The sequence below is a fragment of the Pseudophryne corroboree genome, chromosome 5, assembly GCF_028390025.1.
Source record: "Pseudophryne corroboree isolate aPseCor3 chromosome 5, aPseCor3.hap2, whole genome shotgun sequence".
NCBI classification, from domain to species: Eukaryota; Metazoa; Chordata; class Amphibia; order Anura; family Myobatrachidae; genus Pseudophryne; species Pseudophryne corroboree.
In genome coordinates this window covers 797571880-797716058 of record NC_086448.1, presented here as the reverse complement: position 1 = coordinate 797716058, position 144179 = coordinate 797571880, and the positions used below count along the sequence as shown (strand labels likewise).

At 45.5% G+C, this 144179-nt stretch overlaps 1 pseudogene; it reads left to right on the top strand.

The window, feature by feature from the left end:
* The first annotated feature begins 132870 nt into the window (after window positions 1-132870).
* Window positions 132871-132989, top strand: LOC134931613 (5S ribosomal RNA; annotated as a pseudogene).
* The last annotated feature ends 11190 nt before the right edge of the window (window positions 132990-144179 follow it).

Below are 144179 nucleotides of genomic sequence, written 5' to 3'. Positions count from 1 at the left end.
CTACACCCCTGCACCCCCCAGGAGCACACACATATATCCCCCACAGAATCGCGTCATCCTGGCTCGGCCTCCTGTTCCACTATGCCGTAAACTCGTTCTGTCCCAAAGAGGATAATATTTACCCAGTAGCGGATCTTGCCACGGGCAAGCAGGACTTTTGCCCGGGGCGCCGCCTTCCGGAGGGCGCTGGCGCCATCCGGAAGGGCGCCGCACCATGGCAAGATCCGCCACTGCTGTGCCCTCCGCTGCCCGCTGTGTCCCCCCGGCTCCTGCGGCTGTGGTCCCGTGAAGGGAACTAGACGCGTAGCGTCTAGTTTCCCTTCGCGGAGAGGACCTTTGCTGAGCGGTGCACAATGACGTCATCACGCACCGCACAGCAAAGGTCCTCTCCGCGAAGGGAACTAGACGCTACGCGTCTAGTTTCCCTTCGCGGAGAGGACCTTTTGCTGTGCGGTGCGCGATGACGTCATCGCGCACCGCTCAGCATTTAAGCGGCGCTTCTGCTGTACAGGGGGTGTAACTGACCACGCCCCCTGTATTAAGCCACGCCCCCATTCCCTGCCCGGGGCGCCGAGGGCCCTCGAACCGGCCCTGTATTTACCCCTCCGCGCCCCCTGTGCCATGCCACTCTCCCTGTTTTGCCGACCTGGCTGGTATAGAATGTAAGCTCTCACGAGTAGGGTCCTCTTCCCTCATGTGCTTATACTTTTCTTACTTTAATAATCCTCAACTGCCCAGATCCCACAGTTTTGACCACCTGGAACTTATCTCTGTTTACTGGTGTAGTTATGCTTAGTTGCCCTGTACTTGTCCTATATTGTATTCAACTGTAAGTCACTTTTCCTGTTTTTTATGTGCATTTGTACTCTGTAATCGGGCGCTGCGGAACCCTTGTGGCGCCATATAAATAAAGGATAATAATAATAATAATAATAATAATGGTTCAGAAGGGTCTAACATTTTGAGACGTGGGCAGGGCTGCCATCAGAAAATGTAGGGTCCGGGACTGACAAAGTCGGCAGCCACCCCCATCCCCACCCCCCAATATATATAGAAAAATGAAATAATATTCTTGTGCACATACTCTGAGCAACACCATATTATGTCCCACAAAGTAATGCCCCTGACACCATATTATACGGTACCCCCACAGTAATGCCCCTGACACCATATTATACCCCCACAGTTATGCCCCTGACACCATATTATGTGTCCACAGTTATGCCCGTTACCATATAATGCCCCACAGATATGTCCCTGTTACCATAGTATGCCCGCACAGTAATTATGTTCTATGCCACAGTGGTTCTACTCGTTGTCAGGGGATATCCCCCCAGCCAACACCGCAACGGTCTGCATTCCCAACGGGGGAAGCGATTCGCACCTTCCACCTTCAAACTATTGAAAATCTCCCTTCCAAAATGGCCACCACCTTCTCTAGCATCTTTAATAACTTTAATAACTGTCTCCTCTTAGGCGACAGCCATTTTGGGAGGGACATTTTCAATAGTTTTCCATATGGAATACTGGGGGACATTTACTAAGCAGTGATAAGAGCGGAGAAGTGAGCCAGTGGAGAAGTTGCCCATGGCAACCAATCAGCACTGAAGAAACATCTGTAATTTGCATACTATAAAATGATACAGAGCTGCTGATTGGTTGATGGGGCAACTTCTCCACTGGCCCACTTCTCCGCTCTTATCACTGCTTAGTAAATGTCCTGTCTGCAGCACTGATGCGGCGTGACGTATTTGATGATATGTGGGATGATCGAAGGGTCTTGATGACGAGAGGGGGGATTGATGACATGAAAATAGTGCCAGACAAGCCCTCAGCACAGAGTGCCCCTCTCCAGACTTCCGTGGGTGCACACCTAAATTAATGGCATGATTCAGAGGCTGATGTTTACGCAGTTGAGTGATTATCGGCGTCGCAGTGAGGATTTATTCATAAAGTAATTGTCAGGCAGGGACTGTTTGGGGTTGGTGACGAGGAGTGGTAGCAAAGGTGCAGCCGTGTCATGACTGTTTTGGGGGCGTGTCTCTGCATCTGCGATCTTGCTCGCAGAAGACCGGGTGCCAACTTTTCAGATTTTCACACATCCACTGTGTATGGGAAATTCCACCTAGCTGCCCTGCCTGTACCGGCCACTCATCTCTGTACATGAACCTGTGGCCAGCCGGATTGAATGGGTGTGGTTCGTTGGGTCGACCCTATCTAGGACGACAGTCATTAGGTCAACCACTATTGGACGACAGTGACGAGGTCGGCACCTGAAATAGGTCGACACGGTCATCAGGTTGGCATGGAAAAGGTCGGCATGAAAAAATGTCGGCATTATGTTTTTTTTTTTTTTTAAATTGTCGTTTTCTTTGTAAAGTTACCGGGAACCCCAATTAGTGCACCATGTTCCCTGGTATGGCGAGCGAGCTTCGGGCAAGGTACCTCGCTCTGCTACCGCTGTACTCTGCACAGGTTACTATTCCCAGTCATAGTCCACGTGGATTGTAAAGTATGAAAAAGTTCAACAAAAATTTTTTGAAAAAATGTCGACCTTTTCATGTGTCGACCTTTGCCATATCGACCTACTGACCATGCCGGCCTAAAAGTATGTCGACCAATAGTGGTCAACCTAATGACTGTCGACCTAAAGACCGGATGCTGGCTTGAACGTCCACCTGCTTGGTCTTATCGTTCACACAAATGTAAAGGTCACAGGAAAAGGTCACAAAAACCGCTCAGCATGTTTGGGGCAAGCAATTAGTTAATGAGCTGCATGAGTTCGTTAAAGGAACCTGTAACTCTGGCAAGTCTGACAAATAGCGCAATCAAGGCAAGTACAACATTCACTTTTCAGTTAAAGTCATATAAATTTCACCCAATGCTATTTATAAAATAAAATAGATAGAGTTAATTATATTGAACATATGCATTTATGTGGCCTCCATATGGTGACAATAAAAATACATCTTAACATGTTTCCCAATTTTATGACTATTCTTTGCAATAATCCATATCAGGTTCTCCGCGGTGTCCTTCAAAACATAATCTCACATATCGTTACTGTAGGTCCACAATTTTCTGAAGGATTTGCAGATATATTATAGAATGCTATAAGTAGTACTTTCACATCCCAGATATAATTTCCGATGAATAATAACAACCGCCCAGGTTTTCCAGATGTCTGAATCTGTGGGAGAGCTGTATCTCTAGTAACACATTTCCATAATTCAGGATTATCCCAGAACAAAGAAGAAGAAGGCCTGTTTTATCTAGTGATAATGTCAACATATAGATAATGAAAGCAATGCGGCAAATGCCACATGGAAATAGCTACCTCCAATACCTTCTATTTTTTATTTTTTTTATTATTAGATTTTGTGGTATACTTAAAGCCTATCATAAATGATGTTGGGCCCCCAAAGGGTGAGGAAGCTGCAGCAGAGCCAATCACAGTAGACTCCGCTTCCTGTCCCCATCTTTGCGCTGCTGATCTTTGTATTTTGAGGGCCTGATTGAGGATTGCACACAAAGCAGATGTGACTGGTTTAAGTACTTAGAAATGAATGCTAATATCTGCTTGCAACTATGGTTGCTTTTATACAAACCTATTCCGCTGTCATCACAAACAAAGCGAATGTGCGGCAGCCCTATCCTTGAATTCACAATTTTGTATATTTGTCAACAACACGCCCAAAGCACACTTATACTATGTGTGGACACCATCTAGTTGCTGACTGGTTCCACGTACAAGTGGAAAGGGGACTGAGATGTGTACGCAGGTTCTGATGCACGTGTATTTGCTAAAAATGTAGGGTTTGTCCACAGAGTTGTTCTGTGGACTTCCATGGAGTACTGAATCAGGCCCTGAATGTCTAACTGTATTGACATGACGACATCAACATGGGGCAGGGCAAACAGGTTGGGTAAGAAATGTTGACGGCCTATTCATCATGTAGACAGTGTGTTAGAATGTCATCCTGTTGACCCAGCGGGGACTTACCTGCTCCTGGCGGCTTCAGGGGTTCCAGTGGCATCTTCTGGATCTGGGTGGTCATGTGACCATCATTTCCAGTTCAGACCACCAATCCTCCAACGTTTGGGTGAGCATTTCCCCCCCGCTAACCCTAATCCCTAACCCTCCCTCAAATGTTGAACCCTAACCTCCCCTCCCTGCAGCCTAATAGTAACCCTACCCTTGTAGCCTTACCTTAGACATGCCCGAAGACTAACCTCAATGTAGACATTCTGACAGTGTTGCCTTTTCATCAGTCAAGCCTTTCTGAAATCCTAGAGAGCAGTCCTTAGGTACCCCCACTACTAAGGACCAGACACCGAGGACAGGCTAGCTTGTCACATTTTCCACTTTTAAAGCATTATCCTTTATTTTAAAGCAAACCACAAAATAACCTCTCTAGAACAAAGATGGGTGGATAATATATATTACTTACCAGATTACTCAAACGTAGTGTTTCTACGTAAAAGGAATGACAGTGAAATATGGACACATCTGTTAGCCGGGGAGAGTGGCTTTCCTATAACCTAAACATTTTACCCTGAGGTCTCATCTCTCAAACATCAGTAAACCCCCCCTATAAATATGTTGCTAAGCAAAACAAACACCCATCGAATAACAGTTGTAAGTAACCAAATATCCAATGGGCCTTTATAGCGATATATACATGTTCCCGGTGAACTGAAGTTCATATCTGTTTCTGAATATTTACAGTCTTCCTGATTACAAGGATTTCTTTGTGTATTATTTGAACTTGTGTGTAAATATCTAAATGTCTCATAAATATTTATATTAGTGTCATGTAGATTATGTGATTATGATGCATGAAAGTGTCTGAACTTGTGTCTAACCAACTAAGGCTGAGATACGGCCTGACGTGTGTGTGTTTGTGTATATCTATTAGAGATGAGCGGGTTCGGATCTCAGAGAACCGAACTCCCATGAACTTCAAGCTCCGAGCCCGGATCCGAGTCTAGCTCGGGACTTCCCGCCAGACTTGGAAACCAGAATGAGGCAAAACGTTATCATCCCGGTGTTGGAATCTCACGAGTTTTGGATTCCATAAACAGCCGTGCATCGTCGTCATTTTCACTCCGGACTTGGAGAGTGAGGGTGATAGACCTCTGTCTCTCTCTGTGGGTGGTGATGTCAGGTGGGGTTAGTGTGTGCTCTGTAGGGGTGCTGCTGCAGTCACTGTGGTGTATCTGTGCTGTGTTAGAGGTGCTGTCCTGGCTGTCACTGGTGTTTCATGTGCTGTTACGGCCGGGTGCTGCAGCTGTACATGGGTGTAGCTGTCCTCCTGTATGCTGTCAAATATAGGGGTGCTGCTCAAATAACATTACACTGGCCCTGTATGTTGTAAAAATTCTGGAGTGCAGTTGTTAAAAATTAAATGTACACTGCTCCGGTATGCTGTAAAATAGAGGGGTGCTGCTGTTCAAATAACATTACACTTGCCCTGTATGTTGTAAAAATTCAGGGGTGCTGTTGTTAAAAATTAAAAGCACACTGCTCCTGTATGCTGTAAAATATAGGGGTGCTTCTGTTAAAATAACATTACACTGGCCCTGTATGCTTTAAAAATTCACTGGTGCAGTTGTTAAAAATTCTAAGCACACTGCTCCTGTATGCTGTAAAATATAGGAATGCTACTATTAAAATAACATTACACTGGCCCTATAGGCTGTAAAAATTCAGGGGTACAGTAAAATAAATGTACACTGGCCCTGTCTTGTGTGCTGTAATATTTCTAGAGTGCAGTAAAATAAATGTACACTGGTCCTGTATTGTATGCTGTAATAATTCTAGGGTGCAGTGAAAATCAATGTACACTGGCCCTGTCTTGTATGCTGTAATATTTCTAGGGTGCAGTAAAATAAATGTACACTGGTCCTGTCTTGTATGCTGTAATATTTCTAGGGTGCAGTAAAATAAATGTACACTGGTCCTGTCTTGTATGCTGTAAAAATTCAGGGATGCAGTGAAAATAAAGGTACACTGGCCCTGCATGCTCTAAAAATTCATGGGTGCTGTTGTTAAAATAAAAGTACACTGGTCCTGTATGTTGTAAAAATACAGGGGTGTAGTGTAAATAAATGTACACTGGCCTTGTCTTGTATGCTGTAAAATTACAGGGGTGTTGTGAAAATACAGGGGTGCTGGCACTGTTGCGATGTTAGCCTGACCTTCAGAACACTCCATGGGAAGAGGAGGCTCCTACCCCCATTTGCACGCCCCCGGCAAGTGCTGGGAGGAGCACCGCCAGTCCATTTGCTGATATTGAGATTGAGGATGTCACTGTCGAAGTACACCAGGATGAGGAAGATATGGGTGTAGCTGGCGCTACGGAGGAAGTTGACGATGAGGATTCTGATGGTGATGTGGTTTGTTTGAACAAGGCACCAGTGGAGACAGTTGTTACCCGTGGGAAGAAAAAGCCCATTGTCATGCCTGGGCAAAATACCAAAAGAGCCACCTCTTCGGTGTGGAATTATTTCTCCACAAATCCGGACAACAGATGTCAAGCCATCTGTTGCCTTTGTCAATCCATAATAAGTAGGGGTAAGGATGTTAACCACCTAGGAACATTCTCCCTTATACATCACCTGCAGCGCATTCATCATAAGTCATTGTCAAGTTCAGAAACTTTGGGTAATAGCATAAGCAGTCCATTGACACTTAAATTATGTGGTTTGTTTGTTTGTTTGTTTGTTTGAATAGTATTTCTCTGTGAGGATGAGGATATAAACACTGAAGGAGGGGAGGGAATCTGAGGATGAGCATGACATCTTGCCACTGTAGAGCCAGTTTGTGCAAGGAGAGATTAATTGCTTCTCTTTGGTGGGGGCCCAAACAAACCAATCATTTCAACCACAGTCATGTGGCAGACCCTGTCGCTGAAATGATCGGTTTGTTAAAGTGTGCATGTCCTGTTTATACAACATAAGGGTGGGTGGGAAGGCCCAAGGGCAATTCCATCTTGAACGTCTTTTCTTTGCCACATCATTCCATGGTTGCTGCCCCTCTGCCTTATCAGTCCAGGGTTGCTGCCCCACTGCCATTTAAGTCCAGGGGTGCTGTTGCCTGTCTGCTGTGCAATTTTCCAGGGGTGCTGCCTATACTGTATAAGTCCAGGGGTGCTTCTGTATAATTCCTGGGGTGCTGCTGTACTTGACCCTAGGTTTAAATTAAAGCCTAGAGCAGATATGAAAAAAGCTTCAACATCACAAACAGATTTGTGAAAACATAGCCGCAAAGGTGGAAATGGAAATTGACAAATTGTTTTTAAATAAAGTGGGGAGAGACTACATTTGTGGTCAAAGTCAGTGTGACTCAGAAGAGACTGAATCATAATCCTGCACAACTGCCGGAGAGGTAAAAGTGATATTTTCTGCCGGAGCATTAGAGAGAGGTTCTTTTCAATTATTTAATGTTAGGGACTCACTCAAATGAATGGCACCAATTAGTCAACCTTAATTATGATTTATTATTGATGTTCCACATTTTAGGATTATTTATTTACAAGATGCGCATTTGTTGTACAGGGATCTTATTTTCCTAAGGGCTGCGTAGGGTTATCGCAAGACCTCGCAGTATTAGAAGAACAAAGTTTCAGTGATCTTGCATTGCATCAGCTTTCCATTGCACTACAGCACTAGATGGGCTAGGAGCTCCTGTGAGGCACAAACAGTTACTGAATAATGCCCAGTATGGAGTCTCATGGTGGCTTACACCCAGAAAAATGTCTGGCTTGCCAGGCTGAGGCATGCGGTCGATGAGAACAGAGGTTAGCATTTCCTCCCACAATCCTATCCCCCTCTCCCTCTCCCCCAAGTCCCTATCTGCCCCAAGCCTCCTGCCCTCTTTCTTACTCACCAGTCCCTATATGCCCGACCCCACTCTCCACCCCCTGTCCCGATCTGCCCTACACCCACTCTCTCTCCCCTGCCCCCTCTCTCCGTATGCAGCAAGTGTGAAAAAGTCAGAACAGTATTATTAGTATTACCAGCAGCAGGTTAGGAGGCTTCAACTTCCAGCACACAAAGGAGTCATTTGGTCCCAGTAGTGGTCTCTAGTGGCCACCAGCGCACATAACAGAGGTGAGGAGCGGACTTGGCTTTTATAATACAGGATATATATATATATATATATATATGTATATATAAAAAAAAATTCTTCAAATAACTGGGTGTGCCATGGGTTCTTCCGTGGCCCCCAGTTATGCTAACTCATATGTTGAAAAGCATTGTTTTTCGATGATCCTGTTGTGGCTGGGAAAATTTTGCTATATATAAGGTTCATTGATGATCTGTTCTTAATTTGGGTAGGGTCTGAAATTGAATTGAGCACCTTGCTTCGTGATCACAATGCCTCTGACTCACCGGTCAAACTAACATTTGAGATGAGTCAGACTGAAATCAAATTCCTTGATGTAAAAATTAGCATTAACAATGGCAATATTGTGACTACACTATATTTTAAAGAGATGGACAGGAACTCACTCCTTCATTTTCAGAGTTGTCACCCAGTAAGTCTGAAAATGGGGCTGCCATTTTCACAAATGGTTCGAATTATGAGAATTAATAGTGATTTATCTAATGCATCTAGTCAGATTGATTGGTTGATTAATACATTTCTTCACAGGGGCTACCACTTGGATTCTCTAATGATAGCTAAAAAGAAAGCAATGTCTCTTGATAGACAAAAGCTACTATTAAAACAGACACCGAGGTATAGTTCTAGCAGGCTACATTGGGTTAATAAATTTAATAACCATTCGCCCAAGATCAACCAAGTGTCTAAAAAACTGTGGCCCATTATAACTTCTGATGGTGATTTAGGACTCTCTAATACATCATTAAGGACATGCTATTCACGTTCAAAACATTTGAGAGACTTGTTGGTAAAAACAGACATCTCAGTGGATAGAGCTAGCGACAGTCGGAATTTTTTGGGCCTGAGACAGAATGGATGCTTTAAGTGTCCTTGTACCACTTGTGGGTTCCTTATTACGGGTGACACTTTTTGTCACCCGCATTTAGGGATTAAATATAAGATTCATTTTCACTTGACCTGTGACAGTTCCTATGTCATTTACCAATTGCTTTGTCCCTGCGGGCTCTCATATATTGGGAAAACGCAGAGGAAATTTAAAGAAAAGATGGGGGCACATCGCTCTTCCATACGCCTCGCCATCAATAATGGCTCTAGTGATCAGCCGGTGGCGCTGCATTTTTTAGCAGCAAGACATCCTCTAAATAGCCTTAGATATAGGATGTTAGATCATATCCCCCCGTTACGTAGGGGAGGTGACCGTAATGCTTTGTTGTTAAAGAGAGAGGCTGAATGGATTTTTCGTCTTGATGTTATTAGCCCTAAAGGTCTTAATGATGCTATAACTTTCTCTACGTTTGCTTAATATATTGTGCTTGAGGGAAAAAGAGAGATACAAACTTAAAGCGCTCCTATAAAAACCAAGTTTAGAAACACACACCCAGTGGATAATTAAAATCAATTGGTCACATACACTGGTATTTCAGGAGATGAGTAAAAATCCAACGTTGATTATAGGCAGGTGGATCTAATTCTCATAAAAATATAAGACAAAAAGAAAGTGCAATAGTGCAATTATCCTTTTTTAAAGTGCCTGAATTTATTTTAATATTGCACTTACACCAAACAGATGAGATCCGTGGCATATAAAATAGATCCTCATTGGCAGTACAGCAACAAAGGACTGGATGATAACAGTCCTTATAATATCCAGCGCTGATATCAAACAAATGCAGCTGGACCTCATAAAAGATAAACAGCAGAAGAAAGTGCAATAGTGCAATTATCCTTTTTTTTTTAAAACAAAGGTTTATTTTTAAACAGTGCACTTACATCAAATAGATGGAATAAAAGCATATAGGTAAATCCCCAATGAGAGGTACAGCCACAGGAAGCAAGGTCTGGAAGGGGCCAGATGGATAAAGCACCCTAGGATAATGGATCCGGAAACCAGGATCCAACACAGTCCCTCAGCGTCCAGTGCAGATGGTAAGGCTCAAACGGGGTCACAAGTAAAGCGGGAGAGTACACGCTTAACGCGTTTCAAACTTTCATAGTTCTTCTTCAGAAGCGTATACTGCTCTCCCATCCGTCTCTCTAAATACCCTAACTAATACAGAAAACAGCTGATCTCAATTACCGCTAATCGGCGTGCAGACCCGGCCGTACATGCGCTTACAGGATCCACATGACCGGAAACAAGATGGCCGTGCGTTCTACCTATATGCTTTTATTCCATCTATTTGATGTAAGTGCACTGTTTAAAAATAAACCTTTGTTTTAAAAAAAAAAAAAAGGATAATTGCACTATTGCACTTTCTTCTGCTGTTTATCTTTTATGAGGTCCAGCTGCATTTGTTTGATATCAGCGCTGGATATTATAAGGACTGTTATCATCCAGTCCTTTGTTGCTGTACTGCCAATGAGGATCTATTTTATATGCCACTGATCTCATCTGTTTGGTGTAAGTGCAATATTAAAATAAATTCAGGCACTTTAAAAAAGGATAATTGCACTATTGCACTTTCTTTTTGTCTTATATTTTTATGAGAATTAGATCCACCTGCCTATAATCAACGTTGGATTTTTACTCATCTCCTGAAATACCAGTGTATGTGACCAATTGATTTTAATTATCCACTGGGTGTGTGTTTGTAAACTTGGTTTTTATAGGAGTGCTTTAAATTTGTATCTCTCTTTTTCCCTCAATCTGTGTGTTTTAAGTGTAAAGGGATATACACTTTGAGATATAATTTTTAGCTGCACCTGTGAATTAATCTGCGCATGTTTTTAAACTATTTTTTAATTATAATATATTGTGCTAGCATTGTTCTATCTACTGTAATATGTGGCTTGAAGCTTTCTTATGCTACTGTGTATTTATTGGTGCATATGCTTCTCAGATGTTTTTGTTGTATATGCTGACATGGCACCGCAACTGGCAAGGCAACCATTTACTTGTACTTTCACACGTTTATCCCGAGATCGGGACAGTAGTTATCTATTCCCACTTGTTGTTTACAGCCGTGGGGTTGCCATGGCAGCATCTGACGTGCGTCGCGCTGATGCGCGATAACGTCATCATTCCGCGCCAACGCTCGAGGGACGGATTCCCGCGCCGGTGCGAGCGGTCATCCACCTGTGGGTCACTTATGAATGTGGGGATATAAGGTGAGATTTCTCTGTTTGTATTTATGTTTGTTCCTGACGAAAATCCCTAGAGGATTGAAACGTTGACTACGCTCAAACCGGTGTCTGTGATTCTTTGACAAGTGTTCGTGAGTGGCGCATCTTTGACTGTATATATATATATATATATACAGTATATATTGTTATTTTCTGTTTATTTATGCTGACAGGAAAGCATTATTTCATTTATTTAGCAAATGATATGTACAAGCCAGTATATTAAAAAAAAAAAAACATAGGAAAAAAACCTTTCAGTTGTGCCCAATTCGTTGCTCTTTTAATTGTATTTTATTCTTTGAAGTGTATGTGGAAGAGCAAACCTTGTTTTTCTAAGCTTCGGCAAATTTGGGCATGAAATAAGTAGATATGTTTTGGCTCATTGCCAAGAAGCCCCAGTGACAGCTGCCACAGACTTGTATTTCAAACACACTGCCATAGAATATGCAGAAATACAAGTGTAGAAACAAGTAGCGTGGAAATCACGTTTCATCCTGCTTGAAAATGTGCTGATTATTTCTTGGCCAATTTAGAACCCTGACCCATGAATACAATCCATTACAGATTTGTTCATCGTTTGTAAAACCCAAGACTTATAAATGGCTGATATTGAACAATGTTTCACATTACAAACTATTCTAAACCTCTGGAGGGTCTCCAGTAAGTGAGCACGCCACAACAAAAGCCACATTACTGTAATTATCCTTAAATGCCCCAAAGACTTACTGTAATGCATTGATATTTACCATCAAAGAAAGTTATTCAGCAACAAAATAACATTGCAGACAGCTTGCTAACATTTACGCTAACAAGACTTCCTCATCTAATATACACTTCCAAAATAAACATCTTCTGATTTCTTGCAGAAATGCTCAATATCCTTTTAAAAGAAAAGAAAAGAAAATTACATTTATATCCGACGTGGAAGCAAATATTTGGCTGTAGCAACAACTGTATGAATCAAGCACAATGTAATACGTATGCAAACACTGAACAATCGGACGTGGGGGATCATTCCGACCTGATCGCATGCTGCCGTTTTTCGCAGCGCAGCGATCAGGTCACTACTGCGCATGCGTATGCAACACAATGCGCAGGCGCGTCGCACGGTACAAAGCGGATCGTTGCTGTGCGATGGATTTAATGAAGAATCCATTCGCACACCCGATCGCAAGGAGGTTGACAGGAAGAGGGCGTTTGTGGATGGCAACTGACCGTTTTCTAGGAGTGTTTGGAAAAACGCAGGTGTGTCCAAGTGTTTGCAGGGCGGGTGTCTGACGTCAATTCCGGGACTGGACAGGCTGAAGTGATCGCAAGGGCTGAGTAAGTTCTGAGCTACTCAGAAACTGCACAAACTATTTTTGTACCGCTCGGCTGCACATGCGATCGCACACTTGCACAGCTAAAATACACTCCCCAGTGGGCGGCGACTATGCGTTCGCACGGCTGCAAAAAGTAGCTAGTGAGCGATCAAATCGGAATGACCACCATGGGCAATGCCGTTTTTCCTACTTTTGTTAGTTTTGCACAGATGTTTCTTTCACATGGTGTGTGATCTGTGGGTGCAACATCTTCCCGATGGTACAAGTAGAAAGAACCTACAATCCTTGATAAATGTGGGTTAGTCCAGGGGTATAAGTTCATACAGTACAAAGGGGCCCTAAGGCGAAATAGACGGACGTACCCCCTGGCGCATGCACAGTAGCACAGCTAGGGGGGCAGGGGAGGAAGTAATGTGCCAGTAATTCTGCCAGTTGTGGATTATATTGTAAACTATATACATAAACAAGCAGGGCCGGATTAAGCCTTGGGGGTGCCCGGGGCACTTAAGACAGGGGGGGGCCACAGTGGAAGGTGAGGGGTGTATATTAAATTGTGCATACCTCCCAACATGTCCCATTCCAGGAGGGACAAAATGCTCTCTACCTGGATTTCCCACTTAATATATGATTGGCGTCACCTGTGTTGAACAATCTAAATGATAAGAAAGGTATATCAACACAGGTGATTGCAATCACAAATTAAGAAGGAATTCGAGGTAGAGAGCATTTTGTCCCTCCTGAAATGGGTCATGGTGGGAGGTATGGATTGTGTATATTACATTTAAACCAATGGTGTATATTAGTTTTAACCTAATAGTTTAATAATGCCTGGGTACTGTTTATAGCTCCACCTAATTGAAAGGCAACTATTTTATAAACTTTTCTTGTAGTGTAACAAAGACAACTTAACCTTAAAATACACATAGAAATTGTTTTTGTATCTTTTCACATGCAAGAATAGCGACAGCCTCTGTACTACTTACACACTGGGACAGGACTCAGAAGGACTCCCTGTGTGTGTCTGTATCTCTAGACCCAAATTGTTTAGTTGCATAACAGTTTACACAGGACTCATACACCCAAGCAGGGAGGAAGAGAAGCTGTGATCTCTGTGTCACTTACAGCTCTCTCCACCCTCCTCTCTCTCCTCTGGTCAAAAAGCTCTGCCGGTATCTCATGAAACATGGGGGGTCATTCCGAGTTGATCGCTAGCTGCATTTGTTCTCAGCACAGCGATCAGGCTAAAAAACGGCAGTTCTGCGCATGCGTATGCGGCGCAATGCGCGCGCGACGTATGGGTACAACAAACAATGTCTTTTCACACAGGGCCTAGCGAAGCTTTTCAGTCACACTGGCTGCCGCAGAGGCATTGACATGAAGTGGGCGTTTCTGGGTGTCAACTGACCGTTTTCAGGGAGTGTTAGAAAAAACGCAGGCGTGCCAGGGAAAATGCAGGCGTTCGGCAGGGCGGGTTTGTGACGTCAAATCCGGAACTGAATGGTCTGAAGTGATCGCAAGCGCTGAGTAGGTTTTGAGCTACTCTGAAACTGCACAAATTTTTTTTGCTGGCGCTCTGCATTCTATTAGTACGCACTTCTGCTAATCTAAAATACACTCCCAGTGGGCGGCGGCATAGCGTTTGCACAGCTGCTAAAAACTGCTAGCGAACGATCAACTCGGAATGACCCCCCATGATACTCCTGTGTCTCTGCCTGCACTGCATACTGTCCTGCTCGCATTCTGGCTGCAAGTTCTGCTGCTGCTGCTTAAGGGGGAAAGCTAGTGATGTCAGTGTGCTCTGTCCGGGGGGCCCCCTGGCAAAGGGGGGCCCGGGGTACAGTATGCTGTGCCCCCCCCCCCCCTCCTTAGTCTGGCTATGTAAACAAGATATAAATATCCAGCCACTTCCCCCAGTTCTCCCCAACCCACAGAAATTCCCTCGTGATTCTGCAGCCTCACACCCCCAGTGTCTCTCCAGCTCCAACCAAGTGCCATTCTGTCTCTGCAGCCCACAGTGTCTGTCCAGCACCAGGAAGCCTCCATCTGACCCTAAAGCCACCAGTGGCTATTGAACCAGCCCCCTTCTGTCTTTTCAGCCCCCTAGTGTCGTCTATCCAGCCAGCCCCCTTCTGTCTCTCCAACTCCCCAGTGTCTGTCCAGCTCCAGCCAGCCTACTCTGTCTCTCCAGCCCCCCAGTGTCTCTCCAGGCAGCCCTCTTCTGTGTCTAAAGAAAAAAAGCAAAAGAAGGCGCCCGTACATTTAAATCCTGGGGAACTCCCTAATGCTGCATAAATTGGAAAGAGGGGAGATTGCCAACCCTTTGATTGAAAAAAAACAAAGAAAACAAATACCAATATGTGCGCAGAAGGAAGAATATACAGTGTAAATTGAGAAAAGTTTAATACTTCAAATGATTAAAATTTAGAATTAAAACATAACCTCATAATGACCACATTTGCTGACATTACAAGAAACTGTCATAATTTATGTAAAACATCTATCAATGTCCATATATGAACCTTATTTCCAAGAGGCTCTAGTAATGGTTGGAAACTGACACAATCTCCTATGAAGTAACTTATGTCGCTTTCAGATCGCAAATGCCGGATCCCACCCGGTAAGAGAAACGTGTCCTTACCGGGTGGGATCCGGCATTTGCTCTCCTTTGCTGGCTTTCCGACCCGGTAATATACCGGGTCGGTTGCCATAGTTGCGGGGGGCGCAGCAGCAGCAGGGGCGTGGGTGGAGGCGGCGCTGGGAGATGAGCTCATCTCCTGCGCCGCCTCTCCCTATGCTGTGAATGGGAGCCATGTCGCATCGAAACTGCTCCCATTCACACTGCGCCTGACCCGGTATTCAACCCGACAATAACCCTTCTTTTTAACCGGGTTGAATTACCGGGTCAGGTGACCCGCTAATTTGGCAAAGGTGCTTTCACATCGCACACCGACCCGTTTCGACACGGCAATATGCCGTGTCGATACAGGGTTATTTGTGCGATGTGAAAGGGGTATTATTGTAGTAGCTTTGTATTTGGTGAAAATGTATCTTTTAGGCTAGCCAGCCTGTTTAATGATTTAATCTGCTGGACTCATTTTGTTTTATATTGAATAAATATCTAGCCGCCAGTATGAACAAATGGTCATATATTGACCAAGTGAGAGTACCTGTGTGATTCTGGAGGTATAACCTGCAGCTGTACTGGTTAGTAGATCCGGGTGGCCGTGAAGCTGTAATCTTACGTCTCAATGTGTCTGAGACCCGTATTAGGTCATCCGCCATCCAAAAAGGCTGCAGGGTCCCGTAGGATCTGGGTCCCACCGTAGAGCTGCAGGGTCCCGTATGGTCAGGGTCACGGCGTAACGCTGCACTCTTGGATCACGATGTAGCTGGGACCCGTGATTGTCCATCCGCCGTCTAGAGAGCTGCAGGGTCCCGTAGGGTCAGACGGCACCAAGGATTGTAGAGCCACTGCCCAGATGGATATGCTGCCGGGACACCAGTACACTGTGCCGCTGCGAGCCGCTGTGTGTTGCACTGTCTTGGTGCTTCCCAGGCAGTGCAGCTAGATTGTCCTTGGTGGGCTCGGATCGTGCACAGGTGTTAATTTCCAGCTGCTGGCGGTTGGGGCAGCTTATAATAAGGTTGTCCGGGGACAGTTCGATAGATGTGCTGTAATGGGGAGTCACTCAGGTATGATACTGCACATCTCACCCTTAGGGGCATCTTTATTTATTATTGGGTCCTAGTCCAGGTCCGCAACTGCGGGGGCCAGGGGGTTACATGAGGTAGCGCAAAGACAGTTACTCTGCATCCCCTCCCTTCTCTCAGCCCCTGCTCCACAGCACCACCAATGTGGACTCCTGCAAAGCCCTCCGGCAACTAGAAGGTTAATAAATGGGGCGGGGGTGGGGGCGGTGACCACAAACTCGCCAATTGATTGGTCCAGCCATGGCCATGCCCCATTTCATTCCACGAGTGCTGGTCCATGGCTGAGCACATACTTGGCCTCTGTACATGATGTCTGCTCCCGGCCTGGTTCCCCAGCACCTTTCCCTTCCTGCTGAGCAGCTCCACCAGAGGAAGGCAGTGGCGACAGGATGCAGCAGCAGTGTCCCAACCTTACATTAGTCCGGGCACTGAGTTGAAGGCTCCATACTCCAATGTACTGTAGCTGCTGCCCTCAAAGTGCAGTTCTAGGTCTTAGCTGGCATGCTGGGCTTTGCAGTCTTACAGCAGCTATCCAGAGCACCCCCCCACACCCCCCCGCCCCATAGGCTACATACCCCATAGGCTACAGCACAGGTTCTCAAACTCGGTCCTCAGGACCCCAATGTTACAAGTGGTGATACACAGTGCACCTGCTGGGTGACATGGAAAACGTGACCTGTGTGGGGTCCTGAGAACCGAGTTTGAGAACCACTGGGCTACAGCAACTAACGCTATATGAAGATTAATGTGACAGCCTAGCATCTCCCACAGTAACCTATGGGGGCTGCTTCTGCTGGTGGAAATGGGGGACCATGGCAGATATCCTGGGGAACCTTATCATTTGCAGATACTCCCAAAAATCAAGTGTTTTAGGTAGACATCCCGCAAATATTATTTGATAAATAGGCCTCTCAGAGAGCTGCAGTTAGGAAGCGTTTGCACTTGCATTTGGCAAATTTACAGCACAGCAGATTAAATGCAATTATAAATCCGTATAAAATAAATCTATTGCATGACATCCACTGAGCTGGACATATGATGTTACAGCAACTGTGAAAAAAATTAATGAATTTCAGTGAATACCTTATTATGCCCTAAACGTTACTTTCTGTTAGGAACTTGGACTTGCAGTTAAGAAACTTGGACTCTCTTGGCATTGAGAATCTTGGGCTTGCTTAGAATTGTGGTTCTTGGACTTGAAGAGCGTGGAAATACTTGAACTTGATAGATGTTAAGATACCTGGACTTGACAGACGTTTGTGGGGACTTACAGAACTATTGGAGTGAGACTACTAGAGTCCTCACTAGGGTTTTCACTAATAACAACCCGCCGCTGTTCCCTTAGTGCTTGTCGTGCACACTGGTACTTAGGGGGCCCCCCGGACTTGATACCTCCAGCAGTAGAAGCTCACCCAATATACAGGAGTCCCCAAGCAGCTCTGAGTAGCAACTGGGAGTGAGACACATGGCTGCCTGAGGTATGAGGCACAAGCTGGAAAAACCTCAGTCAGGGTCGGTTTCTTTAGTGCAGGTGGTATGCAAGCTTCCAGCCAGCACAACTAGAGTTGGCAGATGTAGAACACCATGCTACACCTGGGTTATAGCAGGCAGGACAAGGTACTGGAAACTGAAAGGCAGGGATTCTGGCAGAGTATCCACAGGATAGTGACCACTGACCAAGATAGGTAACAGGGACCAGTGGGTTACACAGCAAGAGTAAACTATAATCAGCACAGAGGGAGTGGCCAGCAAGGATTATAAAGGGTAGCTTGACCAACCAGCAGCTGAGAACCAGGAGGAACAATGATTTCCTAAAGGATGTGCAGCTGTGCTGCTGCATATTATGATTATTCCACTGTGCCTGCTCCCCCATTTCCCAGCAACCGGGAACGCCATCTGCATCCAGCATCCTGGTTGCTAGGTGCCCAGCGGCTCCCAGGATGCAATGCGGCCGCAGCGCCAGGCAATGGGGAGAGACTGTCAGCCCGAGTGGCCAGAAGGTACGCAACGTCATGGTCTTCTGGAAACCAACGGGACCTAAGCCCGACACGGCCCGCCCGACGGGTCGTAACACTTTCTTTGAATTCATTTATTTGACCTGCTCTGCTAACTTAAAGCTGCCACTAGGGGGCATACCTTCTCATTTTGGTAGAGGACAGCATGCATTAATGATGTAAAAAGATAGTTTCTATAGGAGATGCTGGGCTAGATGCATCATCGCTTGGAAAGTGATAAAATGGAGAGTGAAAAAGCACCAGCCAATCAGGGCCTAACTGCCATGTCACATGCTGTGTTTGAAAAATGTCACTTAGGAGCTGATTGGCTGGTACTTTTTCACTCTCCATTTTATCACTTTCCAAGCGATGATGCATCACGCCCAATGACTTAAGTCATACTTGCGTACCTTACCAGAAACTGTGGGTGACTCCCAATTTTTCAGGTAGTCCCCCGCAGACCCAGAAGGGTAGGTGGCGCTCCAAAATCCTGCCCGCATACCTGGTGAAGCGAGTAGGAAGAAGACAAATACACTGCAAATGCAGCAATGTTGTGAAGGGGCAAAGCTAAAAGATGTGAATCATCTAACATAGTGACCTCTATGCATGAAAGGGCTAGTTTCCAAATCACAATGACGCACACTAGGGTTCTTTTTTGTCCGAAGCCAAAAAACCTACTGGTATGTTTTTGGAGTGTAGGAGGCATTGGCATATCTATAATGGGTGCAGTATGTGCAGTGCAAACAGGCCCCAGGCTGCAGGGGGACCACACTGCACCCATGTTTAATTGCTTGCCTTACCAGAGTCCCGCATTGGTGCTGCAGCCGCTGCAAAAATTACAAGCAAAATGGCCGCCACCAGTGCCGTAACTAGACATTCTAGCGCTGTGTGCAAGAAACAGCATTGGCGCGCCCCCCCCCCCACATCCTATTTAAAACAAAGCCAGTGCAAGCCATAGGCGCGTGCCAAAAATATAGGGGTGTAGCTTCATGGGGAAAAAGTGTGGCCACAAAATAATACCAATGCATATTATGCTACAAAGTAGCACCACTTACACACAGTATGGCAGGCAGAGTCCCCCTTTTACACATTATGGCAGGCAGAGTGCCCCTTTTACACATTAAGGCAGGATAAGTCCCCCTTTTACACATTATGGCAGGCAGAGACCCCCTTCTACACATTATGGCAGGCAGAGTCCCCCTTTTACACATTACGGCAGGCAGAATCCCCCTTTTAAACATTAACGCAAGATAGGTCCCCCTTTTACACATTATGGTAGGCAGAGTCCCCCTTTTACACAGTATGGCAGGCAGATTCCCCCTTTTACACATTATGGCAGGCAGAGTCCCCCTTTTACACGTTACGGCAAGCAGAGTCCCCCTTTTACACATTACAGCAGGTAGAGTCCCCCTTTTACATGTAACGGCAGACAGAGACCCCCTTTTACACATTACAGCAGGATAGGTCCCCTTTTTACACAGTACGGCAGGCAGATTCCCCCTTACACCCCCCTACCCTTAGAGTGTAGGGCAGTGTACTGTAGTGTAGTGTACTGTAGTATAGTGTAGTATAGTGTAGTGTAGTGTACTGTAGTGAAGTAAAGTGTAGTGTAACATAGTGTAGTGTAGTGTCTGTGTAGGCACTTACGTGATGTGTAGGTTCTTCCAGCGCTGTTGCCGGCTCCTGGCTCCTCTGCACAGTCTGTCCACTTCACAGGCAGAGAGGGGGTGGGCTACGGGAGCGCAGCAGCGCAGGGGGGGATATCCTGTTCAGTGCTGCTGCTGACTTTACACAGCATGACAGCGAGCGATCAGCTGCTCCAGCTGGTCGGAGCTTGGGGCTGCTGCAGGTGCCAGGAACAGGGGAGCGGGAGGGATATGCGGCCACTCAGGGTGTATGTAGAAGGTGCGCCCACAGGGCAAGTGCGTTGTGGGCAATGTACCTTCTGCACACACCTAGTTATGGCCGTGGCCACCACGCATGAAAAGCAGTGTTTAATCAGCGGAACATGGTGGGTGCCATGTTTCTGGAGACCTGCTCATACACAGTATTAAATCACTCCTGGTGGGAGGAAACCCATGCAAACATAGGGAACATACAAACGACACACAGATATAGAGTTATTATTGCTTAGAAAGTGATAAAATGGAGAGTGAAAACAATACCAGCCAATCAGCTCCTAACTGCCATTTTTCAAACACAGCCTGTGACATGGCAGTTAGGAGCTGATTGGCTGGTGCTTTTTCACTCTCCATTTTATCACTTTCCAAGCGATGAGGCATCTAGCCAACTGTCTTAATCTAGAACTGAACTTATGACCTGAGTGCTGTGAGGCAGTAATGCTGACCACTTTGCTACCATGATACTGACAACTTGTGCTGAGTAACTTCTGGATTCAGAAACCGGACATGTATATGACACAATCAAACTGGCACAAACAGTTTTCCCATCACCATCTTGCTTATATTGAATTGGGGCGGGGAATGGGGGAGTTATCCATGGACGTGCAGTCAGGGGAGGCAGTGCCTCCCCTGTCATTAATGATTCAATTAAAACAAAATAGATACTTATGACACATTCTGTGTCATAAGTATCTTCTTTATATTAATTGAATAATTTTTTGGGTTTAAACTTTGTTTAAGTTCATTTAGGAGGCACCACGAATGGTGCCTCCCGCTGCCAAGTATAAATGCCCGGAAGCAGGGGGCGGACAGGGGGCGTGGCCAAGCAGAGGGCTGTAAAAGCGCATTACAAATAACAGTGTATGCGGCACCTATATAAGTGCCTCAGTGCAGGGACGTGCTTTCAGCTCACATGAAAGCACGCCCCTGTCACTGAGGCCGATGTGATTGGGCAGCAGATTTAGCAGTGACAGTGACTGTATCCAATCACTGTCAGTGCTGTACAGGAAGGGAGAAAGCCAGTGTCAGCTGCACCTGTATCATATACGCGGCCCCGTGGCCCCCGTCATCACACATGCGGCCCTGTGCGCCTCCTCCCCTGTCATAAGAAGTGCGGCCCAGTGCCCCCCTTCCCCCCTGTCATCAGAAGTGCGGCCCCGTGTGTCCGTGCTCCCCCCCCTTTGTCATCAGAAGTGCGGCTCCGTGCGCCCACGTCCCCCCCTGTCATCAGAAGTGCGGCCCTGTGCGCCTGCGCCCCCCCTGTCATCAGGAGTGTGCCCCCCCCCTGCGTCATCAGAACTGTCATCAGAAGTGCGCCCCCCCTGTCATCAGAAGTGCGGCCCCCCCCCCTGTCATCAGAACTGTCATCAGCAGTGCGGCCCCGTCGCCGCACGTACTGTGGCACGGGTAGACCAAAGAACATAGGGGGTAATTCTGAGTTGATCGCAGCAGGATTTTTGATAGCAATTGGGCAAAACCATGTGCACTGCAGGGGGGGGCAGATATAACATGTGCAGAGAGAGATAGATTTGGGTGTGGTGAGTTCAATCTGCAATCTAAATTGCAGTGTAAAAATAAATAGTGATGAGCGGGTTCGGTTTCTCGGAAACCGAACCCCCCCGAACTTCACGCTTTTTACACAGGTCCGAGGCAGACTCGGATCTTCCCGCCTTGCTCGGCTAACCCGAGCGCGCCCGAACGTCATCATCCCGCTGTCGGATTCTCGCGAGGCTCGTATTCTATCGCGAGACTCGGATTCTATATAAGGAGCCGCGCGTCGCCGCCATTTTCACACGTGCATTGAGATTGATATGGAGAGGACGTGGCTGGCGTCCTCTCCGTTTAGAGTAGACTAGAGAGTAGTAGAGAGTAGAGACACTTGATTTACTAATTTTGGGGAGCATATTAGGACGGAGTACTACTTGCTGATAGTGTGACCAGTGACCACCAGTTTAATTAATCCGTTCTCTGCCTGAAAAAAAACGATACACAGTGTGACACAGTCACATACCATATCTGTGCTCAGCCTCAGTGTGCCCTCAGTGTGCTGCATCATCTATGTAATACTGTATATCTGACTGTGCTGAGTGCTCACTGCTCACACAGCTTAATTGTGGGGGAGACTGGGGAGCAGTTATAGCAGGAGTACATATTTTAACAGTGCACACTTTTGCTGCCAGAGTGCCACTGCCAGTGCCAGTGTGACTGACCAGTGACCACTGACCACCAGTATATTGTGATTGTCTGCCTGAAAAAGTTAAACACTCGTCGTGTGGTGTTTTTATTCTATAAACGCATTCTGCTGACAGTGTCCAGCAGGTCCGTCATTATATAATATATACCTGTCCGGCTGCAGTAGTGATATATATATATTTTATATCTCATTATCATCCAGTCTATATTAGCAGCAGACGCAGTACGGTAGTCCACGGCTGTAGCTACCTCTGTGTCGGCAGTCGCTAGTCCATCCATAATTGTATACCACCTACCTGTGGTGTTTTTTTTTTTTATATCTTCTTGATACTACTAGTAGCTTACTTTAGGAGTCTGCAGTGCTGAGCTGACAGTGTCCAGCAGGTCCGTCATTATATAATATATACCTGTCCGGCTGCAGTAGTGATATATATATATATTTTTTATATCATTATCATCCAGTCTATATTAGCAGCAGACGCAGTATGGTAGTCCACGGCTGTAGCTACCTCTGTGTCGGCAGTCGCTAGTCCATCCATAATTGTATACCACCTACCTGTGGTGTTTTTTTTTCTTTCTATCTTCTTGATACTACTAGTAGCTTACTTTAGGAGTCTGCAGTGCTGAGCTGACAGTGTCCAGCAGGTCCGTCATTATATAATATATACCTGTCCGGCTGCAGTAGTGATATATATATATTTTATATCTCATTATCATCCAGTCTATATTAGCAGCAGACGCAGTACGGTAGTCCACGGCTGTAGCTACCTCTGTGTCGGCAGTCGCTAGTCCATCCATAATTGTATACCACCTACCTGTGGTGTTTTTTTTTTTTTTCTATCTTCTTGATACTACTAGTAGCTTACTTTAGGAGTCTGCAGTGCTGAGCTGACAGTGTCCAGCAGGTCCGTCATTATATAATATATACCTGTCCGGCTGCAGTAGTGATATATATATATTTTATATCTCATTATCATCCAGTCTATATTAGCAGCAGACGCAGTACGGTAGTCCACGGCTGTAGCTACCTCTGTGTCGGCAGTCGCTAGTCCATCCATAATTGTATACCACCTACCTGTGGTGTTTTTTTTTTTCTATCTTCTTGATACTACTAGTAGCTTACTTTAGGAGTCTGCAGTGCTGAGCTGACAGTGTCCAGCAGGTCCGTCATTATATAATATATACCTGTCCGGCTGCAGTAGTGATATATATATATATATTTTTTATATCATTATCATCCAGTCTATATTAGCAGCAGACGCAGTACGGTAGTCCACGGCTGTAGCTACCTCTGTGTCGGCAGTCGCTCGTCAATCCATAAGTATACTAGTATCCATCCATCTCCATTGTTTACCTGAGGTGCCTTTTATTTGTGCCTATTAAAATATGGAGAACAAAATGTTGAGGTTCCAAAAACAGGGAAAGATCAAGATCGACTTCCACCTCGTGCTGAAGCTGCTGCCACTAGTCATGGCCGAGACGATGAAATGCCAGCAACGTCGTCTGCCAAGGCCGATGCCCAATGTCATAGTACAGAGCATGTAAAATCCAAAACACCAAATATCAGTAAAAAAAGGACTCAAAAATAAAATTGTCGGAGGAGAAGAGTAAACTTGCCAATATGCCATTTACCACACGGAGTGGCAAGGAACGGCTGAGGCCCTGGCCTATGTTCATGGCTAGTGGTTCAGCTTCACATGAGGATGGAAGCACTCAGCCTCTCGCTAGAAAAATGAAAAGACTCAAGCTGGCAAAAGCACAGCAAAGAACTGTGCGTTCTTCGAATTCACAAATCCACAAGGAGAGTCCAATTGTGTCGTTTGCGATGCCTGACCTTCCCAACACTGGACGTGAAGAGCATGCGCCTTCCACCATTTGCACGCCCCCTGCAAGTGCTGGAAGGAGCACCCGCAGTCCAGTTCCTGATAGTCAGATTGAAGATGTCAGTGTTGAAGTACACCAGGATGAGGAGGATATGGGTGTTGCTGGCGCTGGGGAGGAAATTGACCAGGAGGATTCTGATGGTGAGGTGGTTTGTTTAAGTCAGGCACCCGGGGAGACACCTGTTGTCCGTGGGAGGAATAGGGCCGTTGACATGCCTGGTGAAAATACCAAAAAATCAGCTCTTCGGTGTGGAAGTATTTCAACAGAAATGCGGACAACATTTGTCAAGCCGTGTGTTGCCTTTGTCAAGCTGTAATAAGTAGAGGTAAGGACGTGAACCACCTCGGAACATCCTCCCTTATACGTCACCTGCAGCGCATTCATCATAAGTCAGTGACAAGTTCAAAAACTTTGGGCGACAGCGGAAGCAGTCCACTGACCGGTAAATCCCTTCCTCTTGTAACCAAGCTCACGCAAACCACCCCACCAACTCCCTCAGTGTCAATTTCCTCCTTCCCCAGGAATGCCAATAGTCCTGCAGGCCATGTCACTGGCAATTCTGACAAGTCCTCTCCTGCCTGGGATTCCTCCGATGCATCCTTGCGTGTAACGCCTACTGCTGCTGGCACTGCTGTTGTTGCTGCTGGGAGTTGATGGTCATCCCAGAGGGGAAGTCGTACTCGTAAGACCACTTTTACTACTTCCACCAAGCAATTGACTGTCCAACAGTCCTTTGCGAGGAAGATGAAATATCACAGTCATCCTGCTGCAAAGCGGATAACTGAGGCCTTGGCATCCTGGGCGGTGAGAAACGTGGTTCCGGTATCCATCATTACTGCAGAGGCAACTAGAGACTTGTTGGAGGTACTGTGTCCCCGGTACCAAATACCATCTAGGTTCCATTTCTCTAGGCAGGCGATACCGAAAATGTACACAGACCTCAGAAAAAGACTCACCAGTGTCCTAAAAAATGCAGTTGTACCCAATGTCCACTTAACCACGGACATGTGGACAAGTGGAGCAGGGCAGACTCAGGACTATATGACTGTGACAGCCCACTGGGTAGATGTATGGACTCCCGCCGCAAGAACAGCAGCGGCGGCACCAGTAGCAGCATCTCGCAAACGCCAACTCTTTCCTAGGCAGGCTACGCTTTGTATCACCGCTTTCCAGAATACGCACATAGCTAAAAACCTCTTACGGCAACTGAGGAAGATCATCGCAGAATGGCTTACCCCAATTGGACTCTCCTGTGGATTTGTGGCATCGGACAACGCCAGCAATATTGTGTGTGCATTAAATCTGGGCAAATTCCAGCACGTCCCATGTTTTGCACATACCTTGAATTTGATGGTGCAGAATTATTTAAAAAATTACAGGGGCGTGCAAGAGATGCTGTCGGTGGCCAGAAGAATTGCGGGACACTTTCGGCGTACAGGCACCACGTACAGAAGACTGGAGCACCACCAAAAACGCCTGAACCTGCCCTGCCATCATCTGAAGCAAGAAGTGGTAACGAGGTGGAATTCAACCCTCTATATGCTTCAGAGGTTGGAGGAGCAGCAAAAGGCCATTCAAGCCTATACAACTGAGCACGATATAGGAGGTGGAATGCACCTGTCTCAAGCGCAGTGGAGAATGATTTCAACGTTGTGCAAGGTTCTGCAACCTTTTGAACTTGCCACACGTGAAGTCAGTTCAGACACTGCCAGCCTGAGTCAGGTCATTCCCCTCATCAGGCTTTTGCAGAAGAAGCTGGAGACATTGAAGGAGGAGCTAACACAGAGCGATTCCGCTAGGCATGTGGGTCTTGTGGATGGAGCCCTTAATTCGCTTAACAAGGATTCACGGGTGGTCAATCTGTTGAAATCAGAGCACTACATTTTGGCCACCGTGCTCGATCCTAGATTTAAAACCTACCGTGGATCTCTCTTTCCGGCAGACACAAGTCTGCTGGGGTTCAAAGAACTGCTGGTGACAAAATTGTCAAGTCAAGCGGAACGCGACCTGTCAACATCTCCTCCTTCACATTCTCCCGCAACTGGGGGTGCGAGGAAAAGGCTCAGAATTCCGAGCCCACCCGCTGGCGGTGATGCAGGGCAGTCTGGAGCGACTGCTGATGCTGACATCTGGTCCGGACTGAAGGACCTGCCAACGATTACGGACATGTCGTCTACTGTCACTGCATATGATTCTCTCCCCATTGAAAGAATGGTGGAGGATTATATGAGTGACCGCATCCAAGTAGGCACGTCAGACAGTCCGTACTTATACTGGCAGGAAAAAGAGGCAATTTGGAGGCCCTTGCACAAACTGGCTTTATTCTACCTAAGTTGCCCTCCCACAAGTGTGTACTCCGAAAGAGTGTTTAGTGCCGCCGCTCACCTTGTCAGCAATCGGCGTACGAGGTTACATCCAGAAAATGTGGAGAAGATGATGTTCATTAAAATGAATTATAATCAATTCCTCCGTGGAGACATTGACCAGCAGCAATTGCCTCCACAAAGTACACAGGGAGCTGAGATGGTGGATTCCAGTGGGGACGAATTGATAATCTGTGAGGAGGGGGATGTACACGGTGATATATCGGAGGATGATGATGAGGTGGACATCTTGCCTCTGTAGAGCCAGTTTGTGCAAGGAGAGATTAATTGCTTCTTTTTTGGTGGGGGTCCAAACCAACCCGTCATTTCAGTCACAGTCGTGTGGCAGGCCCTGTCACTGAAATGATGGGTTGGTTAAAGTGTGCATGTCCTGTTTATACAACATAAGGGTGGGTGGGAGGGCCCAAGGACAATTCTATCTTGCACCTCTTTTTTCTTTCATTTTTCTTTGCGTCATGTGCTGTTTGGGGGGTGTTTTTTGGAAGGGCCATCCTGCGTGACACTGCAGTGCCACTCCTAGAGGGGCCAGGTGTTTGTGTCGGCCACTAGGGTCGCTTAGCTTACTCACACAGCTACCTCATTGCGCCTCTTTTTTTCTTTGCGTCATGTGCTGTTTGGGGAGTGTTTTTTGGAAGGGCCATCCTGTGTGACACTGCAATGCCACTCCTAGATGGGCCAGGTGTTTGTGTCAGCCACTAGGGTCGCTTAGCTTACTCACACAGCTACCTCATTGCGCCTCTTTTTTTCTTTGCGTCATGTGCTGTTTGGGGAGTGTTTTTTGGAAGGGCCATCCTGCGTGACACTGCAGTGCCACTCCTAGATGGGCCAGGTGTTTGTGTCGGCCACTAGGGTCGCTTAGCTTACTCACACAGCTACCTCATTGCGCCTCTTTTTTTCTTTGCGTCATGTGCTGTTTGGGGAGTGTTTTTTGGAAGGGCCATCCTGCGTGACACTGCAGTGCCACTCCTAGATGGGCCAGGTGTTTGTGTCGGCCACTTGGGTCGCTTAGCTTAGCCATCCAGCGACCTCGGTGCAAATTTTAGGACTAAAAATAATATTGTGAGGTGTGAGGTGTTCAGAATAGACTGAAAATGACTGGAAATTATGGTTATTGAGGTTAATAATACTTTGGGATCAAAATGACCACCAAATTCTATGATTTAAGCTGTTTTTTAGGGTTTTTTGAAAAAAACATCCGAATCCAAAACACACCCGAATCCGACAAAAAAAATTCGGTGAGGTTTTGCCAAAACGCGTTCGAACCCAAAACACGGCCGCGGAACCGAACCCAAAACCAAAACACAAAACCCGAAAAATTTCCGATGCTCATCACTAATAATAAAGCAGCCAGTATTTACCCTGCACAGAAATAAAATAACCCACCCAAATCTAACTCTCTCTGCACATGTTATATCTGCCCCCCCTGCAGTGCACATGGTTTTGCCCAACTGCTAAAAAATTTCCTGCTGCGATCAACTTGGAATTACCCCTATAGTCAACTACGCGGAGACTGCATCACTTTGGTAACCCCCCCTGGTCACATGTCCTGTCCTCCGCTCGTACCGTGTTGCCTATGAATGACAGCATCTCCTGACCGGCGCACCGCACCCGCACTACGCTGCACCCGCCCTCCCAGCAGTGACAGGAGCCGCAGAGTAACAGTATAGCGGCAGCAGGAAGCAAATGGACCTGGGCACTATCTGCAGCACTGCCCGGCCGGCTCCACACAGCAAGCTGCAGGGGCTGACACTGAGACAATGTAGTAAGTGTCAGCATACTTTTACTACTTTATTTCCACTCTCATCAAATCTCTCCACCCCTCACCCTCTCCCTCCCTCTCCTTCCTCTTTCTCCCTCTCCTTCCTTTCTTTCTCCCTCTCTTTCTTTCTCCCTCTCTTTCTCTCTTTCTCTTTCTTTCTCCCTTTCTCTCTTTCTTTCTTTCTTTCTTTCTTTCTTTCTTTCTTTCTTTCTTTCTTTCTTTCTTTCTTTCTTTCTTTCTCTCTTTCTCTCTCCCTTTCCCTGCCCCCTCTCTTTCTCTCTCCCTCCGCTCCCTCTGTCCATCTCCTTTTCTCTCTCCCTCCCCTATTCTTTCTCTCCTCCCTCTCTCTGTCTCTCTCCCTTCGTTCCCCCCTCTCCTTCTCCCTCTCTCTCAGCAGTGGTCGAGTTGGTGTGTGGGTGGAGGTTAAGGTGGGTCCACAGAAATATCAGAGTGTGTGTGTGTGTGTGTGTGTGTGTGTGTGTGTGTGTGTGTGTGTGTGTGTGTGTATATAACAAATATAGACAGAAAAAAGCGCTGATCATTACTTTGGAGTACAAATAAACATTAAAAACACAAATGTGCTTGTGAAATCAAGTGCATTAAAATAAATGCTTAAGAATGTCACTAGGTCCTCCTTCAGATTTTTAAGGACCGCTGCTCCCCTTTGGTCAATCCGAATTCCCACGGATGTAATATATCTGTTAAAAAAGCATATAAAGGGGGCGCTCCATAGTGCATAAAAGTATTTAATAAAATAACATGAACAGACGTACACAATAAGATTCAACTCGTACCGATAGGCAACCAGTGTTACCACATGATTTCACAATAATCTCCCGGCAAAGGCTGGAACCAGAAGCCACCCAGTCTGTATTGGAGTCCTCACCCCGCCGTTAATCACTGCCGCTGGAGAGCCGCGAGTAGGATCACACCAGCCGTGGATTTCGGGATTCAACAGCCCCGGGGAACACAAACGTCAGTTGACTCCGCCTTAACGCGTTTCGTCATCGACTTCGAAGTCGGCTCTCCAGCGGCACAGGGAACATTTCACGAGTAGAAGGAAAAATGCGTTCAATAAGATTCCAGCAAATTTTGGACGCTAACTTGATGCCATCTGTGAAAAAGCTGAAGTTAAAGAGAGGCTGGCTTCTACAAATGGATAATGATCCTAAACACACCTCAAAATCCACGGTGGATTATATCAAGAGGCGTAAACTGAAGGTTTTGCCATGGCTTTCACAATCTCCTGACCTCAACATAATTGAAAATCTATGGATAGACCTTAAAAGAGCAGTGCGTCACAGACAGCCCAGGAATCTCAAAGAACTGGAAGACTTTTGTAAGGAAGAATGGGCGAAGATACCTCAAACAAGAATTGAAAGACTCTTGGCTGGCTACAAAAAGCATTTACAAGCTGTGATACTTGCCAAAGGGGGCAGTATAAGGTATTAACTCTGCAGGGTGGCCAAACTTTTGAAGACACCATTTTTCGTTTTCTGTACTTTTGAAAGTGTAAATGATGGAAATAAAATCAATCTTTTTTTGACATGTTATAAGAATGTCTAATCTGTACTTTGATGCCTTTTGGAGATTTTTCCATCTTTCCTTGGCTTCTTTTTGCACATTAAAATTATTTTTTGCCTGGGGTGCCCAAACTTTCAATCCCCACTGTATATATATATATATATATATATATATATATACCCATCCACAGTATGCCGGCACTCAATGTAATGATCCCAACTGCTCAGGTGCCCTTCCAAACAAATAAATATCCTGCAATATCCAGGAAGGCACTCAGAGACTTGTAGCAGTGAAAAAAGACATCTGTATTGGATGTTGATACACCAAACGTTTTCGGAGCTACTGCCCCGTCCTCAGGACAACATCTACAGCAAAAGACAAACACAGAACACTTACATAAATACCCTTACCTGTCCCTCGATTCCCGCTCCGTCCAGCGCTCAAACCACATGCCCGCCGGAAGTACCATCTGCTGTACTTCCTGGTGCGCGGCCTCCGTTACTATGGATACCGCTGAGAGTGCGTTCCACAGCCAGCTTCCTGCGCTCCATCTAGCCAGCAGAGGATCCCGATGTGGCTGTGGCACGAGAACTGCAGGGAAGAGGAACAATGACAAGACAAATTTAAAAACATACATATAACACCGAAAAAAATACCCAGAGGCTAAAGAACAGGGTCAATGCAGACAATACTGTATACCTATACTGGAAGGAATTAAAGCTACATGACCACAGTGCCTGCAATATATCAAAGCATACTATTCCAGTTAATTTTCTCGTTTAGACCCATAGGATTCGTGGTGCCCAAGCGGATGATCCAACGGGATTCCTTTATCAGCAATTGTTTACCCCGATCACCTCCCCGAAGGGATACCGGCACATGGTCAATCATGTAATATTTTAAATCTTCTAACGAATGACCTGCCTTCTTATAGTGTCGGGATACCGGCTGGTCAATATCTTTCCCGTTCAGAGTCATGTTGATTGCCGACCTATGAGCGTTCATCCTCTCCCTGAACTTACGGGTGGTCTGGCCAATATAATATAAGCCACAAGGACACACAATTATGTACACTACATGGGTGGTAGTGCATGTCAGGACAAATCTAATGTCATAGATTTTATCCGTATGCGGATGCTTAAATTCTCTACAGGCTACCATATATTTGCAAGTAATGCAATTATGGCATCTGTAACAGCCTGGAGGTTCAGTGTACACATTGGTAGGTTTTTTACCTCCTATACCCGTAATATCAGCATGAACGAGTCTATCTCGTAAATTGCTCCCACGCTTAAAAGCTGCCAAAGGCCTCTTGTTCCTAGCAATTGGAAGCTCTTTATCTGAGCTCACAATGGGCCAGAGTGCATTAGTGGCTCTCCGGATGATAGGACTGGCCGTAGTGTAATTACTGACCAAAGGTATAATGTTATCTTGGTGGCGTTTTGCAGGATTGAGTAAGCTGGCTCTATCCATAGCTAGCACCTTCATTTTTTGTTCCTTTAAAGTTAATGGACAATACCCCCTATCAGTAAATTTTGCAATAAGGCCATCCAGAGCCTCTGGCAATAGCTCAGGTTCACTAGTGATGCGTGCAAAACGCATCATCTGCGATAACGGGAGACCTTTCTTCAAGGCCAAAGGGTGATGGCTTGAGGCCCTCAGGAAGGTGTTCCTATCTGTACTTTTCGAATAGACACCTGTCTCAATTTTGCCATTAGTAACTGTCACCCGTACGTCCAGGAAGTTGGCACTACTGGTACTATGTGTAAAAATAAACTTAATTGGTGAATCAAAGTTGTTAATAGAAACCATTAGTTGCAAAAAACTTTCCTCCCCCCTGGTCCACAGAAGAAACACGTCGTCTATGTACCAGGTGAAGAACAAAATGTGCTGGCTAACATTTGCATCACTGAAGAACATATCTGCCTCCTGAAAAAACATATATACATTTGCATACGAGGGGGCCACAGGAGACCCCATGGCACACCCTCGTAATTGGAGGAAGAACCCACCATCAAATAAAAAATAATTACGCCTTAACGTTAGCTCTAATAAAGTCAAGAAAAGCACATGGTCAAAGCTCGATGTAGGGAGATGTCGTTCAAGAAAACGCCTCATAGCTGTCAATCCTCCCTCATGGGGGATAGAGGTATAGAGGCTTGACACAACTAGACAGCATAGCAAAGTTCCACTAGGTACACTGCCAATGTCGCCCAGAAGATTCAGAAAAGAAGTCGTATCTTTCAAGAAAGTTTTTTCTTTCAACAGTAGTGGCTAGAGGATGCCATTTCCTTTATACTCAAACACAATTATTTTATGTTTTTGGACACTTATTATCTTCAGGTGATGGGTACGGCCATGGGGACCAGATTTGCGCCGAGTTATGCCAACCTATACATGGGTACCTTCGAGGATGCCCATGTGTGGGGCGGGGACTTCGGCGCGAATCTGGTCCTCTATGGCCGATATATAGATGATCTATTTATTATTTGGGATGGGGATCTATCATCGGCACTCCACTTTGTTACTAGTCTTAACTCTAATCACTTTAATCTCCGATTCACTCACTCCTATCACCCTGACACTATCAATTTTTTGGATTTAACACTAGAGGCCAGGGATGGCAAAATATACACTTCCAATTTTATTAAAGAAGTGGCAACTAATGCCTACCTGCACTACCAGAGCGCTCACTACCCCCCTTGGAAGAAAAACATCCCCCGGGGGCAGTTCTTACGCTTAAGGCGTAACTGCACGGAAGATAGCAAATACCTAGAACAAGCCAATTAATGACTGAAGCGTTCCAATCAAGGGGTTATCCACAACCATCACTAAAGAAAACCATGCAAGAAGTCCTACAAATAAATAGAGACACCCTTTTTAAACCCAAAATTAGTAAGACTCAAACCCCAATAGAGCGGGACAGTGATCACATGTACAACACTCAGCAAGAAAATCTGGCCTTCATCTCAACGTTCAATAGTGAGAGTATGGCAATTAAGAGAATCATAAGCAGGAATTTTGGGATGCTAAACCAGGATACAGTACTAAGAGGGACTTTGCCACATAGACCTAAGTTTATTTTTAAAAAAGGACGCTCCCTCAAAAACATCCTGGCACCCAGTTATCTCAAAACAGTTCCCCCAATAGATCTAGAGGGAGGAACACGAGAATCATGGATACCAGCACGACCCCCTGGCTTCCACCGCTGTGGTGCAAATAGGTGCACCACCTGTAAACATATCCCTAAGAAAACTACATCTATTCTTGTTGAGGGAAGTGAAGAATTCTTTCTCAGTAATTTTATGAATTGTGACACCAATTATGTCATATATCTGCTGACATGTGCTTGTAATAAAAGGTATGTGGGACGGACGACGAGAAGTATCAAAGTCCGGTTTATGGAACACCGTCGGAATATCATAAACAAATCCCCGACACACAGCGTCTCTAGACATTTTAGAGACTGTCATGATAGTGACCCCAGTCTACTAGGAGTAGTAGCCATTGAACAGATTGTGAAAACTAAGAGGGGTGGGGATCGGTATAAATTACTCTGCAAACAAGAGCTTTATTGGATGTTTAGGCTGAATACGATATACCCCTCTGGCCTAAACGAACAAGTAGAATTGAATCCAGTTTTGTGATCTCTCTAATTTCCCTGTTTCCATAGTAAAATACTCTTTACGATGTACATTCACATTTAAGTGTTCATCACAAAGAAAGAATTTTTTGAATAATTACATCAATTATTATTACTATTAATTTTCCTTTATGTGTTATTTTTGTTTTCACAATTATTATATATGTAATATGTTTATACATATATGATTCTATAAAGATTTTGTCATCATGACATATATGCTGTTACTCACTGTGTATTATCATTAGTATTTACTACTGTTCCCTGTACATATCTTCAAAATCGTTTATGTAGCCTCCTCTTTATTGTTTTTTTAATTGATTTACAGTGAGCACCTTACTCTATATATAGGTGTTAATCACCTATATACACTTTCTACCACGCTTTCTGCTTGCTGTGGCGGCGAACAGTGCGGCGTGTGTTGCCTAGGTGACGCGCACTGCACTGCCCGCTGCCATGGTAACCCCCACGCCCATTCGTTACTATGACGACGGCGGGATAATGGACCAATCCCTGCCGCCTCCATTCATTCTGTATCAACGAAACCCGACGGTCGCGTCATTTGGGCGCGACTCCTGTGTTATATGCGGGGCCTAGTTACGTGGGCGGCGGGGATGTTTGTGCGTCGCTGTTGCCTGGACTTCTGGGCGCGGACATATGACGTGCAATTGGACTCTCAGGTGCCAGTTTTTTTGAGTGCTGTAATTCACCTGCTTCTCATTTATATTGACTGATCCCATGTAATATATGGACATGACCTTAAGTCCCTTTCTATAAAGGACTGATGAGAGACTCTTTGCACCTCATTCCGGGCTTTATATTATCCCTATCTACCCATTGAAATACGGAAGCCATATGATCTGCTCCCTTATTATTGATTAAACTGTAGTTTTATAAAAAACGAAGTGTATCATACTTATTATTAATTATGTATTGTTTACTTAATATTTTAAATTGTTTGTCTGTCATTTATGGTCACATAATGAGAGTATCTGGTCACTGTCATTCACATATGCAAATGAGCAACCATTTTGTAAAGGGTATAAAAACCCTGGATAGCAGCACCTCCATTACCTTGAAAAAGTTGCGTGACCGCAACGAAACGCGTTGGCGATTGGTGCTGTGTGTGCCTACCATCAACTTACTCATTCCTGAAGACTCTCCACCTGGACCAGGTCCTCCATCACTGGCTCAATTTGCGGACCCGTTTGAAGAACAGCCATCACCCACAGCCAAACAAGGGATAAGCCGTTGCGGATGCCTATCCGCTTAAACACCTTGGACAACTGCTGGTGGTAACTATTATACATGATGGAACAGTGACGGGATACCTTGAGCTTATCAATTAAGGGACTGTGTTTTGGAACAGGTGTGAACTGTCTATATACTCCTATCAGGACTGAGAGATACACAGCGACACTATTTTGTGGCCTTCATTGCTTATTTCATACATTGTTGCTCTTTTTAACCTTTTAATTCAATTTTTTACATACAATAAATGTGTAATTTCATGTGACCTTCTGCTCTCATATGTGACCATTCAGCGCTTTAATTTTCCTTATTCATTTGTGTTTTGGGGGTCTGACCAACCCCATGTGTTTTAGCTGCTGTGGTGCATCTCCCTCATCAGCGCCTGGAGTAAATTCACCCTAGGGTGTTTTTTCTTTATATCCACAGTTTCACATAGTCTCACTCCAGGCTGCAGAGATGGGGAGCTTCTCCACCTATAATGACAGACATACTAGGAGGATGGGTTTTCTCAACAAATGGGACAACCCTCCAGAGAATAGTACTATTGATGCAACTAACCAATTGAAAAACGAATTTTATAAGTTGGAGGATTTGATGAGATCTGAGACAAAACACTGGCTAGATGGAGTCAATCTCCAGAAATACGTGGACAAAAATATGATACCCAGAGGTCTCAGACTCTTCAAACCCTCCATCTTTAATGGGAACAGAGATTTTGAAGAATCATGGGAAAAAATCTTAGATAGATGTTCCCTTAATTTAATGGAACTTGTAATCAAATATAGGAATCAGAAGGCCAAAGAGGTAGAGGTGGAGATTGAGTCCCTCAAAATCAAATTAGAACCCTTTGCTAGTACGAAGGACTATCAAGAGAGAGATCAAATAGTTATGGAAAGAATGACCAAGTTTGAACAATCAGTTGTAGACAGCAAATGCAAGAAATTTCAAAGGGATTTGGGAGACTATAAAACAGGACGTGTTAGGAACTACAAAAACACCAATCGAGACCCAAATAGGGAACACACAAATACCAATAGAGAGTGGAGGAAAAAAGATACACCTAGGACATACTCCACTAAATTTAGTATAAGAGACAAAGACACTCACCACCATTCATCTAACCCATCTGATACGGATCAAACTGATCGGATGAACCGTACCAATCCCCCCTCACAATTGGGAGCCAGACCCAGGGAACAAAGATCTATGAGACAACAAGACGATCCCAAATCTGAGGTTTTTTTTAGAAGAAAGACCAGGGGGAGGACGGGGACAGTTATTAAGGACAAATTGGGGAAAACAAACACCAAAAAGAAGGAGGTCAAGAAGTATCGAGGGTGCAGAGGGGGGAAAAAGAAGACAGCCAAGAGATTGGGATTAACAGATCACTCAAGACCCCCCAATAACATCTTTAACCTGTCCAGTAAAAAACTCTCTGAAACTGAGAAGTCTATACTAACTAAAGGACTCGGTTTCGCACCCACAAATACCCCTAACATGTTCAATCTGTTCGTGGAACTGAACAGATTCATCCGCACCTTATGTAGGAAACGCTATTTCGTTCAGCGCAACCTACGACAACATGAAGAAGAGGGCCTTGCGATCACCCTTGATTCAGGGGATGACCCGGCCCTCACCATCCTCCAAGAACTTTTAGATAGCAACTTTGAGACTCCAGCTGACATTCCAGAAAAAATATTTGATGTCAATAGGAGTATTTTCAGACGCAAGTCCGAGTTCTATCCCCTCTCCTACAAGAGCCCAATGATAGAGTGCTTTTACAAGACCACCCTCAATGATTTCAGAGATCTTTGCCAGCAGGGAAAAGCCAAAAATAAGAGGCCCCGCACTAATCTAAATAAATGGGAGCGTAAAGCACTACGAGACTTGACAAAGGATACCACCTTGGTATTTAGGGAGGCCGACAAGGGGGGGGGTCTGGTGGTGCAGGATAGGACGGAATACATCAATGAGGCCAATCGGCAATTAAAAGATACTATATTTTATAGGAAACTTGATTTTGATCCGACACAAAATTTTCTAAGGGAGTTCCAACATCTACTTGATGATGCCCTGGCCTCTGGAGTTATCTCCAAGGATGAATTCAATTTTTTGTTTATTAAACACCCCACTGTTCCTATTTTCTATCACCTCCCCAAGATACACAAATCACTTAGTGCACCCCCAGGACGTCCCATTATCTCGGGTATTGGTTCCCTATCCTCGAATCTGTCCTTTTATGTTGATTCTTTTCTCCAACCTCGTGTCTCGACGTTAAGGTCCCACATCAAAGACACAACCCATTTTTTACAACTGTTAAAGGGTGTGATATGGAAAGAGAGCTATGCATTTATGACTCTGGATGTACAAAGTTTATACACCAATATTCCACATGATCTTGGGCGTGATGCAATAGCAAAGAGATTACATACTGATGGTGACCTTTCTGAGAGACACGAGACTTTTTTGTTGGATGCCATTTCCTTTATACTCAAACACAATTATTTTATGTTTTTGGACACTTATTATCTTCAGGTGATGGGTACGGCCATGGGGACCAGATTTGCGCCGAGTTATGCCAACCTATACATGGGTACCTTCGAGGATGCCCATGTGTGGGGCGGGGACTTCGGCGCGAATCTGGTCCTCTATGGCCGATATATAGATGATCTATTTATTATTTGGGATGGGGATCTATCATCGGCACTCCACTTTGTTACTAGTCTTAACTCTAATCACTTTAATCTCCGATTCACTCACTCCTATCACCCTGACACTATCAATTTTTTGGATTTAACACTAGAGGCCAGGGATGGCAAAATATACACTTCCAATTTTATTAAAGAAGTGGCAACTAATGCCTACCTGCACTACCAGAGCGCTCACTACCCCCCTTGGAAGAAAAACATCCCCCGGGGGCAGTTCTTACGCTTAAGGCGTAACTGCACGGAAGATAGCAAATACCTAGAACAAGCCAAATTAATGACTGAAGCGTTCCAATCAAGGGGTTATCCACAACCATCACTAAAGAAAACCATGCAAGAAGTCCTACAAATAAATAGAGACACCCTTTTTAAACCCAAAATTAGTAAGACTCAAACCCCAATAGAGCGGGACAGTGATCACATGTACAACACTCAGCAAGAAAATCTGGCCTTCATCTCAACGTTCAATAGTGAGAGTATGGCAATTAAGAGAATCATAAGCAGGAATTTTGGGATGCTAAACCAGGATACAGTACTAAGAGGGACTTTGCCACATAGACCTAAGTTTATTTTTAAAAAAGGACGCTCCCTCAAAAACATCCTGGCACCCAGTTATCTCAAAACAGTTCCCCCAATAGATCTAGAGGGAGGAACACGAGAATCATGGATACCAGCACGACCCCCTGGCTTCCACCGCTGTGGTGCAAATAGGTGCACCACCTGTAAACATATCCCTAAGAAAACTACATCTATTCTTGTTGAGGGAAGTGAAGAATTCTTTCTCAGTAATTTTATGAATTGTGACACCAATTATGTCATATATCTGCTGACATGTGCTTGTAATAAAAGGTATGTGGGACGGACGACGAGAAGTATCAAAGTCCGGTTTATGGAACACCGTCGGAATATCATAAACAAATCCCCGACACACAGCGTCTCTAGACATTTTAGAGACTGTCATGATAGTGACCCCAGTCTACTAGGAGTAGTAGCCATTGAACAGATTGTGAAAACTAAGAGGGGTGGGGATCGGTATAAATTACTCTGCAAACAAGAGCTTTATTGGATGTTTAGGCTGAATACGATATACCCCTCTGGCCTAAACGAACAAGTAGAATTGAATCCAGTTTTGTGATCTCTCTAATTTCCCTGTTTCCATAGTAAAATACTCTTTACGATGTACATTCACATTTAAGTGTTCATCACAAAGAAAGAATTTTTTGAATAATTACATCAATTATTATTACTATTAATTTTCCTTTATGTGTTATTTTTGTTTTCACAATTATTATATATGTAATATGTTTATACATATATGATTCTATAAAGATTTTGTCATCATGACATATATGCTGTTACTCACTGTGTATTATCATTAGTATTTACTACTGTTCCCTGTACATATCATCAAAATCGTTTATGTAGCCTCCTCTTTATTGTTTTTTTAATTGATTTACAGTGAGCACCTTACTCTATATATAGGTGTTAATCACCTATATACACTTTCTACCACGCTTTCTGCTTGCTGTGGCGGCGAACAGTGCGGCGTGTGTTGCCTAGGTGACGCGCACTGCACTGCCCGCTGCCATGGTAACCCCCACGCCCATTCGTTACTATGACGACGGCGGGATAATGGACCAATCCCTGCCGCCTCCATTCATTCTGTATCAACGAAACCCGACGGTCGCGTCATTTGGGCGCGACTCCTGTGTTATATGCGGGGCCTAGTTACGTGGGCGGCGGGGATGTTTGTGCGTCGCTGTTGCCTGGACTTCTGGGCGCGGACATATGACGTGCAATTGGACTCTCAGGTGCCAGTTTTTTTGAGTGCTGTAATTCACCTGCTTCTCATTTATATTGACTGATCCCATGTAATATATGGACATGACCTTAAGTCCCTTTCTATAAAGGACTGATGAGAGACTCTTTGCACCTCATTCCGGGCTTTATATTATCCCTATCTACCCATTGAAATACGGAAGCCATATGATCTGCTCCCTTATTATTGATTAAACTGTAGTTTTATAAAAAACGAAGTGTATCATACTTATTATTAATTATGTATTGTTTACTTAATATTTTAAATTGTTTGTCTGTCATTTATGGTCACATAATGAGAGTATCTGGTCACTGTCATTCACATATGCAAATGAGCAACCATTTTGTAAAGGGTATAAAAACCCTGGATAGCAGCACCTCCATTACCTTGAAAAAGTTGCGTGACCGCAACGAAACGCGTTGGCGATTGGTGCTGTGTGTGCCTACCATCAACTTACTCATTCCTGAAGACTCTCCACCTGGACCAGGTCCTCCATCACTGGCTCAATTTGCGGACCCGTTTGAAGAACAGCCATCACCCACAGCCAAACAAGGGATAAGCCGTTGCGGATGCCTATCCGCTTAAACACCTTGGACAACTGCTGGTGGTAACTATTATACATGATGGAACAGTGACGGGATACCTTGAGCTTATCAATTAAGGGACTGTGTTTTGGAACAGGTGTGAACTGTCTATATACTCCTATCAGGACTGAGAGATACACAGCGACACTATTTTGTGGCCTTCATTGCTTATTTCATACATTGTTGCTCTTTTTAACCTTTTAATTCAATTTTTTACATACAATAAATGTGTAATTTCATGTGACCTTCTGCTCTCATATGTGACCATTCAGCGCTTTAATTTTCCTTATTCATTTGTGTTTTGGGGGTCTGACCAACCCCATGTGTTTTAGCTGCTGTGGTGCATCTCCCTCATCAGCGCCTGGAGTAAATTCACCCTAGGGTGTTTTTTCTTTATATCCACAGTTGTAACAACGAGTCCCTCGCAGAAATAATAGGCCTGCCTGGTGGTTCGGTAAGGCTTTTATGTATTTTCGGCAAAGTGTACAACACCGGCACCTTGGGGTGCTGCACACAAAGAGCTTTGAAAACTTTTTGGGGAATTTTATTCTCGTTGTATGCCGTCTCCAGGATTTCAAACAGTTCTTTTTGATATAAGGTGGTAGGATCCTTGCCCAATTTCATATACACTTCCCGATCCTCCAATTGGCTTATAATTTCCAATCTGTATTTGTCTAGATCTTGGATTACTATGGCCCCGCCTTTGTCGGCGGGCCTGATGACAATATCCTGGTATGATGCCAGATCTTTCAAAGCCAGATGTTCCAGTTTGGAGAGGTTGGGACGTACCTGGCAAGGGGTAGACGTGTATTTAATCACCGACTCATCCAACAGGCGATTAAAAGATTTTAGGGAAGCATTGGTCGATATAGGATCATAGTTAGACCTTGATGCAGACTTCAAAAAAGTAGTAAAGATATTATCATCATGCATAGGAGTACTGTATTGAAAGTGTTCCTTGAGTCGCAACTTTCTAGAAAAATTATGCAGGTTGACTTTCCAGTCAAATTCATTGTGCTTATTAGTTGAACAAAACTGAGTCCCATGTTAAGTACTCTTGATTCAGTCGGAGTAAGAGACCGTTTAGATAGATTAAAGATTAGGTCTTCTTTTTGTTGACCAGCGTGACTTTTCTGGGCTCTCTTGTTCTGGCCACCCCGGCGGGTGGGAGCGAGTCGTGCGGATTTCCCACCTCCTTTTTTCGTTGGTCTAAAGGGACCACAGACTGTGCACCATTATCTTCTGAATCAGAGAACCTAAAGTCACTGTCGCTGCTTGATTTGTTGCGATCAGATCTTCCTCCTTGCATTCTTTTCTGCCAAGGTCTACGTTTTTTACCACCGTCAGTAGTAGATTGTACAGTGTCACCACCATACAGCCATTTATATACACGATTATCGTCGTAATCTGAATCTGAACCTCCAGGCTGTTACAGATGCCATAATTGAATTACTTGCAAATATATGGTAGCCTGTAGAGAATTTAAGCATCCGCATACGGATAAAATCTATGACATTAGATTTGTCCTGACATGCACTACCACCCATGTAGTGTACATAATTGTGTGTCCTTGTGGCTTATATTATATTGGCCAGACCACCCGTAAGTTCAGGGAGAGGATGAACGCCCATAGGTCGGCAATCAACATGACTCTGAACGGGAAAGATATTGACCAGCCGGTATCCCGACACTATAAGAAGGCAGGTCATTCGTTAGAAGATTTAAAATATTACATGATTGACCATGTGCCGGTATCCCTTCCGGGAGGTGATCGGGGTAAACAATTGCTGATAAAGGAATCCCGTTGGATCATCCGCTTGGGCACCACGAATCCTATGGGTCTAAACGAGAAAATTAACTGGAATAGTATGTTTTGATATATTGCAGGCACTGTGGTCATGTAGCTTTAATTCCTTCCAGTATAGGTATACAGTATTGTCTGCATTGACCCTGTTCTTTAGCCTCTGGGTATTTTTTTCGGTGTTATATGTATGTTTTTAAATTTGTCTTGTCATTGTTCCTCTTCCCTGCAGTTCTCGTGCCACAGTCACATCGGGATCCTCTGCTGGCTAGATGGAGCGCAGGAAGCTGGCTGTGGAACGCACTTTCAGCAGTATCCATAGTAACGGAGGCCGCGCACCAGGAAGTACAGCAGATGGTACTTCCAGCGGGCGTGTGGTTTGAGCGCTGGACGGAGCGGGAATCGAGGGACAGGTAAGGGTATTTATGTAAGTGTTCTGTGTTTGTCTTTTGCTGTAGATGTTGTCCTGAGGACGGGCAGTAGCTACCGTTTGGTGTATCAACATCCAATACAGATGTCTTTTTTCACTGCTACAAGTCTCTGAGTGCCATCCTTGATATTGCTGGATATATATATATATATACACACACACATATATATATTATGCAGTGCGGGTGGCACGCATGGGACTGGCATTCAATTCAAATAAGTGGACAAAAACAGTCTCCTTCACGATCAACGTTTCAGTATTATTAACCTTTGCCAGGATCCTGACGAAGGTTAATAATAATACCGAAACGTTGGTCGTGAAGGAGACTTTTGTGTCCAGTTATTTGAATTGAATGTCAGTCCTGTGCAGGCCACCCGCACTGCTGATATATTCCTAGAATGAGAGATATTGTATATATATTAGTTCTTAGAGGGCCCCCATGTCTTCAGTACCGCGGGCACCCCGGAGCCTTAATCCGGCTCTGGCCATGATGAAGGGGCTAGTAGCGGCAGCAGCAGTACTAATGAGTCGGACTGACTCATTACAGTACGCTGCAGCCGGCTGTAGTAAAGCAGGAAGAGGAGAGGCTTTTCCCTTCCTTCTCCTCCGCTACTCTACAGTCCAGCATCCGCCTGCGATGGCACAAGCGACATGCAAGCTGCCGAGGGGGTCTCTGACCAGCAGCGACTCACCAGCACCTGGCAGCAGCAGCCATCAGGAGCATACGGTCAGTGAGTGGGTTTTTGGGAGAGGGATTTTATTTATTTATATATATATATATATATATATACACTGCTCACAAAAATAAAGGGAACACTTAAACAACACAATGTAACTCCAAGTCAATCACACTTCTGTGAAATCAAACTGTCCACTTAGGAAGCAACACTGATTGACAATCAATTTCACATGCTGTTGTGCAAATGGAATAGACAACAGGTGGAAATTATAGGCAATTAGCAAGACACCCCCAATAAAGGAGTTATTCTGCAGGTGGTGACCACAGACCACTTCTCAGCTCCTATGCTTTCTGGCTGATGTTTTGGTCACTATTGCAAGCTGGTGGTGCTTTCACTCTAGTGGTAGCATGAGACGGAGTCTACAACCCACACAAGTGGCTTAGGTAGTGCAGCTCATCCAGGATGGCACATCAATGCGAGCTGTGGCAAGAAGGTTTGCTGTGTCTGTCAGCGTAGTGTCCAGAGCATGGAGGCGCTACCAGGAGACAGGCCAGTACTTCAGGAGACGTGGAGGAGGCCGTAGGAGGGCAACAACTTAGCAGCAGGACCGCTACCTCCGCCTTTGTGCAAGGAGGAACAGGAGGAGCACTGCCAGAGCCCTGCAAAATGACCTCCAGCAAGCCACAAATGTGCATGTGTCTTCTCAAATGATCAGAAACAGACTCCATGAGGGTGGTATGAGGGCCCGACGTCCACAGGTGGGGGTTGTGCTTACAGCCCAACACCGTGCAGGATGTTTGGCATTTGCCAGAGAACACCAAGATTGGCAAATTCGCCACTGGCGCCCTGTGCTCTTCACAGATGAAAGCAGGTTCTCACTGAGCACATGTGACAGACGTGACAGAGTCTGGAGACGCCAAGGAGAACATTCTGCTGCCTGCAACATCCTCCAGCATTACCGGTTTGGCAGTGGGTCAGTAATGGTGTGGGGTGGTATTTCTTTGGGGGGCCGCACAGACCTCCATGTGCTCGCCAAAGGTAGCCTGACTGCCATTAGGTACCGAGATGAGATCCTCAGACCCCTTGTGAGACCATATGCTGGTGCGGTTGGCCCTGGGTTCCTCCTAATGCAAGACAATGCTAGACCTCATATGGCTGGAGTGTGTCAGCAGTTCCTGCAAGGCGAAGGCATTGATGCTATGGACTGGCCCGCCCATTCCCCAGACCTGAATCCAATTGAGCACATCTGGGACATCATGTCTCGCTCCATCCACCAACGCCACGTTGCACCACACACTGTCCAGGAGTTGGCGGATGCTTTTGTCCAGGTCTGGGAGGAGATCCCCCAGGAGACCATCCGCCACCTCATCAGTGAGCAGTGTATATATGTATATATATTATATATATATATATATATATATATATTTTTTTTTTTTTATTATTATTTTTTTTTACCCTGTCACTCAGTTACAGCACCAGGATGCACTTTATTATTAGGATACATTAGGCTGCTTGATGGGATTAGGAGTCCCTGCCTTTCTCTCTCTCTCGCCCCCTCTCTCTCCCTTTCTCTCTCTACCTCTCCCTTGCTGTTCTCAGCTATTATGATAAGGGGGTCATTCCGAGTTGATCGCTAGCTGCCGTTGTTCGCAGCGCAGCGATCAGGCTAAAAATCGGCACTTCTGCGTATGCGGTGCAATGCGCACGCGCGACGTACTTTCACAACAGCCGATGCAGTTTCACACAAGGTCTTACAACGCTTTTCAGTCGCACTGCTGTCCGCAGAGTGATTGACAGGAAGAGGGTGTTTCGGGGAGTGTGTGTAAAAACGCAGGCGTGACAGATACAAATGCAGGCGTGCCTGGGGAAACACAGGCGTGGCTGGCCGAACGCAGGGCGTGTTTGTGACGTCAAAACAGGAACTAAATAGTCTGAAGTGATCGCAAGGTAGGAGTAGGTCTGGAGCTACTCTGAAACTACAATCTTTTTTTGTAGCCGCACTGCGATCCTTTCTTTCGCACTTCTGCTAAGCTAAGATACACTCCCAGAGGGCGGCGGCTTAGCGTTTGCACGGCTGCTAAAAGCAGCTAGCGAGCGAACAACTCGGAATGACCACCTAAACCCCCATGTTTTCTTCTGTCAACTTCATAGCACGACACCCACGGCGACCCCTACACATTTTGTACACACACACACACTAGCCAGTGCCTCACCAGCCACTGACCGCACCGCACGCCACTTGGGTTATCTGACATTTTCTAAACAGAATAAAACAAAAAAACATTAAACTGCAATTTACAGCCATGAAGTGTCCGGAACTTGCTGAATTGTTGCACTCATCATTTTCCTCCCCACATATAGCAACACAAACATTGATATATTAAAACTATTTCTACCCATGCAAAACATCTTACTGAAAATGAGTGAACTGTCATATTTGAAGAAATAAGACGTGAAAAAAGCAGATTGCCACAAAATAGAGGGATCTTGATGCATTTTCTCATAGACTGACACAATGATACCACTATGAGCATCACGTTCCCATGCACAAGAATGTGAGACTAATCTGCAGCTGTATATGAAAGCTCGGTCCTGCTGTACAGCTTATTACATCATTCCACTCTCTCACCTCATCATAACGTTGCTTCTGCCTCTACAAATATAAATCATCGCATCACGGAGAATGACACAAAAGTATACATGTCTAGTTTACAGATTGTATGTGTATGCAACTACGGATGATGCAGAGTCTATGGCCTTAGGTGGGGGTGTGCGAACAGTAGCAGTGCCCAGGGTGCAGGGCTCTGTGGGGGTACCATTGCTGCCCCATGGCACCTGCATTTGGCTGGCAGGGTGTCCCATCAGCATCCCGTAGCCAGTAGTGCAGTGATCTACTTCCCGCTGCCGGTGGCCCAAGGCCTGCCCAGCATGACATCATGTGTTTGAGGGCGTGGCCGGCACAGGGCGGTACAGAGGCCTGCTCCGGCACTGGCAAAGTTGTACTAATCTCAGGGGCATGCCCAATAACCCATATGCTGCAACAGGACATTCTCATATAAGCAAAGTTCAGAGAGGGCATGGAGATGGATTTGTGTAAATACACCTGTTTCATTTACACCAAGGATACTGTAGGACTTGTGTCAGTGCACAGTGATAATGGGCACAGCCACGGAACCAGTCATACTGATAGGTAATAACGTAGCAGAGATGTGTACGGGTGAAAATACACATTTACTCCTGTGCACACAATGCAGAAGCAGTGACGGCTGACCTACAGATGGGTCCATGTTTATCTTGGTCTTTAATAGGATTAACTGAGGCTGGGCAGTCGGACTTAATCCCCTGCTGTATTGTTCTCTGTAGTGTATTGCAGCTGAGAACAATAGATGAAGAGTTTATGTTAATAAACCATGTTGTGCCTAGGCGCAGCAAACTAGCCAAGATAACCGTGGACCCATCTGTACAGCCCCGAAGTGGGATCTACCCAGACTAGTGTAGCGCTAATAGCTATAGGCCTGATTCAAAGATGGACGCAAATGCCATCGCTGCTGCATGTTTGTATTCAGCAGCTATACAAAAATATAAGTGTCACAGCCACCCGGATTTGTAGTGTAGCGCCCACCGGAGGTGTCTCTGAACCGCCACTTGTGTACGAGGAGCAGGCACCAGATGCACATTGTTCTGAGTAACCCTATGGCGATGCAACATGGCCGCTGGAAGCAAGATACCGGAGCCACTGTAACTGTATACAGGATCGCAGCCGCAAGGTATGACATGCCCCCACCATGGTCACTATGCACCTGCGTTTGAGGCGCCAGTTACCCGTCGCCTCCCACAAATGGTGCATGGCTGTCGCTCACTTTGCAATTCATTCCTGTCTGTGACCGCCATTGCAAGCCATGGATGCACAAGCGCAGTGCGAAGAAGATGCGTGCGCAGTCGCAAAAGATCTCTCCACTGCGCACGTACATCATCGTCATTGTGCCCATCTCTGAATCAGGCCCTCTGTGGTCATACTGTATACTATGGGCGGGATGTAATGAAGTCCGAGGTCAGTGGTCGTGCGGGATGCCGGCCGAACTCAGACTTTTTTTAAAGGGGCAATCATTTACAAGGCTATGCATTGTAGCCCTGTCCCACTCCTTTCCCAGTTACATCTCTGACTTTATCTCCCTTTACACTCCCGTCTTCCTCTTCGCTCTGCTATTGCACACCGACTCTCCTGCCTACTATTTACCTCCTCCCACTCCTATCTCCAAGATTTTGCACGTGCTGCTCCATTTTTCTGGGATTCTCTACCTCTCCCCCTCAGACTCTCCTCTACAAAACTTCACATGGGCCCTCAAGACCGACTTCTTCACCAAACCCTATCCTAACCCTCTGTGGCCCACGCTCACTGTCTACCCCATCTGTGTCACCCCTGTCTGTGTGCCCCTCCACTTTAGAATGTAAGCTTTCACGAGCAGGGCCCTCTTCCCTCATGTGCTTTTACGTCTCTTACTTAACCTATCTTCTTTTCAATACTCCCTTTGATGGCACCAAATCCCTCGTTTTTCTGCCACCATGATACTTATTTCAGTGCTGTTTACTGACGCAGCTATGTTTATATACCCTGTACTTGTCCTATATTGTATTGAATTGTAAGTCACTGTCTTCATGTTTTGCTTATTTGTTGACTCTGTAATTGGGCGCTGCGGATCCCATGTGACACCATATAAATAAAGGATAATATTAATAATAATAATAATAATAATAATAATAATCCCAGACACTGGGGGGAATTCATGTTTGAAAAGTCGGTTGGGTGTCTGTTTTTTCCTGTCTATTAGATAGGAAAACACAGACACCCAACTGACTGTTCAAACAATTGAATATCCCCCTATGTGTTACAATGCAATTGTGTATCTGCTCTAAATTATTAAAGAAGCCACGTAGAGGCAAAATTAGAGCAAAGAATTTGCCTAAAACCATGAAACAAATAATCTTTAATTGCGCTATATAAAAATGAAATACAAATTGCCAGGAGCGGCTTGTAAGCAGTTAACAAACAAGTCAGTTGTTCCCTTCAAACCATGGCATTGAAAAAAATGCTAGACATTTCTATCTGACGTGCAATGCAAAGCTGAAATCGGCATAAAATTAATTTACACCCACTTGTGTGAGTCTGTGAATTCCATATTTATTAACTTGATTCGATTCCTTAAACCGTGGACATTGTCTACAGTATATAGGTTTTTATCACTTCTCTTAGTGTTTGACCTTGAGGTATGTTGAAGGTCGTTAACTGGAGGTTATGATCTAAATTTGTGCAAAGTTGTCATTTTGTGCTTTTCTAATGATTCATGTTACGTGGGATGTCATTTGTCACAGTGAGTGACAATAATTAATAAAGTGCATTTTCAATTGAAACTTTGTTTTGGACTTAATTTAAAACAGTACAGCGCATCTTCTATATGTAGGTGGTCCAGGCTGAGCACTTTTTAGATTTTGCTTAATAGTTTAAAAGGAAAACCCGGAGAAATATGAGGAAATAATTGAACTGGAAATGTTTGTGCTACTAAAAAGAAAAGTTCAATCAAACTGTTGCTAATTAGCATCATCATTACTAACGTTATTTTTAATTAATAAATATATAGCTAGTTTATGCAGGTACTGAATAACCAAGGGTTCCAAAAATTGCAAAATAAAAAGGGAAATTATTGCTGCTCTTCTGTGTTTGTGTCACATATACAGATATGGTCACTGTCCTACAGCACATTGGGCCTGATTCAAAGTTGCGCACAAAAGTGCGCGCAGCGGCATCTATTGACGGTCCACCCGTCTGCGTCGCTATGCAAATAGCCTATAACACGCCTGCAACACTCCCATAGTACGCCCATTAAACGGACAATGGGTGTCATTACGAGTTGTTCGCTAGCTGCATTCGGTCGCTGTGAAGTGATGTGGCAAAAAAAAGCACTTACAACGAACAATGTAGTTTTACACAGGGTCTAGCGATGCTTTTCAGTCGCACTGCTGGCCGCAGAGTGATTGACAGAAAGAGAGCGTTTCTGGGTGTCAACTGACCGTTTTAAAAGAGTGTTCGGAAAAACGCAGGTGTGCCAGGGAAAACCCAGGCGTGGCTGGGCGAACGCAGGGGGTGTTTGTGACGTCAAATCAGGAACTGAATGATTTGAAGTGATCGCAAGTGCTGAGTAGGTTTGAAGCTACTCTGAAACTGCACAAAATTATTTTGTAGCCGCTCTGCGATCCTTTCGTTCGCACTTCTGCTAAGCTAAAATACACTCCCAATGGGCGGCGGCATAGCGTTTGCACGGCTGCTAAAAAACTGCTAGCGAGCGATCAACTCGGAATGACCCCCAATATTACCAGTACAAAGAGACTGTTGAAAGATATACATTCATATAGCACCATAGCCAGAGATCCAGTAGAAAAATTGTCATCAAAAGAAGTCTGGAGCAGCAGAAGTGGGACTTCTGTAAGACACCACCACAAAAAACCTGTGGCAGCAAAGAAAGCAAGGTCTGATGTCCAGGGCCAACCACAGCAGGCTACCCCGCCACGAAGAATATCCACAGTATGTTCGGTCCCCCACTCCAAATTTTGGACACACCTCCAAGACGTCAACCACACTCCCCTCATCTTGATTGTGAGTATCAAACTGAAATAAATGTAAACAATTTCAGACCATAATCAAACTTTTTCTTAACCGCATTAAGTCAAAGCACATCAAAATCTTATATACTTACCAAAGTAAGTAAAACATGAAATGGAATCCAAGCAAAATGGCCTTGTCCACATCCAGTAAAGATATGTATGTCCACTTGAGCCATACAGTAGCACATTGTATGTAAGAAGCTGCAACAGAAACTCATGTTTATTTTTTGAGAATAGTTTGGTGGTTTAACAAATTTGCGCATGTGAGTTTGATCTCACATTGCCAAATACATAGAAAAACATTACTATGTTTGTTTTAGAAAAGCTATAAGGTAACACATTATGGATTACAATGTGTTTTTATGGTGGAGTATGTCTGATCTACAATAAAACTAAAGTGTTTGCTTTCACAATGAAGTAACCAGACACATTTGCCACAAACAGGCATATGTATGTATTTCAGTTCAGAGTGATGATGTTGCTAGGCAGAATATCTGAAAGCAACAGTGAATGACGTGTTCCATGTGTAGTGATTTGTTTTCATTTATCAAACATATGGATAGCTAATGGATATTTTTACAACATTTCAGCTTCTAGTCCTGGAAACAGCATCCCTCCGCAACAACAGCAACACAGTGACATGGATGAGACAATAATCTTAGAAATGCAGCCATTAATCCAAGGAATTAGCCCCCCAGCACCTGTGAGTACACCACCACAGCAAAGCACACCACCACCACAACACAGCCCAACAACACCAGTAACACAAGGCCCTGATCAGGTATTTTGGACCATTTGGGCTAGACAGCAGGCCACTAATGAAGATTGCCTGCGTAGGCAGACACAAATGTTTGCAAGCCTACCATGTCACCTCAGAAGAATAACCAGAAATATGAGTAGACAAAATGAACAAACCTCGAGAATTGGCAATACCATGGAACTCATGCGTACAGACATTACACAGGTCATGGCCAACTTACAGCGCATAATGGAAGAACAGCACAGACTAATGGAAGAACAGCACAGACAACAGCAAAGTTATATGAACATTTTTCAAAACAATCAAAAGATAAATTAAAGTTTATTCCGAATTGTAGACAATCAAAATGCTGCTACACGTGAACTCAATGCCACCCTCACTAACCTGAATGAAACACTCAGATCCATGCACCAACAGCAAATAAGCAGCAGTTCTGGTACGACTACTCCATATATCACGCCAGTCTCATCACCAACAAGACGCTCCACCAGAGCACGACAACATGACACTGCTAAAGGCAAAGGGCAGGACAAGCAGGCACCCAAAAAAAAAATAACAACCAAAAATTAATTTATACATTTCTGATAAGTTAATCAAAATAGTTAGTAATTGTATGTTTGCCAAAATATATATAACACTTAGCTCCTTGACAATTTATACAACATCAATAATTATAAGTGGTACAAACAACAACATGAAATGTGTATGCACATTTATTCTTTAACATCTTTGATTTTTTTTGGAGGAGGGTAATGTTGTTAGAGCTGCACATACATGTTAGCAGGAAGTAACCAGACCACTTGATTTTTTTTCTAATCATTACTCTTTCTAGATTCCAATCATTCTCCTATCCTGCACACACAATCATTGCCAGGCAGCCACCATATGTTTAGCAGGAAGTAACCAGACCACTTGATTTTTTTCTAATCATTACTCTTTCTAGATTCCAATCATTCTCCTATCCTGCAGCCAATACAAATTACAATGTGATTGTTAACTCATTTACATTCCTTCTCTGTACAACATTACAAGATTAACACAATTTAGTTGCCTAAAAAGCTTTTAATATGTTGTCAATGAATTCAGCTATTTCAGTGCCAAATTGAATGTCATTATTGTTGGGCCATGTTTGTGTTAAAAATGAGTAATAATGTTGTTACACATGATGCAACAACCAAAAAAATATGTACTTTTTAACCAAAAAACTAATAATGTGTATAATAATGTATATATGTGGCAAACTGTGTATTTACTGACAAATCAGCAAGTTTACTGCAGCAAACATTACGAAATAAATCATTTTTTAAGATAGTAAGTTTGTTGCCCTTAAATACGATGGAGCATCACACATAGGGACACATGTATTCCTCAGGGCAAACATATTATATGTTGAGGAGTGTTTATTTAGAAGACAGGTTCTCAAACTCGGCCCTCAGGAACCCACACAGTGCATGTTTTGCAGGTCTAATCATAGATTCACAAGTGACATAATTAGCTCCACCTGTGAACCTTTTAAAAAGTGTCTGTGAGTAATTCATACACCTGTGCTTCTACTGGGTTACGTGCAAAACATGCACTGTGTGGGGTCCTGAGGGCCGAGTTTGAAAACCTGTGCATTAGGACGTAACACACAATCATAAAGTAAAAGACTAAATGGATTATGTGAGCTTGTAATAAATTAGCAGTGCAAGTTTACGAACACTTATCCAGACTTAATGCATGCCACTCATAATCTGTTGTTTTAAGTTTTAAAATAAACACAATACACATGCGACATTTGTTTTGCATAAAGCGAGGGTATGTTTGTATGTCTCAAGGAGACAGACACATTCTGAGTAATGGTGTTTAAATTAAAAATGGGCCAACATCTATTTATGATTACACAACAAATGAAATAAGCAAACCAAACTTACCTTAGAAATAGCGAGTGATGAGCTCTTGCCTAACCTGCCTCCCTACATCTGTACTCCAAGTATCACCAGATGTCTCTAATAACTCTGCTTGCTGGCTGCTTTCTTCATCCTCCTCCTCCTCAACATGTGGCAGATTTTGTTGCAAACACATGTTATGAAGAAAGCAGCAGCAGAACACAATTTGAGTCACCTTCGAGGGACTATACAACAAAAGGCCACCAGACTTATCCAGACACCGAAACCTAGATTTCAGCACACCAAAACATCTTTCTATCACATTCGCGTGGACTTATGTGCATGATTGTAATTGTGTTCAGCAGGGGTATCAGGTCGGGACAATGGAGTCAGAAGCCAAGAGAAACAGCCATATCCTCCATCACCTAAAAGACAGATATAGTAACGTGATTCATGTTAAGATACAGCAACACATAAGTAACACACTGTGGGGCAGTTGTATTAACCTGTAGAAGGCATAAGGAAGTGATAAACCAGTGATATGTGCAAGGTAATAAAGGCAGCGGACAATCTGTTCCTAAATGTTCATTTACATATAGGAGCTGATTGGCTGGTGCCTTTATCACCTTGCACAAATCACTGGTTTCACACTTCCTTATGCCTTCTACAGGTTAATACATATGTCCCTGTTTTTGGACAAAGTATACGCAGCCCTACACATATCAAATGACATACCCAGCAGCCATCCATCTGGCATTTGTCCGTCCTCAAACTTATCAAAGAGGGATGACTGACTGAGGATGAAGGAGTCATGGCAGCCCCCAGGGTAACCAGCAACAACACTCATTATTTTGAGATTTGCATCACAAACCACCTGCACATTTGTGGAGTGCTCTAGATGTCGATTAGTATAGATGTGCTGCCTGCCCCTAGGTGGTCTCAGCTGAATGTGTGTGCAATCTATGGCTCCAAGCACATTGGGCATGCCAGCCAGCTCATAGAAATCTACCCTGACGACATGCCACTGAGACTCCTGGGTAGGGAAGCTAATTGAGGCATCGATGTGGGGCTGCAAAACAGCCAACACCTGTTTGTATATTTGAAAGAACAATAAACATGCGATTTTAGGACAGAACTGGCCACCGAGAAATTAAAACAAAAACAAAAAAAGAGGTAGTTAGGTATACATCACCTGTGTTAATATTCTCGAAAATGAGGGCTGTGAGATTCCTATGACATCCCCAGACACAGCCTGAAAGCTGCCAGTAGCCATAAAGTGCAACACAGCCAGGAGTTTGTGCAGGCCTGAGACAGAGTGAGAGCGTACTGTCTCAGGGTCTAGGCCCAGTTTGACAAGGTGATATAGACGGAAAATGTTATTACGATTTAGGCGGAACATCTGTATGACCATATCATCGGACAATGCATTCAAGTTTAAACGCCCCCTAAAAAAACGAGGCCTGCGCAGCCTCCGCGGAACCTGTACAACCTGCTGACCATGTTCAGTTTGTTGGCCCTGGTTACTTACAGGCTGATGTCTGAGTCTGAGGAATCCCACAGCACACAAAATATCACTGGTCCACAGTCCTGATGCCATTTATGAGTGGAGGTGGATTGAATTGGGCCTAACATCCTTTTATAGGCATCCGTATTCAGGCGTGATTGATTTTTGAGTTGCAACACATGTAAACACGGCTGAAAAAAGCAGGTCTATTTTTTTGCCGCTTTTTTTAACGAATCGCAAAAAAATACGACCGCAATTGAGCACTCAGAGACTAACACCCAAATACGAATGAATAGTGAATACCCGTGTTGTATGAAATAACAGCCGCGTTTGACCGATGGTCTATTCATTCGTATTTCTGAACTTTGAAAATCAAACCATTACGAATAGTCCAAACACTGCCGAGATTGGTGCTTAGTGAATTCCCGTGTTGGGACTTAGAAAAAAAAACACAAATCGGACAAACTCGATTTTTTTAGTAAATATTGGCCAGGGTTGGACTGGCCCACAGGGGTACAGGGGAACCAATGAAATTACCCCATCCCCTGTCAACATTCTTATTGTTGAGATGCCTGTGTCGGTCGCAGTCGGTAAATTGTATCACACCCTTTATACTGTATGACCAAGATTTTATCTTCCCATTTTTTATTTTAGCACACCTGTATTTTCAATACTTAGAAACTGTTTAGCTACAATTTTGTGGTATAGCTATGGAAACTACATTTGCACCCACTTTAGCCAATTTATTTGTTGGGAGTTGAAAATTAATTTATAGCGCTAGTACTTTCATAAATAATGTAAAATTATATAAGCATTATAAATAAAAGAACACAACCATTAATGAGTCTAAATATATACACCATTAATGTAAAAGGCTTTCATTCCTCTACCAAATTCTCCAAGGCCATTGTAAAAATGGAAACCTATTTTTAATCATCTTCACAAGTATGTTTGAAGGTGACTAATCCCGTGCGTCTGCGGCTCAGCCATTGATGGAACAACTAACTTCTCGGTGTTGCTGCCCTCTGACTCTAATAATCCTGCGAATCTGCCAGTGTTCCTGTTTCTAGCACTCCTGATTATTCCTGAGTTCAATGCCTCTGTCATCTACCTGAGCCCTGTGCTCTGTCAGCTGCCTGTGACTGGCGCTACTGATATCTACCTAAAGCTAGCATTACCCTCCATCCAGGGCTTATTACATTTGGAAATGTGGTAAAAACCCAGAAAACAGGATTTTTACTGCATTTTTGCTTTAGTACATCCCGCCCATATGCGTTTTTATAATGGGTGCAGTGTGTGCTGTACACACGGGCACCCATATATTATACTTACCCCTCCGGAGTCCCGCGACGACGGCCCTGCTGTCAGGGCACATATCACTCGGAAAATGGCTGCCGCGGCCATTTCTGAAAGATCTGCGCATGCGCTCCGGAGGTGTTCCCAGGAGCAAGGCGCAGGCACCATGTTCCCGGAGACCTGTGCATGCGCAGTAGACTCTGGTATTATGCAATCCCCAGACAGTGACATCAAGTTGATTAAACTAAGCTCTCTTACTTTAGCATGAGCACAACAGGGAGATAATGCAAACAATTATAGATTTCAATGGCCACAATAATACCCCCCAAAATTTCCCAAACCGTTCTCTAGGAGGTTTGCTAAAAGATTTACATTGTATGCACAGTTCTCATAAGCAACACTGCAGCATAACATAAAAGGAAAGTGGAAAATAAATGAGCAATAGAATTGGAATAGAAAAATGTCTGCTCTCAGTGGCGCACCCAGGAGGGGGGGGGGGTTTCCGAGCACCCAAAAACCCCCCTCCACTTTTTAGCTGCATGAGTATTATTAATGGCTGTCTAGCGTCCTCTGCAGCCTGCTGTCTTCCTGGTGGCACTTGTAAGTGCAGTAAAAGTTTACTTTATTTTAATTATAGTACATATATATCCATGTGCATACATATATACACATGTATATACATGCATACATATAAACACACACACATATGATATATACATGTGTATATATACGTGTACTGTATATGTATATGTATATATATATATATATATATATATGTATGCATGTTTAATATGCTATGTATATGTGTTTATGTGTGTGTGTGTGTGTGTGTGTGTGTGTGTGTGTGTGTGTGTGTGTGTGTGTGTGTGTGTAAATATATATATATATATATATACCCTTGTAGTAGCCGGCACTTGGAAGGCCTCGTTGGGCTTTCTGGCTCAGGTGCCATCCTATGAGGTTTCCACCTCCATCACTATCCCATGTAAAGAAGGCGGCACTCAGAGACTTGAAGGTGCAAAAGAATATTTAGTAAACAAGCTGCAGAGTTACATCAACGTTTCGGGGCGCGCAGCCCCTTCATCATCCTGATGAAGGGGCTGCGCGCCCCGAAACGTTGATGTAACTCTGCAGCTTGTTTACTAAATATTCTTTTGCACCTTCAAGTCTCTGAGTGCTGCCTTCTTTACATGGGATATATATATATATATATATATATATATACATACACACACACACACACACACACACTAGTTTTACGGACCCAGCATATACTGGGTCACCCCAGTCCCCACCCCCGTGTTTGGCTCCACCCAGTTCTGGAAACCCCCCCATGCAAATCCTGCGTTTGCCATTGGCTCTAATGGCCAAACACCAGAGCTTCCCAAGACATGCCACATACTGTAATTTAGGCTTGTTTACCGCAGCCAGATTTAGTCCACCAAAGCAGCATACAACAAAATGAGAAACAACTATTTGGCAATGAACATGCGCCTGTCACTACATGGGGTGGTCACATTTTTATTGAGACAAATATTATTATGTGGCCAAAAGATGGCTGACTTCAGGCAGACATCTAAAGAGCTTATTTAGAAGAGACTATATGGCTGTAACCCCTGGTAAATGTAACATTTGTTTATTTCTGAGAAGTGTGCAGACCCCCATGTGTTGTTTTTGTGTTTGGTTCTAAATCGTCGTGTTTTGGTTTTGCAAAACCCCGCTCAAGCATTTTGGGTTTGGTTTCTTACCTGGGTTTCCTTAAAAAATGATAAAAATCGATAAAAACAGCTAAAATCCTGCAACTTAGACCAGTTTTTGTTTCTATTGTATTATTAACATAAATAATATTCATATGCAGTCATTCTCAGTCAGTTTAGCCCACCTCACCATACATTCTCTTGAGTGAAATAACAACTGAAATCAGGGAGGGACTTACATGCAATTCAAAATCTGAAATTCTGTTTTTAAATCTGCGTTCTGAACTTTTGGGAAGACCCGACTTGGGACTCAGTCCACTCGGAGCCCCACAAGTGATCCGAGCCGGGATACTGTTCTCGGATCCCCAAAGTTCGGGTGTATTCGGTTGTCAAAAATCCAGATTGCTTATATTTAGTTTATTTCTGTGTCGTCTGTTCAGTTTTTAATGTGTATTGGTGCGTTCACATAACTCTCATCAGTGCCCATTTCGATGTGGCCATCCTTATTCGTGGTTCAAAGACTGAGCGCGGCCTTCTGAAAATGTGGATATGGTTTGGGACTAATTAGGAAATGGGCAAGGTTTGCTGGATTACTAAACGGCATATTTGCGTTTAATTTTGCTTATTACATTTCTTGGGAGGTATTTCTTATTTGTTGGTAGACATTTTGTTAGTCAAACTTAAGCTGGGTACATACTGGGACGATGGCTATTCATTCTGACATTGGAACGAATGCCCGTCAACCCAGATTGCCCATACACACTGCAGCGATGTTAATGAAGGTCGACACGATCGCGTTCCGTCCTTCATTAGCATAAATAAGGGTGCTAGCTATATTACTAGGTCTGATGTGCACTGTGCAGCACATCAAACCTAGCGACTGTCGCAAGCGTTCATGGGAGGGCGCAATCCTGCGTACATACTAAGCGATGTAAGCGATATGTCGTTCCAGAATGGCATCTTGTGTACCCAGCTTTAGAAGCTCTAGGCAATCATTTCTGATACTATATACAGGTGGAGTATCCCATATCCAAATATTCCGAAATACGGAATATTCCAAAATACAGAATTTTTTGAGTGAGTGAGATAGTGAAACCTTTGTTTTCTGATGGTTCAGACCCTATCCCCCCCAGGAGTGCCTAACCCTAACCCACCCTCCCCTCCCCGCAACCTAACTCTAACCTCCCCCCAGCTTCCCTAGCCTAACACTACCCCCCCGCGCGCCTGACGCCTAAAGCTACCTCCCCTTACCCAAGCTCTGTACCTAACCTTGCGGCCACACTTACGGTTTTAAGGTCAGTTGTCGGGATTCCGACGTCGGTCTCGTGGCCCATTCGGTGTTCCGTCATCGGGATTCCGAAGAATGTCTGGATTCCAGCATCGGTATTCCGACAGCCGACATCTTGACGGCATCCCGTATAATAAAAGCACTTGATAGGTCTAGATAGATTAGTATATAGCCTGCACACCTGCACATCCGATAAACTCTCTGACCCGACAGAGCGATTATCGGATCAGCCTGCAATATATAGCTCAGTGTGCGCGGAGACCAGATGTTTCAACGGGATCAGGGTTCTCTTTGTTGCAATATGTCTTAAAATCAATATATCTTGAAGGTCATTAATGCTTAGAAAAATCCCCTTTGCATGTACAGAAAGATATAAAAGTAGGCTGGAAACTTTACGCCCAATTCGGCCATTTTCTGGGACTTTTATTTATGTTCTTTAGAATGTTTATCTATTACTTCCATATGGAAATTATTACTGGCATTACTGGGCGTTTTCAATGCTTCATAATTGTCTCATTATAGAGAAAATATTGTCTTATGTGAAGGCAGTGTTTCTCTGAATACTCTACTACTGTGTAAAGTTCACTTGGCAGCCCCCATAATATTCTGTACAGCTAAATCACTTTTTATGCACTTTTATAGTTAGATTTGTAATTTAAGTTGATAATTTTCAAAGCACTAAAAGTAGACCCATGTATCAAGCCCTGGTTGGAGCTGTCATCGCATATTAGGATTGAGCAATGGCTGTCCCAGGACGGGACCACATTTTTTGTAATAAATAAATATTCATACTTGAATATTTAATGGACACTTGCAGTCTATTCTGTGATCTAACAGGGAAAAGCTTGGTCTATATAAAACTTTATTAGCACATAATTGTGAGACAGTAATGGATATACATTTTATGTTTTCAAACTCCGTGATTGATGACTGCTGTAACTTTCATATGCTTTGCTATGAGGCATACTGTATACTGCAGTTTCTGTAGCGAAAATCAGAAACTCGTGCATGGGGTGGGTACTAATTAATGAATCATTTTAGCAACACCGCCTCCCCATAGAACACAGCATTATAACGTGAGGGGGCAGAGCTTAAAACATTTGGGCAAAGGCGGGTGTTTCTAGGTAATCAGAAACCCTCCCTGCTTGTGCCACTGCTTAATCTCCTACCACATTAAAAGCACCTCTTTCTTTAAGTTATATATATATATTTTTAGTCTATAAATGCGCTGTTCCCCCCCCCCCCCCATACCCCCCCAAAGTATAACTGGAACGTACACAACGCATACCATTAAACGTATAGGATGAGACACGATTTCCGCCAGCCTACTTTCAGTTTTGAATACAGGCTGAAGCGCTGCACTTGTGCGGTGCAACCTATTTTTTGCAAATAGAGGTCCAGCTCTAAATCAGACCCAAAGTGCAAATACGAAGAGATCCTTAGTGGGCAACTTGTATGATTTCGTAGACCGCAGCACTATTGTGAAATGAGACAGCCGTCTTTGACCGTCTTGTTGTATGACACACTCACCACTGCCAGAGCAGATGCCTCAAGGCAGCTGTAGCCTGGAGAGTAGAGCGCTCATTTTCTTTACCTTTCACCCTTGTAGTAGAGGAAGATTCAAATCAGCTGGATGTTGTCCTACTGCTCAGTAATAATATGACTTTGCTTCATTGTTAAAGGGAGATATCTTATCTTATATTTAATTTAATTTAATGGAATATTTACTTTTAATATACCAGGATAATCTACCGTTTCCTGTTACTGTATATAAATATAATTCTGTTGCTACAGATATGCAAGTTCTTGACAGTTCTACTGTGCTGTAAGGAATGTTCTCAATATAGGGGAGATGTACGGTATTGGGCCTTGGAGAGAGAGATAAAGTGCAGTTGTTGCCCAAAACAACCAATCAGCTTCTATCTGTCATTTCAAAGGTTGTGCTAGATAAATGACAGTTAGAAGCTGATTGGTACCTTTGGTCAACTTCTCCACTTCGTCTCTTTCCACAGTTTGATACATCTCCCCCTCAGACTGGTCAGCAAACACAAACCTTGGACATCTGCCCAAGTTGAGGCACCACAAGTGTTTTATGGTAAACCTCAAGATAACAGTACTGCAAAGACCATTCCCTGCTGTATGCAACAAGTGCCCTTGACTTTCCTGCCCTGCCCCCTTGCTGACTCCTTAGGGTATTTATGTTTGGAAATCCCGACTGACTGGCATGTAATAGGTAAGGAGGTGTGAAAAGACAATCACAGAGTAAAAAGGAGGAGGGCAGTAATTTTTTCTTTACATTTTTTTTTTCAATTAAAAAAAAATTATTAAAAAAAATAAAAAAAATTAATCCAGGAAGCACGTTTCCATGGGGATCACCCAATCCTCTATCACCTACATCTCCCTTCACACATTGCCTCCCAGCGGGTTACCTACTCCCAATTCTGCCTCCAAAATTATGCACATGCTGCTCCCTACCACTGGAACTCTCTCCCTCTCCCTATCAGACTGTCCACCTCACTCCAAAGCTTCAAGCTGTCTCTAAACACCTACTTCTTATTAACCCTTTGATGCATTAAGTATAATAAACTAATGTGAAATTTAAAAAAAATATTCTTTTGTTAGTCTTCGGGGCTTACAAAAACAGAAAAAAGTTTTTTTTTAAACTATAAAACTAAAGAAGTTATACACATGTCCACTTGAGTGGACAACATGGATCTACAACATAAAAATGTTCCCTATTATGTTACGTAACAGTATTTTAACTTTGAAAGGTGTTTTTGTTTTTTTCTTGGAAAAACAGTAAGGTAAAATAAAAAAAAAGTCTGGTATGGTTTCAGTTTGTTCTTATCATGTTGTATACGGTATATGTTCTCCAGAAATAATAAATTGTCTGTGTTGAAAACAATACATTTTGTACAAATTTTTATGGATATATTCATCCAGAAACAAAAATGTCCTCAGTATTTTAATTTACTTCTGAGTTTGCGTCATACTGTAACTAGAAAGTTAGCCTTTTTTCACAAACTGAATTTGACTCGTCTTAACACTTGGGGGGATATCCAATCACCCGCGGTACAGTATTGCGGGTAATGATATCCTATTAGCCCCAATAAGCCGGCACAAGCTGCGACATATTGAGGATTGTGTTACCTGCTGCAGCACCGGGCTCTGGCTCCTGACAGTTCCGGCCGCAAACAGTTCCGGCTCCCCCGTCGCATAATCCCCACTGAGGGCGGGGGAAGAGGGGGGATGTGGGTCACGGCGCTGCTCCGGCTCCCCGTCACATGACTCCTGCCAGGGGCGGGGGAAGAGGGGGGGTGTTGGTCACGGTGATGAGTGTTGGCCTCCTGGCGCCCTCCCTGCAGTCCCAGGCTGCTGCTGCAACAGCGGCAGGTGTGGAACACTGACTGGAGTGGTCGTGTGGAAACAGAGTCCATGATAAGCGCCAAATTTTCAGGTCTGTGGTGACAGAAAAAGCTGCTAGCTGAATGCAGCGAAATGCGTCAGTGGTTTAAGGACTACAGTCAGGAACGCAGGAGTGGAGGACCGGACCATCCCCTGAATATTTCCAGCCATCCATTTCTTCTCGGAGTACTATACAACCAGAATTGCATCAAGGAGATTTGTTTACACCATGTTGCATGAGGAGCCCATTACCAAGGCATTTGGAGCATACCATCCTCTAACAGTTACTTACAACTAGTGATGTGCACCGGACATTTTTCGGGTTTTGTGTTTTGGTTTTGGATTCGGTTCAGCGGCCGTGTTTTGGATTCAGATGCGTTTTGGCAAAACCTCCCTGAAAATTTTTTGTCGGATTCGGGTGTGTTTTGGATTCGGGTGTTTTTTTACAAAAACCCCTCAAAAACAGCTTAAATCATAGAATTTGGGGGTCATTTTGATCCCATAGTATTATTAACCTCAATAACCATAATTTCCACTCATTTTCAGTCTATTCTGAACACCTCACACCTCACAATATTATTTTTAGTCCTAAAATTTGCACCGAGGTCGCTGGATGACTAAGCTAAGCGACCCAAGTGGCCGACACAAACACCTGGCCCATCTAGGAGTGGCACTGCAGTGTCAGACAGGATGGCACTTCAAAAAAATAGTCCCCAAACAGCACATGATGCAAAGAAAAAAAGAGGTGCACCAAGGTCGCTAGATGGCTAAGCTAAGCGACACAAGTGGCCGACACAAACACCTGGCCCATCTAGGAGTGGCACTGCAGTGTCAGGCAGGATGGCACTTCAAAAAAATAGTCCCCAAACAGCACATGATGCAAAGAAAAATGAAAGAAAAAAGAGGTGCAAGATGGAATTGTCCTTGGGCCCTCCCACCCACCCTTATGTTGTATAAACAGGACATGCACACTTTAACAAACCCATCATTTCAGCGACAGGGTCTGCCACACAACTGTGACTGAAATGACTGGTTGGTTTGAGGAAGCTTCAATTGGAAGCGAAACGCGTCAGAGAAAGTGCCCTACGTGTGACCCAGTTGACACCATCGGTTGGTCCGTATTGATGTGCAGTGCTGCCTGAGACTGACAAGCGGGAGACGGGAGGACGCTATATGCGGCGGCTTGAAGATGGGAGCTCAATCAGCTGTTTAGCGCCTGCGGTGCGCAGAGCTCCGGGAGCCGGACTGACATCTCTCTCTCAAAGCCTGTAAAGGTGTGTGCACGGGAGCCAGCTTTAGTGGGAGACGGAGGACGCCATTTGTGGTAACTGGAAAACGGGAGCTTCTTTCTACAAGTGCTTGCGGTGCACTGAGCCCCGGTTGTTATATCAATTCCTCCATGATTTCTGGACATCTCTCCCACAAGTAAAGAACCATCCGTTTTATATGAGCATCCGAATAAGTTCATCAATTGGTAAAAAAGGCTCCATTTATACCACAATATATGATATTTAATTCATGAAATATTTATAAGCACATCTAATGGGACTGTCCTATTTGAGAACAAAAATAAGGACATCATCAATTTTATGAGTATTAAGTAGCCTACTGTGGTCACTATTAGATATATGATCCACCTCTAATGCTCAATTAGTATTGGGGTTTTTATATATATGCGCATATTAATTATTTCAGTTTAGTGATGTATTTTTTGTGTTCTTATTTGATTGATTTTATAGATATTAAAACTATCTTAAAACTACTATATTGAGTTTATTCATGTCCTGTTGCCTCAAATTAAGTATATTAGCGCAAGGGGTTATAGAGTTTGTTCAAGTTTACATCTGGTTTTAATCAGGTGGGATTGTGTTGGCTATATCCACAAGGCTGTATACCTTTTGCTGCTTTGTAGATTACATGAGTTTTAAGAAGCAATAATATTATTAAGTTATATCTTAATTATCTGTGCAGGGTAGGTGTGACTGTGGACACATGCACCTATCCGCAATTATATATTAACTAGCGCCAGACACTATTAGTGGTTTTTAAGTGGTTCGGGCCCCCACCAAAAAAGAAGCAATCAATCCTTGCACAAACTGGCTCTACAGAGGCAAGATGTCCACCTCCTCCTCACCCCTTTCACTGTGTACATCCCCCTCCTCACAGATTATTAATTCATCCCCACTGGAATCCACCATCTCAGGTCCCTGTGTACTTTCTGGAGGCAATTGCTGGTTAATGTCTCCACGGAGGAATTGATTATAATTCATTTTGATGAACATCATCTTCGCCACATTTTCTGGAAGTAACCACGTACGCCGATTGCTGACAAGGTGAGCGGCGGCACTAAACACTCTTTCGGAGTACACACTGGAGGGAGGGCAACTTAGGTAGAATAAAGCCAGTTTCTGCAAGGGCCTCCAAATTGCCTCTTTTTCCTGCCAGTATACGTACGGACTGTCTAACGTGCCTACTTGGATGCGGTCACTCATATAATCCTCCACCATTCTTTCAATGGTGAGAGAATCATATGCAGTGGCAGTAGACGACATGTCAGTAACCGTTGGCAGGTCCTTCAGTCCGGACCAGATGTCAGCACTCACTCCAGACCGCCCTGCATCACCGCCAGCGAGTGGGCTCGGAATTCTTAGCCTTTTCCTCGCACCCCCAGTTGCGGGAGAATGTGAAGGAGGAGCTGTTGACGGGTCACGTTCCGCTTGACTTGACAATTTTCTCACCAGCAGGTCTTTGAACCTCTGCAGACTTGTGTCTGCCGGAAAGAGAGATACAACGTAGGTTTTAAATCTAGGATCGAGCACGGTGGCCAAAATGTAGTGCTCTGATTTCAACAGATTGACCACCCGTGAATCCTGGTTAAGCGAATTAAGGGCTCCATCCACAAGTCCCACATGCCTAGCGGAATCGCTCTGTTTTAGCTCCTCCTTCAATGTCTCCAGCTTCTTCTGCAAAAGCCTGATGAGGGGAATGACCTGACTCAGGCTGGCAGTGTCTGAACTGACTTCACGTGTGGCAAGTTCAAAGGGTTGCAGAATCTTGCACAACGTTGAAATCATTCTCCACTGCGCTTGAGTCAGGGGCATTCCCCCTCCTTTGCCTATATCGTAGGCAGATGTATAGGCTTGAATGGCCTTTTGCTGCTCCTCCATCCTCTGAAGCATATAGAGGATTGAATTCCACCTCGTTACCACCTCTTGCTTCAGATGAAGGCAGGGCAGGTTCAGGACTGTTTGCTGGTGCTCCAGTCTTCGGCACGCGATGGCTGAATGCCGAAAGTGGCCCGCAATTCTTCGGGCCACCGACAGCATCTCTTGCACGCCCCTGTCGTTTTTTAAATAGTTCTGCACCACCAAATTCAATGTATGTGCAAAACATGGGACGTGCTGGAATTTGCCCAGATGTAATGCACGCACAATGGCCCTCATTCCGAGTTGTTCGCTCGCTAGACGCTTTTCGCAGCAGTGCACACGCTAAGCCGCCGCCCTCTGGGAGTGAATCTTAGCTTAGCTGAATTGCGAACGAAGTATTCGCAATATTGCGAAAAGACTTTTCTTTGCAGTTTCTGAGTAGCTCGAGACTTACTCTTCCAGTGCGATCAGTTCAGTGCTTGTCGTTACTGGTTTGACGTCACAAACACACCCAGCGTTCGCCCAGACACTCCCCCGTTTTTTCAGCCACTCCTGCGTTTTTCCTAGAAACGGCAGCGTTTTTTCACACACACCCATAAAACGGCCAGATTCCGCCCAGAAACACCCACTTCCTGTCAATCACACTCCGATCACCAGAACGATGAAAAAACCTTGCAATGCCGTGAGTAAAATACCTAACTTCTTAGCAAATTTACTTGGCGCAGCCGCAGTGCGAACATTGCGCATGCGCAGTTAGCGGAAAATCGCACCGATGCGAAGGAAAATAACGAGCGAACAACTCGGAATGAGGGCCAATATTGCTGGCGTTGTCCGATGTCACAAATCCCCAGTAGAGTCCATTTCGGGTAAGCCATTCTGCGATGATGTTCCTCAGTTTCCGTAAGAGGTTGTCAGCTGTGTGCCTCTTCTGGAAAGCGGTGATACAAAGCATAAGCTGCCTTGGAACGAGTTGGCGTTTGCGAGATGCTGCTACTGGTGCCGCCGCTGCTGTTCTTGCTGCGGGAGGCAATACATCTACCCAGTGGGCTGTCACAGTCATATAGTCCTGAGTCTGCCCTGCTCCACTTGTCCACATGTCCGTGGTTAAGTGGACATTGGGTACAACTGCATTTTTTAGGACACTGGTGACTCTTTTTCTGAGGTCTGTGTACATTTTCGGTATCGCCTGCCTAGAGAAATGGAACCTAGATGGTATTTGGTACCGGGGACACAGTACCTCAATCAAGTCTGTAGTTGCCTGTGAATTAACGGTGGATAACGGAAACACGTTTCTCACCGCCCAGGCTGCCAAGGCCTGAGTTATCCGCTTTGCAGCAGGATGACTGCTGTGATATTTCATCTTCCTTGCAAAGGACTGTTGGACAGTCAATTGCTTACTGGAAGTAGTACAAGTGGTCTTCCGACTTCCCCTCTGGGATGACGATCGACTCCCAGCAGCAACAACAGCAGCGCCAGCAGCAGTAGGCGTTACACTCAAGGATGCATCGGAGGAATCCCAGGCAGGAGAGGACTCGTCAGACTTGACAGTGACATGGCCTGCAGGACTATTGGCTTTCCTGTGTAAGGAGGAAATTGACACTGAGGGAGTTGGTGGTGTGGTTTGCAGGAGCTTGGTTACAAGAGGAAGGGATTTAGTGGTCAGTGGACTGCTTCCGCTGTCATCCAAAGTTTTTAAACTTGTCACTGACTTATGATGAATGCGCTGCAGGTGACGTATAAGGGAGGATGCTCCGAGGTGGTTAACGTCCTTACCCCTACTTATTACAGCTTGACAAAGGCAACACACGGCTTGACACCTGTTGTCCGCATTTGTGTAAAAATAATTCCACACCAAAGAGGTGATTTTTTTTGTAATTTGACCAGGCATGTCAACGGCCATATTCGTCCCACGGACAACAGGTGTCTCCCCGGGTGCCTGACTTAAACAAACCACCTCCCCATCAGAATCCTCCTTGTCAATTTCCTCCTCAGCGCCAGCAACACCCATATCCTCATCCTGGTGTACTTCAACAGTGACATCTTCAACTTGACTATCAGGAACTGGACTGCGGGTGCTCCTTCCAGCACTTGCAGGGGGCGTGCAAATGGTGGAAGGCGCCACCTCTTCCCGTCCAGTGTTGGGAAGGTCAGGCATCGCAGCCGACACAATTGGACTCTCCTTGGGGATTTGTGATTTAGAAGAACGCACAGTTCTTTGCTGTGCTTTTGCCAGCTTAAGTCTTTTCATTTTTCTAGCGAGAGGATGAGTGCTTCCATCCTCATGTGAAGCTGAACCACTAGCCATGAACATAGGACAGGGCCTCAGCCGTTCCTTGCCACTCCGTGTCGTAAATGGCATATTGGCAAGTTTACGCTTCTCCTCAGACGCTTTTAATTTTGATTTTTGGGTCATTTTACTGAACTTTTGTGTTTTGGATTTTACATGCTCTCTACTATGACATTGGGCATCGGCCTTGGCAGACGACGTTGATGGCATTTCATCGTCTCGGCCATGACTAGTGGCAGCAGCTTCAGCACGAAGTGGAAGTGGATCTTGATCTTTCCCTATTTTACCCTCCACATTTTTGTTCTCCATTTTTCAATGTGTGGAATTATATGCCAGTATCAATAGCAATGGCCTACTACTATATATACTGCGCACAACTGAAATGCACCACAGGTATGGATGGATAGTATACTTGACGACACAGCGGTAGGTAGAGCAGTGGCCTACTGTACCGTACTGCTATATATTATATACTGGTGGTCAGCAAACTGTGCAAAACTGAAATGCACCACAGGTATGGATGGATAGTATACTTGACGACACAGAGGTAGGTAGAGCAGTGGCCTACTGTACTGTACTGCTATATATTATATACTGGTGGTCAGCAAACTGTGCAAAACTGAAATGCACCACAGGTATGGATGGATAGTATACTTGACGACACAGAGGTAGGTAGAGCAGTGGCCTACTGTACCATACTGCTATATATTAAATACTGGTGGTCAGCAAACTGTGCAAAACTGAAATGCACCACAGGTATGGATGGATAGTATACTTGACGACACAGAGGTAGGTAGAGCAGTGGCCTTCTGTACCGTACTCCTATATATTATATACTGGTGGTCAGCAAAATTATGCTCTGTACTCCTACTGTATACTACAATGCAGCACAGATATGGAGCGTTTTTCAGGCAGAGAACGTATAATACTGGTGGTCACTGGTCAGCAAAACTCTGCACTGTACTCCTCCTATATAATACTGCTGGTCCCCAGTCCCCACAATAAAGCAGTGTGAGCACAGATATATGCAGCACACTGAGCACAGATATGGAGCGTTTTTCAGGCAGAGAACGTATAATACTGGTGGTCACTGGTCAGCAAAACTCTGCACTGTACTCCTCCTATATAATAATGCTGGTCCCCAGTCCCCACAATAAAGCAGTGTGAGCACAGATATATGCAGCACACTGAGCACAGATATGGAGCGTTTTTCAGGCAGAGAATGTATAATACTGGTGGTCACTGGTCAGCAAAACTCTGCACTGTACTCCTCCTATATAATACTGCTGGTCCCCAGTCCCCACAATAAAGCAGTGTGAGCACAGATACATGCAGCACACTGAGCACAGATATGGAGCGTTTTTCAGGCAGAGGACGTATAATACTGGTGGTCACTGGTCAGCAAAACTCTGCACTGTACTCCTCCTATATAATACTGCTGGTCCCCAGTCCCCACAATAAAGCAGTGTGAGCACAGGATATATGCAGCACACTGAGCACAGATATGGAGCGTTTTTCAGGCAGAGAACGTATAATACTGGTGTTCACTGGTCAGCAAAACTCTGCACTGTACTCCTCCTATATAATACTGCTGGTCCCCAGTCCCCACAATAAAGCAGTGTGAGCACAGATATATGCAGCACACTGAGCACAGATATGGAGCGTTTTTCAGGCAGAGAACGTATAATACTGGTGGTCACTGGTCAGCAAAACTCTGCACTGTACTCCTCCTATATAATACTGCTGGTCCCCAGTCCCCACAATAAAGCAGTGTGAGCACAGATATATGCAGCACACTGAGCACAGATATGGAGCGTTTTTCAGGCAGAGAATGTATAATACTGGTGGTCACTGGTCAGCAAAACTCTGCACTGTACTCCTCCTATATAATACTGCTGGTCCCCAGTCCCCACAATAAAGCAGTGTGAGCACAGATATATGCAGCACACTGAGCACAGATATGGAGCGTTTTTCAGGCAGAGAACGTATAATACTGGTGGTCACTGGTCAGCAAAACTCTGCACTGTACTCCTCCTATATAATACTGCTGGTCCCCAGTCCTCACAATAAAGCAGTGTGAGCACAGGATATATGCAGCACACTGAGCACAGATATGGAGCGTTTTTCAGGCAGAGAACGTATAATACTGGTGGTCACTGGTCAGCAAAACTCTGCACTGTACTCCTCCTATATAATACTAGAGATGAGCGGGTTCGGTTTCTCTGAATCCGAACCCGCCAGAACTTCATGGTTTTTTTCACGGGTCCGAGCAGACTCGGATCTTCCCGCCTTGCTCGGTTAACCCGAGCGCGCCCGAACGTCATCATGACGCTGTCGGATTCTCGCGAGGCTCGGATTCTATCGCGAGACTCGGATTCTATATAAGGAGCCGCGCGTCGCCGCCATTTTCACACGTGCATTGAGATTGATAGGGAGAGGACGTGGCTGGCGTCCTCTCCATTGAGATTATAAGAGACTGAGAGAGATTTACTGGAGCTGACTAGGAGGAGTACTGTTACTGTAGAAGTGTAGAGACTGAGTGGAGAGAGTTTACTAGTGAGGACAGTGCAGTTTACTTTATAATCCGTTCTCTGCCTGAAAAAAGCGATACACAGCACACAGTGACTCAGTCACATACCATATCTGTGTGCACTGCTCAGGCTCAGGCCAGTGTGCTGCATCATCTATTATCTATATATAATATTATATATATCTGTCTGACTGCTCAGCTCACACAGCTTATAATTGTGGGGGAGACTGGGGAGCACTACTGCAGTGCCAGTTATAGGTTATAGCAGGAGCCAGGAGTACATAATATATTATATAGTGAGTGACCACCAGACACACAGTGCAGTTTATTTAATATATCCGTTCTCTGCCTGAAAAAAGCGATACACACTGTGACTCAGTCAGTCACATACCATATCTGTGTGCACTGCTCAGGCTCAGGCCAGTGTGCTGCATCATCTATTATCTATATATAATATTATATATATCTGTCTGACTGCTCAGCTCACACAGCTTATAATTGTGGGGGAGACTGGGGAGCACTACTGCAGTGCCAGTTATAGGTTATAGCAGGAGCCAGGAGTACATAATATATTATATAGTGAGTGACCACCAGACACACAGTGCAGTTTATTTAATATATCCGTTCTCTGCCTGAAAAAAGCGATACACACAGTGACTCAGTCAGTCACATACCATATCTGTGTGCACTGCTCAGGCTCAGGCCAGTGTGCTGCATCATCTATTATCTATATATAATATTATATATATCTGTCTGACTGCTCAGCTCACACAGCTTATAATTGTGGGGGAGACTGGGGAGCACTACTGCAGTGCCAGTTATAGGTTATAGCAGGAGCCAGGAGTACATAATATATTATATAGTGAGTGACCACCAGACACACAGTGCAGTTTATTTAATATATCCGTTCTCTGCCTGAAAAAAGCGATACACACAGTGACTCAGTCAGTCACATACCATATCTGTGTGCACTGCTCAGGCTCAGGCCAGTGTGCTGCATCATCTATATATATTATATATCTGTCTGACTGCTCAGCTCACACAGCTTATAATTGTGGGGGAGACTGGGGAGCACTACTGCAGTGCCAGTTATAGGTTATAGCAGGAGCCAGGAGTACATATTATATTAAAATTAAACAGTGCACACTTTTGCTGCAGGAGTGCCACTGCCAGTGTGACTGACCAGTGACCTGACCACACTGACCACCAGTATAGTTAGTAGTATACTTATATTGTGATTGCCTGAAAAAGTTAAACACTCGTCGTGTGACTTCACTTGTGTGTTTTTTTTTTTTTTATTCTATAAAAATAAAACTCATTCTGCTGACAGACAGTGTCCAGCAGGTCCGTCATTATATAATATATAATATATACCTGTCCGGCTGCAGTAGTGATATATATATATTTTTTATATCATTTATCATCCAGTCGCAGCAGACACAGTACGGTAGTTCACGGCTGTGGCTACCTCTGTGTCTCTGCACTCGGCAGGCAGTCCGTCCATAATTGTAATACCACCTAACCGTGGATTTTTTTCATTCTTCTTTATACATACATAGTTACATAGACATCTTCTCTTTATCAACCAGTCTATATTAGCTGCAGACACAGTACAGTACGGTAGTTCACGGCTGTGGCTACCTCTGTGTCTGCACTCGGCAGGCAGTCCGTCCATAATTGTATACCACCTAACCGTGTTTTTTTTTCATTCTTCTTTATACATACATAGTTACATAGACATCTTCTCTTTATCAACCAGTCTATATTAGCTGCAGACACAGTACAGTACGGTAGTTCACGGCTGTGGCTACCTCTGTGTCTGCACTCGGCAGGCAGTCCGTCCATAATTGTATACCACCTAACCGTGGATTTTTTTCAGTCTTCTTTATACATACATAGTTACATAGACATCTTCTCTTTATCAACCAGTCTATATTAGCTGCAGACACAGTACAGTACGGTAGTTCACGGCTGTGGCTACCTCTGTGTCTGCAGTCGGCAGGCAGTCCATAATTGTATACTAGTATCCATCTCCATTGTTTACCTGAGGTGCCTTTTAGTTGTGCCTATTAAAATATGGAGAACAAAAATGTTGAGGTTCCAAAATTAGGGAAAGATCAAGATCCACTTCCACCTCGTGCTGAAGCTGCTGCCACTAGTCATGGCCGAGACGATGAAATGCCAGCAACGTCGTCTGCCAAGGCCGATGCCCAATGTCATAGTACAGAGCATGTCAAATCCAAAACACCAAATATCAGAAAAAAAAGGACTCCAAAACCTAAAATAAAATTGTCGGAGGAGAAGCGTAAACTTGCCAATATGCCATTTACCACACGGAGTGGCAAGGAACGGCTGAGGCCCTGGCCTATGTTCATGGCTAGTGGTTCAGCTTCACATGAGGATGGAAGCACTCAGCCTCTCGCTAGAAAAATGAAAAGACTCAAGCTGGCAAAAGCAGCACAGCAAAGAACTGTGCATTCTTCGAAATCCCAAATCCACAAGGAGAGTCCAATTGTGTCGGTTGCGATGCCTGACCTTCCCAACACTGGACGTGAAGAGCATGCGCCTTCCACCATTTGCACGCCCCCTGCAAGTGCTGGAAGGAGCACCCGCAGTCCAGTTCCTGATAGTCAGATTGAAGATGTCAGTGTTGAAGTACACCAGGATGAGGAGGATATGGGTGTTGCTGGCGCTGGGGAGGAAATTGACCAGGAGGATTCTGATGGTGAGGTGGTGTGTTTAAGTCAGGCACCCGGGGAGACACCTGTTGTCCGTGGGAGGAATATGGCCGTTGACATGCCAGGTGAAAATACCCAAAAAATCAGCTCTTCGGTGTGGAGGTATTTCACCAGAAATGCGGACAACAGGTGTCAAGCCGTGTGTTCCCTTTGTCAAGCTGTAATAAGTAGGGGTAAGGACGTTAACCACCTCGGAACATCCTCCCTTATACGTCACCTGCAGCGCATTCATAATAAGTCAGTGACAAGTTCAAAAACTTTGGGTGACAGCGGAAGCAGTCCACTGACCAGTAAATCCCTTCCTCTTGTAACCAAGCTCACGCAAACCACCCCACCAACTCCCTCAGTGTCAATTTCCTCCTTCCCCAGGAATGCCAATAGTCCTGCAGGCCATGTCACTGGCAATTCTGACGAGTCCTCTCCTGCCTGGGATTCCTCCGATGCATCCTTGCGTGTAACGCCTACTGCTGCTGGCGCTGCTGTTGTTGCCGCTGGGAGTCGATGGTCATCCCAGAGGGGAAGTCGTAAGCCCACTTGTACTACTTCCAGTAAGCAATTGACTGTTCAACAGTCCTTTGCGAGGAAGATGAAATATCACAGCAGTCATCCTACTGCAAAGCGGATAACTGAGGCCTTGACAACTATGTTGGTGTTAGACGTGCGTCCGGTATCCGCCGTTAGTTCACAGGGAACTAGACAATTTATTGAGGCAGTGTGCCCCCGTTACCAAATACCATCTAGGTTCCACTTCTCTAGGCAGGCGATACCGAGAATGTACACGGACGTCAGAAAAAGACTCACCAGTGTCCTAAAAAATGCAGTTGTACCCAATGTCCACTTAACCACGGACATGTGGACAAGTGGAGCAGGGCAGGGTCAGGACTATATGACTGTGACAGCCCACTGGGTAGATGTATGGACTCCCGCCGCAAGAACAGCAGCGGCGGCACCAGTAGCAGCATCTCGCAAACGCCAACTCTTTCCTAGGCAGGCTACGCTTTGTATCACCGCTTTCCAGAATACGCACACAGCTGAAAACCTCTTACGGCAACTGAGGAAGATCATCGCGGAATGGCTTACCCCAATTGGACTCTCCTGTGGATTTGTGGCATCGGACAACGCCAGCAATATTGTGTGTGCATTAAATATGGGCAAATTCCAGCACGTCCCATGTTTTGCACATACCTTGAATTTGGTGGTGCAGAATTTTTTTTAAAACGACAGGGGCGTGCAAGAGATGCTGTCGGTGGCCAGAAGAATTGCGGGACACTTTCGGCGTACAGGCACCACGTACAGAAGACTGGAGCACCACCAAAAACTACTGAACCTGCCCTGCCATCATCTGAAGCAAGAAGTGGTAACGAGGTGGAATTCAACCCTCTATATGCTTCAGAGGTTGGAGGAGCAGCAAAAGGCCATTCAAGCCTATACAATTGAGCACGATATAGGAGGTGGAATGCACCTGTCTCAAGTGCAGTGGAGAATGATTTCAACGTTGTGCAAGGTTCTGATGCCCTTTGAACTTGCCACACGTGAAGTCAGTTCAGACACTGCCAGCCTGAGTCAGGTCATTCCCCTCATCAGGCTTTTGCAGAAGAAGCTGGAGGCATTGAAGAAGGAGCTAAAAGGGAGCGATTCCGCTAGGCATGTGGGACTTGTGGATGCAGCCCTTAATTCGCTTAACAAGGATTCACGGGTGGTCAATCTGTTGAAATCAGAGCACTACATTTTGGCCACCGTGCTCGATCCTAGATTTAAAGCCTACCTTGGATCTCTCTTTCCGGCAGACACAAGTCTGCTGGGGTTGAAAGACCTGCTGGTGACAAAATTGTCAAGTCAAGCGGAACGCGACCTGTCAACATCTCCTCCTTCACATTCTCCCGCAACTGGGGGTGCGAGGAAAAGGCTCAGAATTCCGAACCCACCCGCTGGCGGTGATGCAGGGCAGTCTGGAGCGACTGCTGATGCTGACATCTGGTCCGGACTGAAGGACCTGACAACGATTACGGACATGTCGTCTACTGTCACTGCATATGATTCTCTCAACATTGATAGAATGGTGGAGGATTATATGAGTGACCGCATCCAAGTAGGCACGTCACACAGTCCGTACTTATACTGGCAGGAAAAAGAGGCAATTTGGAGGCCCTTGCACAAACTGGCTTTATTCTACCTAAGTTGCCCTCCCACAAGTGTGTACTCCGAAAGAGTGTTTAGTGCCGCCGCTCACCTTGTCAGCAATCGGCGTACGAGGTTACATCCAGAAAATGTGGAGAAGATGATGTTCATTAAAATGAATTATAATCAATTCCTCCGCGGAGACATTGACCAGCAGCAATTGCCTCCACAAAGTACACAGGGAGCTGAGATGGTGGATTCCAGTGGGGACGAATTGATAATCTGTGAGGAGGGGGATGTACACGGTGATATATCGGAGGGTGAAGATGAGGTGGACATCTTGCCTCTGTAGAGCCAGTTTGTGCAAGGAGAGATTAATTGCTTCTTTTTGGGGGGGGGTCCAAACCAACCCGTCATATCAGTCACAGTCGTGTGGCAGACCCTGTCACTGAAATGATGGGTTGGTTAAAGTGTGCATGTCCTGTTTTGTTTATACAACATAAGGGTGGGTGGGAGGGCCCAAGGACAATTCCATCTTGCACCTCTTTTTTCTTTTCTTTTTCTTTGCATCATGTGCTGATTGGGGAGGGTTTTTTGGAAGGGACATCCTGCGTGACACTGCAGTGCCACTCCTAGATGGGCCCGGTGTTTGTGTCGGCCACTAGGGTCGCTAATCTTACTCACACAGTCAGCTACCTCATTGCGCCTCTTTTTTTCTTTGCGTCATGTGCTGTTTGGGGAGGGTTTTTTGGAAGGGACATCCTGCGTGACACTGCAGTGCCACTCCTAGATGGGCCCGGTGTTTGTGTCGGCCACTAGGGTCGCTAATCTTACTCACACAGCTACCTCATTGCGCCTCTTTTTTTCTTTGCGTCATGTGCTGTTTGGGGAGGGTTTTTTGGAAGGGACATCCTGCGTGACACTGCAGTGCCACTCCTAGATGGGCCCGGTGTTTGTGTCGGCCACTAGGGTCGCTAATCTTACTCACACAGCTACCTCATTGCGCCTCTTTTTTTCTTTGCGTCATGTGCTGTTTGGGGAGGGTTTTTTGGAAGGGCCATCCTGCGTGACACTGCAGTGCCACTCCTAGATGGGCCCGGTGTTTGTGTCGGCCACTAGGGTCGCTAATCTTACTCACACAGCTACCTCATTGCGCCTCTTTTTTTCTTTGCGTCATGTGCTGTTTGGGGAGGGTTTTTTGGAAGGGACATCCTGCGTGACACTGCAGTGCCACTCCTAGATGGGCCCGGTGTTTGTGTCGGCCACTAGGGTCGCTTATCTTACTCACACAGCGACCTCAGTGCAAATTTTAGGACTAAAAATAATATTGTGAGGTGTGAGGTATTCAGAATAGACTGAAAATGAGTGTAAATTATGGTTTTTGAGGTTAATAATACTTTGGGATCAAAATGACCCCCAAATTCTATGATTTAAGCTGTTTTTTAGTGTTTTTTGAAAAAACACCCGAATCCAAAACACACCCGAATCCGACAAAAAAAATTCGGTGAGGTTTTGCCAAAACGCGTTCGAACCCAAAACACGGCCGCGGAACCGAACCCAAAACCAAAACACAAAACCCGAAAAATTTCAGGCGCTCATCTCTATATAATACTGCTGGTCCCCAGTCCCCACAATAAAGCAGTGTGAGCACAGATATATGCAGCACACTGAGCACAGATATGGAGCGTTTTTCAGGCAGAGAACGTATAATACTGGTGGTCACTGGTCAGCAAAACTCTGCACTGTACTCCTCCTATAATACTGCTGGTCCCCAGAATAAAGATATTTGCAGCCCCCTGAAAGTTCTGAAACAAAGTGAGAGGACGCCAGTCACGTTCTCTCACTATAATTTCCAATGCACGAGTGAAAAATGGCGGCGACGCGCGGCTCCTTATATAGAATCCGAACCTCGCGAGAATCCGACAGCGGGATGATGACGTTCGGGCGCGCACGGGTTAACCGAGCAATACTGGAGTATCCGAGTATGCCTCGGACCCGTGTAAAATGGGTGAAGTTCGGGGGGGTTCGGATTCCGAGGAACCGAACCCGCTCATCACTACTTACAACCTCCATCTGAACATCACACATCTCCAGAGATTTTGGCACATTGGGGGTAATTCCAAGTTGATCGCAGCAGGAATTCTGTTAGCAATTGGGCAAAACCATGTGCACAGCAGGGGAGGCAGATTTAACATGTGCAGAGAGAGTTAGATTTGGGTGTGGTGTGTACAATCTGCAATCTAAATTGCAGTGTAAAAATAAAGCAGCCAGTATTTACCCTGCACAGAAATAAAATAACCCACCCAAATCTAACTCTTTCTGCAAATGTTATATCTGCCCCCCTGCAGTGTACATGGTTTTGCCCAACTGCTAAAAAATGTCCTGCTGCGATCAACTTGGAATTACCCCCATTGGCCTCATCACGTTGCTACAGGAAACCTTTGGAACGGACTTCATAAAATATCCCTACCTAGTTCCTGACTTATTCGGTAATATTACCTTTATACACGTATGAATTCATACTTTTTAATCTAATGACATGCATGTAGTTTTATGGTTTACTGATTTTTTAACATGACATTTTTTTTTGTATATATATACAGTATATTATATATATTAATATATATTAATATATATATATATATATATATATATATAAATAAATTGTGATATCGTAGTAATTGAGACATTCTCGCAACTATTTAATTACTGATACATTCCAGCGCAGCCTCATTTTTAGCTTTGGAATATATTGTGGTGACGAAAACACACAAGCTGCACTGAACCAGTGTGTTTTCGCATGCAAAACTATTTTTTTTACAGGACATCTAATTGGATACTCCATTAAAAAAAAAATATTGGTGACACATCGGGGAAAAAATTGCAAAAAAATAGGATTTTAATTACCTACCAGTAAATCCTTTTCTCGTAGTCCGTAGAGGATGCTGGGGTCCACATTAGTACCATGGGGTATAGACGGGTCCACTAGGAGCCACTGGCACTTTAAGAGTTTGAGAGTGTAAGCTGGCTCCTCCCTCTATGCCCCTCCTACCAGACTCAGTATAGAAACTGTGCCCGAGGAGAAGGACAACTTCGAGTGAAGGATTTTACACAGATAGTGGCGAGATTCACACCAGCTCACACACACAAGGCAAACCAAGCTAACCAGCTTGAAAAATCAGCAACAGCTGAACAATATTACTTAACCAAGTAACAACACAGTACTTAACCATCGCTAGCTGCCGTTGTTCGCAGCGCAGCGATGTGGCTAAAAAATTGCACTTATGCGCATGCACCGCAATGCGCACGCGCGACGTACGAGTACAACGTCCATTGTAGGGAGGGAGAGCGCAGAGGCTCCTGTAGAACTGATTGACCAAACTTCAGGTCCTAAGAGGCCAAAGTATCAAACCTGTAAAACGTGTTCAACCAAGACCAAGTAGCCGCTCGGCAAAACTGTAAAGCCAAGACACCCCGGGCAGCCACCCAGGAAGAACCCACCTTACGAGTAGAGTGAGCCTTAACAGACACGACAATCCTGATCCAGCGAGATATAGTCTGCTTAGAAGCAGGACACCCAAGTTTCTTGGGATCATACAGGACAAACAGAGAGTCCGATTTTCTGTGACGAGTAGTCCTATTCACATAGATTTTCAGAGCCCCTACAACATCCAAGGACTTTGATGAAATTGAGGCATCAGTAGCCACTGGCACCACAATAGGTTGATTGATATGAAATGCCGTTACAACCTTTGGAAGGAACTGCTGACGTGTCCGGAGCTCAGCTCTATCTTCATGAAAGACCAAGTAGGGCTTTTACAAGACAAAGACCCCAACTCCAACACACGTCTAGCAGAAGCTGAGGCCAACAAAGTGACAGACTTCCACGTAAGAAACTTGACCTCAACCTCCTGCTGAGGCTCGAACCAATCCGATTGGAGGAACTGTAACACCACGTTAAGATCCCCGGGTGCCGTAGGCGGCACAAAGGGAGGCTGGATATGCAGAACCCCTTTCAAGAAAGTCTGAACCTCAGGGAGGGAAGCCAGCTGTTTCTGGAAGAAAATAGATAAGGCCGAAATCTGGACCTTCACGGATCCCAACCTCAGGCCCATATCCACACCTGCTTGCCGGAAGAGGAGAAACCGTCCCAGTTGAAACTCCACCATAGGAAACTTCTTGGATTCACACCAAGAGACATACTTTTTCCAAATGTGATAGTAATGTTTAGACGTTACTCCTTTCCTAGCCTGTATCAGGGTAGGAATAACCTTGCTCGGAATGCCCTTCTGAGCTAATATCTGGCGTTCAACTTCCATGTCGTCAAACGTAGCCGTGGTAAGTCTTGATAAGCGAACGGCCCTTGTTGCAGTAGGTCCTCCCGAAGAGGAAGAGGCCTCGGATGTTCCAGCAGAAGACCCAGAAGATCCGCATACCAAGCCCTTCTTGGCCAGTCCGGAGCAATGAGGATTGCCTGAACTCCTGTTCTCCTTATGAGTTTTTGAACTCTTGGAATGAGTGGAAGTGGAGGAAACACATACACTGACTGGAACACCCACAGAGTCACTAGGGCGTCCACCGCCACGGCTTGCGGGTCCCTTGACCTGGAACAATACCTCCGAAGCTTCTTGTTGAGACGCGAGGCCATCATGTCTATTTGAGGTACACCCCAAAGATCTGTTACCTCCGTGAACACCTCCGGATGGAGTCCCCACTCTCCTGGATGGAGATCGTGTCTGCTGAGGAAGTCCGCTTCCCAGTTGTCTACTCCCGGAATGAAGATTGCTGACAGCGCCAGTGCTTTTCTGCCCAGAGGATGATTCTTGTTACCTCTGACATTGCAGCTCTGCTCTTTGTTCTGCCCTGTCGGTTTATGTAGGCCACCATCGTTACATTGTCCGACTGCACTTGCATGGCTCGATCTCGCAGAATGAGCCGCTTGGAGAAGACCATGGTAGATGGCTCTTAGTTCCAGAATGTTTATTTGAAGACTGGATTCCAGGCTTGACCACCTTCCTTGGAAGGTTTTCCCCTGAGTGACTGCGCCCAGGCCTGGAGACTTGCATCCGTGATAAGAAGGACCCAGTCCTGAATCCCGAACCTGCGGCCCTCCAGAAAATGAGGCATTTGCAGCCACCAGAGGAGTGAAATCCTTCCTGGCTTTCTTCGACAGACGTATCCTCTGGTGCATGTGTAGGTGAGAACCTGACCATTTGTCTAGGAGATCCAGTTGGAAGGACCGAGCATGAAACCTTTGAGAGAGCCTTATAGGAGGCAACCATCTTCCCCAGAAGGCAAATGCACTGATGAACCGATACCCGGGTTGGCTTCAGGACATCACGGACCATTGTTTGAATCACCAACGCTTTCTCCTCCGGCAGAAACACCCTCTGCACTTCCGTGTTGATGATCATCCCCAGAAAAGACAATCTCCTTGTCGGCTCCAAATGGAACTTTGGAAGGTTCAGGATCCAACCACGTTCCCTGAACAGATGAGTAGTGAGAACAATGGACTGCAACAACTTCTCCCGGGATGATGCCTTTATCAGCAGATCGTCCAGATATGGGATTATGTTCACTCCCTGTCTGCGGAGGAGAACCATCATCTCCGCCATCACCTTGGTGAACACCCTTGGTGCTGTGGAGAGGCCGAATGGCAGTGCCTGAAATTGATAGTGACTGTCTAACAGTGCAAATCTAAGATAAGCCTGGTGTGGTGGCCAAATCGGAATGTGGAGGTACGCATCCTTGATATCCAGGGATACCAGGAGCTCTCCCTCCTCTAGACCTGAAATCACTGCTCTGAGAGACTCCATTTTGAATTTGAACACCCTCAGGTAAGGATTCAACGATTTCAAGTTCAAAATTGGTCTGACCGAACCATCCGGTTTTGGTACCACGAAAAGGTTTGAATAATAACCATTGTTTTGCATATGAGGTGGAACTGGGACAATGACCTGTGACTTTTCAAATTTTAGGATGGCTTCCCGTAGGATAGCCCTGTCTGTCAGCAAAGCTGGCAAGCCTGATTTGAAGAATCGGTGAGGCGGGAGTATTTGAAACTCCAGTCTGTACGTCTGTACCCCTGGGACACAATATCCTGTACCCAGGGATCCAGGCCGGACAACACCCAGACGTGTCTGAAACGTCTGAGTCTCGCCCCCACCAGCCCGTCCTCCAGGCTGTGCGGTCCACCATCATGCTGAGGATTTTGAGGAACCAGGAGCAGGTTTCTGGTCCTGGGAGCCTGCGGGTGCAGGCTTTTTGGATTTTGCACGACCACCTCTAAAGAAAGTGGTAGGAGGCTTGGACTTTTTTGCCTTGGCGTTCCAAAAGGACTGCGACACAGCTGAAGAAAATGGTTTCTTCATAGAAGGTGTAGCAGAGGGAAGGAAAAGTGACTTACCCGCGGTTGCCATGGAAATCCACGCATCCAACAAAGAGCCTGACCTGTGTAGGGTAGGTTCTCCACACTTCTCCTGGATTCCGTGTCTGCAGATCATTGGCGTAGCCAGAGTCCCCTGCGAGCTGAGACCGACACGGAAGATATCCGTGCAGTCAGCGTACCCAGGTCCTTCATGGATTCCACCATGAACCCCGTAGAATCCTGTATGTTACGTAAAAACAATTCAATGTCACTTCTATCTATTGTATCAAAATCCTCTAGTAATGTGCCTGACCACTTCACTATGGCTTTAGAAATCCATGCTCAGGCAATAGTGGGCCCTAACGCCACTACTGAAGCAGTGTATATGGATTTGAGCGTAGTGTCAATCTTACGATCAGCCGGTTCTTTTAACGCGGTAAATCCAGGGACAGGTAAAACCACCTTTTTAGACAGTCTGGAGACAGATGCGTCAACTATGGGTGGGTTTTCCCATTTTTTCCTATCCTCAGGGAAGGGAAAAGCAACCAGAACCCTTTTTGGGATCTGGAATTTTTTCTCTGTGTTTTCCCAAGATTTTTCAAATATAGCGTTTAATTCTTTTGCCGCAGGGAAGGTTAGTGAGGCTTTCTTATTGTCAGTGAAGTAAGCCTCCTCAACCTGCTCAGGTGGTGTGTCATTAATGTTTAACACATCTCTAATGGCCTCAATCATGAGCTGCACCCCCTTTGCAAGGGATGCCGCCCCCCCCCCCCCCCTCATCACGTCCCCATCATCGTCTGCTGTATCAGAGTCGGTATCCGTGTCATCTTGCATAATCTGGGCAAGTGCACGTTTCTGTGGGAACATACTAGGGGATTTTGCAGGAATAGGAACAGAACCTGACCAAACTGCCATAGAGTTCATTAACACCTGAGTTTCAGTCTCAGCATGAGCTACCCTGGTAGAGATCTGAGAGATCATCCCCTTAATAGAGGACAACCACTCAGGCTCATTAATTGGGATCTGAAACAAGACATTACATTCCTGTGTACATGGAATGTATTCCTCCTGAGAGGAAACATCCTCTGCAGCATATGACACAGAGTCTCTAGACATGGCTATGTGAGACATCAAACACCCAGACACACACAGGGAAATAGCAGACACAGTTTTCCCCCAAGTATGCCACAGAGAGACACAGAGATTGGAGCCAACCCACACACAGCGCTTACTGAGGTAGATATAATACAACTACCTAGCGCTTACTGTGTACCTTAATAGATTACACAGTATTTACACAGCCCCCCCCCCTTCTACAACCCCCTGGTACCGCACAGGATAGCTGGAGTTGCTTGGAGGGACAGCTCTCCCTGTCAGCGTCTCTGTACAGGATCTGCAGGCAGGAAAATAGCACTGAACGCTGCTGGGCCTGCTCTGAGGAGAAGCTCCGCCCCCTGAACATGGCGCTGCTTCCCGCTCTTCAATTCTTTATACTGGCCTGAGGATTTCTGCTGGCAGTGTAACCGAGGTCCCTGACAGGCTTGCTGACCAGTGTAGGGTGCTCAGGGCGCCCCTCACAGTGCCGCACTATGGCCCTCATTCCGAGTTGTTCGCTCGCTAGCTGCTTTTAGCAGCATTGCGCACGCTAAGCCGCGCCCTCTGGGAGTGTATCTTAGCTTAGCAGAATTGCGAACGAAAGATTCGCAAAATTGCGAATAGAAATTTCTTAGCAGTTTCTGAGTAGCTCGAGACTTATTCTGCCATTGCGATCAGTTCAGTCAGAAACTTTCGTTCCTGGTTTGACGTCACAAACACACCCAGCATTCGCCCAGGCACTCCCCTGTTTCTCCAGCCACTCTCACGTTTTTCCCAGAAACGGAAGCATTTTTTCACACACACCCATAAAACGGCCAGTTTCCGCCCAGAAACACCCACTTCCTGTCAATCACACTCCGATCACCAGAACGAAGAAAAATCCTCGTAATGCCGTGAGTAAAATACCTAACTGTTGAGTAAAATAACTAAGCGCATGCGCTCTGCGAACATTGCGCATGCGCAGTAAGCGACTAATCGCAATATAGAGAAAATCGGCAACGAGCGAACAACTCGGAATGAGGGCCTATGTACCGCTGAGCCTCCGGAGCGCAGTTAATGCTGCGCTCCCACCTGTTGCCACCATCTTCACACCGGCTCCCCGCTTGCTGAGCTCAGGGGGCCCGTGACTCACTCGCCACCGGAATCTTCTTGCTCTGTTAGGGGGTGGCGGCATGCTGCGGGAGTGAGCGGTCGCCTGGGGCGGCTAACGATCATCACCCTCAGGAGCTAATGTCCTGTCAGCGGAGATAGTGGCTCAAAACCCCTCAGGGCGGACACTACTCCCCCCCTAAGTCCCACGAAGCAGGGAGGCTGTTGCCAGCAGCCTCCCTGTGCCTAACTTAACTCTTGGAAAAATAATAAAACTAAAGAAGCTCTAGGAGCTCCCCTAGCTGTGACCGGCTCCTCCGGGCACATTTTCTAAACTGAGTCTGGTAGGAGGGGCACAGAGGGAAGAGCCAGCCCACACTCTTAAACTCTTAAAGTGCCAGTGGTTCCTAGTGGACTCGTCTATACCCCATGGTACTAATGTGGACCCCAGCATCCTCTAGGACGTAAGAGAAAACTCCAGATTTTCGATCCCGATGTTTCATCATGGGTAATTGGATTACACCCTTAGTATGAAAGTTGAAGAAGCACCCTGGACACAAAGGCTTAAGATGCTGCATGCAAGTGTACTTAGTTTTACCTGTACAAGCTGCAATGTGACTCCTGTTTGAATGTTTTGCATCCGTATGCTTTAGTCAACGATTTCCCATACTGAAACTGATTTCAGCGGAGGTGGTGTCTCACTTATGGGCCCATTTATCAAACAATATTTGTGGCTAACTCCTGTTTGTGGGGGTTAACAGCAAATATTAAGTATCCCCCAAATGTACGTAGGATTGACCGCAGCAAATATCTCAGATACATGCTGCGATCCCTCCAATTCCGCCTGCAGCCACATCCTCCATAGGTTTTGTCAAAGTCGAAAAATATTGTAATGCATATGCCTTGTACTAACCCCATGCACATGCCCGCTGCTCGTGCACTCAGTCTGCCGTGCGTGCACATATCCGCAATTTGCGTAGGATCGCTCCGGCGATCATGCGCGTGATATGGGTATTTACGGCGGAGTTTGTGAGCGCGTAGAGGGTTATTAGAACATACATATTTAACCCAAATAGTGCATTTTGTACCCATAGTTCCCCTACACCACATCAGCAAGTATCAATAGTTTAAACAGTTCCAGGACTAAGGGATTCGCCTTTGCATGATAGGAAGGGTCAGATAAAGGTTGGAAGGTGATGTCTAGTATCCAGCTGTAGGGTATTTTGAGGGTAACATTTCGGTGTTGGTTAGAGAAAGATCGCATGTTCCAGCGTATAGTTATGTGCAGAAGTAGAATATAGATATTAACTGTATTTACTGTATATTATGTATGCAGCGGGAATCCAGAGGATACCACCCACAAGAGCAGTTGGGGAAAGACATCGCCCATCTATTCAAATCAACCTATGGCCTCTTCTGTTATGAGAAGACACATCTCTGTGTCCAATGGACAATAAGATTACAGTGACCATTGTATGGTGTATGTATGTTGTGTATAAAAAGCCCATTGTTGCCTGGCCGGTCAGAAGACTCTGAACGCTTTCTATCTGACTAGCAGAGGACCGGCCGGGTTGCGCTTGCAAACATTCTCACGTATGTACATTCTCTGTAGCCATTGCTCTGTTTAGATTTACTTGTTAGCCTGTAGTGTATGATTTGTACTGTTTTACCTTTTGGAATTAATCCACGGTGGCCTTAGAACCCTGTGGTTTCAACTACAAATCAGTGTTGTGTCTTCACTTTCCTGCAAGGGTCTTAGAGTGTATTTATCTGTATAAGGTGTATAGGCATTGATAAGGTGTACGCACTGCGGGTACTTTGTACCGTCAGCGCTACTTAAGGTTTAAGGTATAACATCGTTGCAGTACTTTGCTGCTAAGGGTTTAAAGTATAATCATATCATTGCATTGTATCATTAACAAGGTTTAAAGGTTATCAATTGTGTGTGCGCACGCTGTGTGTACTCTGTACACGCAGCGCGGCGTGTGTACGCCAAGTACGTACCACGTGCGGGACTCTGTACGCAAATAGCGTACAAAGTGCGTAGCACGTGTATTCAGTCTAGCGGCCATAGCGGCTCCACGGTAATAGTGTATCTAGAGGTATAGCTTTACGGTCTAAGATAATATAGACATTATCAGTTTCTAAGGAGGATGCGATGTGTCAGATTTTTTAATTTTCGGAATGCAATGCATTCCTGAAATTGACTCCCGCAGCTACCGCCATCTGAACATGGAAGTGACTGCTGTGCACGTGTGGTCTGCGGGACCGCGCATGTACAGAAGGCCCAGCAGCCATCACAGCATGATGGGCTGCTTTCTGAACCCCTGTCCATGCAGGTTTTCATTGATACATGCCACCAATGTGATCGCATTATGCTATGCAATCTTGGCACTAATATTGCACCTAGATTGCATTGCAAATGCGATCAATGATCTTGGTCCTTGGTCTTCCTCTTCGACATTACTCCATGATTGAGCAATGGATGCTTTGAAATCCAACTGATTCTTGTAATTGAATCCAGACATTCAATACAGCAGCCAAGGCACATCAATACAGCAGCCATGCATTTACACAAGTCACATCAGGAATGTGAAAGAACACCTGAATGTACCATCTCCTGTTGTTGCGTCTGTGTGGGTACATCACCACACACTGATCCATAAGGTCCACTCCTCTCATGTGCATGTTATACTACTCTGTACCTAACTCTGTTGCTAGATGCTCTTGATGTCTGGACACAATAAAAGCAATACTAATAAAGCATCCACCGGTACTACCACAGCTGCTTCTAATTAAAATAATTTGAAATCATTTACAATTTAAAATAAAATAACATATAACGATAATGATAAGGCTACCAGCTGTCAAACCTGGCAAATGTGGCTATTACTGTATATGGGGACAGTATTTATGCAAGGATAAGCTTTGCACACAGTGTGGATCTTTGTATTGCATGACGTCCACTGAAGTGGACATATAACTTTAAATCTGTGAAAAAAATAAATTGAGTGTTTGATCAAAGCATCTACCGTATTATGCCCTAAACATTACTTTCCTTGAATTATTTTTTGTATCTATGCTGCTATCTCTGAGTAACAATATTTTACAGAAATTCCTGAAATGCTCGGTGCTGGTGAACTTGTTCTCAGCCATTTTATTTTGACCTTATTGTTTTTGTAGGAATTTAAAGCTGCCACTAGGTGACATACCTTCTACGTTTGGAAGAGGTCCAAAAAAGAAGACATCAGGCATAAGTGATGTCTGAAGAGAGTTGACTTAAAAGATTTAGAAAATGACTTAAAATCAGCTGTCCACTGTAGTGGCCTCTATGCATGAAAGGGTTAAAGCTCTCAGCCTAACAGCTTTGTGCTCCTTGCTCACTGTCTGTGCTCTCAGTGTCAACCTTGTCTGCCAGCCTCTTCCCTTTAGAATGTTAGCTCTCAGGGGCAGGGCCTTTCTCCCCCATGATCTTTTTCATTTCTCACGGATACCATCATCTCATCCCCATTGCTAACAAGGGCACCGGACCATTTGGTTTAGCTGGCACTGCTCTTGTGGGTGTAACGACTGCATATGCAGCAAAGGTTTTATAGCTTGTATCCTATGTTCTTCATTGTCTTGTACTGTCTTTTGCACTAATTTTATTGTTTTGTTTGCACTTTCTCCCTGTATGTACTTTGTAAGGTGCTGCGGACCCCCCATATAAGTAAAAGATAATAATAATAATAAACCAGAAATAAATACTGACTTGAAAGTGTGGCTGATATGTGACTTTACAAACTCAGAGACTTACGAGTATAACGATTGTCAAAGACTTAGTAGTTTGTCAGCATTTAAACAGTGGAGCATCAGTTAAAGGTTCTTTAAGTGGGGCTGTGAAAACATTACAAGCAGAAAGCAGGTTAAGGTTCATTGCAGCAATAAAAAGCCATGTAGCTCAAGGAAGGTGGAGATTGAATATATTCCCTATTTAGTTGTTAACGGCCACCATGGTCCACCATTTCCATATATTTACACGCTTATAGGCATATATAGTACACAAGGGATTGGCATTAATGATCAAATTAAAGCTGATCTTGCTTGTACAGTGAGTAATTTGTTGAGGAAGTGACCCCGCTCTCACCTAGGGGCAGTTGCCTGGAGGTTGAAGTTTATGTATTGTAATTGACTATGCAAATAACAAGTAAATGAAGACCACCTGGAGTGAATGGATTCATTGATAATTTAATAATATAAACATTATTGATTAACTTCATGGTGTAGGTTTAACGAGCAGTTGGACAACTGCCACCTTTTAAAAAGTACGATGATATAAAGACTGCTATTGGTAGATTTATGGCCGGCATCTGTGTGGAAGAGTTTGTGTTCCCTCTAAAGTACGTTTTTTGGAAATATGTGCCTCGCCAGCTGTTGTCAGAGGCTGGCAGGGTATGCTGGTATTTGTGCTTCCACAGCAGGGGACACACCATGCATTGACCGTGTCTGTTGTTCAGGGGATATTCAGAAAATACAAGAACTGAAGAATGCAACATTTTTACTCAAAATTTATCTCCACTCCCCAGCTGGCAAATCTACAGTGATCCCATTCCCCAAGTCTCTTCTGCTCTGCCAGTGTCTGCAGTGCCAGGATTCTACAGACCGCACAACGGCGAGACTTGGGAATGCATATGTCCAATCCAGCTGGAAGGCGTTCTGGGCATGCATGTTGGACAGATTTAGAGGTGCAAGGAAGGGGTCATGTAGAACAGGGGGACAGGGGAGATGGGGGTTTTACTAAGTATATATGGGATAGTAGTCTCTGTTGAGTCTAAAGATTGAAAAAACACAGACACCAAGCTCAGACACGTGAACCATCACTATTAGTAACCCAGCAAATAGCATACTTGGATATAGGGTGCACTTAGACGCTGCCAAGTGGGTAGTACAGGTGGTGTGACACCATGATAGCATCATTGTTGCCCAGCCCCATGCTATAACAATGCCCAGTTATTGTGCGACTTGCATCATCAAGCCACCCTGAACACCCACTTCACTCGCAAGTGGCTGAGAGGCGCCACCCAAGACATGTGGCATGGTGAATAGTAGTGATAAAAAGAGACATATAGTGTAAAGCTTTATGACCTGAGGAAGTTGAATGTCATGCCATGGAGTTCTGTGGATTGGCATTGGCAGTGGTTGTGGGTAAATGTGTGCTTGGTTAAGTTGCTTGGGTGTGAAGGGGTCAAGGATTTGGAGGATTTTACTGGGAAGAAGTGAGAGCCAATGGAATGAAGTAGGAGGAGGTGATGTGAGAGGTGATATATTGTTCAACTCAAAATTACAGGACTTTATCCGGGCTTCACCCACTCTGTAGAATGCCCTCCCACGCACAATAAGACTTGCCTCTAGTCTCCAAACCTTTAAACGCTCCCTGAAAACTCACCTCTTCAGACAAGCCTATCAAATTCCAAATTCCAGAGCCACCCACTTAACCTTTTGTGCTACCCTATCTAATTACATCCTCTCTGTACAGTACATATAACATCACATATTTTGTCTTTCGTTACTCTCACACCCTCCTGACACTTGTCTGACATTGATGGGTGATCATATCATATAACCCATTAAGAACCTAGCAATCTGGTGGACCATTATGCAATAGATAGCATCTATCCTTGTGTATCAATGCCTATTTCCCTATAGATTGTAAGCTTGCGAGCAGGGCCTTTCTACCTCTATGTCTGTTTTTTACCCAGTTTTGTTCCATTACTGTTGTTCTAATTGTAAAGCGCAATGGAATATGCTGTGCTATATAAGAAACTGTTAATAAATAAATATATGTAGGTGTTTGCCTTGTGCACTTCCTTTTGGATCTAGTCTACAGTCGTGCACCACCAACTCCTCACTTTGTTTAATGCTTTCTTTAATATAACACACCCAAATCTAACTCTCTGCACATGTTACATCTGCCCCACCTGCAGTGCAACACATGGTTTTGCCCAGATGCTTGCTTTTTAGCTTTATTTACAAACATTAATTAGGCCCATGGTACCATCTGTAGAGCAACTTGCATGTATTTCCCTTAATACGCACACAAGGGGAGCAAGAACTGCAGATTTCTTTTCACTCGTCCACATCTAAGATCTCCCCTAGATCAGCTTCCCAGGAAGACTTGTGAAGGTCCTTATACAGTGTCGGACTGGGGCATGTAGGGCCCACCGGGGGGAATACAGTAGTAGGGGCCCATGTTTAGGGGTGTGGCCAGTGTCTATAGGGGGTGTGCCCAGCCACCACATTGGTTTGCCTAACCATTTTGCAAGTGTTGGTCTCCTAGATAAATAGATACAGTAAATACTGTAGTGCATGTAAGATAATGTACTAGATTAGTAACAGTTCAGTCTGAAACCTGATCCCTAGAGGAGGGGTTGGGCCCCCAGGCAGTAGGGCCCACTGGTGGTTTTTAACATTTTAATAAGTCTACCCCAACTTTCTATCACTGTGACGAGTTACATAATACAGGAATAGTCTGCTCACAGTACTGTGGACAGGGATAAAAAGGAAAAGCTAATATTTGATATTAGGAGGCCATTAAGGTGACAGGTCATTTTGCAGATGTTACATTTCAACCTCAGGCAAAACATTTGCACAATGGCCCTCATTCCGAGTTGTTCGCTCGCAAGCTGTTTTTAGCAGCTTTGCACACGATAAGCCGCCGCCTACTGGGAGTGAATCTTAGCTTATCAAAATTGCGAATGAAAGATTCGCAATATTGCAAAAAGACTTCTCTGTGCAGTTTCTGAGTAGCTCGAGACTTACTATTCCAGTGCGATCAGTTCAGTGCTTGTCGTTCCTGGTTTGACGTCACAAACACACCCAGCGTTCGCTCAGACACTCCTCCGTTTCTCCAGCCACTCCCGCATTTTTCCCAGAAACTGTAGCGTTTTTCACACACTCCCATAAAACGGCCAGTTTCCGCCCAGAAACACCCACTTCCTGTCAATCACATTACGATCACCAGTACGAAGAAAAAACCTTGTAATGCCGTGAGTAAAATTCCTAACTGCATAGCAAATTTACTTGGCGCAGTCGCACTGCGGACATTGCGCATGCGCATTAGTGACTAATCGCTCCGTTGCGAGAGAAAAAATAACGAGCGAACAACTCGGAATGACCCCCAATGTCTCACAATGCGACGGTCAGCTCTGCAGCGGCAAACAATAACATTTGCTCAAAATAAAATTTTCTTTCAATGTTGTAAATGACATCCAATCTGTTTCTTTCTGACAAAACATTTCTTTCCGTTAGCTAAATATTGAATGGGGGCCAGTCTATTTTGGAAAATAATAAAAGTAAAGAACTTCCTGAATTTTGACTGAGGCAAAACACAATTCCACGGCACATCAAATGTAACTTATAGGGTGCTAATCCTGAATGATACTGTGCTCTCCAGAAGTCAGGGTAGGGCAGCGCAGTCTCATTATAACCTATCAGTTATAATATTGACAAAGATAAGCCGAAAAAGGGCAAAAAGGAAATTAAATGAAGCAATTCCAGAACAGATGTCTTAAAGGAGGGGGGATATTTAATATATCCTGCAAAAAAAATAATACGCGGATCAGCCAGAGTAGGTTAGCATTAAAGCCCCCTGGACACTGTACAAACAATTAAATGATGTTTGGGTATCCTGTATGAAATTAGGTACTAATTGAATGCAAACATGGAGACGCATGTTAGACATTTTCTCAGTATTCCTCTGCCATTTATACATTCCCTTACTATATAAGGTTGCTTCATGTATTGCACGTGATTTAATAAACTGCAGGAAGCCTACTCCGGATATTGAGAGCGACACATTTCTCAGGTCAGTCCAGTGTCAGTGGTTCTTGATCAGTTTCTGTACATGGGTGTAGAACTGTATATCCAAAATATCTTGTTCAGCTTGAGTTTTACACTTGGGTTATTGATCAAAAGATGAATCATTCCTGGGATCCACACCAAAGAACGTAGTAAAGCAATTAAAAAAAGTGTCTGGTGCCTACTTTATGTAACTTTCTTTCACACACTGCCGCTAGTCTAGTGAGGCATCCATACATGGCATGGGCAGATGCAGAGAAAGATAATCGGAAAAGTCAGTGCAAGCCTGGAGAGGAGACGCTGCAGAAGACTTCGGTGGGGGGGGGGGGCTGTGACATCATCATTTGTGTCATTTTAACCCCTTCCCCACCCCACGGACCCGCGAATACGGGAGATTATTTCCATCCTGCCCGCATCACTAGGGTGCGAGCAGGATGCGGGAGACCTGCCTACTCTTCCGGGGGGCTACCCCAAAAAACGGGAGTCTCCCGCAGCTTCCGGGAGAGTAGGGAAATATGTTTAAAGTTCACCTGCACACTGGCCGTTAAAGGTGAGGCAATCAGCCAAAAAAACGCCTAAAACACAGGTTGGATTAAATAAGATAACACCAGGGTGAATGAGAAGATGTGATCACAAGAAAGAATCAAATAAACAAAAGGTATTGAGCCACAGCACACGCAACGCCTAGATCTCGCTTGGAGCCTAGTTATAAAATATAAATATCAAACATACTGTATTCTGGAAGCATGTCCAGAAATAAAACCGCACGCAATATTTGCAAAAATAGAAAAAAAAGTGTATCAATGTAATATCATGCCATCAGTCACAATGAAAAGTGCAAAAATGCTGCATACTCATCATGTCACAGGGTACAGCTATGCAGCTGCATAGGGGACTGCAGAAAAAGGCTCAAACACAGGTCGTAGTGCGACTGCATTTTGCCCACCACTCCCTGTTACCTCCCGAAAACGATCCCTGACTGTCAATCACTTTGCAAAGAAATCGTCTCTCCGATCGCCATCGCAAGACCATTGCGACTTACATGCACAGACTGACGAAAAAATTGCGTCTAATCATTGCAGATTTAAATCTTATAAATTAAACTTGTCTTCCGACAAGCAGAGTTAGGTCAATGAAAGCAAAATATATTACAATCTCCGACAAAAAAGATAATTTAATACCATTATTTCATGTAATCTCTTATTGCGTCTCCTTGTTCTCATTTGTCTTAACCAGGTAAAGGATGAAGGTGAGAAATTGCGCTAAGCTTATATTTCCCCCAGTAGATTCCATGTGCGTTTGCACCAGAGAAGCCACCTGTGCTCTATCAGAATATATTACATGGACTTCCTATCCCATGAGTTCTGAGTGAATGAAATACATATTGTAAGTGGGAGGTCATTGTACACAGTGTAAGTGAGAGTTCTCCCCTTCAGCTTAGTACAAGTGAATGAGGACCCCCATGCAATGTTTACTTAATTTCCCAAACTTCTAAAACCTACCTTGAAAAAAATAATTACATTTTCACTGAAATATTCCAGCAATTATGAGAACGGTCCCTAGAAAGATTGTCTTTTATTTTCAGGAAACTACAATTTGTAATGTAATTGAATTGCTTTGCCAATTACAGGAATGATCATAGGAGAATGACAACATAAAAGAAAGAAAGAAAGAAAGAAAGAAAGAAAGAAAGAAAGAAAGAAAGAAAGAAAGAAAGAAAGAAAGAAAGAAAGAAAGAAAGAAAGAAAGAAAGAAAAAACACACTAAACCGGTCAATCTCAATCTAACACTATGGGGGTCATTCCGAGTTGTTCGCTATATTTTTCGTTCGCACAACATAATCGCACAATTGCGATTATGTTGTAAAATTGCGAACATCCGCCCACATCGTAATTTTGCAATTTCACACGCAGTACTACACATGGTAGGCGTATACCAAAATACATCGCATTATTGCGAATCCAACGCATACGCACAAACATTTTAGCAAAAATACGATGTCATCGTAGATTTACGCATTCATCTTAAATATGCTAAGGTTTGTGCAGACAAACGCACAGCAATGGGTTTTTTCCCCTAATTTAGATGACACATTGCAATTCAAACTCAGCAAGCTTCCCTCAATTAAAATTCCAATTACAGTAGTGTAATAATTGATTGTGTGCATGACCAATTAAGTCTGCAAAGAATACCTCAAGAACACTTTGTAGGCATAATTGGACATTACCATGTTTATTTTTTAAGAAGTGCAAGAGATGTGTAAACTGTGCCTGGCCGAAATGTAAATAGTTTAATTTGGTGTGGATGTTTAGTGTGTGAATGTATGTGTTTACATGTTTTTTAAATAAACAAGCTACTAAGTAACCTAATTTGTATGTAATAAATAAGACTAATACTCTTTGTTTTTGTTTTTTTGTTTTTTTTGGTAGTTAACCTATTTCTGATTTGCTATATGCTATAATTTTTGGGCAATCAAAACATCACAAGCGCATAATGGTTCAAATGTGTTTTTTATTATTGAAACAAAGGTTTTTTTTGGAAAAGTATTTTTTTTTTAAAGTCTTTTAAATAAAAAAAATTATTTGTACAAAATACAATCTTTTAAGTTTTGGATTTCGGCCAACATGGCCTCCAAATTTTGTTGCATTCTCCCAATGATGCCTGCCAGGCTTGAGGGATCTCCAATGGCAACATCTGAAATGCAGAGTAAAAATGTTATATCACATTACCTAGTATATCACAATTCCACAAAGCACACTTTAATATAAAATTATATACATCATGGATGTATAAGTGACAAAACAGTAGCATACCAACACACAAGCATACTCAGCAATGTTTGTCATTCCAAAATGACAATGTGTAAAAGTTTAACACACCATGATGTACATTTCATAAGATGGGAGTTATATTTAAGATGTGATGTTGCCCATAGCAACCAATCACATTAAACTTCTCTTCTAGAAGGTTGAAAATTACAGAATTTGTGTTAGTGTTTGTTTGCTATGGTAAACATACAATCATGAATCAGACCCCAAATTAGTACATATAACCTCATACTGGTCTTCATTCACATCTGTAGGGAAGCAGTTTTTTTTTCCAGTTTTCATCTGCATCATCACACTGCATATCAACATCTTCAGAAGGACAACATATCCTAGCATGCCCACACTCCATGTAAGCCTGCCTTACAACAAATATAAGGTCAAACAGGTTTAGAAAAAGCAAATAAGTATTTTGTGAGTGTAACTTTCACAACACAAATCGTGTTGTTAGGCTGGCTAACAAAGTGACTCCTGCGACTTTTGTATGAAAATATTGCAATACCCAAGCTCAATTGTAAAAGTAAAAACACAACAAAAATAACACTCAGGTCTAAATGTGTTGCATAAAATGTTTCACATACAAACCTTGTTGTGCAGGCAAACCTGTCAACATAGTGATTAACAACCAGATGTACACACTGTACATATAATGTCCCGCACACAAATGTGAATGCATCATCCATACCATGATGAAGAAGACAAGCATTTAACCTAGACAAAAGATTGGCCACAGTACAACAGTGCATTTTTTTAAAAATGTTTATTGTTTTTTAAAAATTTAAAACTAATTAATGGGTGCGAACTTACTATCCTCTGCCACTTGGCCACTTCCCTCTAGTGGCTCCGGGGTCTCTGCTGCCCATTCAGTCAGCGACGTCGGCTGGCTGGGGGATGGAGGCTGGATGGGGGATGGGTGCTGGCTGGGGGATGTAGGCTGGATGGGTGAGGTTGGCTGGATGGGGGATGGGTACTGGATGGGGGAAGGAGGCAGGATGGGGGAAGGAGGGTCCAATTGGGTGAGAGGATGGAAGGGGGAGGTAATTTCAGAGGGGGTTTGGGAATGATAGGGTGAGGGTGGTGGTGAGTTTTTTGGGGACACAAAGGGGGAGGGTGGCAGAGAGGGGAATTTGATAAGAGAGTGGCCTTGGGCTGGAGAGGGTGAGTGTGAAAATGAGGCTGAGTTGGCTGGAGAGGGTGAGGTGGCTGGAGAGTGGGTTTGGGCAGGAGAGGGGGATTGGGCAGGAGAGGGGGATTGGGCAGCAGGAGAGGGGGATTGGGCAGGAGAGTGGGATTGGGCAGGAGAGTTGGATTGGGCAGGAGAGGGGGATTGGGCAGGAGAGGGTGAGGTGGCTTGAGAGTGGGATTGGGCAGGAGAGGGGGATTGTGCAGGAGAGGTGGAGGGGGAGCTAGAAGGGGATTGAAGTTGTTGGTGAGCCTGTTGTGGCCTCCCTGCAGCAGCATATGCACCTTGCCGTTGGGCTCGCCCTAGAATGACATGTCATTTTTAGTGTGTAATATTATACATTTAGAACATCAGCATATTCATATTACTCTGTTCTGTCCCATGTTAAAGAGACAGGGGTAACATTACTAAGTTAGTAAAATGTTTATACTGGTGATGTTGTCCTTAGCAACCAATCATAACATAATGTCACTTTCTGCAGCACCTTCTATCCGATAATATATAGAATCAGAATGTTTTTTATAGCCAACATCACCAGTTCTCAAAACCACCAACATTTTAAATAATAAACCACTGAGCAGGTTATTGTGTACAGTTGTGAGCCTGTGTTGTAATTATGCACAACAACATACAGTCAGTACCATACCTCCCAACATGACCCTCTCTAGGAGGGACAGAATGTTGTGCTCCGTCACTTCCCTCTTAATGTATGTTTCCCATCACCTGTGCTGACACACCTTTTTTTTTATAAAATAAAGTGACAAGTCCAGAAGCAGACTATTCTGTTCCTCCTGGAGAGGGTCATGTTGGGAGCTATGCAGTACTGCTTGCCCTACCCACACACACTCATGCTTATTGTAAGTGTGCTAATTTTAACACTGTCACTGTCACACTGTCACTTACCCATTCTTATTCCAAGTTGATCGCAGCAGGACATTTTTTAGCAGTTGGCCAAAACCATGTGCAGTGCAGGGGGGGCAGATATAACATTTGCCGAGAGAGTTAGATTTGGGTGGGTTATTTTGTTTCTGTGCAAGGTAAATACTGTCTGCTTTTTTTTTACACTGCAATATAGATTGCAAATTGAACTCACCACCCCCAAATCTATCTCTCTCTGCATATGTTATATCTGCCCCCCCTGCAGTGCAGTGCACATGGTTTTGGCCAACTGTTAAAAAATGTCCTGCTGCGATCAACTTGGAATTACCCCCTTAAGTGAAAGTATGCAAAGGTTATGTGTAAAATCCGTCATATTCAAAAATTTAACTCACTGCGGGCACGTAGGGTCCGGATCTGTTGGCGTAACTCCACCAACAAGTCAGGCGTACGCCTTCTAAGGTCGCTCCAGCGCCTTTCGAGCTGGATTATTGTCCTCCGGCTACGGATGCGGATCCTTAGCAGGCGGCGGACCTCCGCGTAGGCCTCGCGCTTAACCCTATTTGGGACAAAGCGCCCTACGCGGCCTACGCGGCGGTCCATCACCGCCACCAGCATGAGGAGCTCACGCCGGGTGAAGGGTGCTGCACGCATCATGGTAATGGCGTTTTCAATATTTGGGCATATATTTATAGTGTGTGTGTGTTGGCATGTGATTGGTCTAAAATCTATGCTGTCATCTAAATAAACTTTATTGATGTGTGCACTGCAGAAACTTTATTGCTGGCTGCAGTGCTGTGAAGAGTAGAAGGGTGTTCGCGATTGCGGAAATACGCAGTCGCGGAAGTGTATGATAATAAACGAACCGATTCGCACAATTACACACACACACACACACACACACACACACACACACACACACACACACACACACACACACACACACACACACACACACACACTTTTACTTTCAAAGAATTAAAAATCTGTGTACTCATCACATTTTGTATGATCAATCAGCTGCACAGTCACAAAGTGTACCACATTTAGTATCATATGTTGTTTAGTAATTTAAAGAAAATAGGATTAGAAAAAAAACAAAATATAATTTAAAATTTAGCAACTTAATTTAAATTTTCAATTAAAACAAACATTGTAAGGTTAACATGTTTGAATATTTACAAAAACAAATAATAATATATTCACACACAAAAACAATTACACAATGACCTTTAAATAGCTACCTTAATGACATCATAGCAAAAATAACATAAACTGAAAGTGTTTTTTATAACTGTACCAAAAAAATATAAAAAAAAACTATACCTGAAATATTCTTGCACAATGCGTGCCCTTACTTCGCTGCCCCTCCGGGAAACACTCCCCCTACCGTATCTCCGCCCAACCCCTGGCTCCTCATCAGGCAATTCCTCTGTTTGAGGAAGCTCCAAGCGACTCCTTACAGCGATGTTATGTAGGATAGCGCACAGGACCACTATTTTACTTACCATCTCCGGCGAATACATGATGTCGCCACCAGTGCGGTGGAGCACACGAAAGCGTCCTTTAAGGACACCAATTGTGCGCTCCACCAGCTGTCTAGTGGCAGTAAGCGCGGAGTTAAATGCCGTCTGTGGTCCTGGCCTGGGCTTACTGTAAGGAGTCATGAGCCAGGGGGTGCAAGTATATCCACGGTCTCCTGTTTGATGAGAAGACAAGAAACTCATTAGAATGTAAATATTATAAAATAAGAATTTACTTACCGATAATTCTATTTCTCATAGTCCGTAGTGGATGCTGGGGACTCCGTAAGGACCATGGGGAATAGCGACTCCGCAGGAGACTGGGCACAAAGTAAAAGCTTTAGGACTAGCTGGTGTGCACTGGCTCCTCCCCCTATGACCCTCCTCCAAGCCTCAGTTAGGAAACTGTGCCCGGACGAGCGTACACAATAAGGAAGGATTTTGAATCCCGGGTAAGACTCATACCAGCCACACCAATCACACCGTACAACTTGTGATCTGAACCCAGTTAACAGCATGATAACAGAAGGAGCCTCTGAAAAGATGGCTCACAACAACAATAACCCGATTTTTGTAACAATAACTATGTACAAGTAATGCAGACAATCCGCACTTGGGATGGGCGCCCAGCATCCACTACGGACTATGAGAAATAGAATTATCGGTAAGTAAATTCTTATTTTCTCTAACGTCCTAAGTGGATGCTGGGGACTCCGTAAGGACCATGGGGATTATACCAAAGCTCCCAAACGGGCGGGAGAGTGCGGATGACTCTGCAGCACCGAATGAGAGAGCTCCAGGTCCTCCTCAGCCAGGGTATCAAATTTGTAGAATTTAGCAAACGTGTTTGCCCCTGACCAAGTAGCTGCTCGGCAAAGTTGTAAAGCCGAGACCCCTCGGGCAGCCGCCCAAGATGAGCCCACTTTCCGTGTGGAATGGGCTTTTACAGATTTTGGCTGTGGCAGGCCTGTCACAGAATGTGCAAGCTGAATTGTACTACAAATCCAACGAGCAATCGTCTGCTTAGAAGCAGGAGCACCCAGCTTGTTGGGTGCATACAGGATAAACAGCGAGTCAGATTTTCTGACTCCAGCCGTCCTGGAAACATATATTTTCAGGGCCCTAACTACGTCTAGCAACTTGGAATCCTCCAAGTCCCTAGTAGCCGCAGGCACCACAATAGGCTGGTTTAAGTGAAATGCTGAAACCACCTTAGGAAGAAATTGAGGCCGAGTCCTCAATTCTGCCCTCTCCGTATGAAAAATTAGGTAAGGGCTTTTATAGGATAAAGCCGCCAATTCTGATACACGCCTGGCTGAAGCCAGGGCTAACATCATTACCACTTTCCATGTGAGATATTTTAAGTCCACAGTGGTGAGTGGTTCAAACCAATGTGATTTTAGGAATCCCAAAACTACATTGAGATCCCAAGGTGCCACTGGAGGCACAAAAGGAGGCTGTATATGCAGTACCCCCTTGACAAACGTCTGAACTTCAGGAACTGAAGCTAGTTCTTTTTGGAAGAATATTGACAGGGCCGAAATTTGAACCTTAATGGACCCTAATTTTAGGCCCATAGACAGTCCTGTTTGCAGGAAATGCAGGAAACGACCCAGTTGAAATTCCTCTGTAGGGGCCTTCCTGGCCTCACACCACGCAACATATTTACGCCAAATACGGTGATAATGTTGCACAGTTACATCCTTCCTGGCTTTGATCAGGGTAGGGATGACTTCATCCGGAATGCCTTTTTCCTTCAGGATCCGGCATTCAACCGCCATGCCGTCAAACGCAGCCGCGGTAAGTCTTGAAACAGACATGGTCCCTGCTGGAGCAGGTCCTTTCTTAGAGGTAGAGGCCATGGGTCTTCCGTGAGCATCTCTTGAAGTTCCGGGTACCAAGTCCTTCTTGGCCAATCCGGAGCCACGAGTATAGTCTTTACTCCTCTCCTTCTTATGATTCTCAATACCTTGGGTATGAGAGGCAGAGGAGGGAACACATACACTGATCGGTACACCCACGGTGTTACCAGAGCGTCCACAGCTATTGCCTGAGGGTCCCTTGACCTGGCGCAATATCTGTCCAGTTTTTTGTTGAGGCGGGACGCCATCATGTCCACCTTTGGTTTTTCCCAACGGTTCACAATCATGTGGAAGACTTCTGGGTGAAGTCCCCACTCCCCCGGGTGGAGATCGTGTCTGCTGAGGAAGTCTGCTTCCCAGTTGTCCACTCCCGGAATGAACACTGCTGACAGTGCTATCACATGGTTTTCCGCCCAGCGAAGAATCCTTGCAACTTCCGTCATTGCCCTCCTGCTTCTTGTGCCGCCCTGTCTTTTTACGTGGGCGACTGCCGTGATGTTGTCCGACTGGATCAACACCGACTGACCCTGAAGCAGAGGTCTTGCCTGACTTAGGGCATTGTAAATGGCCCTTAGTTCCAGGATATTTATGTGAAGTGACGTTTCCATGCTTGACCACAAGCCCTGGAAATTTTTTCCCTGTGTGACTGCTCCCCAGCCTCTCAGGCTGGCATCCGTGGTCACCAGGACCCAATCCTGAATGCCGAATCTGCAGCCCTCTAGGAGATGAGCACTCTGTAACCACCACAGGAGAGACACCCTTGTCCTTTGAGACAGGGTTATCCGCTGATGCATTTGAAGATGCGATCCGGACCATTTGTCCAGCAGATCCCACTGAAAAGTTCTTGCGTGGAATCTGCCGAATGGAATCGCTTCGTAAGAAGCCACCATCTTTCCCAGGACCTTTGTGCATTGATGCACTGACACCTGGCCTGGTCTTAGGAGGTTCCTGACTAGGTCGGATAACTCCCTGGCTTTCTCCTCCGGGAGAAACACCTTTTTCTGTACTGTGTCCAGAATCATCCCTAGGAACAGCAGACGTGTCGTCGGAATCAGCTGCGATTTTGGAATATTTAGAATCCAACCGTGCTGTCGTAGTACTATTTGAGATAGTGCTACTCCGACCTCTAACTGTTCTCTGGACCTTGCCCTTATCAGGAGATCGTCCAAGTAAGGGATAATTAAGACGCCTTTTCTTCGAAGAAGAATCATCATTTCGGCCATTACCTTGGTAAAGACCCGGGGTGCCGTGGACAATCCAAACGGCAGCGTCTGAAACTGATAATGACAGTTCTGTACCACAAACCTAAGGTACCCTTGGTGAGAAGGGCAAATTGGGACATGGAGGTAAGCATCCTTGATGTCCAGAGACACCATATAGTCCCCTTCTTCCAGGTTCGCTATCACTGCTCTGAGTGACTCCCTCTTGAACTTGAACCTTCTTATGTAAGTGTTCAAGGATTTTAGATTTAAAATGGGTCTCACCGAGCCGTCCGGCTTCAGTACCACAAACAGCGTGGAATAATACCCCTTTCCCTGTTGTAGGAGGGGTACCTTGATTATCACCTGCTGGGAATACAGCTTGTGAATGGCTTCCAATATCGCCTCCCTGTCGGGGGGAGACGTTGGTAAAGCAGACTTCAGGAACCGGCGAGGGGGAGACGTCTCGAATTCCAATTTGTACCCCTGAGATACTACCTGCAGGATCCAGGGGTCCACTTGCGAGTGAGCCCACTGCGCGCTGAAAATCTTGAGACGGGCCCCCACCGTGCCTGAGTCCGCTTGTAAGGCCCCAGCGTCATGCTGAGGACTTGGCAGAAGCGGGGGAGGGCTTCTGTTCGTGGGAAGAGGCTGTCTGTTGCAGTCTTTTTCCCCTTCCTCTGCCCCGGGGCAGATATGAGTGGCCTTTTGCCCGCTTGCCCTTATGGGGACGAAAGGACTGAGCCTGAAAAGACGGTATCTTTTTCTGCTGCGAGGTGACTTGGGGTAGAAAGGTGGATTTCCCGGCCTTTGCCGTGGTCACCAAGTCCGATAGACCGACCCCAAATAACTCCTCCCCTTTATACGGCAATACTTCCATATGCCGTTTGGAATCCGCATCCCCTGACCACTGTCGCGTCCATAATCCTCTTCTGGCAGAAATGGACATCGCACTTACTCTTGATGCCAGAGTGCAAATATCCCTCTGTGCATCTCGCATATATAGAAACGCATCTTTTAAACGCTCTATAGTCAATAATATATTGTCCATGTCCAGGGTATCTATATTTTCAGTCAGGGAATCCGACCAAGCCACCCCAGCACTGCACATCCAGGCTGAGGCGATTGCTGGTCGCAGTATAATACCAGTATGTGTGTATATACTTTTTAGGACATTTTCCAGCTTCCTATCAGCTGGTTCCTTGAGGGCGGCCGTATCAGGAGACGGTAACGCCACTTGTTTTGATAAGCGTGTGAGCGCCTTATCTACGCTAGGGGGTGTTTCCCAACGCGCCCTAACCTCTGGCGGGAAAGGGTATAATGCCAAGAATTTTTTAGAAATTAGCAGTTTTTTATCGGGGGAAACCCACGCTTCATCACACACCTCATTTAATTCATCTGATTCAGGAAAAACTACGGGTAGTTTTTTCACACCCCACATAATACCCTTTTTTGTGGTACTTGTAGTATCAGAAATGTTCAAAACCTCCTTCATTGCCGTGATCATGTAACGTGTGGCCCTACTGGAAAATACGTTTGTTTCCTCACCGTCGACACTGGAGTCAGTGTCCGTGTCAGTGTCTGTATCGACCTGAGGTAACGGGCGTTTTATAGCCCCTGACGGTGTTTGAGACGCCTGTACAGGTATTAACTGATTTGCCGGCTGTCTCATGTCATCAACAGTCTTTTGTAAAGTGCCGACACTATCACGTAATTCTTTCCATAAGACCATCCAGTCAGGTGTCGACTCCCTAGGGGGTGACATCACTAACACAGGCAATTGCTCCGCCTCCACACCATTTTCCTCCTCATACATGTCGACACAGCGTACCGACACATAGCACACACACAGGGAATGCTCTGACAGAGGACAGGACCCCACTAGCCCTTTGGGGAGACAGAGGGAGAGTTTGCCAGCACACACCAGAGCGCTATATATATATAGGGATAACCTTATATAAATGTTTTTCCCTAATATAGCTGCTGTATATATTAATATGCCAATTTAGTGCCCCCCCTCTCTTGTTTTACCCTGTTTCTGTAGTGCAGGACTGCAGGGGAGAGTCAGGGAGCCTTCCTCCAACGGAGCTGTGAGGAAAAAATGGCGCTTGTGTGCTGAGGAGATAGGCTCCGCCCCTTTTTCGGCGGCCTTTCTCCCGCTTTTTTGTGGAAAACTGGCAGGGGTTAAATACATCCATATAGCCCAGGAGCTATATGTGATGTATTTTTAGCCATTTAAGGTATTTTAATTGCGTCCCAGGGCGCCCCCCCCCAGCGCCCTGCACCCTCAGTGACCGGAGTGTGAAGTGTGCTGAGAGCAATGGCGCACAGCTGCGGTGCTGTGCGCTACCTTATTGAAGACAGGACGTCTTCTGCCGCCGATTTTCCGGACCTCTTCACTCTTCTGGCTCTGTAAGGGGGCCGGCGGCACGGCTCCGGGACCCATCCATGGCTGGGCCTGTGATCGTCCCTCTGGAGCTAATGTCCAGTAGCCTAAGAAGCCCAATCCACTCTGCACGCAGGTGAGTTCGCTTCTTCTCCCCTTAGTCCCTCGATGCAGTGAGCCTGTTGCCAGCAGGTCTCACTGAAAATAAAAAAAACCTATTTAAACTTTTACTCTAAGCAGCTCAGGAGAGCCACCTAGATTGCACCCTTCTCGTTCGGGCACAAAATCTTAACTGAGGCTTGGAGGAGGGTCATAGGGGGAGGAGCCAGTGCACACCAGCTAGTCCTAAAGCTTTTACTTTGTGCCCAGTCTCCTGCGGAGCCGCTATTCCCCATGGTCCTTACGGAGTCCCCAGCATCCACTTAGGACGTTAGAGAAATATTATTGTAAGTAAATAAATAAAAACACTCACCCAATAACCACATGTCTTGTCCTTGCATCGATCTTCATCTCTGCCATATCCCTGATTGTCTAATTACATAGGCATCATGGGAGTTCCCAGGGAACTTCGCATTCAGGGACAGGATCTGGAGGGATGGCCCACAAACAAGCATTACATTCAGAGAATGAAACAGTTTCCTGTTTCTATAAATTTCTTCATTATGTCTTGGTGGTACAATAGCTACATGTGTGCCATCCACAACCCCAATAACATGTGGGAAGCGACTACCACCTTCCTCAAATTGTCGCTTCACCACATCTAGGGCACCAACATCCAAAGGCATTGCAATAAATTGCTTCACACGCTTGATGAAAGCCTGGCTGACACGCCGCAGGACCTTACTGAACTGGCCCTGTGACATGCCAACCAGATCTCCCACAACATGCTGTTATGAACCCGTGGCAACGAAATGTAACACAGCAAGGAATTGTGTCAATGCTGGTATTGCTGTAGGATACCGAATGGAATGTTCTAGATCACTCTCTATTATGGAGAGAGTGTCTAGGATTAGATGAGGTGGCAGCCTGTATCTTCGCAAAACCCCATTATCAGGCATCCCAAAAAGGAGGACACGGGTACGGTAAATTGGTGGCCTAGCACGCCTCCGTTGCCTTGGTTGATGAGGAGCCGGTTGCGGTTGGAGGGCATGCAGCGGTTGGGGTGGGAGTGGTTCCGTGGGTTGGGGTGGGAGGGCTTCAGCAGCCACATAAATGGACATCACCAACTTAAAATGAAGGTAAGAATATGTAATTAAATAATTAAATTAGAAACACACATTGTCAGCCATAATCAAAGTCAAAGTGTATGGGTGTTAACTTACTGCAGGAGCATACGACATTTCTTCACGAATAAAATAAGAGATAAAAAAAAAATGAAAAAATAAATAAATAACACTTTAGCTAATTATTTCTAACATAGGTTAACATCACAAATCTAAATTGTTTTGCAATTTCAAACATACACATATAATAACTGGCACAAAATACATTCAAACAACTAAGTATGAATAATGTAAAAGCATTTTCAAAATCTTAACAAAATTTTTTTTTCAAAACTAAAACAGCAAATAACAGCATTACTTAGATTATAAAACATGCGTAGTAAACCCAACAAAAAACCTACTACATCGATTAATCGCACAAAAATTAAAAACAAAAGCAAAAAATAAAAAATACTCCAGTACACACAGGTATAGGCTACTTACCTGCTCAATAAATGTGTTGAAAATTGGACAAATATAATAAACACAAAATAAGCCCACTTGGCAGAAAAGAAAATGGCCCTTGGCCCCACAAAAAAGAGACACCTACAAGAGAAAAACAAAGGAGTCTAAGAGATCATATAGACAAATACTAAAAACAGCAGGACACACAGGTATAGGATACTTACCTGCTCAATAAATGTGGTGAAAATTGGACAAATATAATAAACACAAAATAAGCCCACTTGGCAGAAAAGAAAATGGCCCTTGGCCCCACAAAAAAGAGACACCTACAAGAGAAAAACAAAGGAGTCTAAGAGATCATATAGACAAATACTAAAAACAGCAGGACACACAGGTATAGGCTACTTACCTGCTCAATAAATGTGGTGAAAATTGGACAAATATAATAAACACAAAATAAGCCCACTTGGCAGAAAAGAAAATGGCCCTTGGACCCACAAAAAAGAGACACCTACAAGAGAAAAACAAATAACTGTGTGAACAATATAACATACAGACTGTAAAGTACAGCTACAATTTTTAAAAAATTCAAATTAACAAAAAATAAAAAAATAAAAACAGATATTCGCAAAAAAACATAAAGCCAGTTCCATTGCACCACCATACATACTTTGCTTGATAATTGACTAATGTAGGAATACTCACAAAATACACTTAGTCCAAAAAACGCAAAAACGGATAAACGGACATCTGTCTGCAAGTTAATGCTAAAATGACTCACTCTGCACAGCAACAAAGACGACCACCTTCGATGAGAACACAGCAGTTGTTAACATCATACACCCACTGACAAGCTGCAAACAAGGCTCTTAAATAAGCAGTACAATCATTCACACAATTTGCATAATTTACACCTGTGTGACTTTTCGCTGCGCACGTACCTATAAATAGCTACACACCTGGGCGTACAGACATGTCATTAGCAACATGGCTACTAGTGAGGAATTGTCGGCAGAGATGGAGCGCGTGCGGCTGCAGCAGGTCGCATTGACGCAAAGACAATTCGCATTGCGTCGCCAAATGATGGAATCCGCCTCTGCGGATTCTGAAGAAGCAGGACTCAGTACTAGAGAAAATACAGCTTCTGAAACCCAGCAGTTAGGAGGGGTTACCCTGACAGACAGACAGACAGACAGACTGGGGAAACTGAGGAAGATTCAGCATTAGCCGCACAACCACAACATACACAAGCAGCTAGTGATGAGGAAGATGGTGATGAGGAACGCGAACAAAGCTCACAGGCTACTTCAAGGCGCAAAAAAAGGCAGCCCGCATTCACTAAGAGGGAGTTGCGTGTTTTGGTCACACAGGCCATGTCAAAAATACATAGAGGACCCAAAAACATGGGTGCTGCTACGAAAGATCGAATCTGGAGGGACATCACTCATTCTGTGAATGAAGTCGGCTCTATAGGTCGAACATCCCAGGAAGTTAGACGATGGTAAGTGTATATTGGCAGTCCATTATCTGTGCAAAGTATTGTTAAAAAGCTAGTTACATGTGATGTTGTCTATAGCAACCAAATGCAGAACATGTGTCCTATATATTAAAGCAAGATTTTTAACTAAAAATATACCTTGCCCCTATTTACCCTAACATATGTAGTTGGGCCGACTTCAAATCCCGCCTGAAGTGCAAGAGGGCTGCGGAGTGGAATGCCTCAAGGGCTACAGGGGGAGGACCATCTGTCGCTGTGGAGTATACCGAGTTGGAGGAGATAGCGATGGACTGTGTCAGTTATGAGGAGGGGACAGGGGTGTCTCATATGGACACTGACCTGCCTGAAATACTGACGGGACATGACTTGCCAGGTAAGTTTACACACATATTTTTTAGTTCATTTTTTTTGGTAACAAAAGTCTCATATATTGTTTTTTTCTTCACTTTTTCCACACATTCTTCTATTTGCTTTACACATAACACAGCACAGGGGGGTGAGCAGGTAGAGTCACAGGAGGGTTATGTGGCTGAGGCTGAGGTGGAGGGACCTAGTGGGTCTGCCAGTGTGGGACCACAAATCCCAGCTATCCAGGTTCCAACTGGCCCCCCCACCCAACCCTCTGCTATCCCAGGGATCCTGCTTGAAATAGCTAGGTATGGTGAGAGCCTAAATGCTTTTCAGGACGGGGTCATGGCAGGGTGTTTACACCATATTATTTATTTTTTTATAAAAATATTATTTTGTCAGAAGCTGGAGTTTCCCTAGTACTGAGTTCTGCTATGTCATTTGTGTCAATGCCATCTGCTTCCTGCTTGGTCCATCTTTGCCTGTGATACTCACCTGTAGCCATGTTGTTTTGATCACGAAATATATTACAGTAGTAATAAAAAAAATGTAATAAAAAATTTGTGTACTTTATTTAAGTTAATGCATTATGTTAATCTTAGTCCTTGAAAGTTTAGCAAAGCATATAGACACTTGGGGAACAAGGGAAAAAAATAAAAAAACAAACATTGCATCTTGAAAAATGCAACAGGTTTGACTTGCACCACACTTTAATTGCCATATTACAAAAAAAGACACAACTCAGGTTTGGTATTACTATGGGCAACAGGACAGAAATTTAAACCTTGACAGATATTCTAAACAAAGATACAAGTTTTATGTTAAGTGTATGCTGCATTATGTTGGTCCTGATATTTGGGATATACAAAGGTGACATTTTATGTAGTTTAGATGTTGCTGATGTAGTTTAGAAGTTTGTTTAATTTCACTTGTTTGCATTTTGTAGTATTTCAAACATTAAAGAATGCACTTAACATCATTTTTTACAAACAAAACTTACACAAAAATAAAAGCCATATTTGGCAGCGTGACAGATTTATAGGTGCTTAGAATTGCTGTTTGAAGTACTTCAGCAGAGCAGTGTTTAGCAAGTAATTGGACAACAGATGAATGTGCTCTCCAATTAACTGCTAATTAGTGCATACACACTTGTAACACTAGTTCGCAAATGCAGAGTAACTGCAGACCTACTCGGCTGCTGCAGCAAGATAGCGAGGCTTTGCTATGTTAAGTTTCACTGTGAAAAAGCATTTTTGCGAAAAACACGCCTACTGCTAGTTGCATACTCCCACACTAGACGCCCACTTTCCCGCCCATGTCATCAGAATTTATTTATTTATTATTTATTTATTAACAGTTTCTTATATAGCGCAGCATATTCCGTTGCGCTTTACAATTAGAACAACAGTAATAGAACAAAACTGGGTAAAAACAGACAGAGGTAGGAAGGCCCTGCTCGCAAGCTTACAATCTATAGGGAAATAGGCATAGATACACAAGGATAGATGCTACCTATTGCATAATGGTCCACCAGATTGCTAGGTTCTTAATGGGTTGTATGATGATACCCCACAAAGTTATCCAAGTGTCAGGAGGGTGTGAGACTAAAGAAAGACAAGATATGTGATGTTATGAATATTCTACAGAGGATGTAATTAGATAGGGAAGCACTGAAGGTTATGTCGGTGGGTCTGGAATTTGATAGGCTTGTCTGAAGAGGTGAGTTTTCAGGGAACATTTAAAGGTTTGGAGACTAGAGGCGAGTCTTACTGTGCGTGGGAGGGCATTCCACAGAGTGGGTGAAGCCCGGATAAAGTCCTGTAATTTTGAGTGTGAACAAGTAATGCGTGTGGATGAGAGACGTAGATCTTGTACAGAGCGGAGAGGTCGGGTAGGGAGATATTTTGAGATGAGTGAAGAGATGTATGTTGGTGCAGTTTGGTTAATAGCCTTGTATGTGAGTAAAAGTATTTTATATTTAATACGGTAGAATACCGGTAACCAATGGAGGGACTGACAGAGCGGATCTGCAGACGATGAACGTCTGGCAAGGAAGATTAGTCTCGCAGCTGCATTCAAAATGGATTGTAGTGGTGAGAGCCTATGTTTGGGAAGACCGGTCAGGAGACTATTACAATAATCAATGCGGGAGATAATGAGAGCATGGATTAGAGTTTTTGCTGTGTCTTGTGTAAGATAAGGGCGTATTTTGGATATGTTTCTTAGATGTATGTAACATGATCTTGAGACAGATTGAATGTGGGTAACAAAGGACAGTTCAGAGTCAAGAATGACACCTAGGCAGCGAGCTTGTGGGGTAGGGGTGATTGCAGAGTTCTCAACAGTGATAGAGATATCAGGTTGGAAACTACTATTGGCCGGTGGAAATATAATTAATTCTGTTTTGGAAATATTAAGTTTGAGGTGGCGAGATGTCATCCAAGATGAAATGGCAGAAAGGGATGCAGTGACACGGCCCAATACAGATGGTGACAAATCAGGGGAGGATAGGTAGATTTGAGTATCATCCGCATACAGATGGTACTGAAATCCGAAAGAGTTGATTAGTTTGCCAAGAGATGTGGTATAGATAGAGAAAAGCAGAGGACCTAGGACTGAACCTTGCGGTACTCCAACTGAGAGAGGTAGCGAAGGAGAGGTGGAATCAGAGAAACGAACACTGAAGGAGCGATTAGATAGGTAGGATGAGAACCAAGAAAGGGCTGTGTCCTGAATACCTAGGGATTGTAGTGTTTGTATGAGAAGAGAGTGGTCAACAGTGTCAAAAGCAGCAGAGAGATCAAGGAGAATAAGTAGAGAGAAATGTCCTTTAGATTTAGCAGTGACCAAATCATTCACTACCTTAGTCAGTGCTGTCTCTGTGGAGTGTTGGGCACGAAATCCTGACTGAAGTGGGTCCAGTAGGCTGTGTGAGTTAAGAAAGTGTGTGAGGCGAGTGTAGGCAAGTCTCTCCAGTAGCTTGGAGGGGCATGGGAGCTGAGAGATGGGACGGTAGTTAGAGAGAGCGTTCGGGTCAGAGTTGTGTTTTTTCAGAATGGGAGTAATCACTGCATGCTTGTATAGAGAAGGAAAGATACCAGTAGACAGGGAGAGATTACAGATTTTTGTTAAGGTTGGGATGAGCACAGTAGACAGAGCTTTACTAATTTGTAAGGGTATAGAGTCAAGGGGAGAGGTATTAGAGTAGGCAGATGAAAAGAGTGCAGATACTTCATCTTCATTTGTAGGATCAAAGGAAGAGAAGGTGTTAGAGGGTTCAGGCAGGGAATTGAGCAGGTCACTTGCTGTGGAAGAGCATACCATTTCATTTCGGATCTTGTCAATCTTGTCCTTGAAATAGGAAGCAAGATCTTGCGCACTGACAGTGGCTGGTGGGTTAGGTGAGGGAGGGACAAGAAGTGATTTAAATGTATTAAAAAGTCGCTTGGGGTTAGAGGCTTGAGCAGAGATGAGAGATTGAAAATATGTTTGTTTGGCAGTGTCCAGAGCAGTACGATAAGAGTGGTAGGTGGTCTTATATGTGAGAAAGTCACTTGAACTACGAGATTTACGCCACTGGCGTTCAACTTTTCGTGAGAGTTTTGTAAGTGTCTAGTGTATTTAGAGTGCCACGGTTGACATCTAAGTCTACGTGGAGTGTGATGGGTAGCTGGAGCCACTTCATCAAGTGCTGTTACTAGAGTTTGGTTAAGGTGTGACACAGCGGTCTCTGGAGAGGTGAATGTAGAAATTGGTGAAAGCAGTGGTTGCAGAGAGGTAGATAGTTGTTGAAAATTAATAGCGTTAATATTTCTGCGGGTAAGAGGTGTCCTTGTAGACTTTATGGACATTGAGTTTGAAGTAATGGAGGAGAGCATGCATGTGATAAGGTTGTGATCTGAGAGAGGGAAAGGAGTGTTAGTGAGTTCAGAAACAGAGCATAGTCTGGTGAATACAAGATCAAGGCAGTGGCCCTCCTGATGAGTAGGGGAGTCAGTCCATTGGGAGAGGCCAAGAGAGGAGGTTAGAGAGAGTAGTTTAGAGGCATGGGGAGATTGTGGACTGTCAATAGAGAGATTGAAATCACCCATAATGATGGTGGAGATGTCAGAGGAAAGAAAGTGAGGGAGCCATGCAGAAAATTCTTCCAGAAACTTTTGGGTTGCCCCTCTGTCACGCCTTCGCCACTCCCCGTTTTCGTTTCTGTGTTACGAGCAGTTTTCTTTGTTGTATTTCTGCACAAGTGTCGTATCGGTCTGCTTGCGCATGCGTATTTACGCTTTTGCGCATGCACGTTTACTTGTTTTCGGGCCGTTTGCGATGCGATGAATCTCTGCGATCAACTCGGAATGAGGGCCCATGTTCTGTCATGAGAGAGGATTCATGTCATGACAAGGTCATATTGTTCTGCTACAGGAAAAAAGAACATACTAAAGAATTACACAGGTGGAAGAGGTGACACAATAACACCTGTGTACATGGGGCCTAATTCAGACCTGATCGCAGCAGCAAATATGTTAGCTAATGGGCAAAACCATGTGCACCTCAGGTGGGGCAGATGTAACATGTGCAGAGAGAGTTAGATTTGGGTGGGTTATATTGTTTCTGTGCAGGGTAAATACTGGCTGCTTTATTTTTACACTGCAATTTAGATTTCAGTTTGAACACACCCCACCCAACTCTAACTCTCTCTGCACTTTCGCATCCCACTGGTGCGATCACCTCTGCCTGATTGACAGGCAGATGTGGTCGCGGGGCAGGAGGGGGCGTGCCAACGGCATTAGAACGCCGTTGGCGGGGCGCGGTCCAGACAACGGAGGCGTGTCAGGAACATTGAGGGGTACGGGCTGCGGTGGCTGTGTGATATCACACGCAACCGTTGAGACCCGGGACACGGCGGTTAGCCACCTGCCAGTGCGCAGGAGCTGCGCTGGAAGGGAGCTACTTGTCAGGCACAAAAGCATCGTCGCCATGCAATGCTTTTGTGCCTCTGCGGGGGGAGGTAGTAGGGACTGACATGCGGGGCGGACTAGCCCTGTGCTGGGCGTTCCCCCGCATGTCAGAGAAACTGATCGTAGATTTGCTAAATTTAGCCACAACTGACATAAATGTATATTTTTTCCCAAATATATATATATATACTAATAATCTTTTATCCTAGGGGTGTTTTGATACAAGAAAGTTTGGGAACTACTCAAATAGACTGAACATACAGTAAGTGACAGCTTTACACAAAGATATACAAACAACGTGCGGCCTTAGTGTCATGTTCCTCTCTTTCCTCCATCTATTGTATTTTGCTGAACCTTAAAGACACACCATCACAATAGAGGAGGTTATTAATATACAGTATATAAATAAAAGTGATATTTTATGTGTTATATTTGTATGACAGCAGGGGACTGTATTGAAGGGACTCTCATTCTGACTCCACTGCATATGTGTCACTGTTAGTAGAACCCCACTAGGGCGTACAATACTACATAAATAAATGATTTACCATATAATCCCTAGATAGGCAGTCTTGCCTTGAATATTTTTATCCCGGGGCGACCCCTCGGGTTCAGTATAATTTGCCGGTGGACGGGATGCCAACGGTCAGAATACAAGACAGCGGCAGCCCATCCATCATAATAGCCCCCTCTAAAGTACCCTAACCTTCCTCTGTCCCCTGCCCTAACCCTAATCCTCCCTTGTGGATGCCTAAACCTTACCCTCCTGGGTGGTGCCTAACCCTAACCCTCCCTTCCTCGCTGCCTAACCCTAACCCTCCCTTCCTCGCTGCCTAACCCTAACCCTCCCTTCCTTGCTGCCTAAACCCAACCCTCCCTTCCTCGCTGCCTAACCCTAACCCTCCCTTCCTCGCTGCCTAACCCTAACACTCCCTTCCTTGCTGCCTAAACCCAACCCTCCCTTCCTCGCTGCCTAACCCTAACCCTCCCTTCCCCGCTGCCTAAACCTAACCCTCCCTTCCTCGCTGCCTAACCCTAACCCTCCCTTCCTCGCTGCCTAACCCTAACCCTCCCTTCATCGCTGCCTAACCCTAACCCTCCCTTCCTCGCTGCCTAAACCTAACCCTCCCTTCCTCGCTGCCTAACCCTAACCCTCCCTTCCTCGCTGCCTAAACCTAACCCTCCTTGCTTGATGCCTAACCCTAACCCTCCCTTCTATGTGCCTAACCCTCCCTCCCTGGTCCCTGACTCTAACCTTCCCGGCCCTGCACCCTAAACCCCCTTCTCCTGCCTAAACCTAACCCCCTCCCCCCTCCGCAGCATGACGCAAGTGAGTCCCGCTGTCAGGACGATCAGGATGCTGGCTGTCAGTATTGTGACGACGGGATAGCGCCCTCCTTCGGGATCCCTGCATCGGTATATCGACCGCCAGGATCCCATCCGTCGGGAAGGTAACTGCTTCATGACGACTCCTGTTTAAGTGTCTCTGTATCTCTGCAGAGTCGTTGTGTACATAAGTATACACATACTGTACGTCTGAGGCAAAAATAGCGCTGTGAGATGGAGATATTAGATAAGGAAACGCCACAGGGAGAGATGCTGTTTTTGAGGTCCACATGTAAATCTCGTAGCAACAACATACTGTATTAGTAGCATTTACGTCCAACTCTGAATCAGGCCCATATAGGGGCTAAATCTGAATCGGATGAACTGCGGATGTCGGAAACAGTTGACTGATATTTTTCTTTTACCCTAAAGTCGAACTGTGCTTGTGTCCAGCGTCAGCGCGCAGAGTCACAGTTGTGATTGAGACGCGCAGTATAAGATATGTCTTAATAATGTATTAGATGTTACTGAGCAGCAGTGCCGTAATAACTAGGCATTTTAGCGCTGTGTGCAAGAAACGGCATTGGCGCGCGCCCCCCCATGCAAGATAGGGGCAGTGCGTGCCGTAGGTGCGCAAAAAATATATAGGGGCGTGGCTTCATGGGGAAGGAGCATGGCCACAAAATAATACCAATTCATACTACGGTGCACAGTAGTCTCCATTATTCAAATTACGCTGCACAGTAGCGCCACTACACCAGGTAGAGCCCCTTTTACACATTACAGCAGACCGTCCCCCTTTTTACACATTACGGCAGACAGCATCCCCCTTTTACACATTACGGTAGACAGTGTCCCCCTTTTTACACATTATGGCAGACAGCATCCCCCTTTTTACACATTACGGCAGAGAGCATCCCCCTTTTACACATTACGGTAGACAGTGTCCCCCTTTTTACACATTATGGCAGACAGCGTCCCCTTTTTACACATTACGGCAGACAGCGTCCCCCTTTTACACATTACGGTAGACAGTGTCCCCCTTTTTACACATTACGGCAGACAGCATCCCCTTATTACACATTACAGCAGACAGCGTCCCCCTTTTTACACATTATGGCAGACAGCGTCCCCTTTTTACACATTACAGCAGACAGCATCCCCCTTTTACACATTACGGTAGACAGTGTCCCCCTTTTTACACATTACGGCAGACAGCGTCCCCTTTTTACACATTACGGTAGAGAGTGTCCCCCTTTTTACACATTATGGCAGACAGTGTCCCCTTTTTACACATTACGTCAGACAGCGTCCCCCTTTTTACACATTACGACAGACAGCATCCCCCTTTTTACACATTACGGTAGACAGCGTCCCCCTTTTTACACATTATGGCAGACAGCGTCCCCTTTTTACACATTATGGCAGACAGCGTACCCGTTTTCACACATAACGGCAGATAGCATCCCCCTTTTTACACATTACGGCAAACAGAGTCCCCCTTATTACACATTACCGTAGACAGCGTCCCCCTTTTTACACATTATGGCAGACAGAGTCCCCTTTTTACACATTACGGCAGACAGCGTCCCCCTTTTTACACATTACGGTAGACAGCGTCCCCTTTTTTACACATTATGGCAGATATCGTCCCCTTTTACACATTACGGCAGACATCGTCCCCTTTTTACACATTACGGTAGAGAGTGTCCCCCTTTTTACACATTACGGCAGACAGCGTCCCCTTTTTACACATTACGGCAGACAGCATCCCCCTTTTACACATTACGGTAGAGAGTGTCCCCCTTTTTACACATTATGGCAGACAGTGTCCCCTTTTTACACATTACGTCAGACAGCGTCCCCCTTTTTACACATTACGACAGACAGCATCCCCCTTTTTACACATTACGGTAGACAGCGTCCCCCTTTTTACACATTATGGCAGACAGCGTCCCCTTTTTACACATTATGGCAGACAGCGTACCCGTTTTCACACATAACGGCAGATAGCATCCCCCTTTTTACACATTACGGCAAACAGAGTCCCCCTTATTACACATTACCGTAGACAGCGTCCCCCTTTTTACACATTATGGCAGACAGAGTCCCCTTTTTACACATTACGGCAGACAGCGTCCCCCTTTTTACACATTACGGTAGACAGCGTCCCCTTTTTTACACATTATGGCAGATATCGTCCCCTTTTACACATTACGGCAGACATCGTCCCCTTTTTACACATTACGGCAGACAGCGTCCCCTTTTTACACATTATGGCAGATATCGTCCCCTTTTTACACATTACGGCAGACTGCGTCCCCTTATTACACATTATGGCAGATATCGTCCCCTTTTTACACATTACGGCAGACAGAATAGATAGAGAAATAGAGAGAGAGAGAGATACTTACCATCTCTCCGCGCTGGTAGTCAGGCTCCTCGTGCTAGCAGATCCCTCGGTGCAGGCAGGGGAGGAGGAGGAGGGAGGGGGACTGGAGCCGCAGCAGCGCTATGTCATTGGTAGAGGCGCCGCTGCAGCAGTCCCTTCTCCTTCCGTATTGGCTGCCCGTCGCCGCTGTGAATGCTGGGATGCGGTTCCTTCATCCCAGCATTCACAGCGGTGATGGGCAGCCAATGCGGAAGGAGAGGGGACTGCTGCAGCGGCGCCTCTACCAATGACATAGCGCTGCTGCGGCTCCAGTCCCCCTCCCTCCTCCTTCTCCGCAGCCTCCGGCGCTGCTGCTCTCCTCCCCTGCCTCCAGACCGGCTTCTTCAGCGCGGTGCACACAGCAGAGGTGGCTTGTAATGAGTCAATTTGACTCATTACAAGCCGCTGGCCATTGCGCCCTCAGGTCAACTGCACTGTGTGCCATGCACACCTGGCACACACGTAGTTACGTCCCTGCTGAGCAGTGTCAGGGAGGTGGCTAAGCTAAGACGCTTAGGGCAAGATTGAATTCTTTTCTCACCACAGCCACTAGATGGCGCCCAAACGGAACTATTCAATGGTAGCTCCATCAGGTGCGATGGCTGCCGGCGTCTGCATTTCAGCTCGCACCCCCAGGGATTGTCAGCTGAAATGTGCGAAAAGTGACCCATTTGGGCACCCAAAAAGCACTTTCGGGATCGCACTTAGCACTTTGGTCTAGGTCTATGGGCGCGATCAGCGCGAAAACAGGAAGCAATTGAAAATCTCCCATCACTTTAGACGGGAGTTCGGGCACGATAATCAATTGAATATCGCCCTTCAAGTGGGCATCTCAATCCTTACACATTCAGATGTATGGATGAACACCAGAAAGGGCTTGTAGGAGATGCAAACGCATACACCGCCACGTGCTTCAGCCGGGTGCAGACATGTCTGGTTGTGAGCTGGTTAAAGAAGCATAGTGGGCTCTATTAGCCATAAGGATGGGCCCAGATATTATATTACATTATGAAAAATACTATAAAACAATAAATCTCCTGGAATATTATATTATATAATAATTTTGATGGTAAATTACTTGGTAATTCATCATAAACTATACTATACTAGTGCTACGTTTGTAAAAAAATTTAAATAGTAATATAATCTACCAAAAACCCACACACAGAGAATGGTAAGTGTATGGTTGGAAAGTGTTTAAGTGGAAGCTCTTGAATCTCATCCTTTGATACGATGCATATGGTGAAACATGTTCTCTTCTCATACTGCCCCCCGGGAACAAAGGCCGTGAGCTCCTTTGATCTTCTCTTTGTTCTGCGGACTGCACTCTGCTGCTTTATGGTAAAGTGGTCAATTAATGAGACCGCGGCACTTACAGATAATCTCTGCACACATTGTATGTGTAATGTTATGACACCAATGTAACTCCATTTTAATAACCTTTGACTTTAGTAATATCATGTTATTTCTTGCATTAGTTATATATGTACAGTATATTTTGTAATGACTGAATGGTGACAAGAATACATTATGCTTTATGCAGTTATTTAATAGCCAGTGCTGTAAGTAGTGTGGTACGGGGCGGTACGGAGTACCATTAAGAAATATGGTGGTGGTACGCAGTACCACCAGCCCACCGCTGGGGCATAATTTATAAGGTGCATTCTTGTAAAATGGTGTCAGTGGCATAACTGTGTGTGGAATAATATGTAATAGGCATTACGGTGTGTGGTTTAATATGTAATAGGCATTACAGTGTGTGCCATTATGTGTAATGGGTATTACGGTGTGTGGCATAATGTGTAATGGGCATTACGGTGTGTGGCATAATGTGTAATAAGCATTACGGTGTGTGGCATAATGTGTAATGGGCATTACGGTGTGTGGCATAATGTGTCATAAGCATAACGGTGCGTGGCATAATGTGTAATAAGCATTACAGTGTGTGGCATAATGTGTAATGGGCATTACGGTGTGTGGCATACTGTGTAATGGGTGTTACGGTGTGGGGCATAATGTGTAATGGGCATTATGGTGTGTGGCATAATGTGTAATAAGCATTACGGTGTGTGGCATAATGTGTAATAAGCATTACGGTGTGTGGCATAATGTGTAATAAGCATTATGGTGTTTGGCATAATATGTAAGGGGCATTACGGTGTGTGGCATAATGTGGCAATGCCCCTATTGTCACATAGCCACTCCCCTAGTTTAGTGTGACACGCCCCCTCATGACACATGACTACACCAATTTTTACTATCAGTACCACTGAGAAAAAAATTCTACTTTAAAGGTGCAATTATTTAAAGGCAAAACCAACCTGCAATACACTTATACCTATAAGTGGTTAAAGATGTATGAGGACAATGATAACATTTTCTTCCCATGTCCTGCCATTGGGGCCCGATTCAGAGATGACACAGTGTCAGAGGCAGGGCCGTCTTAACAGCATTGTAGGCTCTGGGAAAAGCAGTGCACTGGGGCCCCTAAACATTATGACACTCATTTAAATATTTAGGCATCACCAAAATCACAGTGCCCTACACAACTGATTCTGTTTGCCTATTGGTGGCCAGAGCCGGAGTTAGGGGTAAGGCTGCCCCTACGCACAATGATACACCCCCCAAGCACCATGGGAAGGGGCTTGGCCACAGAATAGTACTAATTCACATTACACCGCACAGTAGTGTCCGTAAGTCACATTACACCACATAGTAGTACCCGTTATACACACCAGGAAGAGCCCCTTATACACATTACAGCAGGTAGAGCCCCTTTAACACATTATGACAGGTAGAGCCACTTTCACATGTTAGGGAAGCATAGCCCCCCTTTTTACAGATTAGGCAGGCAGTGTACCCCTTTTTACACACTACGGCAGGCAGAGCCCCCCTTTTTACACATTATGGCAGCAGAGTCCCCTCTTTATAAAGAGAGAGAGAGGTGTGGAGTGCGTTATACTTACATTTGGCTCCATCGTCGCCGGCTGTCTCTGTCCTACTAACGCTGCAGCAGCATAGACCGCTGGGGGCGGGCCGCGGGCTCTCACAGAGCTCTCGGAGCCAAAGCCAGAAGCTGCAGCGCTGCCCAGCGACCTGCGTGAGAAGAGGTAGCTGGGGCGCTAATGCAGTCTACTACAACATCGGCCGAGGAGGCGGGCAGGCGGCCGGCCGGATGGAACCCACAGTGCGGCCCACTAGCTGCAGCTGCACAATGGGGGGAAGGATTGCCATGGCACTAGCAGTGGTTGTGTGGATGGGAGGACAATGGTGAAAATGAGCCGATTACAATTCAATGTAACTCAGCGCAATGCCGACTGCACATATAGAACTTCCAAATATGAGCTTATCCCCTCAGATCAGTTTCATCACATTATATAACATTCTCTGAATTGGGCCTAATTCAGACCTGTTCGCAGCAGCAAATTTGTTAGCTAATGGCCAAAACCAAGTGCACTGCAGGGGGGGGGGGGGTGTAACATGTGCAGAGAGAGTTAGATTTGGGTGGGGTGTGTTCAAACTGAAATCTAAATTGCAGTGTAAAAATAAAGCAGCCAGTATTTACCATGCACAGAAACAATATAACCCACCCAAATCTAACTCTCTCTGCACATGTTACATCTGCCCCCCCTGCAGTGCACATGGTTTTGCCCATAAGGCGCCCATAATTTTATTGCGATTGACATAAACACTTCTTTAAGCTAGCTTATCACTAAAATAACGACACACTAAAATAACGACACGGACACGGTTAGCTGTAGTTAAAGGTCAGACGATATTTATTGATCGCTGACCTGTTCTTTAAACTATAATTGTAATTGAATTGATTTTATATTGGAGGATGGCAAAGGACCAGTCGCTACCAGACACCAGCTCCAGTCACTTAGATGAAATCCAACCACCAAGGAGGGGAGTACCCAAACCCCGCCTCCTCCCTGCATAACCCGCATTGTGCAGGACTCACCACTCCTTTCTCTGGCAAACGTTCGGTTCTCGCAGGGGAACGTCTAAATGTCCAACCGCAAGTAAGGACACACCTGCCGTCCTTCTAAAGAGGGTGCCCCACAATGACCACTTATGCCACTCTGACCGCTGGTTGGTAGCGACTTCCCGCCACAAAGATTTAACAAACCGCCCGCCATCCGAACCAATAAAAACCAGGAAAAACCAGATAGCTAACTAAAAGGACCAAAACCCCAGCTAAGAAAAAACCTGAAAACTCCAGCCGGAGAAAGACAAACCCCATCCTCCTTGTCGAACTGCCGCTGACGCAGTACAAGCAGAGGATGCCTACAGCCATCCCCGTAAAAGCTGTAACAAACAACGAAACAGCAGAATTACCATCTTTCGGGCTGTCTCAATAGCTGAGAAAACGCACCGCCCCCTTCCAATGAAAAAAACTCTGGACTAATTGACCACCCAAAACGGATCTCCGGCCAGTGACAACGTGGCCCACGAAATCAGCCTTAACGAACAAATTGAGGTAGATGAACCCTATCAGCGCCGCACAAATGCAGGACAATACCACCAGGACGATCCCCACTATGCTCACGGTGGCAAAGGAGCTGTATAAATACCCCTCAGTATCCCTTAACCACGGACCCCAACCAACAAACCTCCCTGGAACCAAAACATCAGCTGTCCTACGCGCCAAGGGATGCCCCGCCGCCCAAAAATTGTAAGAGCGGCCAACTAGCTAAGCCTGCTCCAACCATCGACGGCTGCAAAAAGAAAAACACCCTAACATCATCCCACTAACATAAATCACATAGGAAAACCAAATGACAGAGAACAGAAATAACCCAAGTGAAGGAGAAAACTCAAAAAACCTCCCGTGGACCTTCGATGAGCCAATTGTAATTAGGCCCCCTCGGAGGAAAATTAAAAAATTCACTTCACACCCTCGATTCCTGAACGCTACCAGTTCAAAAACCGACGGGTAAACCAAGTTTTTGGGTTAGCGCAACAGGCACCACTAAACCTTATCCACATGCAGTAGGATTATAATAGCATACCTCCAACGGACCACCACCGGAATAGCTGCCGTGGAGGACCCTGTGGCTGCCGCACGGTAGCCACCCCCATCCGCAAGGAATAGGACCTAAGAAGTATACCTTCAACGGACCACCTCCTGAATAGTTGCCGTGGAGGACCCCGTGGCTGCCGCATGGTAGCCACCCCCATCCGCAAGGAATAGGACCTAAGAAATATACCTCCAAACGGACCACCTCCTGAAAAGCTGCCATGGAGGACCCTGTGGCTTCCGCATGGTAACCACCCCCATCCGCAAGGAATAGGATCTAAGAAGTATACCTCCAACGCCCAGCTCCTGAACAGCTGCCGTGGAGGACGCTGTGGCTGCCGCATGGCAGCCTCCCCAATCCGCAAGGAACAGGATCTACGAAGTATACCTCCAATGGACCCGCTCCTGAATAGCTGACGCGGCGGACTCTGTGTCTGCTGCATGGTCAGCCGCCCCAGTCCGCAAGGAATAGGACCCACAAGAAGCACACCCCCAACAGCCCCGCTCCTGAACAACTGCCGAGGAGGACCCCGTGGCTGCCGCATGGCAGCCTCCCCAATCCGCAAGGAATAGGCCCTAAGAAGTACATCTCCAACGGCCCAGCTCCTGAATAGCTGCCGTGGAGGCCTCTGTGGCTGCCGCATGGCGGTCTCCCCAATCCGCAAGGAATAGGACCAAAGAAGAATACCGCCAACGGGCCAGCTCCTGAACAGCAGCCGTGGAGGACCCCGTGGCTGCCGCATGGTAGCCACCCCAATCCGCAAGGAATAGGACCTAAGAAGTATACCCCCAATGACCCAGCTCCTGACCCGCTGCCGTGGCGGACCCTGTGGTTGCCGCATGGTCAGCCGCCCCATTCCGCAAGGAATGGGTACCGAACCCAAACACAGCAGCAAAACCGTACATTAGTGAGAGGACCAGCGAGCGCCTGCATCAGCAACTGGTCGTTCCCCCGGAGGCCCACTATACTCATGCGCCAGGCGCAGCGGGCAGACACCCACCACCTCCTGGGCCTCTAAGGACACCCAGCGACCCCCAGCTGCTTGATCCGATTTGGATCACACCATCCTGCAGAGCAACCGACCATCCTGCAACCCCCGTCACAGAAAAGGCCCCGGGATCCCAAAATGACTGCTGCTCGCCCCTACTTGCTTACCCGCAAAACCCAGAAGAAAGCTAAAGCAAAGGCTAATCTAAAACAGGGGCCACCACCAACACCGACTCGGCGACAGGAGGCAGCCCACCCATCAATTACGCCAAAAGTTGCTACGTAGCAGGCCTACGGGTATCCGCAGGCGCGGGGCGCACCCTAGCCCAACCCTTAAGCGCTCACGAAAGGGGGCGAAAGACCAGGCGGGGTCCACCAGCTCGCGCAGCCCAGGACAGAAGGAAATGCCCGCAAGGGCAGGATACCGGGCAGCCTAGGACCTACCTCCCAGATAACGATCGAACACAAAAAATCATCAACCGTCTACCAGGGACACACCCGCTGTAGCCAACCTACTGAAAAAACACCCGGATGCAGCTGACGCCCCAAACGAGGAAGGAGCCAACGCATGCCTAGTCCGATTAGCCAACCCGCCTGGACAATCCGCCCGACAGAAGACGGGCATGAGAAAACCTTATGACGCCACCCCCGGAACCCACTCACGGCACTCATCAAACTGCAAAGAGACAAAGCATCCGCAAACCCATTCCGACTCCGGGAGCGGGATGGTAAAACTGCACTGCCAGCAGCCAAGCAGACGTCGCAACAGCCGCAAAGCCTGGGTGGACCGTAGGGAACAAGTAGGAGGAGGCCCAAAAAACCTCCCCGTAAAAGAGTATAGGAATGAAGACCAAATCCACCAAAACATCTCTGATCCCGCGGGAAGGGAAACCGTGGTACGCTACCTGGCCGACCCCGCAGGGGCCCTTAGGTTACTTGCAAACTATGCCACCCATGGGGATAAACCTGCTTGCAAAAGGGGAGGAGCTAACAACAACTGCACCCGCTTAAGCCGAACTTCGTGTTACCCCCAGCAGTCGTTAACAAAAACCCCAAAAGTGTCGGTACCTTGTCAGTGGGGAGGCGACAACAACCCGCAATTGTGCCCAGCGCCAACCCCTGAAACCTCAGGCAACCGGTAGGGCCCTAGCTGCGTACCGGGGCAACGGGAACACCCCGGACCCTGAACAAAGACCTGGCAACCTACAGAAGGATAGTTGCAAAACCAAAATGCCTCCCGGACCCCTGAAGAGAAAATAGTCCCTGTAGCGAGAAACACCGAAGGGGCCGGATGCGGACAATACGCGCCAATGCAAGAAAGAGCAGAATTTCCCAAAAAGGCACATGAGACCGAAAAAACCCAAGGGCACCCACCTGTCAGCATAAAACAGGCCCCTAGTCGAGGGCTGAAAAATTGAAGGTGATAGGGACGCAGGGGAAGCGGCGAAAGCCCGACCCAACGTACAAGTTAGCCAAAAAGAAGGTACCCGGCCCATATTCACGAAACAAAACGCAGAGTCCATAAAAGACTAATACTCACCCCGCACGCGGTCTCGGAAATGAAGCATGAAAAGAAAAACCCCATGAAGATACGACAATTGTAGGATAAGGCGGCACTAGCCCGGGTTCCTTGGGCACCAACCCTACAGGGAAGCTGCACAAATCGGGAAGAGAGGAAAAAACGGCATAGGGCCCACACGAGCCCCAAGCCGGTTCAGCGACCACCCTTCGCCGGACCTGATGCGGGAAAGCGTGAGCGGACTTACAACACCGGCGTGTCACCACGGTCAAGGTTACCCGCTCGTGGCTGGGGCACTGTCACTGGACGGGAGACAGGCCTCGCAAATTTGCAGGAGGGCCGAAAACGTGAGTAGACCTACGGTGTACTAGCCCCTGCCATAAGCGAAACACCCCCCCCCCCCTACCAAGGAGCGCAAAACAAAAACGCCAATCGCGAGGGGCCTGCGGTCTGGGACCCCACTGTGTGGTCCGGCCCCAAGAAAATGCCGTTACCACCCCCTGCACCATGCGGGGATATTCGGCAGGTCGCGACCCGGTGCAACAAGCCGAAAATCCAAAAACCGGAACCACAGATGAAAGTACGGAAAGCCATCACCCCAAAGCCCCCCCCCCGTCCGCCTTCCCCGCGAACCGCAGGGGGGGCGGAGGGAACAGTAGCCGTCGGCGCCCTTCCAGTCCGAGACGCCTAACGCCATGCGCCGCGCAATGAGCCTAGCCAACTAGCGCGGGCGCCAACGAGAACCAGAGGAACACTACAGCGGTTAAAAGGAATACTGTAACAATAAGGAAAAACAACAGCATGCTCACCGTCTCCTGAAGGACCTGGAACACCATCAGCTACCTCCCCCGACACCGACCACAGCGGTGCGTCCTCCTCTGCCGCTGTAGCCGCATCCCTCCTCGGCCTCCGGTTCCTCCGCGCCGAAACCCTGACTCCCCCGGACCCATCGACACCTGCACAGACAAAACAGAGGGGACAACAAGCGCAAGAAGCGCCCGCGCTTCGACCACGAAACAGGAGGCACGGCGGGAGGGGGGGCGCAGGGAAGCGGGCCGAAGCGACGGGGACCCCGCATGGTAGGGAGGAAATAGCGTCAGAAGGGAGCCATGCCCCACGGGGCGTCCCAATGACGCAGGCCGGACGCCCGGGGGAGGGTGACTACCCGTCGCCCGGGAAAAGATAGGACCAGGCCGCCACCCCTGCACCGTACCCACCCGCCCACACGGGGCACCCGAAAGCCGGGAAATGGGGAGGGCGGAGGACCGAAAGGCCCGTATGCGAAGTGGGGGGGTTACCCCCAGCAGGGCCACCCGCCGAGCACCGCGGTCGGGGACCCCCATAAAGGGAGCCGCCCACCGCACCTGCGGACACCGGCGGACACCGGCGGGCACCCGCCCAAAACACAGGGCGCCTAGGCCATCAGCCCCCCCTCATCCAGTGAGGGACCCCAAAAAACCCGCCCCCAACATGTGGGAACAGGCTGCCAGCACCCAGCACTGCAGCAGCTGGGGGCACGTTGGAACCGCTGCAGCCGCAGCTCCAAGCCCGGCACCCGGGACCCGCAGCCCATCCCGGGCCGTCAGGCCGCCAGCGGGCGCCGGGCCGAAATGGGGAGGATGCAGGGGAAGCGGACGGAGAGCGTCGGGCCGAAGATTTGAGCTGCCCGAGACCGCGGCCGCACACCATCATGGACCGCTGTGGCAGGGGCACTGCGCGCCCCGGGCAGGCGATAGCAGGGGAAGACACGCAGGCCGCAGCGGTCCGACCCCGCCGCGCTATATCAAGCGCCGGGACGGGGTAGGGGAATGCCGCGCTACAGGAACAAAAAGCCGGAAGCCAGAGGCCGGGCTAAGTGACCGGGAGGGGGAGGAGAGGAGACCCTCCTGGACGCGGCACAGCAGCGGGGGGAACAGGAGCCAAGCTGCATAATGTAAAAATAAAATAACATTTCAATCTGCAATTGGGTTTGGACGCAGGTCTCACTATATACCTAGGCATTAGTGCACTGAGCCACAGCTCTAACCTGCTAAAACCAGCGGAAGGGGGTAGGGGGGGGCAGCGCAGCGCAGTGAGGATACAATGAGACAAATACCAATAACATTAACAGTACTTAGCCTTCCTGGGCCTTTCCAAAATGGCAAGAGGAAGTCTGAGGCACATGACTATGGCTTATATATTATTCCAAGACCAACCCCTAAACCCTTGATGGACAGCCCTATAATCCTATAGGAAAAATACCCAAGAAAACACTGATCTGCCTAGCAACTGCTTAGTCATAAACAACCAATCACAAAAAATTGGGCTCTTATATGGCCTCAGGCTTATGCAGCCTTCAGCTTATTTTAGCTAACAAATTTGCTGCTGCAATCAGATCTGAATTAGGCCCCTTTTCTGCTTGTATGTTTGTTAAGATACAAGTAACAGCTGAGTTGGTATCGTCTCAGCCAATAAACAGTATTTTTCTCTCTACTGCCCCCAGGCGAAGAACAGAGGACTAGGGTTTAATGCAGCTTAAACTGGGCAGACTTCATGTTTGTAAGTAAAGCAAAAAAGCAAGTAACTGTGAAAAACTATGCTGCACTGCAGGTAGGTCAGACGTAACATGTGCAGAGAGAGTTAGATTTGGGTGGGGTGTGTCCAAATTGAAATCTAAATTGCATTGTAAAAATAAAGCTGTCTAACATTTGAGGGGCTACATGCAAAAGCAGCCAGTATTTACCCTGCACAGAAAAAATATAAATATAATATATAAATATAAATGCTCTCCTTGCATGGCAATATGGTTTGTTCCAGACACAAAGTTACTTGCTTTTTTTTGCTTTACTTACAATCATGAATCAGGGCCATTATCACTGCGATCTCATCACGGCAACTGAATGATGAGAAGCTGCCTGTATAATACTCAGAGCTGGACAGGTTAGCTTACAGTTTTGCCGGGCCACGTCGAGCCTGATGCATGATCCGTCTAGCTGGTTCACCGATGCGCAGCGGAACTGAGGCCCATGCTTAATAAAAAATAAAGCTATCTTAAAAATATTGACTACTGGAAATATTCTTTATTTAAACAATGAAGCACTTTATCATTAATTGTCTTCTGTTATCTGAATTCTAAGGGTAAAAGTATTGCAGACGCACATATGCCACCGTGATGCTTGTTAGATAGACTTAACCGTGTAAGTTCTTGATGGCAAGACATTGGAGACTACCACCATATGCATAAGGCCGGCAGTTACAAAAGGTCGCCCAGTACAGAAGGTCAACAGATTAAAAGTCGACAGTCCTTAAGGTCAACAGGTACAATAGGTTGACATGACAACGGTTGACACAAAAATGGTCGACACAAGGCTTTTTTTTTTAGACCAAAACTTGTATATTCCATGTTTTGTGACCACCATCAGTACAAACGTGTACTCTCGCCACAGGAAACCAATCCCAATAGATGTCCATGTAGATAGTAAATCAAGCAAATGATGGGGAATCATGTGAAAACCCTTCAAAACATGTGCTGACCATTTGTGTGTCGATCATTGTCGTGTCGACTTTTGTACCTACCGTCCTTTTGTTCTTGTCGAGCTTAAGCACTGGTGACCTTTCATATGTTGACCTTTTCTACCCGTCAACCGAATACATGTTGACCATATGGTGTTGAGCTATTGACTTTCAATACTTCGTCGATCTACCACAAGGAAACCCAACCAATCAGCTTCTAACTGTCATTTCAAAGACTATGCTAGAGAAATGAGAATTAGAAGGTGATTGGTTACTTTGAGCAACTTCTCCACTTTATCTCTCTCTGGCGGTTGATACATCTCCCACTATGAGGTGTGTAACAAGACCCCTTACAAACGGTAGGTGTTCATTTCTGTGTCCACTTGAAAATTTTTAGAAGGAGGTCCCCCCCCCCCCCCCCCATTTCCCAGACCTACTGTAACAGCCACTATATGGAAGCGCCGATATAAAGAAATGATAGATACGGCTAATAAGAAACATCCCTTCTGCATTTAATAACATTCTCAAACTATTGAGGCTAACACGTCCTCCTCATCTGCGGCTTGCAGGAGAACGAGGGGAAATCTCAAACAGACATTTCTATCAGGCCGACAGATGTGATCAATTTGTTAGGTACAAGCACTCATCGCCCGGGAAGAGTAACGAGGAGGTGTGCGTACTGTATGGTAGTTACACAGTCAGTCACACTGTCGGCACAGACGCTGTGCGTCAGTCACACCGCGCGTCTGTCATATTCCAGGGAAGTTTTCTTAGAAGTCGAGGATTTCAAGATTAAGGAAAAAAATCTAGAAAAGTTATTAGCTACAGAAGTGGTAAAGATAAAAACAAATGTACAAAATACATGAGTGTGAGGGAAGCAATATGTGGGAAAATCGTGTAAGGCTCGCATAGCGCATACTGGACATTGACAATTGACACGTTCTTTCTGTTCCTTGTGAATTCAGTGGACTGTAAAACAATTAAAGTTTTACAGCTTTGAAATGAGTGGTGTACATGCATGTCTGGAATTCTACCACTTGACCAGAGTCATAACTAGGGGTAGCGAGCAATGCCAACTTGTTCATGGTACCAGTGGGAAGATGTTGCAGTGCACCCAGAGCATCTCAGTGGTCATGGCAGCCCCACCCATCATTGTGATGTCATGATGTTGCATGTAGATGGTGATAAAATGGACGGAGATAAAGGGGCAGATGTATTAAGCCTGGAGAAGTGATAAAGCAGTGATAAGTGCAAGGTGATAACGCACCAGCCAATCAGCTCCCATATGTAAATTTACAGTTAGGAGCTGATTGGCTGGTACGTTCTCCAGGCTTAATACATCCAGGGGCGGATTGGGGACTAAAAGTGGCCCTGGAAATACTTCTGGAAGTGGCCTCATGTGGGCGGAACCAAATCAATGGTAGGCTGAGCCAACATTAAAGTAGATGAGATTAGTACTTCAGTATACCTGGGAAATGGTATGTTTATTTAGGGAGGATAACATAACAGGATAACAATTTAAATAAAATCCTCTGCATATACAGTAAGTAAGGAAAGCTGTTGTTAACTGTTTGGAGATAGGTTACATTTACCACATCATTTATAACAAATAGACCTTAAAAAAAATCCTGATATTACACCATGGAAACGGCTTATGGCTGATATAACGAAAAACCGTAAGGAAGAAATATAAGGACACAAAGGAAGTAAACAATTTTGAACCACACATTTCTCTTACTTTTTCACTTATTTCCTCTATTTTAAAATAGCAACTAATTTTTGATGATACACCATTTTAAAATGGCTTTATAAAAGGTTACGTTTTAACTAATGGAGAATATCTATACATCAATATAAATTAAAGCAATAACAATTTGGGGTGAAATTTTACCTAGTAAGCAAGCAGAGGCATAGCTAGGGCTGATGGCACACAGGGCAGATAAACACATGGCATCCCTTTAAAACTGTTCTATACTTGGGTACATGCAGTCTCTCTTATGGAGAATAGTTTATCTTCCTTTGGACAACATTCTGCCAACACTTAAAAAATATTTCAACTGACCACGTTATTAAAATTTACGGACAGCATTTTTACTGACATTTTAACATGCTGCATGTTATGATGGAACATGTTCATTTTCCATGGCCTAATATTTATGTTAACTAGAAATTGTTTTATAATATAGCAATATAATTTTACAATTAACTACGATTGGGCATCAATTTGAAATAGCAGATCCTAGAAACATATTATCAAGAAAAAAGATGAGGACAGACAGGAAAGGGGGGTGAGAAAGACAGTATGAGAATGAGAGAGAGAGAAATATGGAATAAGAGGAGGACAGAAAGAAGCACCGGAGGAGGGAGATGGTGAAGGGGCAGAGCTGCTATTCCCAGCTTATGGCCCCACTTTCACTAGCTGCCACTCCCAGCTCAAGTCCCCACTTTCACCAAACCCAGTTCATGTCCTGACTTTGACTACCTGCCATTCCCATCTCCTGTCCCCGCTTTCACTGCCTGCCATTCCAAGCTTTTGTCCCTGGTTTTAATGAGAGCCACTCACAGCTCCTGTCCCCGCTTTCACTGCCTGCAATGCACTGGGGCCCCTGCCCATCCTCCAGCGGTAGGGGTGGGGGGTGCTATCAGCAGCAGCTTTGATGTCCCGTGGGCGGTAGGGGGTGTTCTATCTTCCGCTCAGCATGTAGGACCTGGAGCAGTAATTTCTGCTAATTACTCCTGTACTGCACAGATGGTGGGAGATGGGGCGAGAGGGAGAACACTAAAGTGTAGTAGGGGGCATTGGGTTGAATGATGAGGCCCCGGTGCATGACTTCCAGGGTAGTAGGGGGTGTTACGTGGGAGAAAGGCCTTAATATGCATCAGTTGGTGGGAGGGCAGTCTGCTTGACGGCAGATATCTCCAGTTCCTGGAAATATATTTTTTAGCTTTCAATCGAATAAAAGACTAGGGAGTCCCACCTTTCAGGAGGTACCGGGGACTCGGGGATCAGAGTTCAAGAGCCAGAGCAATCTAAAATGAATATATGAGGAAACCGACACTTTCAATTGACGGAGAAACGTGTCAAGGGACTTCCACAGTTTGGCACCTGCTATCGCCTATACCATCTACGAGTATATCTGGCTACACAAGACACCCACTGGGACTGCGCCCTCCCTCCTGACCATTGAACTGTCCCGTATCTGGATCGCTAGCTCCATCTGCAAGGGAATGCTTATTATATACCAATTGCCATAACCAGCGGCAGCTCAACTATACAGCGGCAGTTACCGTACTGTGGTTCTTACAGCCAGCGGCAGCTCCGGGACGCTAACAGTGAGTAGGAACACTGCTAGGTGATGTTATCCTTCTACAGTGGACTGATGCATTAAAAATATAGGACCGTGACAGCTGCCGCTATACATAAAGAAGCGTTTACTATATATGGTCTGCTTGGAGGTGGAGCATAACGCTGGTTAGAACACCAAAAGGTGGGTGTCCGCAAGTGTGCCAGTTTAACGTATAATTGACAAAAAGTGCTGGGACTAACAAAAACCTTATCAAGGACAATTAATTATACAATTAAATAATTATCTACTAAAGCGACAAATGCATAGGTACTGTGTAAATTGTTGTGGTATAAATTCTTTTAATGCACGTCATTTTACTGAATAAATGTGTTAATATTATATGTGCGCTCTCAAGTATATATCTAATATATGTATATTGTATACTGAGTAATAGAACGCTGTCCATGTCCATGGGTGAAAAAAAATGCAGGTGGTCATATAAAAAAGCAGGGGGGAGTGTATAAAATATAGGTGTCCAAAAAAAGCAGGGGGGAGTGTATATGTCACTACAGTAGCTCTTGCTGCTGTATTATGCTCCACTGTGCCCGCAACCTGCCGCGGACCCTCCTCCTCCTCTCCATCCCTCCCCCCCATCCCGCATCCTCCGCGACCGCAGCCTACAAAAAGAGGATGGTGGGGTCTTACTGTTCAAAGCAGCAGCAGCTTCCAGCGGAGGAGGGGGGTTGCGTTGCTGTCGTCCACGGTTGTTGGGGGAGCGGGGACATCACCATCAGCGGCTATTGTTCGTGCCGCGGCTGGGGTCAGGCGCGTGCGCTATAGATGCATTCTCATCTGACCATGAATGGAGGCAGGCAGCAGGTTAGCTTGCTGCAACTGCTGGCGGGCGGCCACGGCACTATCATTGGGGAGCAGCAGTGAATTTACTGCTAGGCAATTCGACACTGCCTGGGTAAATCCGCTCCTGCTCCAGGCTGCCAGATACTGACAGGAACCGACCGGCTGCCTCTGCCTGTCAGAAAGAATGTCACTCAGTACTGGGGGCGGGGTCAGCTGGTTCAATCGGCCCTACAGTGCTGTCGGCCTCCCGGGGAAGTTCCCGGTGCCCTTTATGGCCAATCCGGCCCTGAATACATCTGCCTCAAAGTACCAGCCAATCAGCTCCTACACCTGTACATGACAGTTAGGAGCTGATTGGCTGGTACTTTATCTATGTTCGCTTTATCTCTCTCCCAGGCTTAGTAAATAGACCCCTAATACCATTTTCAGACAGAAATGTCTGAAAATCCCAGCATTTATCCGGCATTCAGTGCCGGGTCGTTTTGCCGGTCCTTGTCTGACCCCCCTTTCACACAGAGAACAAATTACCAGGTCAAGAATTTCTATCCGGTAATTTGCGGATCAACACGGGTATTTCACCTGTGTGAATGAGGGTTAACCCGGGTCGATATTCCCGGATCTCCAACCCTGGTAAATTCCTGGGTCCAAGTCCCGGGAATTTTTTAACCCGGATTGACCCTTTCACACAGAAAAAGGACCCGTGTTTATCGGCAAATTACTGAGTGGAACTTCTTTACCCGGGAATTTCACTCTCTGTGTGAAAGGGGTATTAGATTGCAAAAGTGACAACCAGTCTTCATTTTGCCTCCATTTGGTAATAAGAACCTGATTCAGCATATAGTGGCCGCATCTGCGATTCTTTGCACTGCGCATGTGTCCAAGTCTGTCCGAGGTGCATGTCAGCAGACCAGCAGGACTATATAGACTCACACGGAACTCAGATGATTCTCCTCTTATGGCTGTATGGGTGTAATTGGGCAGTAACAATTAATTCACATTTAATATAGATCTGGTGATTTCAGACGGATCTCTTGCACCCCGGATAAGGCTGTTGCAAATGCGTGCTGACAGTGGTGACGCATGCTCATACAAGTAGATGCATGGGGAGTGGGGACAGTGCAGCTACATATAGCCGTACAACTTTGTATACAGGTGCAAATCCGCAACTGCTTCCAAGCACGCCCATGCGACTGCAGGTGTAACACAGGCAATGGCATGTTACATACATGTGTCAGTTTCCTGGCTCCGGCCAGGTTCCACGCAGTTCTGCTGTCTACCTGTGAAGTTTGCCTAAAGCATGAGAATGTACGTTATTGACCACAGGTAGACTAATTGTACATGCATTCCTAATGACTTGTAGGTTATAATACTATAGCTTTGATCATAGCTGGAGCCTATAATAGCGGAACATCTCGTCAGCAGTATACCTTCTAAACAGGCCAACATGGGGGTATATTTACAAAGATTCCTGTTTTTGCCGTTTTTAAGGGTGTTTGATCTCGAATGGTATCGGGTGCATTTTACTGCAACTTTTTGAATCCTGATACGGTCATTCACTAAGCTGCCGACTTTTCCAAATTCGTATTTTCCGATGTCGATGTGATTCGTAATGTCAGGCAGTGTTTTACGGGAGTGATGAGTAAAACACTGCCTGACAAAACACAAGGAATCCCGGCCGGATCTGTGAGATCCGTGCAGGGCTTCATTGTGTACCTTAAAAAGGTGTTTAAATTGTTTTAAAATCTGAAAAAAATTGCGTGGGGTCCCCCCTCCTAAGCATAACCAGCCTCGGGCTCTTTGAGCCGGTCCTGGTTGAAAAAATATGGGGGAAAAAATGACAGGGGTTCCCCCATATTTGATCAACCAGCACCGGGCTCTGCGCCTGGTCCTGGTGCCAAAAATACGGGGGACAAAAAGCGTAGGGGTCCTCCGTATTTTTGGAACCAGCACCGGGCTCCACTAGTCAGAGAGATAATGCCACAGCCGGGGGACACTTTTATCTTGGTCCCTGCGGCCCTGGCATTAAATCACTAACTAGTCACCCCTGACCGGGGTACCCTGGAGGAGTGGGAACCCCTTAAATCAAGGGGTCCCCCCCCTCCAGCCACCCAAGGGCCAGGGGTGAAGCCCGAGGCTGTCCCCCCCCATCCAAGGGCGGCGGATGGGGGGCTGATAGCCTTGTGAAAAAAATAGAATATTATTTTTTTGTAGCAGTACTACAAGTCCCAGCAAGCCTCCTCCGCAAGCTGGTACTTGGAGAACCACAAGTACCAGCATGCGGGGGAAAAACAGGTTCGCTGGTACCTGTAGTACTAATACAAAGAAAACGCTTAACGCGTTTCGGTTATTACCTTTCTCATCCGCTTTTGAGAAAGGTAATAACCGAAACGCGTTAAGCGGGATTGTGCTGGATATCCTGACGTTTCCTGAGACTCCATTCTTCACCACCTGGAAGGAAAGCCGTGAGTGTCCGGGACTCTGACTATACCTGCTGAAGAATATCTCAGCGAGCCAGTGAGGTGTCCTTTGGGAAATCGGGAATAACGTTGTGTGATATGCCTTTTTATTTGTGTTAACATGTGAGTGCATTTTTTAAAATAAATACCTGTTATTTTGTAAGGGCTTGCTGCACTATTTGCCTTCTTTTCTTTGTTGTATGAGAATTGGAGAAATAGGGGTTTGAATCCTCAGACGAAGTGGCCCTCCCCCTCCCCCATTTACTCCGTGGAATGGGACAGACTGTTTGATATAAAGAAACCAAGACATGCTTAAGATCTCAAGGATTCTTGTGAGTGTGATGTATTGAAATAAGAATTATCACCGCCTGACAAAAAGACTCTGCACTATTTTGTGCCTTTTGTTTCTTTCTGTGTGTACTCTGATTGGTGTATGCCATCAGAGACACATACTATACAGGTTGTGACCTTCTGGAAGATTTGTGTATGTAAAGGTGACGTGTTAGATCCGGAGAGCGCTAAAGTGGAATATATTACCTGTATAAATTGTGACAAATCTGTGAAGTAGGTGAAACTTCATCTATATATATCACTGAGCTGATTTCTGGGTTTTATTGCGCACTTTAGAACCTCTCAAACCCTATATTTACTCTCTACTACCATACCTCACTGAACATACCCGATCTCGTCAGATCTTGGAAGCCAAGCAGTGGTGGGCCGGGTCATTTCTAGGAGGGGAGACCTCCTATGAATACCTGGTGTTGTAGAGCCCTGTATATATAGGGCCTCCATATGATGCAACACTAACAGCAGTATCACCTCTTTTTCTTTTTCATCACCTTCAGAATTTTTGACTGCAACAGTACAGCAATTGGCATTTACATTACCAAGAGGACGCATACGCATAGATAGATCCCTTTATGCGGGACACCCCCCCCCCCACACAAAAATTGGGGATGAGGTTACCCGAGGTGTCTATTTGACCAATTATGGTCATTATATATTTTTCTTTGACCTATGATGGTCTCATCAATACAGATTTTTCTGTACTGGTCAAGGTGAAAAAGATGCAGTACTGAATGTGTCTACATCTCTTTTAATGTATTCTGCTAACATAAAAGACCAGAACATTTGCTATTTTTAAATTTATGGTTTCATTCTTAATATTTGATCATTTCCCAGTGTGGTGGATACTGACCCCATTTTTAATGTATAATTAATAAAATTATTGTCTTATCTGTACTTTATCTCATGGAACTTCATTAGTTTAAGAGTGCGCCCACACAAGAGCCTTCTGTCTCTTCCTTTTTGCCTAACAATATTCATTACTTGCTCAGGGCGCACCACCAAGCGATAGTAATTTATGAATCTATTTCTAGATAGGATTTCATTATTCTTGGTCATATTTCACTTCAAGATTGCGGAATCACAATTTCTTATACTACATTAGTGAAAACCAGTCAAGACGCGTGTGTGGTATAACTCCTAAACCCCTTAATGGCTGAGGGCCGTCCGGTTAACTCATTCAGTGACAAACAATTAAACTTTATATCTAAAATAAAGACTCGGAAACTTGAATTTGGCAGAAAACTTGACGGCTATTTATTTATAAGTAGTAAACTAATAAATCTAAAAAGAGAGTAAAGAAATTAAGAGTATGGTGGCCAGAAAGAACGGTAGTAACAGTCCACACCAAGGTTCTATACAAACCCAGACAAGTCACAACACTAAAACACTAAGCAAAGGTATCCACTCAACCTCCACTTGACTACCCACCCCTCCGGGTGGTGAGGTTGCACCCGTTAAGGTGATCCAGCAGATATTATAACAGTCATCGAAGGTGAGTGCACCCAAAATAATTAGCAAACTCAACCAAACAACAGGTAATAATAATCCGTTCTTTCCCGCCACCGTAACCGTCGAATCCCAACGACAACCACCTCAACATAACAAAAACAAAGGGAGGGAGCGAGAGAAAATCTTCTAGAAAAGAGGCTCACCTAACTGCCAGCTCCCTTACAACAACTCAGGGACAACCCCTACCCTCTGCACCCATAGGCCACTAAAAACCTGATGTTTCCCTGGCCCCCAGCCTGAGGGGTTTAACCCTCTCCTGTCCTATTCAGTCCTTTCGCTCTCCTATACTGTACACTCCGATGCCGCTGGTACGTACATATTAGGGGCATCAGCAGACAGAGAATAATCTGTGTGCACCGTGCACTGTATATTGCACAAATGCAGCAAACATCGCTGTAGAGCAGGAGGTGACGACACCTATAATATTTTCTGTTCATCAATCTTTCGGTAGTGCGGAACCAGCAAATAAAGCAAATATAAATAAATGTCAGTATAATTAATGCTTTATTTGGGGATACTTAACCTGCATGGACATAAGCCGTTTCCCTGTGTACAGTACAGTATGCCTTCACCTTCAGCAGCGAGCATTTGTTAGTAATTTTCCATCTGACTAAAAATCCACAATGCTCTGTTTAATTCCATATGGCTCTTATTTCAGACATTTCCACACAGCTTAATAAATACAATAATGGCAAAAAAAAATCTACCATGAGGCATGAATAATAAAAGTGTGAAGTGCTCTAAGCTTCCGAGAAAAGAGGACACTCTTTTGACTTCCATATTATCACATGTATTCTGAACGTTCTACTTAAAGTAACACACAAAGACACATTACCCAGAACAGGAAGGCTAAACTAGCTTGCTGTACAATAAGCACACACATTACAGCATATACAGCAGATTGTACCCCGCCATCATTTGACCCCATAAAAATATTTGGCGACATCCCTCTGTATTGTCTGCTCTGAGCATGGCCAAGGGCCGATGGATGTTCCATGAAGCTCTGTTTCAGTTTTCAGATTCTGTAAAGAAGCATAGTGATTACAAAAGCATCACCAGGCCACCTCCCTGCAGACCTCATTGTACCTTCTACGATGGCACATATTGGATGGCGATAGTTGATGCCAATATAACGTGTGTCATTCACTAGTAAAATATGTCCTGTTTGCTACCTATATAGTTGTATCCAGTGGTGACTCCAGAGCTGGTGCTGCAGCGTATTTCAAAATTCAAATAGGGGAGCCACACCAACTGCCAGTAAGTCCTATCCGGCGATGTCAGGCAGCATTTGGAGTGGCAGTTGGTGTGGATCCCTTATTTGAGTTCTGAACTACACTGTAGCCCTACCTCTGGAGCCACCACTGGTTGTATCTGGTGCTTTTTCTCCAGTATACTGTGCTACATGGTGTTAGAAGTGGGATAATGGCTCAGTGTCTTTGCCAACTTGACCAACTGGTATTTGATGAGCACGTTGCTGACAAATGTCTAAAGTTCAGCTTTCTAGGTGAACCACAATGCTTATTGCTATTACCAAGCAACCATTACTGGAAAAGTGGAAATACTGATAGATGATGAACTGGTGAAAGTGAGAACACATGGTAAATTGCACATGACAAGACAGCCCATTGGGTGAGTCAGCTGCATCCAGGTCTAATTACCCGGATATACACAACACATTTAGCTTTAATTCTGCCCCTGTTTATGGATAATCGCAAATGGAGATGGCTACAGAGATATAAGTAACGGAATGGGGTCCTTCAGTAATACGATCATGCGATGGACATTGTTGTCAATAAATGCCAATGCAACCAAGAGATTAAGATGAACAAATGTGAAACCTGACACAAACCGTTACATTGTCCACTTATTGAACATACAGTAAGTAATAATTAGAGATGAGCGGTTCAGTTTTGTTGAAAAACGAACATACTTGAACTGTGGTGTTTTGAGTCGAACCAAGTTCCAGCTTAGGTTCCTTTGGGGTCAGATCTTGGTTATAAAAACTGAATCTTGCGTGATTTTGATGGCTTGCAAGACCCCCCTCGTGTATTAAGATGCCATTTCACACTCGACATGTCTGGAAAGTAATGTTATTGATGAAAAAATACTGTAGGAATAACAGTAGGTCCAAAAATTACATAATTTTAGCTATTTTTATCAATTTTAAAGAAATCGCAAACAAAACCAAAATACAGGGGTCTTCGCACATCTCTAGGAACAATTAGTGTTCTATGGAAAAGATGGAGTCACTGTAAATAATTTACAGTAGGTGTGTCTACTATGTGAGATATTTCTATTTCCCAGCCTAAGCATCACAGACTAAAATCATGATAAATTTCCAATTCCACCTCCTTCCCTCACATAAGATACCCTTTTGACACACTATACCCTCTCCACTGAAGAGCCATAGCATGGCATGTATACGCAACAAAGCCGGGACATCTGATGAGTGAACCACAAATCCTGATCACAGTCCAATAACATTGCATAATTCTGAATCATTTATTTGCCTCCAGAGGACAAACTATCAACCAGACCAGAACAAATTAGCTTCAAAAAATGAAGGACAGAGAAGCCACTAAAGTGTTTAGTTCTCATCTATTAGTTTTGTAAATGTTTGTATATGGTGTAACGATGGTGGCACTCTGGAAACTTGTAGTATTGGCTTGTAAGGTTGAACTTCTGGCACCCAATGAGAAAAATGTTGCCTTCCCCTGGATTAGAAGATTGTTTTATTGTCACATCTGCTAAAGGGCGGGATGTACTAAAGGAAAAATGCGGTAAAACCCCCGAAACGGGGGTTTTACCGCATTTTCAAATGTATTAAGACCCTACCGCGGGTTTTTCGCCATCCAGGGTATCGCCATCTCTGGATGGCAATACCCTATAGAAGCCTATGGGCTTCTTATCGCCGACCGCCGCAAACCGCCGCCTCCCCCACCGCAGACGCCGACCCCCCTCCCCCCCGGCATACCTTCCTCCAGGCAGCCCTGGACCCGGAAGGTAATCTCCTCCTCCCCCTAGCAACGCAGCCGGAGGTCCTTCCGGCTGCAGGGGGGAGGAGGAGGCACCGGGGGCAGCCTGCTGCTGCTTCCCAGTGTTAGAGGAGTCTGGAGAGCCCCCGCAGACCACCTCACAGGTATCGCGGGGGGCCACCGTCAATGCATTGCGATAGTGACCGCATATGTGAGTACATATGCGATCAACATCGCTGCGATAAGTGGCGAGGGGCGGCGATGTATCTTAATACATCCCGCCCAAAAGGAGAAAACCAGATTCTGATCACTCAGGCTCAGGTTGACTTGATTGGAGGGACACCAAGATGTGGGAGCCCCCCCCCCCCATATTCATGCTGACCACATGCTGCAAGAGTTAAAATATAGCAAAGGTACGCCCTTCATTTCTTTCCCATGTTCCTTTATGCATAGGACCCTGACCTCATCCCCCATGGAAAATGAGGGCGACACGCCCCCGTTTCCGGAAACACTGGCCAGGAATGCTCCATCGCTGGCTTCCAAATGCTGCAGTTTATCAATCAAGCTGCAGATGGGCAACACAGTGAGCGGAATCACAGATGGAGGGCTGCACATGCACAGAACACATCCTGCGCATGCGCAGTCCTCCCACCATCGGAGATGTGCGCTAACCATCAGGTTAGCGTACATCTCTGAAACAGGCCCATAGTTTGATAAAAACAGCAACAATTTTATTCCAATAATAATTATGTATTAATTGTAAAGTCATCTATGAACAAATCACCACAGGACTCGGTAGAGTTGCAAAAGTGTGTTTTTACTCTCTGTATCATGCTGCATAAGGGCTTCAGAGGTACTTCCTGAATAACAAGTGGAAGACAGTGATGCAACTTCCTGTCCTCTACATTAAAGCAACACAACATGCATCTACAGTTTTATTATGATTTAAAAGTGTTATGGGGGTTATTCAGTAGCCAGCATACTTCGCACGCACAGGACCGGAGAGATGCAATTGAATGTCAGTGATGCGAACACCTCAGCCTCGGGAGCAGTGACGCGACATTGCAGCAAAAACAGGGGCAGGCCAGGGTCTTTTTCAGGGTGGCCGCGTGATTTCACACGTAGCCGAGACAGGAAAAATGGCGGCTGTCCGACTGCCTTCACAGCCAAGCTGCGCAGGCAGTGAGCTACCCAAAATCAGTGATGCAATTCCAATTGTATTGCAATCGCATCACTGGCTGCCATTAGCATGCCGGGTGGCCTTGCCCTGTGCTCAGCAGCCCCCGGCATACGATTTGATCCTTAGGAGTTTTGTGCCTAAATCATATTTGTATGCAAATGCATTTGTGATCAGAATCAGCTTTATTGGCCAGGTATACTTTAGAGATGAGCGCCTGAAATTTTTCGGGTTTTGTGTTTTGGTTTTGGGTTCGGTTCCGCGGCCGTGTTTTGGGTTCGAACGCGTTTTGGCAAAACCTCACCGAATTTTTTTTGTCGGATTCGGGTGTGTTTTGGATTCGGGTGTTTTTTTCAAAAAACACTAAAAAACAGCTTAAATCATAGAATTTGGGGGTCATTTTGATCCCAAAGTATTATTAACCTCAAAAACCATAATTTACACTCATATTCAGTCTATTCTGAATACCTCACACCTCACAATATTATTTTTAGTCCTAAAATTTGCACCGAGGTCGCTGTGTGAGTAAGATAAGCGACCCTAGTGGCCGACACAAACACCGGGCCCATCTAGGAGTGGCACTGCAGTGTCACGCAGGATGGCCCTTCCAAAAAACACTCCCCAAACAGCACATGACGCAAAGAAAAAAAGAGGCGCAATGAGGTAGCTGTGTGAGTAAGATTAGCGACCCTAGTGGCCGACACAAACACCGGGCCCATCTAGGAGTGGCACTGCAGTGTCACGCAGGATGGCCCTTCCAAAAAACCCTCCCCAAACAGCACATGACGCAAAGAAAAAAAGAGGCGCAATGAGGTAGCTGTGTGAGTAAGATTAGCGACCCTAGTGGCCGACACAAACACCGGGCCCATCTAGGAGTGGCACTGCAGTGTCACGCAGGATGTCCCTTCCAAAAAACCCTCCCCAAACAGCACATGACGCAAAGAAAAAAAGAGGCGCAATGAGGTAGCTGTGTGAGTAAGATTAGCGACCCTAGTGGCCGACACAAACACCGGGCCCATCTAGGAGTAGCACTGCAGTGTCACGCAGGATGTCCCTTCCAAAAAACCCTCCCCAAACAGCACATGACGCAAAGAAAAAAAGAGGCGCAATGAGGTAGCTGTGTGAGTAAGATTAGCGACCCTAGTGGCCGACACAAACACCGGGCCCATCTAGGAGTGGCACTGCAGTGTCACGCAGGATGTCCCTTCCAAAAAACCCTCCCCAAACAGCACATGACGCAAAGAAAAAAAGAGGCGCAATGAGGTAGCTGACTGTGTGAGTAAGATTAGCGACCCTAGTGGCCGACACAAACACCGGGCCCATCTAGGAGTGGCACTGCAGTGTCACGCAGGATGTCCCTTCCAAAAAAACCCTCCCCAATCAGCACATGATGCAAAGAAAAAGAAAAGAAAAAAGAGGTGCAAGATGGAATTGTCCTTGGGCCCTCCCACCCACCCTTATGTTGTATAAACAAAACAGGACATGCACACTTTAACCAACCCATCATTTCAGTGACAGGGTCTGCCACACGACTGTGACTGATATGACGGGTTGGTTTGGACCCCCCCCAAAAAAGAAGCAATTAATCTCTCCTTGCACAAACTGGCTCTACAGAGGCAAGATGTCCACCTCATCTTCACCCTCCGATATATCACCGTGTACATCCCCCTCCTCACAGATTATCAATTCGTCCCCACTGGAATCCACCATCTCAGCTCCCTGTGTACTTTGTGGAGGCAATTGCTGCTGGTCAATGTCTCCGCGGAGGAATTGATTATAATTCATTTTAATGAACATCATCTTCTCCACATTTTCTGGATGTAACCTCGTACGCCGATTGCTGACAAGGTGAGCGGCGGCACTAAACACTCTTTCGGAGTACACACTTGTGGGAGGGCAACTTAGGTAGAATAAAGCCAGTTTGTGCAAGGGCCTCCAAATTGCCTCTTTTTCCTGCCAGTATAAGTACGGACTGTGTGACGTGCCTACTTGGATGCGGTCACTCATATAATCCTCCACCATTCTATCAATGTTGAGAGAATCATATGCAGTGACAGTAGACGACATGTCCGTAATCGTTGTCAGCTCCAGACTGCCCTGCATCACCGCCAGCGGGTGGGCTCGGAATTCTGAGCCTTTTCCTCGCACCCCCAGTTGCGGGAGAATGTGAAGGAGGAGATGTTGACAGGTCGCGTTCCGCTTGACTTGACAATTTTGTCACCAGCAGGTCTTTCAACCCCAGCAGACCTGTGTCTGCCGGAAAGAGAGATCCAAGGTAGGCTTTAAATCTAGGATCGAGCACGGTGGCCAAAATGTAGTGCTCTGATTTCAACAGATTGACCACCCGTGAATCCTTGTTAAGCGAATTAAGGGCTGCATCCACAAGTCCCACATGCCTAGCGGAATCGCTCCCTTTTAGCTCCTTCTTCAATGCCTCCAGCTTCTTCTGCAAAAGCCTGATGAGGGGAATGACCTGACTCAGGCTGGCAGTGTCTGAACTGACTTCACGTGTGGCAAGTTCAAAGGGCATCAGAACCTTGCACAACGTTGAAATCATTCTCCACTGCACTTGAGACAGGTGCATTCCATCTCCTATATCGTGCTCAATTGTATAGGCTTGAATGGCCTTTTGCTGCTCCTCCAACCTCTGAAGCATATAGAGGGTTGAATTCCACCTCGTTACCACTTCTTGCTTCAGATGATGGCAGGGCAGGTTCAGTAGTTTTTGGTGGTGCTCCAGTCTTCTGTACGTGGTGCCTGTACGCCGAAAGTGTCCCGCAATTTTTCTGGCCACCGACAGCATCTCTTGCACGCCCCTGTCGTTTTTAAAAAAATTCTGCACCACCAAATTCAAGGTATGTGCAAAACATGGGACGTGCTGGAATTTGCCCATATTTAATGCACACACAATATTGCTGGCGTTGTCCGATGCCACAAATCCACAGGAGAGTCCAATTGGGGTAAGCCATTCCGCGATGATCTTCCTCAGTTGCCGTAAGAGGTTTTCAGCTGTGTGCGTATTCTGGAAAGCGGTGATACAAAGCGTAGCCTGCCTAGGAAAGAGTTGGCGTTTGCGAGATGCTGCTACTGGTGCCGCCGCTGCTGTTCTTGCGGCGGGAGTCCATACATCTACCCAGTGGGCTGTCACAGTCATATAGTCCTGACCCTGCCCTGCTCCACTTGTCCACATGTCCGTGGTTAAGTGGACATTGGGTACAACTGCATTTTTTAGGAGACTGGTGAGTCTTTTTCTGATGTCCGTGTACATTCTCGGTATCGCCTGCCTAGAGAAGTGGAACCTAGATGGTATTTGGTAACGGGGGCACACTGCCTCAATAAATTGTCTAGTTCCCTGTGAACTAACGGCGGATACCGGACGCACGTCTAACACCAACATAGTTGTCAAGGACTCAGTTATCCGCTTTGCAGTAGGATGACTGCTGTGATATTTCATCTTCCTCGCAAAGGACTGTTGAACAGTCAATTGCTTACTGGAAGTAGTACAAGTGGGCTTACGACTTCCCCTCTGGGATGACCATCGACTCCCAGCGGCAACAACAGCAGCGCCAGCAGCAGTAGGCGTTACACGCAAGGATGCATCGGAGGAATCCCAGGCAGGAGAGGACTCGTCAGACTTGCCAGTGACATGGCCTGCAGGACTATTGGCATTCCTGGGGAAGGAGGAAATTGACACTGAGGGAGTTGGTGGGGTGGTTTGCGTGAGCTTGGTTACAAGAGGAAGGGATTTACTGGTCAGTGGACTGCTTCCGCTGTCACCCAAAGTTTTTGAACTTGTCACTGACTTATTATGAATGCGCTGCAGGTGACGTATAAGGGAGGATGTTCCGAGGTGGTTAACGTCCTTACCCCTACTTATTACAGCTTGACAAAGGCAACACACGGCTTGACACCTGTTGTCCGCATTTCTGGTGAAATACCTCCACACCGAAGAGCTGATTTTTTTGGTATTTTCACCTGGCATGTCAACGGCCATATTCCTCCCACGGACAACAGGTGTCTCCCCGGGTGCCTGACTTAAACAAACCACCTCACCATCAGAATCCTCCTGGTCAATTTCCTCCCCAGCGCCAGCAACACCCATATCCTCCTCATCCTGGTGTACTTCAACACTGACATCTTCAATCTGACTATCAGGAACTGGACTGCGGGTGCTCCTTCCAGCACTTGCAGGGGGCGTGCAAATGGTGGAAGGCGCATGCTCTTCACGTCCAGTGTTGGGAAGGTCAGGCATCGCAACCGACACAATTGGACTCTCCTTGTGGATTTGGGATTTCAAAGAACGCACAGTTCTTTGCGGTGCTTTTGCCAGCTTGAGTCTTTTCAGTTTTCTAGCGAGAGGCTGAGTGCTTCCATCCTCATGTGAAGCTGAACCACTAGCCATGAACATAGGCCAGGGCCTCAGCCGTTCCTTGCCACTCCGTGTGGTAAATGGCATATTGGCAAGTTTACGCTTCTCCTCCGACAATTTTATTTTAGGTTTTGGAGTCCTTTTTTTACTGATATTTGGTGTTTTGGTTTTGACATGCTCTGTACTATGCCATTGGGCATCGGCCTTGGCAGACGACGTTGCTGGCATTTCATCGTCTCGGCCATGACTAGTGGCAGCAGCTTCAGCACGAGGTGGAAGTGGATCTTGATCTTTCCCTAATTTTGGAACCTCAACATTTTTGTTCTCCATATTTTAATAGGCACAACTAAAAGGCACCTCAGGTAAACAATGGAGATGGATGGATTGGATACTAGTATACAATTATGGACGGGCTGCCGAGTGCCGACACAGAGGTAGCCACAGCCGTGAACTACCGCACTGTACTGTGTCTGCTGCTAATATATAGACTGGTTGATAAAGAGATAGTATACTCGTAACTAGTAAGTATGTATAAAGAAAGAAAAAAAAACCACGGTTAGGTGGTATATACAATTATGGACGGGCTGCCGAGTGCCGACACAGAGGTAGCCACAGCCGTGAACTACCGCACTGTACTGTGTCTGCTGCTAATATATAGACTGGTTGATAAAGAGATAGTATACTCGTAACTAGTATGTATGTATAAAGAAAGAAAAAAAAACCACGGTTAGGTGGTATATACAATTATGGACGGGCTGCCGAGTGCCGACACAGAGGTAGCCACAGCCGTGAACTACCGCACTGTACTGTGTCTGCTGCTAATATATAGACTGGTTGATAAAGAGATAGTATACTCGTAACTAGTATGTATGTATAAAGAAAGAAAAAAAAACCACGGTTAGGTGGTATATACAATTATGGACGGGCTGCCGAGTGCCGACACAGAGGTAGCCACAGCCGTGAACTACCGCACTGTACTGTGTCTGCTGCTAATATATAGACTGGTTGATAAAGAGATAGTATACTCGTAACTAGTATGTATGTATAAAGAAAGAAAAAAAAACCACGGTTAGGTGGTATATACAATTATGGACGGGCTGCCGAGTGCCGACACAGAGGTAGCCACAGCCGTGAACTACCGCACTGTACTGTGTCTGCTGCTAATATATAGACTGGTTGATAAAGAGATAGTATACTCGTAACTAGTATGTATGTATAAAGAAAGAAAAAAAAACCACGGTTAGGTGGTATATACAATTATGGACGGGCTGCCGAGTGCCGACACAGAGGTAGCCACAGCCGTGAACTACCGCACTGTACTGTGTCTGCTGCTAATATATAGACTGGTTGATAAAGAGATAGTATACTCGTAAGTTACTAGTATGTATGTATAAAGAAAGAAAAAAAAACCACGGTTAGGTGGTATATACAATTATGGACGGGCTGCCGAGTGCCGACACAGAGGTAGCCACAGCCGTGAACTACCGCACTGTACTGTGTCTGCTGCTAATATAGACTGGTTGATAAAGAGATAGTATACTCGTAACTAGTATGTATGTATAAAGAAAGAAAAAAAAACCAC